General features: G+C 47.2%; 5 protein-coding genes across 11 annotated transcripts; 2 read left to right on the top strand and 3 right to left on the bottom strand.

Moving 5' to 3' along the window:
• Positions 1–896: 896 nt before the first annotated feature.
• On the top strand, positions 897–8,917 carry eIF3k (eukaryotic translation initiation factor 3 subunit k). Its single transcript, XM_089558083.1, has 8 exons — positions 897–1,094; positions 1,180–1,278; positions 1,365–1,485; positions 2,781–2,855; positions 4,531–4,594; positions 6,960–7,034; positions 7,321–7,446; positions 8,685–8,917. Exons 1-8 carry the CDS (start codon positions 991–993, stop codon positions 8,714–8,716), a joined length of 696 nt encoding a protein of 231 aa, XP_089414209.1. The 5' UTR covers positions 897–990; the 3' UTR covers positions 8,717–8,917.
• A 9,318-nt stretch (positions 8,918–18,235) lies between these two features.
• On the bottom strand, positions 18,236–27,837 carry LOC149332467 (neuroglobin-like). The gene is made up of 3 exons (XM_089558082.1): positions 27,466–27,837; positions 22,252–22,483; positions 18,236–21,075 (listed from the first exon to the last, which is right to left on the bottom strand). Exons 1-3 carry the CDS (start codon positions 27,618–27,620, stop codon positions 20,896–20,898), a joined length of 567 nt encoding a protein of 188 aa, XP_089414208.1. The 5' UTR covers positions 27,621–27,837; the 3' UTR covers positions 18,236–20,895.
• Positions 27,838–34,101: 6,264 nt separating this feature from the next.
• Positions 34,102–78,496, bottom strand: beta-Spec (spectrin beta chain). Of its 7 annotated transcripts, XM_089558075.1 has the most exons (27): positions 78,195–78,494; positions 77,653–77,794; positions 77,431–77,582; positions 73,937–74,110; positions 72,843–73,015; positions 71,294–72,151; positions 67,508–68,009; positions 65,301–66,155; positions 64,874–65,002; positions 64,145–64,195; positions 63,351–63,491; positions 62,218–62,592; positions 59,503–59,675; positions 57,219–58,448; positions 56,220–56,682; positions 54,288–54,470; positions 52,804–53,397; positions 51,910–52,011; positions 46,008–46,129; positions 45,277–45,389; positions 45,136–45,216; positions 44,954–45,037; positions 42,034–42,191; positions 40,205–40,308; positions 39,201–39,243; positions 35,826–35,962; positions 34,102–34,231 (listed from the first exon to the last, which is right to left on the bottom strand). In XM_089558075.1, exons 2-27 carry the CDS (start codon positions 77,786–77,788, stop codon positions 34,228–34,230), a joined length of 7,137 nt encoding a protein of 2,378 aa, XP_089414201.1. In that variant the 5' UTR covers positions 77,789–77,794; positions 78,195–78,494; the 3' UTR covers positions 34,102–34,227. The 7 variants fall into 7 exon arrangements, with proteins under 7 accessions (XP_089414201.1, XP_089414199.1, XP_089414202.1 ...); XM_089558073.1 differs by having other exon boundaries at positions 45,136–45,389; positions 78,195–78,495; XM_089558076.1 differs by lacking the exon at positions 44,954–45,037 and having other exon boundaries at positions 78,195–78,495.
• mldr (mitochondrial ribonuclease P catalytic subunit) lies at positions 77,506–89,775 on the top strand. Its single transcript, XM_089558080.1, has 6 exons — positions 77,506–78,978; positions 80,107–80,487; positions 81,889–81,933; positions 83,060–83,309; positions 85,533–85,672; positions 88,184–89,775. The coding sequence occupies exons 1-6, from the start codon at positions 78,608–78,610 to the stop codon at positions 88,524–88,526; spliced, it is 1,530 nt and encodes a 509-aa protein (XP_089414206.1). The 5' UTR covers positions 77,506–78,607; the 3' UTR covers positions 88,527–89,775.
• sll (adenosine 3'-phospho 5'-phosphosulfate transporter 1) lies at positions 88,143–103,064 on the bottom strand. Its single transcript, XM_089558081.1, has 4 exons — positions 102,699–103,064; positions 99,123–99,283; positions 95,286–95,570; positions 88,143–89,403 (listed from the first exon to the last, which is right to left on the bottom strand). The coding sequence occupies exons 1-4, from the start codon at positions 102,868–102,870 to the stop codon at positions 88,780–88,782; spliced, it is 1,242 nt and encodes a 413-aa protein (XP_089414207.1). The 5' UTR covers positions 102,871–103,064; the 3' UTR covers positions 88,143–88,779.
• Positions 103,065–105,766: the final 2,702 nt, after the last annotated feature.

The raw sequence follows: 105,766 nt of genomic DNA, 5'->3' as shown, positions 1-105,766 counted from the left end.
AAGGAGGTTTCTTGGAGAGAATTCTATCCCAATTCAATCAATGCCGCCGCGGTGGCTCAGCGGTTATGGTGCTCGGCTGCTGACCCAAAAGACGCGGGTTCGATCCCGGCCGCGGCGGCTGGAATTTCTTTGGAGGAGAAATTCTAGAGGCCCGTGTACTGTGCGATGTCAATGCACGTTAAAGAACCCCAGGTGGTCGAAATTTCCGGAGCCCTTCACTACGGCGTCTCTCATAGCCTTAGTCGCTTTGGGACGTTAAACCCCATAAACCAAACCAAACCAATTCAATCACGCAAGTTTAAAAAACGCGCTTATTAAAATAAGTCCGTCGCAGACGACGCGAACGCCATCACTCGTCACATGACATAACTCGGGTCAATTCGGGAAGAAAGGTACTGCCAAGAATATATATGTATTTGCGCGTGCTTAGCAAAAAGAAAGCTGGTATTTGCCGTAGGAAATTCTGCAATCAACGTGATTTTGCGGGTCCTGGATGCCTGAATCATTACTGTCGAGTAGTAAAACGAGTTAGTAAGCACAGTGCCAGATAACAAAAACCACCGCCACCATGACCGCAACTCAAAAACTACTCAAAACAAACGCCCGAGGCGCCGCCTCGCGTCTTCGTTTCGTTTTGCCAGTTTATTTTGCGCTGTTGTAAGGTAAACACTATTTCCTCCTTTTTAATGATAAAAACAGAAGACTTTATGTGTTGTGCAGCATTATGTTTATGAAAAATAAAAAGTAGTTGCAAATTGTGGGCATTGCTATTATTTTTATTTCTCGTTAGAGGATGGCGCTGCTCTCTGATTATCCATCATATTTCCACACTTTTGGTGCACTTGTGATTGCCTTGATTGCTTCACTCAAGGTATTAACCCCGTCACGCTGTCTTTGTGCGGTCCTTCCTTTCTCGTGTGTGTAGCGGTGGTGTCAAGGGAAGTTGGCGAAGGATATTTATTTGGTAGCCACGTGTTTTTAAGTATTGTGATGGCGTTTATCGGTACCGACTACACCAAACAGCCGCCGTTGGGGATCCCATGTGCGGAAAGCATGCGGGTCCAAGTGGCTCAGATGCTGAAAGGCATCGACAGGCAAGTGGGAATTGTTGGCTGGGGGCGATCGGGCAGCTGCTACCGGTGGTGGCCGGTGTGTGCAATGTGGGGAAACAATTTGCAGGTATAACCCCGAGAATCTAGTCCGGTTGGAGCAGTACGTCAAAGTTCAAGCCAGCGAAAATGTCTACGATCTGGAGGCCAACCTCGCGGTGCTCAAACTGTGAGTGAATCCGCGGCATGCTGCTATTACTACTACTGTTGCGATTCCCGGCTCGCTGACGACTTGTTTCGTGCTATATTTCGCAGTTACCAGTTCAACCCGGCCAACTTCAACAACAGTGTGGTCGTTGCGATCCTTCTCAAGGCGCTTACCAACCTGCCGCACACGGACTTCGTTCTCTGCAAGTGTCTAATCGACCAGGAAAAGGTTAGAAGACGGTGGTTCTGTATCGTTGCCTTTGGGAAGCTATGTGCTATGTCTTACAGTATACGATAGAGTTTTCTTGTAAACGTGACTCTCTAGTGCTTTCAGACTTGTGTGTTTAGTCTTATATGTTCAGGTGTTCAAGTGATAGCAATGCGTGAAGTAAATATGCAGTCAACTAACCAGTTAATGAAAAGCGACATTGTTCATCTGGTTGCCGTGTAGCAAAGCTGATTCCTTAGTAAAAAAAGGTCATTAGAAATTTTGCTAAGCACTTTTGGAATCGATTGGAGTCCAACTGATTTCATTTGGTGATCAGTTGGTACCACATGTGGTTTTAGAAATTCGAAGTGATTATTTTTTGCTTGGCTATGTCTTTTTGCTTAGGCCATTCCTTTTGGGCCCCAGTGTTTATATGTGTCGCCTAATAAGCGATGCATTCAAAAGCTGTGTGAAATGTAAACTACAGTATAATATCTGTGCCTGTTGCTTGCCTGTTGTCTGGTTTGCATACGCTGTTCTGACGTGAAGGAATACTGTGCAAAATAGATTGGCCATGCACGCGGGACAAGGCAGTTCATGGTTGCCTCTTACCCGTTATTATGTCCTACTTTCAGAACAAAGGTCTGTGAAACTTGAATTTTTATATAATTTTATATATAGTCTGAATTTTTTATAATTTTCTATTTTCGCAAAGTTGTCTGCATTTCCCCGTGAAATGTGTGTCTTCAGAAGTTTAGATGCTTTCTGTAAGTCCTCCCATTTTCACACAGGCATTGTGGAGAGCACATGAATTGCCATTTAAGCCTCCGAACGAAGCAATGGAGGCAGGAGTACCGCAGCAATGGCCTACTTTTGTTTAGGGAGAAATACTATGGGTCTTTGACCTGACCTTGAGGAGGTGAAAACACTTTGTGCAATGCCACTCTTTAGCCAAAGCTGCCTTTGTACCATAAAATCCACTGTCATTGTTAGTAGCAGGAGTTCTGCAAAGCTCATTTTGTGTCATGGTCTCTGTGAATAATTAGCTTAGTTTCCTTGTATGTGAAGAAAGATGCTATGCCCTCTTTTGGTCTGCATGATCTTTTTGGGTATTGAGTATTGTGCTTATCACTTTTAGCGTAAGAACATGGACATTTGAAAAGTGGATGGTGTAGCAAATTATGTGACACTGTGTTTACGTATGTGGCGCTACATGAAGAGTGTTGTGTCTTGTCATGTTGTTGCGATAAATGTAGCCACGTTCAAATGATCTCTGAAAAGTCACCACTTTTTCTTTTTCTTTCCCTTTTTGTCAGCTCGTTGACAGTGACATTAAGCTCGCACTACATCTGCACTACCTGCTGGAAATGTGCGACTTCCCGAGGTTCTGGGTAAGTGAGTTTGGCTTCTAGGTCAGCAAAAAGTATCTTACAAGGCCAAGTCAGACAGAAGCAGTGTGAGCAATGCAGAATTGTGACATATGCAGTTATGCCTCATTAATATGGACACTTTGATTCTCGAGTAAAACCGTCCATAAAGCAAGTTGTGCGAAGGAAAGAAAAAGATCACAAAAAGTCATGCTATAATTAAAGGACTATAGACACCTAGTTTTAGTTGTGTGTTTGCTTCTTTCCAATGATGTGTTAGGCATTTGAGTACATGGATCAGCACGTGGTATTTGCCTACAAACGCTAAATAATTTATTATTGAATTTCTTTTCTCATGCTGTTTCAGTTTCATCAACCGAACGATGGCGGTGACATGTAGTTCACACTTAGGTCACGTGAGGCACGAAAAAAACCTGCAGTATAAACGATGATACATAGTTTTAATTCACTACAACACTTAAACCAGCCTGCTTCAATAGCTAGAATGAAGCAAACGACATATTTTTTCGTGCCTCATGTGACCAAAGTATGAGCTACGCGTCACAGCCATCGTATAGTTGATGAAACCAAAACAGCATTGAGAAGAATTCAATTATAAATTGTTTAGCAGTCATAGGCGACTACCACACGGTGATCCATGTATTCTAATGTCTGACGCATCATTTCAAAGAAGAAAACATGCAAGCAAAAATTTGGTGCTTGCATACAAAAATACACGAACCTCATTGGGCTCTGTGCATTTTCCCCTTGTCCATTGTCCGGACGGTGAGTTTCCTTTTTAACAAGGCGTGAATATGTAGAAAAAGTTTGGTAAGGTCTGTTTCTGTGCATTGTGGCGGCCAGTGAAGTTGAAATAGGGAGAATTTTGGGGCTACAAGCCCATTTTATTATGACCATCATTATGCTTTAAATAATGTGCTGAAGCCTGACCTGCCTAATGGTCTGTGATACATCAGGTCGCGTCCCACGACGAAATAACTTAATTCCCACTGCGACAGTTCACATCCTAGGAATCGCTAAACATAGCATTCATTCAGTTGACAGCTGCTGAATATGGCTTTGTATGTGGCACAAGCTGTAGGAGTTTTTTTTCACAGCTATTCATGCATGCAATTCTGGAAATGTTACATGCACCTACGGGCAACTCAGCACCTATGGTGCCCTGCACTCAAAATGCATAAAGTGAATATTCTGTTTGGGCCAGTAGAGATCTTGTTCTTATCATGCCCATATTAACTATACAAAAATACACAGACCTCATTGGGCTCTGTGCATTTTCCCCTTGTCCATTGTCCGGACGGTGAGTTTCCTTTTTAACAAGGCATGAATATGTAGAAAAAGTTTGGTCCCCAAGCAAATGGTTCATAATTCGAGACGTCGGCATTAAATGGGAGTCGTATTAATGAGGCACGAATATAATTAAATTTGCTTTATATGGGTCTGCATGTCACACATCATTTCCGGCAATGGTGGTTGAGGAACCTCAGTGTCATTCCTCTTAGTACCATCTCTCTGGTGTACATGTTTCATGATGTGATCACGATGCATTGGTAATTTTTCTATCTGAAGTTGTGCATGGAATTTTAGCTAGCACTGGAACATAGTTACTGCCTGTGGCCTTCCGTGTAACGTTTTTGTAACAATACGCATTTTAGAATTTTGTTGTGTACTTTTGCAGGAAGCTGTTAAGGGCAAATTGCTGCTTCAGTCCATCAGTGGATTCAACGACTCCATCAGAAAATGTAAGTTCTAACCACATTCACATCCTGGGTGCGTTCCAATTCTCTAGACGTCCGACAAGACGTCTAGTGTGACGTCTAGGACGCCGTCTACATGTCTACATATTGGAACGTGTCTACTTCACGCGCTGCCTTGCGGCATACAAACCGAACTAACATTTTCGAATAGTTGCACTCCTATGTTCTTAAAAATTCTTAATAAAACAAGTTAAAAAACGTGCTGTTAGTAGTTTTATAGTTTTATTTTATTTTTATTTTCTGCAATAATGATGCGTTCATCGCTACCGCTTCAGCAGACGATCTCACCTGCATAGCAGACGATCTCACCCGCACGATTTCCTCTCGCGCGATTCACAAATATAATCGTAGGTCCACAAAGACGGCTTTATTTGCTGCCAGTTCCTATAAAAATCAATTTAACGGAATGACTGACACTTGAAAGATGGTGCGTCTCCGGGCTCCAGTGCCCGCCAAGAGCACGGCTCACTCAGCTCAGACTGCACCAACTGCTCCGCCATCTTTAGACAGGAAGTTAGCCTGTATCGATGTGGACTTCGGCGAAGCAGTCTTCTTAGACGGCTTCGTGAAAAATGGAATGCGTCTTAAAATGGCGGCTGTCCGGCAAGACGTCTAAGTAGACGTCTTATCGGGAGTATTGGAACGCACCTCGTGTGTAGTGCTGGGTATGAGCTTTTCTTCGTTTCTTCTCTCCCCCTTGGTGTAACTACTTGCTTTGTACACTGGTAATGATAGCAACACTGGTAAACTGATGACAGCCAATTTGTACCTTCAATCCTGAGTTGATAATTTTTGTGGGTGAACATTCTCATATTTTGGTCGTCCGCCACTGCCTTCACAGTGCACTCAGATGGGGCTGGAAGCTCTTCAGAAGCTTGCCGTTGTGTCTTGGGCAAAGTACAATTCAGTGCCGTTGTAGATGGTTGCTTTCTTTGGCTGTACTTGATAATTATTTATTCATTGGGGTTCTTTAACGTGCACTGACATCGCACAGTACACAGGCCTCTAGAATATCTCTTCCAAATAAATTCAACCGGGTTCGATCCCGGCTGCGGTGGTTGAATTTCTTTGGAGGAGATATTCTAGAGGCCCGTGTACTGTGCGATGTCAGTGCACGTTAAAGGACCCCAGGTGGTCGAAATTTCCAGAGCCCTCCACTACGGCGTCTCTCATAGCCTTTGGGACGTTAAGGGGGGACACTGGTCTTGAAAAGAAAATTTTATTAATTTAGTCATAGTTATGAAATTTTCAGGGCACATGTATTTTTGTGCGTTGATTCTAGGTATGTCACTTAATTTCATGTAGAATAATTCCTTGAGCACTTATTCACATTTTATGCAACTATTTTGCGGAGAGTTTTGAAGAAAATTTGCTGCAGGAAACTCGCTGAAATGTATGCCATTGGGTTCTCTTGACACCAAGGAATACAATAAGGGTAAAATTATCATCCTGGCTCTCATAGAACATGAGTAATAGGGTACTGAAGCTGCCCCTTCAGAAACAGGAATACACACTTTCCTTCTCATTTCTGAAGCGACAACTTCAAAACTCTATAACTTAAGTTCTATGATAGGCAGGAAGACATTTTCACCCTTATTGTATTCCTTGGCGTCAAGAGAACCCAATGGCATACATTTCAGCGAGTTTCCCACAGCAAATTTTCTTCAAAACTCTCCACAAAATACTAGCATTAAAAAGTGCATAAGTGCTCCAGGAATTGGTTTACATGAAATTAAATGACATATCTAGAATCAGCACACAAAAATACATATTCCCTGAAGATTTCATAGTGTGACTTCATTAATAAAAATTTTTTTTTCAAGACCAGTGTCCCCCCTTAAACCCCATAAAACCAAACCAAACCATCTTGCATAGTAGATGCAAGGATGCGCTATGATGCCGTCTGTAGGGAATACCTCTGTTATATGGAAAGTTGGACTGTGTGCTGCTGCCGCCGTAGTCGACAGTGGTAGCGCTTGATGCTTTGTTTTCCACTCATAGGCTAAGATGTTGCAGTGTTTGTTGTGATCAGTTCTTCATGAGGCTGTTTCGTTATCAGTGTGAATGCTTTCCTTCAGGTCTAACGAGTAGCGAGGTTTAAACTAGGAGACCCCTAGTCTTGTGGCTCTTAATCGTGGCATTGTAACATTCATGCACAGGACCTTATAGGCACCCCTTGCATCTTAGGTTTACATTCGATGCGTTATAAACATTTTATTTTACAAAATAGCCTAATATTACTGTGGTTGGTGGTGTGTTTTACTTTCGTATTTCTTTAGTGAGAGTGAGGTCACTACAATGTTGCTTTAAAATAGATGCATACATGTCTGTTTTCTTTTTTCCTCCACAGTTGTCTGTTACGTGGTGAACATGACATACCAGCACATTGACAAGGCCCTACTCTCGGACTTCCTCGATGTGAGCGGTGAGTATCACTGGTGGTGTATTGTTGCCTGCGTGAGGTTTAATGGCTCCATACCCCGAAAGACGCGGGTTCGATCCCTGAATTTCGATGGAGGTGATGGAGCTTAATTTCGATGGAGGTGAAATTCTAGAGGCCCGTGTACTGTGCGATGTCAGTGCACGTTAAAGAACCCCAGGTGATCGAAATTTCCAGAGCCCTTCACTACAGCGTCCCTCATAGCCTGAGTCGTTTTGGGATGTTAAACCCCAATAAATCAATTAATGGCTCCATACACCCCTCCCCACAGGCGCTGAGCTCCAAATGTGGATCCAGCGCAATGGCTGGCAGGACCTGGGGAATGGTTCAGTCTTTGTGGCCAATCAGGAGGAGATTGTCAAGACCAAGAACATCACCGAGAAGATCGACTTCGAAAGTGAGTGTGCTATGGACCTGTGCGTTTGGAATTTTGTGATGCATTTTTGGTGTTCTTTGATCAGTGATTTTGATGACAGCCTAAACACACTCATATGAAGGGTTAGCAAATCACTCATATTAGGCTTACATATGAACTCCGTACTTGAAAAATGCTTTTAAGAAGAGAAAAATTGTAATTAACATGCACCTCAATGTAGCCACATGGTTTTAGAGAAATGCTGTACAGGGACAGTGACCTTGTCGTGCTCTTTGCCAATCATTATGGCACAGAGCAACTGGTCTGGTTCGCCAGCGGTCATCCATTCACGGCATGGGCGGTTTTTCTTAAAGGTGCACCGAACAGGAATCTGAACTCTGTCTTTTTGCCGCGGGAACTTGATCTACACGTTCCCGGCATTCTTATAAACTTCGAGTTATTGCCCTGTGCGGCCAATTTCCGTAATTTAAATCGGACTGACGTCCGGCTCCCGCCCTTTTTTTTTAATTCCCCGCATACGTGGGAGGAGTCGACCAACGCATGGAGTGCCTTTCGGGCAGTGGCGTGGCAGCTTCGCTTCTGTTTTTTTTTTTTAGGTTTCCGCGAATAAATAGATCTAGTCATAGACTACGTAGCTGCAAATTAGGCCCACGAAAATAAAAATACGCGTGGACTCTTTGCTTTCACCGACCACTACGTATCACTCCACTGATGGCAGAGCAGCAAGCCGCCACGGGACTAGCTGAAAGGTTGGTCGACTCCTCCCACCGTCTGCGGGGAATTCAAAAAAGAAAGGCGGGAGCCGGGACGTTTAATCAGATTTAAATTAGAGAAATCAGCTCCATGGGTCAAATTCGAAGTTTCTAAGAATGCTCGGAATGTGTGGATCAAATTCCAGCGGTAAAAATGTGAGTTCAGGTTCCTCTTCAGTTCACCTTTAAACTCTTTGGTTTGAGGAAGCCGTACATGATAGCTTTTCATTATAGTCGTTTGGCTGCACGCAACTGGATACTAATTGCACATTTTCTCTTATTGACAGCAGTTGAATTACATTTTAGCGATGCGATAACCAAATTTCCTGCGGTGGTGGCATTTTTTTATTATTATTGGAAGAATAGTTATTACGAAAATGGGACAGTGCACTCTACTGAAATATGCATGTGTAGCTGTGTAGAAACAAAACTTTCATTTAATAAGGAGCTGTCCATGTTATAACTGCCCGCTGAAAGTTAAAAAAACTTTTGTTTATCTGCACGCAGGTGTTGAAGCTATCATGGCTAGTTGTCGCTGACCGCTGGTCGTCATAGCGACCGTTTGGCATGTCCATGGACTGCTGACACAGTGGGAGCACAGAGTCTGCTCGTCCTGTGATGTAGCAGCACTTCAGACTTCGGAACCATGTTGTTTTTGTTTTTTATCTTTTGCATTGGTGTGAACTTCATCTGTCTGAGGTATGCAAAATACATGCGTGCATGGCACGCCAAAAATTTGATTGCACCATGTTTGACTGTGTGTGGCCAAGTCTCATTGCTCGCTAGGATAAGCATCAAACCTTGCTCAGGCCATGAGCAAGAGATGCTAGTCAGTGTCCTCGCCCCTCTTGAGACCTCATATAATCACGATTGATGGGAAAACGGACATGTTGTTAGCAGGATACGGGGCTTCCATATCAGTCTTGTCTCAGTTGTAGTACTAGTCACTTCAGGCCTGTAGCTGTCTGCCTTGTTGCTTATTTGCCGTTCGGAGACAGCCAGCCATGCTGCTGAAGAATATCCTAGTTAGCATGCCACTCATGTTGCAGTGCATCTGTGTTTGGTACTTCACAGGGTGAGCAGATATTTTTTAAGCCTCTTTCAGCACATAACTACCAATTTTCGAGTATTAGCGAGGTGCTGGAAGTGGTAAGGGAATGCGTCTAGTTAGGGCAGGCAGTGACCGCAGATCTGAATCACGAGAGCCAAATATCTAGAAGAATAAGAATAGGATGGAGCGCATTTGGCAGGTACTCTCAGATCATGCATGGCAGTTTAGCAATAACCCTCAAGAGAATAGTATACAACAGCGGTGTCTTACCGGTACTCACCTATGGGGCTGAAAAGTGAAGGCTAACGAAAAGGGTTGAGCTTAAGTTGAGGACAATGCAGCGAGCTATGGAAAGGAAAATGATACGTTAAGGGACAGGAAGAGGGCAGAGTGGGTGAGGGAACAGTCGCGGGTTAATGACATCCTGGTCTAATTTCAAAAAAAGAAATGGGCTTGGTTAGGGCATGCATTGCGAAGGCAAGATAAGTGATGGTCCTTAAGGGTAACAGACTGGATACCAAGAGAAGGCAGACGTAGCAGGGGACGACAGAAAGTCAGGTGGGTGGATGAGGTAAAGAAGTTTGCGGGGATAAGGTGACTGCAGTTGGTATAGTCAGGGTTAATTGGAGAGATATGGGAAAGGCCTTTGTCCTGCAGTGGGCATAGTCAGGCTGATGATGATGAGTTTTCTAAGCACACTGGGTCACTGCGGCTGTGGCTTCTCATTGTTGCTACAGAATTTTAACAGTCAGATGTGCTATGGGGTATGACGCCACCTAAGAAGCATGGCACAGTGCACCCTTTCTTATTTTCTATTTGCTTCTTGTGATTTGCTGTTTATATGGACATGGTCTTTTGCAATGCCCTGTAGGCACTACTGCAGAACAGGGAGAGAGACGGAGCCAGCTGTCTGGCCTTTGCCACCTCTGGAAGTCAACTAGCTCGAGCCTGTGCGCATTGACAGTAGCTCGAGACAAGGCCGCACTTTGTCTTTATTTTCAGAGTAACTAGAATTATTCATATCATTTATTCTGCTCACTCTTGAGTTAACATGTGCTTTCAGTTCTCTTGGCACATCTTTTCATGATTGGAATTGCGGATAACAGATAACGGTAATGTCGTTCTCCAGACTTCCTTTTGCCAAGGCATTCTGGGCTTTCAACATGTGGTGAACTTTACTACGCAAAACGTGGCCACAAAATCGCTTTGGTGGTCAGCTTAACTGGAGCAGAACATTGAGCTGGGAGTGGGATCACTCTTAAAAGCTCATGGCACACAAAGATGCACAACGGAAGAACAGAACACCACAAGCGCCAGCACTCAATGGAAGGTTTTATTAAAGCACAGCAAAGAATACCTCACCTGGAAAAAAAAAAAAGGCCACCACAGTGAGTCAGTGGTTATGGTGCTCGGCTGCTGCCCCGAAAGACGCGGGTTCGATCCTGGCCGCGGCGGTTGAATTTCGATGGAGACGAAATTCTAGAGGCCCGTGTACTCTGCGATGTCAGTGCACATTAAAGGACCCGAGGCGGTCGAAATTACCGGAGCCCTTCACTATGGTGTCTCTCATAGCCTGAGTTACTTTGGGACATTAAGCTCTATAAACCAACCATCACCTGGAAAAAAAATGTTTGCGTGACACAAATGCATTGAAGCTATTTCTTATGTAATGTAACACATGTTTAACTAAATGGAGAGTCCACTTGACCAGAAGAAAAGGTGCCTGAATTCATGCTCAAAGTGGCTGGCACATTGCCTGAATAAAGTTAAGATGTGTTAATTTGTGTGAGGAATCAATTACGAAGTCTGTGTTCATGGCATATAAGTCAAAGAAATATTCAAGATGTGCACATCTTGCGGAGTGGTTAATGCCGTAAACATATCATTTTTTTAGGCCCTTGTGTCAAAGTTTATACAGGGCAGAGAGAGTGCTTCTGCAACACACAGTCGAGCAAGAAAGTGCTCTCTTGAAAACTTCTACATACACCCGTCTGACATTGTACTCTAAAGATTGGGATTGTGCAGCTGTATTTAGCTGTACAATATACTGAAAATCAAGGTGCTACTCTAGAGCTTGCAGAACTATGGACGTGCATAAAATATTCTTCATCAAGAATTCTCTCAATTCGTGACTGTGTTCCTCACCAGTTTTCAGCTGAGATATTCCATGCTGCATGCACGTGTACGTACTGGTACTATCACGTCACGTTAATTCTAACTGACACTTCAGTTACGTCAAATGCACGTTTCAGTTAGAGAAAATGCCCTGTAACAAGCATGCCAGCAAATGCAACGGTTAATTCGAACAGGTCACTCAGCCAATCTGCCCATCCTGCGAAGCATGACAGCGCAGCAGCTTGCCATTATAGAGATTTAGCATTGCGGAGATGTATACCGGATTACCGGACGCCTTCTACGCACACGTAACACGTCTGCTGTGCAAAATCTCTATAATGGCACGCCATCATTGCACGCCTCGCCGGAACCGTAGTGTACGCTTCGCACATCTTCCTGCCATCCTCGTGGCTAATCTGGTGAGTATCATACAGCAAATGCTCTCAAGACGGAGGTCCAGATACTGCGCGAAGTCTAACACGTGTCGTTTCCAAGAGGGAAATCGTCATGAAGAGTACTTTGTCCGCGTTCATCAAGAACAAGGATTCCATTATGAGTGAGCATTAAAATCGGGAAGTGGACCTTTCAAGAAAGGCTATGGACATTGGCCCATCCTTAACTTGAAAACTGTGTCAGCATGCGAGTCAAACAGATTCGTAGCGGAAATCATTCACTGAGTCTGCCTATATCTGCTGCAGTGGCAAGAGTCTTTGCCAGCCAAATGGGAATTTAAGAGTTCATTAACGCATCGGCAGGGAGGCTGTCACGCTTCCTGGAAAGCTATGGTAGCGGTGAGAGAACGATCATCAATGGAGCCTAGGGCGAACAGGGGCCGCTCGAGAACTTGGGAAGCGTTACGCTTCATACTCTCTCAGCGACATGTTAAATTCTTATGAAACGGTCCTTCATTATATGACAAAACATTAATTTATCAATTACTATGACAAAACATTACTACGCCAGGAGGGACACCTAAAGGAGAGGATCACTGCCTAAGGACTTGCGCAAATGCAACTGGAACAGAGTGATGCAGACTGTTGGCGATTGGGAAAGCGAGTTATCCTAGTTGGTTTAAGATCATCAAGACTTTTTAAATTGACTACACTACCAACCAGAAGGCATGGTTGGCGAGAGACATCGCTTCTGGCTTGGTGCGCCCAGGGTGAAGATTCGCCACGCAAGGCTGGTCTTAGAGTGATTCGCTTGTCATTTTTGTGCTGTGCTGCAACCCATAAACGTGGAAATACAGTAGAACCTTTTTTTATTTTTTTAATTGCTGGGGAAAAACGTATGATCAAAACCGCCCAATTCTGAGAAATGTAGCTGTTGAGTGAGGTAAAAAATATTTATTGACAATTTCACTTTATGAAAATGTCGATTGGCATTTCTTGGCACAACAGCTAAACAGATCTGATTCCAGTGCTTGCTGACTTCAGTCCGCGTTCGTGCTGTCTTTAACGCGGAAGGGAACTCGTAACGCATCCGCTCCGTCGTCGGCAATGACGAAAGTAACCAAAATCCCTTCCTTGTCATTTTTTGTTGGATGCTTCTCCCCTTTGCACCCAAGTACTGTGGGGAAGCCACCGCGGCGGCTGATTGTCGCTTTCTCCTCCTCGCCCTTAAAAAGGGCCGTCGCGAATGCTAGCGCACAATTTTTTTTTTGTTGTTCTTGGTGATGGTGGTGTTTCTCCTCCTCGCATCTTGGCACTGCAGGGAAGCCACCACGGCGGGAGACTGCCCCAAAAAACATGTCGTGTGCCCTCTCGTTCGGCCCACTTGTATATTTGCACATGTGCGGTTGGTCAATAAACGTATTATACAACCACAAATTGGCGAAATTTTAAACGTAGTAGCCGGGAAATCGTATGAACCGGGAACGTATCAACGAGTTCATCTTCTGGAGTAATGCAGAAGGTGAAGACCATGTGCAGAAGGCTGCTTTTATAGAGGGTGCCTTTGTGCTGGAATGACTGCAACACATAACACACCTTCTCAACGCCATTCGCTTGCCTGCTACCGCGTGGATTACCGTCGAGACCGACGCCTTTGCGAACTGCTTAATGAAGTGTTGTTAGGAGAAGGTAAGTGACGCCAACCAAGTAAAATACAGGGAAAAACACGACGTTTCGGGACCGGCTCGGCCCCTTCTTCACGGTGTGACTACGGGCGAGCGCAGCTTGGCTTTTTAAGCCCCTGTGTGGAGGACCTGCGGGTCAATGGCCGCAGCCCATGGACGTAGGATGAGGGGAGAGTCCCCAGGGAACGATTAACATTCTCTCGTGTTTGCTGTATGTGCCACGACTCGAGTAGAAGCCTCCTGCGTGGGTTAGCTTCCGTTTCCAATACAATGGTGCTGTCGAAGTCAATTGGGTGGTCACACCCTTCACAGTGTTCGGCCACGGCGCTGCGTTCGGCCACGGCGCAGCGCCGTGGCCGAACACTGTGAAGGGTGTGACCACCCAATTGACTTCGACAGCACCATTGTATTGGAAACGGAAGCTAACCCACGCAGGAGGCTTCTACTCGAGTCGTGGCACATACAGCAAACACGAGAGAATGTTAATCGTTCCCTGGGGACTCTCCCCTCATCCTACGTCCATGGGCTGCGGCCATTGACCCGCAGGTCCTCCACACAGGGGCTTAAAAAGCCAAGCTGCGCTCGCCCGTAGTCACACCGTGAAGAAGGGGCCGAGCCGGTCCCGAAACGTCGTGTTTTTCCCTGTATTTTACTTGGTTGGCGTCACTTACCTTCTCCTAACATTAAATTTCCCAACCAGACAGACTTCTGTCGAATGTTTTCTTTTGAGTTTAATGAAGTGTTGCTTGGGTGAACGTATATGCGATGAAAGCGAACTGGGAAGTGCCGCCCATGCTCCGTCAGAGGGTACGATGATTGCCCGGTAGTTTCAGTGGAGCTTTCCCAGACGACGTCACTTTTCCAAAGGTAGGCATTGGTTCCAGAGACGTTAATTCGGCGTCATTGCTGATGCGGAAGCCATTGAGGTTGCTTTCAGTGAACATATCTTGCTCGTGGGCTTTCTGCGACGAGGTCTCCGACGCAACTAACGCCTCCGCATCGGACAACTTTCTGTGGCACTGCAGCAGAGGCTAGGCAGGAAAGGGAAAGAGACGGAACCACAGCACGAGTGTTGGCTAAGGCAACTGACTTCTCACAGCGCGGGGACAAAGGCCCGTCTCCTTCCCTTTCCTGCCTAGCCTCTGTTGCAGTGCCACAGAAAGTTGTTCGCGAGTATACTGAGTAGACTGCATAACAACGTTAGTGGAACCGCGACGGAGAAGGCGCATGCAGACGCGCGTAACGGATTAATTGCAACCTTTAAATGTTACGAACTTGCAGAATGTCCTTGCTTACCAGCATGTATACCTTTCTGGTTTGGTTTATGGGAGGTTTATTGTCCCAAAGCGACTCGGGCTGTGAGGGACGCCGTAGTGAAGGGCTCCGGAAATTTCGACCACCTGGGGTTCGTTGACGTGAACTGACATCGCGCTGTACACGGGCGTCTAGAATTTCGCCTCCATTGAAATTCGATCGCCGCGACCTGGATCGAACCCTCGTCTTTCGGGTCAGCAGCCGAGCACCACAACCACTGTGCCACCGCGGCGGCTTGTATACCTTTCTGCGTAAGTGCTGTTCACAGGAGGCTGGCGCGCCACATTTCGGCGCGTGCCTTTTGATCTTTCGAGACAGTGGCGGCGAAAAGCAGAGTTCAGCGTCCTCACCACAACCTGGTCTTTTTTTTATCCCTTTTTTTTTTTTTATGGGACGTCTGCCACGGCGCTTGTCACTCCACTTTTTCCCCCGCCATATTTTTGCGCGCCTATATTTAACGGGCGCGGGAAAACGGCGGCTGAGTGTGTGGTGCCGACTCCTAATCCTCCAGCGAGTGCGCATCGCACCGTTTGCACTTGTTAGACCCCCGTGATATGCTGCGCTGAGCTGCCTCGTCTGCGCAAGGCCTGGCGCGCACTGACGCGTCTTTATTGCGTCTTCATCGGGCTCTCTTTATTAAGGCGAAAGCCTTTAATGCCTCATCGTTGTCGACAGATGGCTGTCAGCAGAGGTGTCACGCTTTTGACGGTGGTCCACCGAGATATGCGAGACAGTTACTGCGTAATTTCCTTTCCTCAAATACAATTTTCATTTGCTTCATTATGGCCCCTCTTTCTCTTCTTTCACTCCCACTTCCTTTACAAATGGATGACGGGTGTCCGTCGCGATGACAGAGAATTACTGCGCATTTCCTTTCCACAAAAAGCGTTGCATTCGAAGGGCAAGGCATCGCGCCGAACGGGTGGCGGTGTTCCGTGGACTCCCTGGCAGCGCTACAACACGCTGTCGCGTTCCACTCCTAAAGGCGAAGCTTAAGCGTAATTAATTAGTCGTTAATTAGTATTTAGTCATTATTCAGCAATTATCCATTGATTGGTAATTTATCATTACTTAGTAATTAGTACTTAATTATATGTGACGGCGTCCAGTGGTGACGTCACCAGGGCCACAGAGGCAGTCAAAGTGGTGCGGTAAACGCTTTCGCCTCTACGCACTTTAGACAGTCAAAGTGCCCCCTGAATTTTTTTTGGTCGGACTCCGCGTAATTCGAAGAAATTTTCGATCCTTTCTGTGTTTGAATTGTCGCGATTCAATTAATTTTACCTGTAGAGATCACATAGGCTCATATGGGTGTCCGCCAGGCACGTAGACAAGAACTTTTTGTTCTTTTTCTTTTGAAAGGCGGGGGGAGGGGGGGGGGGGGGGGGGAGGCAGGCTATCAAGGTAATTTATTGGCCTGGGAACAAGCATGCAGTGCCGAAGTGCAGTTCTTGTTTTCATACGCCGCCGCGCTGGCTGAGCGGTTATGGCGCTCGGCTGCTGACCCGAAAGAGGCAGGTTCGATACCGGCCGCGGAGGCCGAATCTCGATGCAGGCGAAATTCTAGAGACCCGTGTACAGTGTGATATCAGTGCACATTAAAGAACTCCAGCTGGTCGATATTATCTGAAGTCCTAATTCGCTACGTCGTCCCTCATAGCCTGAGTCGCTCTGGGGCGCTAAAAAAAAAAACTTCTTGCTTTTAAGAGCCAGTACTAAGAGCCCTGCATTCCAGCTTAACATGTGCAGTACTCGCATACTTAATATTATTGAACTGGTTGGCAAATTGCTATAATATGGGAAAAACAAAGAGCAAGTGTTTTGGATATATCCAACAAATTAAGTGTCAGAATAGGAAGTCAGCTTTTCTGAACTACAGACAATGTAAGCTTAATGTTCAGGCAGGTGAATTCAACACCTTTATTAGCTTCAGTTTGGTTTATGGGGTTTAACGTCCCAAAGCGACTAAGGCTATGAGAGACGCCGTAGTGGGGGGCTCCGGAAATTTCGACCACCTGGGGTTCTTTAACGTGCACTGACATCGCACAGTACACGGGCCTCTAGAATTTCTCCTCCAAAGAAATTCCAGCCGCCGCGGCCGGGATCGAACCCGCGTCTTTTGGGTCAGCAGCCGAGCACCATAACCACTGAGCTACCGCGGCTTCAACAGTGTAAAGGGTAGAGTCATCAAAGTCTGTCGTGCTGCTGCGGATGGCATTAAGCTAAACCGAAATAAATTAGCTCGAGGGTACGGCGACGGCTCGCGCGTGCGTAACATATCCACAGTGGTGCGGGAGATCGTTCGGAACGCCTGAAATTCTTCCCGTTGTGCACAGTGTACTCCGGCTAATTTACGAATTCGTATCATCCGGAAATTCGTATCAACCGCGTTGGTATCATCGAGATTGTACTGTACATTGTTCCTGCAGACAGTGCAGTGATCATGGATTTCAACTTCAAGAAGCAAGCCAGAAAGCAAGATTTTAGTCGAGCCTGCACTGACGTGAGTTGCGCTAACCGCTAATGTGAGTGTAGTGGTTGACGGACAACTAGCTTCATTAACTGACCATCGAGATCACTTATATGGAAAAAAATTGGAAAATTGGTTTCTGAGTTAAGGAAACGACGCAATATCTGTCTCACATACCTCGGTGGACACCTGAACCGCGCTGTAAGGGAAGGGATAAAAGAGGGAGTGAACAAAGAAAGGAAGAAAGAGGTGCCGTAGTGGAGGGCTCCGGAGTGGTTTCCACCACCTGGGGTTTTTATGCGTAGCATATTGCAATCACTGAGTTCAGCCCTTGGGCGCGGCCGGGCAGCCACCAAACCACGTGACGTGACGTCACCAAACCACGTAAAAAGAAAAAAGGAAAAAAATAAAAAGAAAAAAAGGCTGAGCATGGTGGCGGTTGCAACCGCCCCGTTTCAAAGGGGGCGCTCCTATCCATCCATCCATACGTCACGGAGGAAAAGCTGCTGAGAAAATAGAGTGCCGCCAAGCAATACCTCGCGCAAAAAGACCGCGCAATGTGCAACGCATTCTTGGCTTAACCAAGCTAAGCCTGGGCAGATTTTTTAACCTGCACTGACATCGCACAGCACACGGGCGCCTTTTGCGTTGTTATTTAAATAAACAGTTTCCATTAATCATACCTTATCACATTTTATGGTTATACTATATGCATTGGATTTTTGGCTCCCATAGCAGAACTAAATGTTTCCTAGATATTTAACTAGGTATGGCTGTTGAAAAATAATCTCAAAAAGACTGGTCTGAAGGCTTCCTGGGGACAAAAATTGTGTGTAACAGAGTTTTGTGCAGCTCTTGGTACAGTTTCTGTTCTGGACATCGTGTGTTTCTTGAGGGTCTCTGACTGTCTCAGGCTTAGTAGTGAAGAAGGCTTGAACTAACATGTCAATGATAAAAAGAAAAGTGTGGCAATAAGGCTTCCTGCCCTTTGTGCAGCGCAGGTAACCATGTGCCAGTTTACAACAACACTCTTGAACAACACATTTTTCTTTTATTGAGAATACATATCTTCCAGCATGTTGTGCGAAATGTTAATTTGCGTGCGTTCAGTGTATTACAACAGTTGGTACTTCGGCTTATACTTTGTAGGCATTTAGGCATTTGAAAATAGTGCTGTAATTAATATATTACTTCTCTTCCATGCAGGCAACGCCCATGCCCTTTAGTTTGCTAGAGCGATTCTTATTTGCTCAGTAAATGAGGACATTGGTGCACTGTTCGTTACCCTATTCTCTACTCTAATTAGTTGAGTGGTGGATTTTAAAGCTTATTTTATCAGGTACACGAAAACTTTATTTAGTGATTGCCGCGCCATTGTAATTTGGTTCTGCTGGTGCATGTTTTGATGCTGAACCGATTTCGCGCTGCATGCAATTTTGGGCATTATCATTAATCTAGTCGTAGCTGCTATGCACTGGAGCATGCATACCCTCGCATGATAAGTCTTATCTTTCTCAAGCCTCCTGGATGAGTGGACTGTGCCAATTTTTTTTCTCTGCGAAAATCAATGTCGCAAATTTTTCTTTCAGTTAATTTTAAATGCCCTTGTATTTAGTGCGCGAAAGCGGTTTGCCATCCAAACACGCGCTCCAAGCTTTGCCACATCCTACACTGTGTATAAAGCGTAGGCAAGCCTTAACAGCTGCCATTTGAGTTAACAATTAAGCCTGTTTTACAGTACGCATGAAACCATATGACAAGCGCGACACTGTGAGACAACACGTACAACAACGGTGATGTTCCCTTGGCGACGTTTACAAAAACTGCGGGAGTCGATCGTGATGACGTCATGTGTATATGAGGATAATGGGACAGCACCAACGCGGCAGAATAGCTGCAGGAGCAGAGTGTGCAGTGTACGGACGTCGCACCCAAAAAGTGGCGCGCGCATGACGTCACTCGCGTGCATGTGACGTCATGGGCACGTCACCATGCCGTGGATGCGTGTGCAGAGGTGTCGTTGGCAGAGTATACATACTTCGAGCTCGTCTCCGTGACGTCACACTGACGCACGCGAGGTGTGGTGCGCGGCACACGGATAAAATGTCCGCGGAGTAGAGTGCACGCGCTGAATGCCCACGCGTGTGACCAGATTGTTTTGTCTGAGGTCGCCAGGTGGCTGAGCGGCGACTACCCTATTGGTGTGCGCCAGAACCACACAGAACAGGTCGCTAGAGATCGGTTGCTCGCCGAGCGAGCTTTGAGTTGAGGAATAAAGGAGTGCCACGAGTCTTGGTTCCGTCAATGACGTCACGTCCGAGTGAGATCTATTCTTTTAGTCAGAAAGCAACGGGTTACGGAAACGTCTGCTTAAGGCCAATGACTACATGAGAAACGGCTGCCTCTTCAAAGGAACTTGAAACATTATGGCTGTCTTCACAAAAACAAAAATACTTGCGCGTCTAATGAATTCTGCTCCCTTGCCCTGCGCGAAGCTGTAAGTCCTTTGATTAGCAGCTCTTGACACAAGAAAATGCTCTCCACTAACACTTACTAAAGTTCACCACATAGTAGGAACCACTAGCCAGGAAGCTTGGTGCTCTCCAGTAACACGCACTACGAATTTCCGATGCATTCACGTGTTTAAATATGCCTTCCGTGTGACGAGTCAGAGTTTATTACAATGCCAATTGCGTGACGGTTCGAACTGCAAGCGGCATCAAGCATCTTGTGCGCTGAGTGTGGCAGAAGGGGCCGATGGCCGCCAGTTCACTAATGCCGTCACCAACCGCTGATGTAAGAGGTACGTGTTGCTCATAACCAGCACACCACGGACTTTTACGTCATCATCAGTCCATATACGTCCTCTGCACGATAAAGGCCTCTCCAATTCATTTCTAATTAAACGTTTCCAGGCTGTTACCTTTGTGTCAATCTAAATCCATCTCTAGCAGATCCTTCATGATACTCCTTGCTTACACTCCAGGGGAGGATGCCCGTGAAACCCAGGAAGAGCTGTGCACTGACGCCCAGTCATTGTGTTACTATTGGTTCCGCCATCAAACTCCAACTGCGCTTGCGTGAGTGAGACCCCGGCGCATCATCGCCGTTTAGTGTGATGACGGGTACGTCATCTTGATTGACAGACTCCATTTTTCGGCGACGCAAAATTATACCGAAAGGCTACGTTTTCGGATGTCTAACCATGACATTCTCTATTAAGTGGCGGGCATGTCTTATTGTTGGTAAAAATTTAGAAGCTTCATGTCCAGGTGAGAGAGATGCGCATTCCCCGTAGAACAAAGAAATAAAATAGCGTCTCCCGGCCGAAAACCCAATGGACATTAAAACTCCCATGGACGTACTTCGGACGTCCGCAGGACGTCCGAAAGAGCTCCAGTGCCAATTGGGAAGATGGTTGTCGCCATCTAAACGGAGTTGCTGGCGCGGGGACACCCTACATGAGGTGATAAAGCGAAATGTCGCTATGCTAAGCGGCGTGTATGGTTCACAGTCACGCCACCTTCACCAACATAAAAGCTCGCTCGGTACTGTGAAATTGATCTGTTGCTCTGTAGAGTTGGCGCATACCAATACGGCGGTCTCAGCCGGCAGATGAGTGTGTTGGGGTCCAGTACGGTGGCGGCGGCTTCCGAGGCGCGCAAGCCGTTCGGTGGAGGTTGGCACGTGGCTAGGTTGGCGCCGGCTGGGGTGACGACTGCTGCGCCGCGGCCTCCTTGGCCCGGTGCATGCCCTCGATGATGCGGCGGGAGAGGAAACGGAACACCAGGAACCAGGCCTGCGCCACCTCGCGGTTGAAGCGCTCCTGCAGGGTGCTCTCGAGCCCGAACTTCAGCGCTTGCCACAGCTTCTGCACGTGCCGAGGGAAGCGCAGTTAGAACGCGACTTCGAAGTTTCGAGTCAACCTAACCATATACAGGGTGTTTCACCTAAGTAATAAGGGAGTAATTACTCACTGGCATCCACCCGAGCGCAGCCATGCGGCTACAAGGAAAGCTATACAGCTTTCTAAGAAACTTCGTAGTTACAAAGAATTTGTCCTGGTCCGGGGCTCGAACCTGGGACCACCGCTTCACCAGAGCAGGCGCTCTACCAATTGAGCTAACCGGGACTTTTTTTTTCTTCAACATGGTATTATTACAGTGATGTAATGTTCTATGTACATGAACTATATACAAGCCATTATGAAAACAGTGTTAAACAATACATATTGAAAAGTCCATGCACTAGAAAAGGGGCAATGCAGAGCACATCACTAATAGTGAGTGCCACTCCGGTTCGTACTCAGTCTGGGCATACACGTCTCTTAGATGAAGAACCATTCGACTGAAGTGATCCTTTGTAGACACAACAGGTTCACAGCGAATTGATCAATAACTCGAAGTGGGAACTAAGTTGGCCAAATGTTTAGGGGAATCCCCTAAGGTGGATTCCCCTAAACATTTAACCTTTAACCTAAGTCTTTACACAATTTTTAAAAATCGGCTTTTGATTTAGAAGAGCGCTTTTCTCGCCATAGCAGCATACATCAGATTACAGCTGAGGCGTGCTAACTAGCAGGCTGGTTCAAACTTTATTTTCACTCCTTTGCCTATTTTTTCACTCTTTCCGTCCACGGCTGTTTTTCCGCCCACTCACTATATCGACGTCAGCGCTATTTCTACGTTTTTTCTACATTTTTGGCCCTAATTAATTAACTAACCAACCTATCGACATAGTTTTTTTTTAGCACAGCATCCTCACATCGTTCTCTTTCGATTACAGCCACTCGTTTGATGCTACCTCTTCTGTGAACGTCACAACTGCGGCGGACAAGTTTTTCGGACACGATCCCGCCGACATAGCCTTGAAATGCTTTCGCATTAATAAGCGCACATTCACACCTCCGAGTCGCGAACATCGCTCGACTTCGGTGGATTAGTTACGATCCCGGAGCCCTAAGAAAAGCAGGGAGAGACCGTGACGAATCGGCCAATACCAGTGGCGCGCGCGACTGGCAGCTGTGAATTAGGGGCAATGGACCTACGTCGAACATGTCCTCCTGGACGTTGAAGCGCGCGTGCTTTCGGCCCAGCTCGTAGAGTATGTCAGCCAGCACTCGGCTGTCGTCCAGGTTCTCGACGGCGGCCTCCAGCCCCTGCATGACCAGCAGGGCGTGTCGCTGCAGTCCCTCCATGTCCCACTCGTAGCTGCCATCCTCGCGAAGCGTCATGAACTTGCGGAACAGGCGGCACAGCTCCGGGTAACGGGTCAGCAGCCTGCGCATGCGCAATTGAAGTTGAAATTTATTTGTCGCTCTTTGTGGTACAAATATCACTGGGAGAGAGAGGACGCAGGGAAAAAAGCTGCTTGGATGCAGCTTGAGAGGCACCCTGCGCCCACACTGCTGAGGCAACGTATTGCCGAGTTGTTAGTTTACAAGACAGCTACAGGTGAGGCACTCGAAAACAATAAATAAAGTATCAACATGAATGGAATATTTATAGTGGCACTTCAACATTAGTATCACAATCACAACAAAAAGCGTCATAAATACTCAAAAAGCAAAAGCATCACATCATCCAGGTGTACAACATAAGCAGAATTCGCACGTGTTACAGCTTTAGTCACAGTTCAGAACAAGTTGAAATTAAACGTCTTCAAAAAGATACAAAATGGTTTTTAGGCTCTTTACCGTGATGTCTTTTAGCGATATGTTGTTATTTTCTAAAATGTTTAGGTATTTTGACAGAATAAAAGATAAAGATTGCATACCGTATTTGGTCCGACAAAGAGGCAGTGACCAAGGAAAATGAGAGCGGGTATCGTCGACGGTTGAATAGCGAGACATTTTTAGAAGCGAGAGAGTGGTTTCATTGTTAGTAAAAACCGTTCGTTCCACTTCACTATACACTCTAAACAGAAAGGACACTGCGCTTAAGGCGAAAGCCTTAAGCGCAGTGTTCTAATGCCATCCATCGTGTCCTGTCACTCACATGTCAAGTGATGGAACTCTCTAGAATGTTCGACATAATGTCTAAGGAACGTCTAGAAACGTCTAACCATTAATGATGGTTAATGATAGTTAAGCATGACTTGCACATTTCGTGATACTAGGTGGTCGAAATTTCCGGAGCCCTTCACTACGGCGTCTCTCATAGCCTTAGTCGCTTTGGGACGTTAAACCCCACAAAACCAAACAAAACCAAGTTTATGTAAGGTTACTGATTGTTAACATGATCTTAACTAGTACACTGATTAATTAGTGTTAAGGTACAGCCGGCCAAATCTTTAGCTGGCGTGCGCGACGGCCGCTTTTTCTGCGCTCCTGCGCTTTGTGGCGAAGCAAAATTGGGGAAAGCTCAATATTAAGCAGGAGTTTAGTGTCTCTGCTTAAAATTGATATCTTAGTAAGTTTGCATCGTCATAAGCTGCAGGAGCACGGAAAACGCGGCCGTCGCGCACGTCAGCTAAAGATTTGGCCGGCTGTACAGGCGCAGTGCACAGTCCCACATGCCACTTCTTTACTACTAATTACCAATTATTCATTTAGTCATTAAGTGCAATGTTATAATCACGAAATCCCTTTATATCATGTTCCGATGTCTTTCGATTGCACCCGCTTAAGTATCGATTGCCTATTGATTGGCGTATGTCCATATAAGGCATGCATCCGAAACGCGGACACATTTGCTAACACATCTTGGTCACGACAGTATGAAGCACTAAAGGCTTTCGCCTTAAAAAGGGAGTAAGCTGTCCTCTAGCGGACTCCCTATCATAAAAGGAAGTGCACTAGAGGACAGGTTACTCCCTCTTTACTTCCATGTAGGAGTATCCGTGTTAAGAGCTCCTCTAGCGGACTCCCTGTGCACTAGAGGACAGGTTACTCCCTGTTTATTCCCATGTAGGAGTATTCGTGTTAAAGGTGTACACGCTCATCTACTGCGGCGTGCCCGCTCATCTACAGAGTGTTTCACGTAACTTGAGCCAAATATTAAAAAAAGTGACTTATCCGAGCTGGGTAAAACAGAGCCACGTTGTTTCCCGTCGTGTGGCGCTCCTCAGAGTATGTTTAAATTCCGCTTAATTAGGTAACATTAATAATGCGAAATTTCAAATACTCACTTTAGGGTCATGTGCGTTTCGCTAGTTGTAGAGGGGTTTAAGAGAGAACCGATCCAGTTTTTTTTTGTAGTTGTTTTGTTGTTTTTTGTAGCGCTCTTGCGCTACCATATTGTAGCGCTGCCAAGCCTGTTATAAAATACTCTGAGAAGCGCCACACGACGGGAAACAATTTGTCGTTGGTTTCACCCAGATCCGGTGCACCATTTTTTTTTAAAACCTTAGTTCAATTTACCTGAAACACCCCATATATATTCGCCGCATACCAGTAGCTAACGCCACCTTTCAAAGACAGGAGCGCTTGTCGTATCGTCGTTCTGTCGTGTTCGCATGCAGTGCTAAGCCAATTTGTACCAGTTGGTTATGCAACTAATCTCGCTTTACATTATGGGCCAGTCGGCGTAATTTTTTGAAGCATATATATGTAGTACCCGTCATTTTCGGCTAAAAGATTATTACACGACGCACTTATTTTTAAAGAACAGGTTAAACCCGATTTCTACCCGAAAATCCGCCTTCTAACGAACGCGGTCTTTCAGTGCGCAAAGCTAAAGAAACAGTACAAAAATTGGCGATTATTTTGCGCTTATTCTATATATGGGTGTTTTCAGTTAAGTGATGATTTCAAACCTCTTTTAACGACACGGCTAAATTTGACGATAAGTTCGAAAAATACGTTTTAGAAGCCAAGGGCAAAACACAGCTTCTAACCAGACGACGTACTAGCAACATTGCATCAAGTGCTACCCACGCATTAGCGACGTGCAACTCCAAGGCTTTTGCGCGTTTGAAATTGTCGTTGTGACGTTGAATGACTCCTTTTCTATGGTGTACAGTCGGGGACAAAAGTCTCTGGACAACGTGTTCCTCAAACGAAACCGATAGCTGCGCACTAAGCCGGCGACTGTAGACCACACATGTGCAGGGAAAAGCCAAAATTGTGTTGCTTCATCTACGCATGTGTAGTCTCCAGCCGCCGTCTAATTGCAGAACTGTCGGCTTCGGTAGAGGAACACCTGGTCCAGAGACTTTTGTCCCCGACTGTACAAAGGCATGCAGGTCTTGAACGGACACAGTAGTGCCGCTCCGGATATGGTTATAAACGCGACAAATAATTTTAGTTATTGAGAAAAAAATATGATTTTTTCACTTTCCATTTACACATTGTTAGTTAAATGGTGAGCGAAAAAAGATCATTTTGTCTCGCACAAAAACGAGCATTCATAGTAAATTCATTAACTTATTTGAATACACTGCTGGCATAAAATAGCTGTAAAAAAGCTAGTATTATCGAACATTTTTGCTGAATAACCCATGTGTAATTAAATTTTACATCAGAAAATCGCCCTATTTTTACTCCACTAATTCCGAAGGCAAAAAATAACGAGAACAAAGGGCCCTACATATATACATGCGACCCCAGAGGGTAGTTTTACAAGGTGTACGTAGAACTACTGTGGTCGTTACAGCGCACATCGCATTGTCCTTTTCAAAAGTCCTCAGAACACCGAGCTCATATGTTGCCATGGCTTTGTTGCATATGCTGCTACTGCTGCATAGGCTTTTCGTTTTGTTATTTTTTCTTCTAATAAGACGGTATGTCGACGTAAAGTTGCTGTCTTCTTCTCCACTACCCACTGCCAACTACTGCCACTGTCGACCATATTAGTGGCCTACCTTAGTTCAGTGACAATCCTCAACGTTGGGCCAAGCTCGACAGCCGCCGTTGGCCAAGTACGTAGGACCGATTTTGTGCCCAGAATTTTTGAGTTCCTACGTAACAACACTCTGCTGAATGGAGTCAATTGCTTGGATGTTGACGTGCATAAGAACAGCTAAATAATAGGTAAATAATTTGGTTGCACCGCCTTTGAATAATGCACCATCTTCATTTTTCATGCAGGGATGTCAAATGGGAGAACTTTATCACGTGCGTTCTACTATCGCGTGAAATGGTTTGTACAAACGAGTTTGCACAATTTTGTATCAGACACCAACTTTAAGATCGCATAACATTTTCTCGCAGAAAAAAAGTTCTAACGTTCTATAGAACTCAATACTAAGGTCTGGAAGACTACAATAAGGAATTGGGGAACACAGACTGCCTTTAAAAAAGGCACTGGCAGAACGGCGAGATGCAAAATATCATTGCGATAAACTGATCACTACATGCAGGCCTGCAAACCATGCATGCTGTGACGTGCACTACAATTATTTCTTCTCAAAAAGTTCCGAGGTCATTTACGTCACCCATATTCCAGCGTCTAAACAGAGCAAGAGAAACTCACCGCAGGTCCCTCCTCGTGACTATTTCGGAGTGGCCTATAAACTTTCGGAAGGCTATGTACGTGCACGCTTCAGAACGCATACGTAAGCACGTACGAGTACGTGCAGCCGTTGAAGTCGGCTGAGCACAGCCTCGAAAAGGGCTTTCCGGCACGGTTTTTTTTCCCCCTGTGCCGCAAAAATCTCCAGCGCGGTAAATATATATCTGCTCGGTTTCGTCGAGCTGCATATTAAATTCCCTCGATATATAACGCCGCGAGAGGAAGGAGAGCTGGCGCCCATCAAACGGGTCACCTGTTCCGCCGTGCAGACAGACGCACACGGAATATCGATGAGGAGAGTGCATTTGAGTTCGCCTCGCCGACTCGCCGCAGAAATGAGGCACGGTATATCGACGGCGGTGGAGATCCAGAACCCCTACATGTACTACGCCGACGAGATGCGCGCGCCGCATCTCGTCATCGTCGGGGGATGAGAAACGTACATGTACGGTCGAATCCCGCAGAAAAAAAAAAAGTGTACGATAGCAACTTCTAGACTGCAGTTTCGTTTGCCTGTTGCACTGAATCTTTTCTCTCATTGCAAGAAAGAAAATAATAAACTACCACCGCGATGCACGCACAACGCGAACCTCCACTTCGTCTGCTCCCGAAACGCAGACGATGTTGCTATATGGGCTAAAGCGAGCGCTTCCTGATTATGAGAATGCGTAGCGTCACGGACGGCCAACGCACGGAGCAGACTCGTGCGGTCGAGAAACACGCAATGCATGCATACGTTTGTGCGTGCACATCGTTCGTTTGGCTGGAGAGAGAGCGAGACAGCATGCGAGCGCGGGGGGGCGTCGTACCGCTTGAAGACGACCACTCCGGTGCCGGCGAGGTCCTGCGAGAGTACGGCCCAGGTAGATCGCACCAGCTGCGCTTGGCGCGGCGTTAGCGCCGTGCTCAGCTCGGCGTCGGCTTCCCCGCGTAGCACCGACTGCCGGCTAACGCCGTAGCCCATGATGGCGGCGCCAGCGCAACGACCTCACTCTCTCTAGCCGAGGTTTGGGTCTTCCGCCGCTCCGCCCGCCGCTCCCGTCGCCGCCGCGGGCTCCGCCACCGCGGGTTTTGGCCGCAGGAGAGCGCGCCAGCCGCCGACACCGCGACGCCACCTCGGGCGTCGGCGGCGGCGATCGAGCTGGGGCGAGCGTTGGCGTTGGCCTTGCCCGAGTTGCGTTTACCGAGCGTTGTTGGCCTTGTCCCCCCCTCCCGTAGGCACGGGGCGGCGTTGACGATGTTGTTGTGAAAGAGCCGTGTTCATGCATCCGCGACGAATGAGCGGCGACAGCGGGAAACTCGCTAACGATCGTTTGACTCCGGGGACAAAAGGGAACAACGCAAAGCGGGAAAACGGGATCGCCGGACTGTATGGGCACGAGCGATGAGGGCGTATTTGTGCAGGTCATGTCTGTGTCTTTTTGTGCAAGGACAGGTCTCGGCGTGAAACGACTGGCGCAGTCCTTCAATGATTACTGCGGGAAGGAAGAGGCTGGCGACTTAATCTAGTTAACCGAGCAGGGACGTCCGGGGGTCACGTATGGATGGCTATACGACGAAGCAGGATGTTCATACAGCATGTTCGGTGGATATCCACTGGCGGGCTACTACAGCGGACATATTAGAGGTGTCCGAAAACAACAGCGCCCATATCCGGCCTGGTGACGCAAAAATTGGCGCTACGCTAACGGCTTGTAACGCAAAATTCACCAGCGGCTGGTGTAAAACTACGTGAAAGTAATTAGGTCGGCAATCGAAAACGCCTCTCGCAGCGTCGAGTGGAAGGCTGATGCCGTGAGATCGTTGCGGATTCGCAAACGATCCCAAACAGACCACTTGTAATCAGACAGGTTAATCCGTAAAACTGCTCCTTGGCTCCTTCGGCTTTCGCGCCTCCATGCTTCGACTCGCGCTGAGCCGCCGCGGTGGCTCAGTGGTTATGGTGCTCGGCTGCTGACCTGCAAGACGCGGGTTCGATCCCGGCCGCGGCGGTTGAATTTATTTGGAGGAGAAATGCTAGAGGCCCATGTACTGTGCGATGTCAGTGCACGTTAAAGAACCCCAGGTGGTCGAAATTTCGGAGCCCTTCACTACGGCGTCTCTCATAGCGCGAGTCGCTTTGGGACGTTAAACCCCATAAAACCAAACCAAACCAAACCAAACCTTCATTTTGTCCCGTGAGGAGGCCTCCAACCCGAAATAGTATACGGGGCCATGATCGCTTCGTGCGTGTGCGGGGTCTTCGCATAGCATCCTCTCCACTACGGCTTCGGCGGCAAGCACTGCAGGGTCTTGACGCCGTCGCCTCGCATTCTGTAGCGCTATGCGCGGCGGCGTCTTGATGGGCTCACCTCTTTCCCGGTCTCGTGCTCGTACTAACGCTTGTGCGGCGACAGGGTCTGTTATTGCTGGCTTTCCCATCGCCTCTTAGAGAGGGAGTGCAGACGGCTATCCAGACTGCCAGCATGTGCTGACACGTGCCATGCGCCACTGCGAAAGAGGACAGACGCAAGCAGAGCGCGGTACGGCCGCCGGGTGATGTATGAGGAGCAGTTCCCCCTTTTTTTCTCGTTAATGCGAAAATATTACTAGCCCAATTAGGCCAAATTCAGTCGCCGATCATCACTGAGGCCGAGAGATGGTCCCAAAAAGATGAGGTTTAGGTTTATGGGGTTTAGCGTCCCAAAGCGACTAAGGCTATGAGAGACGCCGTAGTGAAGGGCTCCGGAAATTTCGTGGGGTTCTTTAACGTGCACTGACATCGCACAGTACACGGGCCTCTAGAATTTCTCCTCCAAAGAAATTCCAGCCGCCGCGGCCGGGATCGAACCCGTGTCTTTCGGGTCAGCAGCCGAGCACCATAACCGCTGAGCTACCGCGGCGGCCCCAAAAAGATGACATCATCACGCCCTCTACGAGCGAGGCGCACACGTTGCGTCAAGACCAAGTGCGCTACAGGAGGAGCAGATGGCGTCGCGTCTGGGGAGAGCCGCGGCAGCGACGCTTCAAGAGCGCTGCATAAATGAGAGGCCGCGGCGAGAGAGTCGCTGCCAAGACAATGTGCAGCTCGAAGTTCCGAACGTGTGCTTGTCTGCTAATTGCCAATGCTAATTGAACTCTTCGACTAGAATATGCCTCTTAACTGGGACCACAGAAAGTGCAAAGCCTCTTAGCACACACTAATAGAGGAAACTCAGAGGCATGGTGACTAACATGGAAAATGTTATCAAAATGATAAAAATGGGATGTCCAAGCTTTAGACATTTCTTCGCTGTCCTTGAAGGCCCTGGGGTATTTCAGCTTCGTATCTTTCGACGACATAACCGCTGTAACTTCCTTGGTCCGCGTTCTTTCTTCACTGCCTCCTCTTTTTCACGCGACAGCATGGAGTAATAGCTTAGGAGAGGCCGTGAAGGAAGAGTTCTTTCCTTCCTCCATGGGAGAGGTACTCGCTATCCGAACTGCGCGCCAAAAAGTGCGCCGGTAGTCACGTGCTTTCGCAAGGACTATTAGGAGCATGATTAGGAGTCTTTGTCCGAGGGCACAGCCAATACTAACGTTGGCTGCAACGCGTCGTCTGCTGCATTGAGGTTCGAGGGGGCGGATTTCTCGCGCAACCCCAGAGGATGTGAGCCTGGGTGGCGATTTCTCCCTGGTAACAATTTTGGTAGACGGGGTCGTATTCCCCGTCTGTGATGAGTGAAAGTCTAGAATGGCTGAGGATAGAGTGTGTCTGCAACCTGCGGAGCAAGGTGGCTTGCGCTCGATTCAAGTCGGGGTGTGGAGGCGGGAACTGGCGTCTCATCTCTCTGTAGAGGTTGGTAATTTCGGCAAAGGTCTGGGGAGCCTCGGCAAGAGCGTCTGGGTCAGTGGGGCTGGCCGCCCGGTTGGTTAGTCCTCGGGCTAGTCAGGAAATCCGCCCCCTCGAACCTTACTGCCAGCACCCTCCGAAGACGGATGGAACCAACTCCTCAAAAGGCCAGACAAGAGCATCCAACTGGCACTCATTTCGTGGGCCCAGGAAGTCGCCCCCACCTGGGGGCCACACCAAGCACACCTACCCTAAATACCGCCAATCTATGGCAATAAAGTTGTTTTTCTCTCTCACTGCTGCATTGTCTGTTACGGTTGCGCAAGCCCACCGAGACGGTGGTCAAGTAGGTGGCAGCCTACGCATTCGGCTTTAATATCACGTAACGGCCTCTCCTGAATTCTTTCCTTCCTCAATGCACGATAGCAAGCGGACGTATGATAGCAGAAGAAGGAAAGTGAGTGAGCAGAGGGTTCGCGGTGCTGGGTCTGGCTGTAGCGTGACAGTCCCGTCTAGCCACCGTAGTGGCAGGGTATAAGGGGATTAACCTAGCGGAGCCAGAAGGCAGAAGCAGAAATGCGGCATGCATGCGTGAAAGTGAACACAGCGGCGCGAACAGACGCAGAACGATTTTTCGGACTCGACGGAGATTGCCAAAACGTCCGAAAAATAAATTTCGAATTGTAGGGTTTAAAAGAAAATACAGCATATTTTTGTAGCGAGAGCTACATTACCCGCAGTCTCACTGTGGGCCTTCGGCGCCACTTGTGCGCATGCGCGAGGAGCCGAGTGACGTCACAGCTCGCCTCCGACCGAGATATGATGGTGATGCGGCGGTGGCGTAACCAGAGATACTTACCTCTCGCTAAGTATGTCCTGGCGTAGCTGAGCTAAGCAACGGCCATTTTTCTTGCTTGCGCGTCGTTTTTTTTTAATGATGCGTTAGACATTATAAGCACGGACCTCTCCGTGGTATTCGCCTATGACCGCTAAATAATTTATTCCTTAATTTCACCTTGGTGTTAAGGTTTTATCAACTAACGATAGCTGAGACGTGGAGTTGGTGTTTAGGTCACGTGAAACCAAAAAAAAAACGGTATTGTAATTGCGATGCGTCGTCTGTTGTCATTCCAGCTTAAAGCAGGCTGGGTCGTGAATTCGTATCAGCGATAATGCATTTTTTTTTCGCGCCTCACGTGACCTGAAGTGCCTAAGCACTAACTACAAGTAACCTCTGTCATCGGCGGTTGATAAAAGAGAAACCAAAAGAGCATCAAAAAGAAATTTGGTTGGTTGGTTTATGGGGTTTAACGTCCCAAAGCGACTGAGGCTATGAGAGACGCCGTAGTGGAGGGCTCCGGAAATTTCGACCACCTGGGGTTCTTTAACGTGCACTGACATCGCACAGTACACGGGCCTCTAGAATTTCTCCTCCAAAGAAATTCCAGCCGCCGCGGCCGGGATCGAACCCGCGTCTCTCGGGTCAGCAGCCGAGCACCATAACCGCTGAGCCACCGCGGCGGCAAAAATAAATTTAATTATAACTTATTTGGCGGTTGTAGGCGCGAACACCACGAATGTCTAATTTATCAGTTGAAATAACAAAAATTTGATCTCTTATAGTGCTTTAAAATCGCGGAGAAAGAGAGAAAAAAACTTTATTTTTTTTAATTTATTTCATCAAGGATGTCTTAGGCCAGGGCAAGGCCAACTGGTCCGAAGCTCGCCAAGCCTGACACGTTGAGGGAGAAGGGAATGGGAAAAGAGGGGACTAAATGGCAACGGGGCAGGAGAAAGGGCAATGTAAGGAAAGCAAGGAGTGTATTTAGGTGTATGCGTCGAAGAATGCGCGTAGTTGAATGGTGACGAGATTTGCCTGGAACAGGAAGTGTACGAAGAGTGGAACGTAGTGTCCCACGTGGATAAGGCCAGGGAATCCTAGGCGCCCGGTGTTGAAGTTCACGGGCGAGGCGATGCACCATCTTGATTGCCTGGGATTGCCCACGTGTCAATGCGACGCGTGGGCTGTGGGGGACGCCGTAGGGGAGGGCTCCGGACTAACTTAGACCGCCTGGGGTTCTTCAACGTGCGCTGCCATTGCACAGCTCGCGGGAATTTTTGCAATCCGCTTCCATTAATTTTCACACGCGGAGAATGCCAGCCCCCCAATTTAAAGCGTCTAAATCTGGTTTCAACTCCTTTAATAGAGATCGCACAGCACGGCGGCCGCAGCCGTAATGGAACTTGCGACCCTGCAGGATCAGCAGCCGAGGTCGCGGGTTTACAATCTAATGACAAGTGACTCTACTTCGCCTTCGAATTGCCAATATGCTGGAGCAAATGGTTGAGTGTGTCCTGGAGACACCACAGCGAACTGAGCAACGCTTGCAAAAGCGCAGAGCACGAGACAGCAAAACGAATATATGACGAAAGATATAAAGCAGTTCGATATTACACCCGAAACCGATGGCACGTCACCGGTTACACATGACGGCGACGAAACTGCATGTTGGTACCACGATCAAAACGTTGATACTACGAAGCATTGTCGCAGAAGCCCGCTCCTTGTTTCAAGGAGCGCCGCCATTTTGTTCCACTCAAGGCCTCCGCATGTAGACCAGCCGCATCACAGCTTCCTGCAGTGTGGTACGTAGGGAGTCGGCGGATTCCTTGGAACTGCAATTAGTACTACTCAAGCTCTCGTGGTGGAAGAAGTTAACAATACGTGCTCCCGATGAGGCGTGTACAATGCTTTGGTATGCCGTCCACTATACGGGATCCCTCACATGGGGATGAGGGATGCCGTAGTGGAGGGCTCCGTATTAATTTAGACCGCCTGGGGTTCTTTAACGTGAGCAGCCATCACAGCCCACGGGCATTTTTGTAATCGCTTCCATTAATATGCACATGCGGAGAATGCCAGCCCCCAATTTAAAGTGTCTGAATCTGGTTTTAACTCCTTTCATAGCAATAATTTTTCGAACCCACAGAAAGTTCTAATTAACGAGGTTCAAGTGCACAAATACTCCGGCAGCCTTGCTATTAGAGGCAGTGCTGCGATAATGCGCGAAGAACGAGAAACCAAGTTATATCATAGTTGAAAATTTGTGACGGTGCCGTGAAGAATATTCACGCATACGTTCGAAATTTAACAGCATTCACCAGTGTCTTGACAGCATTTTTTCACATGTGCGCTCATTTTGGTTAATGTTGGCACGGTGCACCGAGGCACACGGATTTCGTCACATATCGTGTGAATATACAAGCCATGCCTGCCCCCAAGATGGTAAACCCCGCAAGCTTGCATTCGCAGCGACTCCCATTACTTGTTGGAATCCTACTATGCCCCACCAATGGTGCAATTCCATCAAAATAGAACACTCAGTCATCCGTATAGCAAGCTTAATGCAATGACATAGCTACGTGCAATAGGCACAGCATTCTTACCACAGCAACTTGTCTACAACCAGCGATTTCGCTCCGAGCACAATTGTAATGCACTCAATTTTCTGCTTTCTTCTGGATAAATACACCTTGCACTACACATGCATTGTATAACAAAAGCATGCCAATCATGCAGTATCTTTCTACACTGGACCAAGCTGCAGGCTGAAATGAGGAAGAGTGCAGTGCGTCAGAGAGAGAGAAACGTTTTTATTGTCGAGCCGCTACAACACGTAAACCACTTTGGCAGTCAACAGCTGGTGGTGCAGGAGGGACGCCGTCGCTTGCCGGCCACGCTCCTCCGCCGCCTTGTAACTTAGCTGCACACACAAACATTCACAAAACAGCGTCAGTTTCAACTGTGCACAGCTGTTTAGAAAGGGTTTTCGCACTGTAGCTTGCCACATTCCACCGCCCTGGTGAACTCTCATGCTCGCTGAATCTGCATTGTATTCTGTAGCTCATTCCTTAAAGGTGCACTGAAGAGGAATGTGAACTCGTCTTTTTGCAGCGGGAACTCGGTCTACACGTTCCGAGCTTTCTTAGAAACTTCCGATTTATTGCCCTGTGCGGCCGATTTCCCTAATTAAATTGAATTAACGTCCGGCTCCCGCCTTTTTTCTTGAATTCTCCCCCGTACGGTGGGCGGAGTCGACCAACGTGTGGAGTGCCTTTCACCCAGTCCCGTGGCGGCTTGCCGCTCTTCCATCGGCAGAGTAATATGTAGTAGTCCGTAGTAGCAAATAGTCCGCACGTATTTTTATTTCTGCGGGCTTGTTTTGCGGCCATATTATCTGCGAATGAAACTATTTATTCATGGAAACCTAAAAAACAAAATAAAGCGAAGCAAAGCCTCCACGGAGCTGGCTGAAAGGCACTTCACGTGTTGGTCGATTCCTCCCACCGTAAGGGGAGAATTAAAAAAATAAAGGCGGGAGCTGGACGTTAATTCGATTTAATTAGGGAAATCGGCCACACAGGGCAATAAGTTTCTGAGAATGCTAGGAACGTGTAGATCGAGTTCCCGCGGCAGAAAGACAAGTTCAGAATCCTCTTCAGTGCACCTTTAACCCCTTGGTCACTAGATGGCTTTACCTCTGATACCAGAGCTAGTCAGTGACTTTCAAAGGTGGTAGCTACCAGTGACCGAGCGGCAAAAGAACAGATAAAAAAAAAGAATCATTTAAAACATGGCCTCTTGTACAACCAACAAGAACATTACTCATTTCAAACATGAACCAATGCCCACCACGATTACACGAAAGAAAAAGACGACACTCCAACACTATCGCTTTAAACTAATCTTCCTTTCTTCCTTCCTTTCAGAACAGATTTTTCAGAGAGCTGAAATCATAGCACACGGCGTGTGTTATCAGCTCCTCTTCAGCTTTCAAGCTAGTATCACATTACGCATAAACTGGCCTGCAGCTAAGCTGGCTCATCTTATATTCACTGATGTTTTTGTCATAACCTAAAATTTCCTTACTCAGAAAAACCTCGCTTTGAGGCACTTTTTTTTTCCCCTTAAGCCAGTTAGGAAAACCTCCATATTTTTGCCACCGTTATTTTGCCGTATTATTTCATGAATCCTTGCTGCTCTTTGGAATGACGGAATGCCGCAGAACACAAATTTATTGCGGCAGCTTGTTATGGTGTTTACCTTGAAAAAATTTACCTGCCCAATAAAATTCTCGTAACACAACATCACTCCATATAGTACTAACATCATTCTGGCTATTCTGCTGTTTTACATTAAGTGAACAATATTAAAGCTAGTGCTTCTAAACTAAGAGGTGTGTTGCACCTGGAAAGCCATAAAATCAAGCTTCTTTAGGCAGGACTGCAAAAAAAGAAAACTGAATAGAATGATAAAACCAATAAAGCAAAGAAAGAAAGGGAAGAGACAAAGCTCACTTCTTTTTGAGGGTGAAGAAGCTGCGCTTGCGAGGTTCATCCCTACGCTCGGCCGGCAGCGTCTGTGCCCGCGACGGGCCCGCTGTGGCCTCACCAATGGCCGCCTGAAGCTGCTGCAGCCATTGGGATAACTCCTCCTGCAAGGCACACACCAGTCTCAGCTGCCTGACACAGCATGCGCTCACCAAGAATTAAGGGAGCTGCTGTAGAGCCACTCTCAGACAGACATAAACGACGGCACCTGCCACTCATGCGTGCAGGTCACAAGTGGAAGTTAATCTGAGAAAGCTGTTTGAAGGGTGACAGAGCACACTGAAAGGCCCGATCAATTGAGGATTCTGACCATGTATCAAAAGTTTTTTCTTGATCTCAAACAGTTAACCTGGGACCGTTGACGCACTGCAGCAAAGCAGGCTCTGTTGGCCACAAAATGCAACTATGTACTGATACAAAAAGCTTAAGACAAGAATGCAGTGGCATCATTTTTCTTGTAGTTTTATCTTCTAAGCAATCAGTGTTTCAACCCTCCACTATCTTTGAATGCGTGACGTCAGTGCGGTGGTTCTTGCAAATGGTTGTGCAGACAACTGGAGAGTGCAATAAAGATGTCCAAGTTTGTCTCTATTGCTGCAGTTTTCCACGCTAACCTATCTCTGTGTAGAAATGGATACTATCATGTTAACATGTGGCGTCAAGTTTCTGTTTTCTTAATGGCTCTTAGCAGTACGAGAATTAACACCTTTATTGAATATAGTACGTCTTTATAGACATCCATGAAAATTTTGCTTCATTAATAAATTAAGACTGAGATGACTTTGTGGAGGCATTACTTTTTATAACTCAGAAAGTAGAATCTGCAAAACAGGCTTTTATTTTGATATTAATCTAATTTTTGCTTCTGTACACGCAATTTCGTCCAAGTCTGGCAGGAGCACTGCATTTGCACAAATATGCCGCGGCCATGAATATAACGTTGAGGGGGAAGAGGGGGGGGGGGGGGGGAGTGGGCGGTACATGTTTGAGTCGAAATGAAAACAAAAGCTCCGCATGAATGCGGCATCATCTTCCGCGCGTGGCCTCAGTGCAATTTAGGAGGCAACAGTCGAGAAGCGTGCGCGACACAATCAAGCGCGGCAAAACCCCCTAAGCAGTGCCGTCGCTGCCTATGCTTCTTGCTGCCACTGCATTGTGCTGCCCAGCGCGACGACCATTTGGCCCTTTTTTTCCCTTATTTACTCCCCACAGCTTTTAGTGCCTTCCCATTTTCAGTGACCGAGCTTCCTTCTTTTCCATGTTCACAACCAGCTATTCTTTACTTATTTTTTTTTCTTCCCGTGCGCGCCACGCGCTTTACTCCATGGCCCAAAGGGCTTCAAGAAGTTGGCTTCGCCTTGCAGCTCACGAGCCTGGTGGTTAAGCTACCTCATAGAGCGCCATTTTATTGTCGTCTATGCCCATTCACCTCCGGCTGTTGCGATTACGTGGTTACGTGTCTGTTGCTCTAAGGTGTTCTAGACTACGCACATGCCGCATTCTGCTAGAAGTACAGTCTTTGTCAAAAGTAACTGGGCAGCAGGGTTTGCTTCTCAGCCATCGAAACCTTCGAAGCTCAGGAGATACCGCGAGAGGCTTAAATACATGTTCATGATTGTTCACAACAAGTTAGGAATTAACAGCGGCAAGTACATTGAGCTCGTCCCGGGTCGTTCGACACGATCCTACCATTCTTTAAAAGTCAAGGAATACTCATGCCGCACTGAAACATACAAGAATTCTTTCTTCCCCCGTACTGTGCGGGAATGGAATGTCCTCAAAGCGAATATTGTAGAGGCTTCTACTGTGGAGTCATTTACGGCGTCGCTTAGGAATTCGTAACAATTTTGCAGCATTCAACATTTCATTTTTTTTTTCTTTTTTCTTTTCCCAGTGCTCATATTGACGCGAGCGTCGTCTAATATTGTATAATGTTGCTTCTTTTCGTCGTTCATTTTTTCGGTATTGTGTGCTGAGTTGCGTGTACCTCAAGGAGGTTTTCTTTTTGTCAAAGTGTATTTTACACCCACTCCTGCTTAAGGCTTAGCAATAAAGCCAGCAGTCTTCTGTAAATAAATAAATAAAAATAAATAAATTTAGTGTAGCGCTTGCTGCACCACTAAAGACCAAAAGGTCTCGAAAGGTGAGCACAAGGGTTCTTCTTACACGACACAGATTTAGAGCTTAAGGTATGCCCACTGCCTTCATATATTTTTGGCAATGACGTTGCCACGACCAAACACTCTTTACTGTAACCTTTTCTTTATTAAAAATGTTTTTACTATATGCGAAGAAAGAGGTACAGTCCTCCAGGAAGGTGAAATGAGACCACAGTATCACTTTACAATACCCGTGTTTTTACTATATCCGGTGTTAACTATAACGGGGTTGTACGAACAACACATACTGCATACATGGGCCAGCGACCATACATTCTGTTAACTGCATGAAGGAGAACCTCGCTTTAATTAAACGGCACCGTGCTTGTGTCACAAAGATGCGACACACACAGTTTCGGCAGTAGGACACAATGCCTGGAAGGCTGGCTTTATCACTATGCAGCCACACCCTTTTGGCTCACACTCCATTTTGCAAAAGGACACGGGCAATGCCCCTGTGCTGCTCTGGAGAGAACCGAGTGCGCGCTTCGCCCACAATGAATTATTGAAAGGCTTTTGCCGCGCAAACCTGCACCCCGGTGCTGGCCGTCACTTCATTCAGAAAACGAGAGCGGAGAATTACGAAGAGCAGGCGCATGGTTGCTAAGAAAAACACTGCCAGGAAGCCACGAAGGAGCGTGTAAGACATGGCTTTCATCACCATGAAGTTTACAGCTACGAAATGCACAACAATACGTAAAGTGCAAAGGATGCTCCCGAATATGGTCTTTCGAGCTGGAGCTCGTCGAAGGCGGGAATTATCTGAAAAGGAGACTCCTACGTTTAGTAACTACGTCAGACAATTTCCATTAGCTAAACGTGCGGCCCCTATTGAATCTGTCCTCTTGCAACACGCTCCTCTTCAGTAGGAGACACCACTGCGATGCATTATGCGAGGTGGGCAGTGCTGCTTCTATGTGTACTTCTTCTACCTTCCTTCAAATTACAACTATGCACCGTTTTACTCAACAACAATACTTTGACTTCATGCAAACGTATGCGCTATAAGCGACACAAAAGGCACACACACACGACACGTGTGTGTGTCTTTTGTGTCGCTTATAGCGCATACGTTTGCATAATCATCAACCAACTGGCCCCGGTTTTAGCTTTGCTGAATACTTTGGCATGCTGTACTAGACTGCATGAATATGTACAAGCTGGTAAGGGAAGAGTCACATACCTCATCCTTTGCTTGGAAGAGGAATTCTCCACCATTGGAAAGCCTGAGAAAGTAAAAAGAGAGAGAGAAAAAAAAGCCAGATGCCAAGAGAATGAACCAACAGGTGTCAACTACATGAAGCAAAAATATCTACTGTAAGGAGAAACTGCTCTATACTGGGATGCAATAGTATAACAGAGCTGAGAGTAGTTAGGAGCTGGTCACACGCTGGTGGTCATATGGTGACCATTCAAAACACTTGCCACCGTTTTGCAACGTTACTTACTGGCAGAAGTAACTTTTCTAAAGTACACACGTTACAGAAAACCAAATTAGTTTTTTTTTTCCTATTTATGTAGTGGCAAACAGCACTGCTTTTCTAAAGCACACACGTCACAGAAAACGAAATTAAGATTTTTTTTGCTTTCCCTATTTATGCAGTACCAAGCAGCACAGCACTAAACTTTCATTTGCCGCCAGCATATGACCCCTCCATTGAGGTATCTTTTTTTATTTTTCTGTGAGACATTTATCTGGTCATCTGCTTGCTCCCATACCGACGCATCTCTCGGCGGACAGGAGGGAAGTGCTATTCTTGCACTGAGGCTGACGAAAGCAGGCGAGGATGAAATGAAGCGAGGCGACATCTAGTGGCCAGAAAGACAACCCTATTCATATGCTAGTTTTTTTTAACGTGGTTTCTGGCACACAGCATTTAATCAGCAGTCTTTAAAGCTCACTACTATTCACCCCAAGTTTTTGTTTTCTACTGCTCCAGTGGCAGACAGACAGAAAGACAAAGCATATTTTATGTTTCGCCACAGAGCACAACATCCTTGAATTCAAGCACCCCCTCTCCACTGGCAGAGAGCCAGGCACAAAGCATCTATTCGGGACTCCAGCATGTTCCTCCTCAACCAATGCCTTCTTTTTTTCTTTATAGGGAGATATTACCAGGTCATCTGCTAGCTCTCATGCTGCTCTGTCTTTGGAAAGGCTTAAGAAGGAACGGAGGAGGGACCCACTTGAGCCGAAAGACGTGCTTCTTCTTGGTGTAGTCGGTGGCACGCTCGGCCGTGGCTGTCCTCAGGTCCACCGGCAACTCGTTTCGATAATGGCTCTCGGGCTCCTGAGCACACATGGCGAGACCAGCATCAGCTCAGCCACCAAAACAGATGTTTCACACCTCCCTAGCGCAAGAGTGACTTTACCACAGAAGAGTTTTACGAAGGCATCCTAAAAGCGCTCGCACTTCCTTAACAGAATTTTTGGGGTGTCAAGTTAATGCTATTACAGCCCAACAGCCTCTGCTCTGCTGCCTCTTGCTACCATGCACTCCATTGTTCTTTGTATCTTATATGAGATCACTGATGGCTTCGGGGTGGCTGCCATACTCTCGGAATCAAGCCCTTTACGCCTGCCTTTTACTCGCGTGTCCAGACAATCGCGAGGAAAACGGCGGACAGCCCGGAAACTTGCCATAGAAACTCACAGAAATGCGTTAAGCCAACAAAAAATTCAACTCTTGCATCTTCGGATCAGCGCCAGAAACACGCTGCTTATTTAGAAAAATTGGTCAGAAACATGCATTAATCCAATAGAAAAGCTGGCAGCTTGTCATAAAAACATCAATAAGTCCAAAACATCTGCCGACAGCTGTGGTAGTTGCTCCCACATTGGCTTCGGCCAGGTAACAAGCATGTGCTAGCAATTACAATTGACCTATACTGCTATACCGCACGCAGCAATTTTTTTCCGAGGAAATAATTCCGAACAAAGTTCAGTTCAATTTTTAGAAGAAATAAGATCGTGTTCACACAACTGGGAGCCTTACAAACAATCCAGGAGCTTGCAGGTATGCACAGCATGTGTCATACTAAGAGGGAACAAGAAAAATGGTAAGCTGACTCTTAACGTGGAGAAAAGCAGGTTCCAACATGAAGCAAAAAAAAAAAAAAAGCGCAGAGAGCTCAAGAGGAGGAGCTTGAATTCACACTCCTCCTTCATGGTGAAACCTACCTTTCTTCGCATTAAGAGCCGGGTTACCATTTTTCGTGTTCCCTTCAAATATGACACATGCTGCACATGACATGCATAGGAACTTTCATGGGGCAGCCGAGGGAAGCCCACTTCTTTTAAATGAAACATCTTTCTCTATTACTTCTCTCTCCAGAGATTACAAGACATCTTTTCACCTCATTATTCCACTAGCCACCTGCAATGGAACTTCTTTTTATTACAAGGTTTTGCTTAGCATGTTTTCCCAGACCTACAGCTGAACTTTCATATGCTACCATCTTGTGTCACCTTCCTAGCCTAGTTTCCCGTTCTTTTAAAAGAGAACGGAAAAAAAGATTTCGGGACCTCATGAGGACTAAACTAAGGACAAGGAAAGTAAGCAAAAGGCAACCGAGTTCACACTGGTGGCACATGATCAACGAAAGATATAGTAACTAGATGGAATAATGAACAAAGAAACTGCAGCATCACACTGCAGATTATTATAACCGCATAGTTTTTCCAGTGTTCATCAGCTTAAATTTGGACCCAGCAGCACAGTCTGTAGAATTCACTGTGCCATCAGCATCATGGATCGGTGATAACACCCAAGCTATTCAAAAAGAGCCTGCACTTATACCATTTTACTGAACCATGACGATGACAATGTTCCAAGTTCTGATCATTAAATCTGTTTTTGCTAACCGTACTGATCACTTTTACTACTACCAACTTCCTTCGCCATCAAAATAAGCATAAATTGACTTGGTAAGCCCTAGTTTTCCCTGCCTTTCTCCAGCCAAGCACTGTCATTCGCAGATGACACTACAGCTGCAATGAGTCTTAACTATCGGACCTGTCTGTAGTGCTTCTGGTCCTTGTAAGCAGCCAGGGTGGTTCCCCGGATGACGAGGTACAGCTTCTCCCATGACCGGTTGGAGGCCTTCTTGGTCGTGGACTCCCACTCGTGCTTCCTCAGCAGCAGGCCCTCGAACTCGTCCTCCGCCGGCCGCTCTGCGGATGGCGCACGACACTCTCAACACGTGCACTGCGCGACCACCCTCAACGCCCCACCCGACAACCAACGAGACGATGCCGACGGTGCGGTGGCGATCTAGAATGCAAGCTACCGAGCCGCAAGGACGGAGTGAATCGACTCCGCTACTTCCGTCAAAAGGGGACTCAGACTACCGCACCAATCCAATCTTAATTCATACCGGTACCAAATACCCGTCACACAGCGACAGCAGACGTTCAAGACGTTGGAAAAAAAATGCCGAAACCATCCAGCAAACTTTGGAGGTTCACTGCAGCAGCCGGCCGGTGACTCTAGCTTTGAGCGTGGAGACAGGCATGCGACGTGCACTACCTTTGGTTGTGCCTACGTCTGCTGCAGTAAATCTCCCAAGTGTTGCAAGGTGGTTGCGATACACAGTGAAAACAAAAGCCACTTTCTCGTATCACCAATAAGGAACGTCGTGGTGTGCAGTCCATTTGAATGCGGCAAATGCCGTGGTTAAAAACGAAGCGCTAGTTATAGCGTGATGCCAATTCTTTTCGCACAAGTGTCTATGTCACAAAAGAAGTAGTTGCCTTAGTAGCATATGCACTTCACACTGCTTCGCTTTTAGCTTTGGGAAGGAATAAGGTTTGAGCGTTTGATAAAACATGGGGTCAGCTATGGAGTGATGCCTTAAATGCGGAGTAATTAAAGCAATAACTGGCATGATTGGATTCGTACAGTTTGCGGTACATTGCGACAGTGACGTAATGTGAATTCCTGAGCATCACAGATTCGAGCCAAGTTTTCCTTTCTGCACGGGCTAACCGAATGCACAAAATATGGAGCTTGTGCAGGCAACATTCGTGGCTCAAACTATATAAGAAGCGCAGCCTCGTGACACTAATTTACCACCCTTACTGTGCGTTCAGCACATTATGGAGAAAGTAACTCCACAAGGGCCCGCGCATATTCTTGCGCTCAAGAATGAACAGTGCGATACATATATGAATAATCACGCACATTATTAAGTTTTTTTCTTTGGTATCTGAATAGGATTAATCAATTGAATTAACAAGCGGTATCCGTAGTTACTACCTATGACCTTCACGACGTGCCCCTAACAAGTTATACTGCCTTTTCCATTGGTGCAGCAATAATCGGAACAAAAACAGAACAGAAAGGTTCACAAAGCCAACAATATATGAAAAACAAAAACAGTAACACAAACAATCTTTTTCAATGACGCAAATAATGACCTTTTCCACAAGAACAAAACATTCACAGACATGTCAAATACGGCAACACAAGAACTTTTTCTTAGGCAACCAACAGATTCTTAACTTTGCCAACATAGGCAAACAACAGATTCTTAACTTCACCAACATAGTGAATCAACACAAGAAACACAACAGAAGCTGCACATCAATCCTTTACAAATAAAACACAAACATTACAAATGAAAGTCTGAAAAAGAAAACGCCACCAGGTAAAGAGGAAAAGAACTAAAGAAAGCAATAGTCAATTGCATATTCTACGCCTTGGTCTAACCCAGTCAACCACAAGCATCCATCAGACATACTTGATTGATCTTGCTAATGTCTGGCAAGACGTATTATGGAGAACAAAATTTTACATCAGGACCATACACATATAAGTTACATCTCATTAATAACAACCATCCATTTCACTGTGAACTAACATATTTCACTGCTGGTTTGTTAATGTTTCTATCAACCTAATTATTTGGCTATGTCTACCTGGTCAACCAATCTCATCATTATTTTACAGACCTTAAATACTTTAACAGCTAACAAGTAATTACAATATTGAAAGTGACAGTCTCATAAAGTAAGCGCTGTTATTTTGGCACTAGTTTTGAGTACTTAGACAGCAATTAAGGTAACAACAAAACTCTGCAGCTTAACCTGGTTAACCGCATGCCACGTGAAACAAATAAACCGCTGAAAAAATTTACATAGATAACGCTGCACTGATTAAGAGTTCTCCACCAGTACACCAGAGGACACCCTTCTTGCCTGGTGAAGAAGCACGTGTGAAAATCTCAGGTGAACCTGTACTGCTTGTCCTTTGGTGTGCGATTTCACATTGCATGCTGTGCTGTGTGTGTTCACAAGTGTCACTTCACGGTCCTATACATGTTCCATGCATGTTGTACAAGTGTGCTGCAGGTGTTTCAAAGGTACTTTCTCAGGCATCTAGCAGCGGCATTCATATTGTGTCGACCTTACATTATGTGCATGAACATCTTGCAGTGCAAAGTACACAGATCTGTGGATGGACATTTTACCGGGCATGGGTACATAGATGTGCCCAACATTCAAAAGTAAGCCTTGTATGTTTAATGGACGTTTGTGGTTGATAGAGAACTACAAGCTTCTAAACCCTACAGTACTTCAAAGTTTTAGCGTAGGATGCATAAAGACAGGCGACAGACACGTATGAGGGGGCTGAGGCCATCCTCGGGCATTGTGCCTCTCATCTCAACCTGTGAGGTATTAATAATTAAAACTGAACTGAAGCGCTCATACATGTACTGTCCCTGTCTTGTTTGAAACCTAAGATGAAACTGCAGGGGTGCTGTTTCTTCCAGACGCTACTCCACCTAACCCTAGCACAGGCCTTACCCCACCTAGCCATTGCTTGGCTCTACTTAGCTTGCTTTCTAGATCGCTTGGCTTGCTTCCGGAGACACAGACGCACACACACACACACATATGCGCGACATGCAAAGACGTGCAGGCAGCGTGCTGACCTGTCTCTTCCTCTACGGGCAGCTTCTTCTTGCGCCAGCTGCCGAAAGGCGACTTGGAACGAGAGCGCTTGATCTTGGGCGGAGCTGCCATCATGATCACCATGCAGGGAAGGAGGAGGCAAGGCCGGCTAGCATGCGCGCTCTCTGCTGCATGCGGGCCATGCAAGGCGGCGTGCACTCACTGCTCGGTGCGGGCGACGTCGCGGCGGCCGGCCCTGGGCTGGCGGGCAAGGCGGTGGCTGCGGTCGTGGCGCGGGGGCTCCCTGGGGCGGCAAGTGCGCGTGCAGCAGTTAGGCCCAGACCCCCTGACCCCCCATGCTTACCGTCGCCTGCTGGTGCTGGTGCCGGCGCCGCTGCTGCCGACACGGCCACACCCTCGGCGCCACTCAGGATAGCAGGTTCTCGGACGGCTTCCGCAGAAGCTTCGGCGTCGACCCTGCACGCGCACGTGTGCCCCCGCACCCCGACTGGTCAGAAAACGTGCAGCTTCGCACCGGCGGCAGACCCCCAGAACAATAGTCGGCAGAGCTCTGTCCGAGCTCAGTTCCTCGTGGCAACGAAAATTTTGAAGGAGTGATAGAAAACGAAGTGGTAAGAAACCACCGGCTGAGAAGACGAGCTGTGAAGCTAAGCATGTGCGCACATGCATGCACACTCATAAATTCAAAAATAATAGGAATTTCAACAATCGGCATTGCTACAGACAAATTCATAACACAAAAAGAAGTACGTGCTTCTGGCTGTCAATGACATTATTCGCTGAAGCTTTGTCGCAACTAACTTTCCTCGCAGCATGGTGTGCTGATACAAGAGCGAATGAATCCAACGTATTCTAGTCTGTAAAGAAATTCCTTTTTTTAACAGCTTCCACATTTTTTAAACCTCTGTAACCAATTGCATGTAAACATATGTAATCACATAAACATAAAATTCCGTAGCCAAATAAACATACAATTTCGCAGCCAAATAAAGGGAAAATTCCGTAGCAAACTGCATGCCAGCATGCGTCCTCTATGCACAGCGTCATGAAGTGGGTGGGCCCATGCGTCCACACCTGTCCTGGGCAGACGGCTCGTGGCTTGGCGGTGGCTGCAGGGCTGCCAGGCGCTCCAGCTCCTCCTGCTGCCGACGTCTCTCCTGCTCCTCCTCCCGCGCTCGCATCTCCTTGAGTTCGAACTGCGCAGCGCACGCGCGGACACAAACAAAACAGCATCAGCCACGCCGTTCATCGGCTGGCGCTCGGCATTCGTCACTGCTTCCACTGCATGCACTTGGGAGGGGGTCTAGCAAAAGCAGTGGCGAATGCAGACGCACCTTCTCTTTACAATCGATCAGCGCGAAATGACAGCGACAAAGGAGGAGCACACGCGTGCAGGATGTGATCACCATGCGCGTGTGAGCTTCTTTGCCCATGTCTTTTCGTGCCGTTAAATTTTAAGTTAGAGCTCTATTTGCACCTGCAGCTTTTGTTCTACGCTCTGTTTCATACTTAATGTGAAAATACCATCAAAGCTTCACCAGCAGTGCAATCATTACATGTATTGCCATGCGATGTATCACTGATAACCAGCTGGAACTCCGAGAGAAAAATGTGACAAAAAATCTAACATGAAGTGAAAAAAGAAACGCGAAATGTGACAAAATGCAGTTCTCAGATGATATCACACCAGCAAGTGCTTGTTATAACTAAAATTGCAACAAATTAAACTGGTGTTCCGTTTACTTTAACATTGTGCCGAGCTCCTTACTTTTAGACAGGCAAACTATTTTATAAGCCCGAATGTGGTTAGTATGAATCTGCACGCTAGCTTAGGCTGCACTGCACAGCAAACACAAAACAGAGTACAGTTCGAATAAGTCTTGAAGTGGCTAACAGTAGGTAATGTCCTAAAAAGCCAAGTAAAAGGGGCATTGACAGTCTACTTCCTAAGAAAACCAGATGGGGTTTTAGTGGAATTCAGTTACTAAAGCTTTCATCTGAGCAAAATTTATGTCTGACAATGAAACAATAATGCATGTACGATACACACTAAACCATATATTGGCAGATTACTAAAACAAACAACACAGAGTAGCCATGCAATCAACTCTGCATGTATTCCTCTTACATTCCGCACTTCATCAGCACGAGTACAGCTTGCAAGATGCTACCACAACGTTAGTGGCTGTTTGGTTTTCTCATGAGGCATATGGCGTGAGAGACGTCACACGCTTTCCAGAGGACACATCTTGGCCCCATCACTTGGTCCGCTGGGTGCATTTCTACACTTCGGGAACCACATGCGAGTGCCCAATTGGCAACAATCACTTTGCAGGTGGAAACGACCTCACAACGTGGATGACCAACAAGTAATAAGCAGGTTACATTGCAACAATGAAGCTGCGCACGCATGAGGCACGCAACCAAGCTTGACAGCTTGCAGGAGTGCTTAAAAAGCAGCCCAGTATGACTGAGAAGGTGAGCGAGTTATGTTAGCAATGAGAGTACCGCACATTACGCTGGCATTGCAAGCTGCAAAATAGCACAACAGTGGGCTTTCGCTCGGGTAGTTTTGACTATCCTTTTCATCCCAGCGAGAATTCTTGATAAAAGAGGGCGCAGTCCGACAATCGGCAAATGCCTTACAATGGAGGAAGCACTGCAGCTATGCAAAACCACAGTGCAGTAGCTGGCACAAGGCAAGTAGTGCCACCTATCCTCCTTTACAGAAAGCAGCGTAATGAAGGTTGCTTGGTTACCATCTTCATTATGAAGACGTCGTATAGGCTTTGGATCGCACTAGCTCACTGTGCATATCCCACTGCCACAAGGCAGTGCGATAAACCACAAGGCAAACTGCACTGCAGTTCACACAACAGCGGGCATACAAGACACACAGAGTGAAGGATCACATAGCGCACAAAGCAGCCATTATGAGAGTAAGTGATGAAATACACAACTAAAAATTATGGAGGTAACAAAGGACATGAGTTGCTGCATGCGAGATCTGTGATTTTGGAATGATGACAACCATAAAACAATATGAGCAGTGTGATGGGCACACCAGGTCACCTAGTTACTTCCGACGTGTTACTCTAAGCAGGAAGGTTGACTCCTAAAGGGTAAATGAATGCACTACTATGTGGGAAGTGCATGTATTATAAAAAAAAGTTAACTGTCTTTTGTCATAAAATAAGGGCAAGGAAAAGCGGTGGACCAGCCGTGCCAGACAGCAACATCAATTTGTTCATGCTCGAAGTTCTCATGCACAGTTTCTCTTGACGCGAGCTTTAATGTGTTGAATGGTTAACATGCTCAAGGATACAAGGATAACTGAGTACCATACGAAAAGGACTAGCTTGAAAAGGACAGACACTACTCCTAGCTAACTCACTACAGTGAGTCTAGCTTCGCTCATTCTTCACACTAACGAAAGCAAGCACCAATTCAACTTAGTAAGATAGAAGTTTGCACACAAGATTACAAGATAATTTCGCAAATACAGAGTGCTGCAAGCATTTAATGCCTTCAGCTTCAAAAGCAAAGTCACGTACCATCCCTAGGTAACAGCTTTAACCTGTGCCTTTAACAATGCAGTCAAGTCCCTCCACTGTCACATCCTTTTGTAACATTGTTGTGTCCTCGCCTGTCTGTCCCATGTCACTGCGGTTCTTAATTTTTTAAAACTAGCCAACTAAATGTCAACCAGTTATACACAAAAAAAAACATTCCTGGCACATTTTCAAGAAAACTTCACCCTTATAATGGCCTTAGACGAGCCAAGTTCGTTTTTAGCAATAACCCAAGTTTTGGCTTTTGATGAACCTACCTCATCAAGAACAATCCTACTATTTATGCAATATTCCTACCACTTTTTGACTATCCTACCATTTTATGGCTATTTTTTCTAAGCATCAAGAGCAGAGATTGCATCTCAGAAATACAAGGACCGTTTTGGCACAGTTTTTGGTCACAACTGTTGTCCCTTAAGGACAAGGTGAACTGGACTACCAGATCTAATTCTTACATCACTACCCAGTACAGGTAAGGCTCCAAAGCTATCTGCTCGTGGTACTCTTGTTCCAAAGAACATGCAATGAAAAGTCCATTCAGAGCGACATTCAATGCAACACCAATCCCTCAGCAACTACATGCAGGAAGTTCACACACAAGAGACAGCTGTTAACAACCCAAGGCTAGCTACAATGAAAAAGCAAAACAAATCACGACGTGCAATGACAAGGTCCTGATGCTTTCGCGTGTCCCACACAACAGGCGCAATTCAAAAGGTCGAAATTTCGGACCCCTCCCACAAGATAAACAGTTGCACTGGCACCAGGCATGCCATTTTCGGTTTTTTGTTGCCATTGTAGAGTGCTAAAGGTGCCCATGCAAACTCAGATTCAAGAAGAAATACACACGCAAAAGGCAAACACCTACACACACCAAGCAACGGCAAAGATGAGAATGGTTAGCGTTCATATTAGAAGCTAATTAGCACTGCTGCCACTGTCATGTAGAAACCAGTTTGCCAGGGCACCCCTAACTGCCATGCTAACCGATAAACACCATTCGATTAAACCACTGATCCCTCGCCCGCTACATCGACAACACCAACCCTCCCTATACAGTCAATGCACGGTGCACATCTGCCACAACACATGGGATAAAGCTCAGGTTTCAGCAGTCTGGACATCAGTGGCAAAGTTTAAGCTTCAAAAGAATAATAAAAACAAAAGCTTGCCCTTACGCGCTCTCTCCAGACGCCTATGGGAAGTTCTTGGGTAACCCATAAAAAGCCCTCAGCCAGAATAGAGAAATTTTGTAGCCAACAACAACGAGCAGGCACAAACTAACAATGGGCGGCATCAGCTTGAGTGAGTCCGTTTACCCCCATACGGTCAGGATAATGAGAGATATAGACAGCTACTCGTTAATGCTATCCCGTAACAGAGATTGCCTGGGAAAATCAAAGGCTTCCACCACAATGCCAAAGCTATGAGGCAGGGGCATAGCATACAAATTTAAGCCCCTCTCCTTCGACGAAAGTCACAGGCCCGTGAAAATGAGAAAACTAGGGGAGGTAACAAAAAGGCATACACTCAACTTTTTTTTTTTTTTTTTTTGTCAAAAGCTAGGTTGGAGAGAAGGTGCTTTCTGAATTTGAGGGCGCTTAAGTTGCCATTAATACAGCCCTGTCACCATACAGCACGGCAAGGCTGCAAAATGCCATTATTCTTCTGATCTAATATCTTAAACTTGGAAAAATAAAATCTTGAACTAAACAGCAGTCAACTACGATATGCCTTTCCTTTGTTACCGAACACACACATAGAGGGCTCCATTTTGCCACGGGCACCCGTTTCTCATCAAAATCCTGGCAGAGAATCCTTCCCTGGCTACTAGTGATTAGAGGCCATACATTGCATTCACGGTGTTAGTGAACCAAAACATTCTTTGTTAGCGGCAAACTTTTGATGGCACGAACACTGGCTAAACTATTCCAGAACTCCTGAAAGACTTACATCATACTGCAACTTGTAAAATCATCACCAACAAGGAATCTGGCCTCTGGACATTCCAGTTCACTCAATGACGATGAATTAGTTTTTCCACTGTTTAAACCGTAGCTCCTGAGTACAGCTGTTTACCAATCAGCACCAACTATTATACTATAGCCCTGGTGTGATCCCCAACACAAGCCGCATACTGCACAGTACACTGGAGAATGCCCAACAGAAGCTAGAGTAAGTGAATGATTATATCAGCAACAACAGCCTGGCACTGCAGTGTGATTATTCATCATCATCAGCAGCAACAACAGTCCGGCTCTGTCCACTACAGGGTAAAAGCCTCTCATATCGGATCTGCAATTATCCCTGTCCTGCGCCAGCTGCAGCCAACTAATCCCTGCAGATTTCCTGATCTCATTTGCCCACCCGACCAAGTTTACCTTTTCTTTGAATACACTCTGTTACCCTAAGGGGCATTCTGTTATCTGCTCTCTGCATTGCCTGCTCTGTGCATGTCCGTCTCCTGTTCTTGTTTCAGCAAGGACATAATTAATTCCCGCTTGTTCCCTAACCCACTCTGCTGTCTCTCAATGCTACTCCAACCCTTCTCCCGAATGATTACTGACGTCCCAGCCAATGAACCGTAACGAACTCAATTCTGACTGTTTCTCCCAGTCCTCCCATAAAGGGGGACACTGGTCTTTGAGACCAAAAAAATGACCAAGAAATCGTTTTTCAAAAAGTGACATTTGTGGAATCTCGAGCTGTTATTTTCCAACTGTACCAATTTTTTTCCTTCAAGAAATAAGCATTTTGACCATAATATCTAATTCAGATCATCGTGTGAGCTGAATTTGTGCAGGAGCAGACAATTTAATGGCATGAAAATTTTGGACATCTGGCTGTCTTAGTATGTCGATATCTCAACATCTAGGACAGACAGAGATATCATATTGTCTGCAAAGGGAAGCTGAAGGCACAGTGTGTGCAATAATCGAAGCAGATTTGTTCAATCGCACTTCAAAATTTTATAACTTTGCAAAGTTGATCGATGCATTACATTCAAACCTTGAACATTGATATTCCAAGTGCTGTAAGATTACTAATGAGGGTAAATTGGAAAAATGGTTTTGATTATTGCACTCTTTAGTCACTATACTATGTAGCCATGGATTAAAAATTATTCTTTATTGAGTAGTTTTTCTTGCACCGAGGTACTAATGAATGGCTAATTAAAATTAATTATCTTGGGAACCGACCAATTTATGAGAAAGGTAATTTTGTTGTTGAAATCAGCATAAAAAACTGAGCAAGGTGGTACAGTTTCATTAGGATTTGACTAAAAATCTGGAAAATAGGTCTAAGACCAGTGTGCTCGTGCCATCAAAACAAAATGTCAGGTGTCCCGCTGTGAACAACATCAAGCGCAGGCCATGATGCCTGTTGGCTGGGCAGGCAGTCACCGGCTCATAGATGCCCGAACTGCGCAGGTGGTCGTCTAGCCTGCGCAGAGCCCTGCGCCGCTCCTGGATGTCCTCCATGCCTTGCAACTCCTTGAGCTCGAGCTGAGAGAGGTACGCTCGGGTTGTCGTCCGTTTCCTTCCACCCTTCCTTCCCACACATTCACTCACACTCAGAGCACGCCTCCAGCAACAGAGCTGCAACGGGCTCACCTGAGCCTTGCTACCTCTACAAGACACATCTACGCGAAGTAAAACAAGTGCTACTACAGACATATCAAGTCTTACTGTCTCCAACAAATAAACCTCTACTGTAAAAACGCCAGACATCAACACATCCCACCGTTACATGCTCTCTCAAGAATCTGTGGCTGGATTGTAGGCACCTGAATTTTTTTACCACTCAAAAATGTATAATGCAGAGCAGTACACGGCCACACAGAACTGCGTGTGAATGAACTGCCAAATGCGAGCAAACAGTTGGACTCAAGGCATCTAGCATGTAACAAATGCGTTTCACCAATGCAGAGGCACTGGTGTCCCATGAGTATCAGAGGCAGATAAGAGCATCTAAATCCGTGTTTCGCACCTGTGTAAATCTGTGGAAAACACATGGTAACGCAACAATAATTTACGTTTCACATCCGAGGGCAACAAAATCGGAGAGAACAGCACCTCTCTCCCTCACATCACCAATAGGGTGTAGACGGGAACCAGACCTGCAGGAGTGAAACCTCACACGGACTTGTAGTGTCCACCATACTACTAGAGCACAGCACAATTATCATGCCACACCCCGTATATTCCCTCGTACACCATGAAAAGATGCTTTGAAACAAGAAATCTGCCACAACAAGAGCTGAAACTCTTTCGCAAAACAGTGGCGCCCCCGCTCACCGTGGTGAGGCGCTCCAGTGCTGCGAATCTCTCCTCCTGAGCGGCGGCCGACTTCTCGAAGGCCTCGTGCCTCTTGAGGAGCTGCTCCACCTCGTCGATGGTGTGGCCCAGCTCCTGGCTGAGCAGGTAGGGCTCCTGGGCGAGGAGCCAGTGCTCGGCGACGGACGCGTCCCGCGCAAACTGGTACACCTCCAGGATGAGCTGCAGGTGCTCCCAGCGCTCGTCCCACCGGGCTCCGAGGGCGGCGCGCTGCGTACTAAGGGCCAGAAGCTTCTCCTTGATCTCGCCCGAGGCGTAGTGGTTGCGGGCCAGCAGGTCGCGGCCCAGCGCGAGGCAGGCGGCCAGGTTGTCCTCGCGGGCGTCCACCTCGGCCTTGAGGCTCTGGTGGTTGTTCATGAGCAGCTCGACGCCCGAGACGTCGCGCGGCTTCTCCGAGCTGTTCATCTGCCGCACCACCTCCTCCATCCAGAGCAGCAGGTCGCGCACCATGCTCAGGAAGCGGAAGAGGTCGCCCGTGTCCGCTAGCCGCGCCCGCCGGCTCTCGCACGAGCCGAGCAGGCGCTGCCAGGCGGCGACCACTTCCGCCTCGCGCGCCTGCAAGGGGATATGGCAATTGCTGCACGAACTCTGGAAGGCAACCAGCTCCAAGATATCTGTTCATTTCAGGATTATAGAATCTTGTTTTTGCTTTGTTGGCTAACACAGGTCTAGCATTGCAGTGTGCGTTACAGTGAGTGACGGCGACCATGATAAGAAAATTTCTCTAACCAACTGTACAGAAAGAGAGTGCCACTACACCAGGTGGTATGAACTCATTTTGAAACAGCAAGAAATTTTGACAAGGTAGACACAACACCCTGTTCACACCCAATTTACCACCGTTGTTTCATGTCACTCCTGACTGAGCAAGTTAATTACAACTAAAGAATTTGGCTCTAGCATGCATGCACCTGGAGAACGAAGATGCGTGACTAAGAACATGAAAATAAACTAGAAACTTTCCACAGCTCTCTGGTTACGGTCTGATCATCAACAGAGCCAAATGTGAATTTGGCAAGTCGGAGCTCGATTTCCTTGGTCACCGTGTAAACCGCTCCAGCATCCGGCCTCTCCCATCAAAAGTCCAGGCCATTCAAGACTTTCCGCAGCCTGCCTCAATCCACCAGCTCCGTGAATTTCTCGGCCTTATCAATTTTTATCACCGTTTCATCCCTTACTGTGCTGCACTCTTCAAACCATTGACAGACATGCTTCAAGGCAAGAAAACGAAACAATGGAAAGTGAAGAAGAGATTTGTTTGTTCGAAAACAAAATAACACACTCAACTCTTTAAATCTGTTACTACTACATTCAATGCCGCGAAATGGCCTTAGAGCTTAAATGTGAAGGACTGCTAATGAGACTCGTTTCATACTCTACACTTTATACCCCGAGATTTCCCTGTAATAAGGCGGTCACCCTTCTAGACCTGACCGTCCCAGTACCTGGATTTCGCGCGCCTTGTCCCCAGCATAGGCGGCTCCCAGCTGCGATGCTTGTGACCGAATGCCCTCCACCGCGGAACCAAGGGTCTGCAGGTCGTTCTCAAAGTTGGCCTGCTTCCGCTGGAGGTTCGACACGCTGACGGCGTCCCGGCCAAGTTCTTCTGACATGCCGTTCTGCTTCTCCTGTACGAACAAAAAACACAAAACTTGATTGAGCGTGCCTATAAACTCAGCACACTGAACATTTCTGCACTGGATCCATTCAGATGCAGAACAAAGGACACTACTACCTGTTTCTGCATTGGATCCATTCAGATGCAGAACAAAGGACACTACTACTACCTGTTTCTGCATTGGATCCATTCAGATGCAGAACAAAGGACACTACTATTACCTGTTTCTGCATTGGATCCATTCAGATGCAGAACAAAGGACACTACTACTACCTGTTTCTGCATTGGATCCATTCAGATGCAGAACAAAGGACACTACTACTACCTGTTTCTGCATTGGATCCATTCAGATGCAGAACAAAGGACACTACTACTACCTGTTTCTGCATTGGATCCATTCAGATGCAGAACAAAGGACACTACTACCTGAAGTGGTTTTGTTGAGGTGAATCCCAAATGGTAATATCCTGGGCACTGCTCTGAATCGATGAATAAGCGAAATCTTCTGCGGTATTGTGAAATCCAAATCAACAACTGAAGCACAAGATGTGCTCCAGGCCGCAAAAGACAAGATCAGGCGAACCACTTCAGAGTGAACGGCTCCGTATTGATGATTGGACTTCAAGATCTGAATCTACAGTGTTCACTGAAACATGCTCTGAATAGAATAGACAACTAGAATTAATCATTCGCAAGATCATTATTAACTTAAAGGGCCATGGCGTAGCTCACCACAGCATGCACATTTTCAGCTTTCAGGCAGAGAGTGTTCTTTGAAACGAAAGAAAATCTTGCTAAGGTGCACATTTCTGCCAGGACAAGATTACTACCCCGGTGCATCACCGTAGCTGAAATATTAGAAGAGCACAATCTAATAAGCCTGGCATTCTGCTGCATGTGCTTGAAGACACAACGACTAGGGGAAAAAAAAACCAATAAAACAGATGACTGGCAGGAAGCCAGCATAGAGCACAGCAGCTTTATACAGCCACAGATTTGATGTCACGCGCTGCCCACTGTGCTACAGACCTTGCAAGGAACATTTAATACTGTAAATTGCCCACTAAAATAACGCTTTTTCCATCTTGCTGCTGTCGTACTTCAGGTTGACTAGCATGCATACTTCATTTAAAGAAACCAACCTGCTTTTACTTACTTTTACTTGTGGGCGCACATCAAATCTCAATGCACCGTGCTACTGGTGAGGATAACCAAACTGAAAGCTGAGGAAAGTTTCCTTCTACAGGTCATCATCATCATCACCATCAGCCTGACTACGCCCACTGCAGGGCAAAGGCCTCTCCCATGTCTCTCCAAGTAACTGTCCTGCGCCAGCCGCGGCCACCATATTCCTGCAAATTTCTTAATCTCATCTGCCCTCCTAACTTTCTGCCGCCCCCTGCTACGTTTGCCTTCTCTTGGAATCCACTCCGTTGCCCTTAAGGACCAGCGGTTATCTTGCCTTCGCATTACATGCCCTGCCCAAGCCCACTTCTTCCTCTTGATTTCAACTAGGATGTCATTAACCCGCGTTTGTTCTCTCACCCACTCCGCCCGCTTCCGATCTCTTAACGTTACACTTATCATTTTTCTTTCCATAGCTCACTGCGTTGTCCTTAACTTAAGCTGAACCCTCTTTGTTAGCCTCCACGTTTCTGCCCCATAGGCGAGTACCGGTAAGATACACCTGTTGTATACTTTTCTCTTGAGGTATCCACATATTACTGTTCCAGCACTGATTGCCTGCAGGGGTACCCACCAAGATGCGCTGGTACACATCCCGGCAGTCGTGGAAGAACCGGTGCAGGTCCCACGACGCCGCCAGCACCTGTGCTCGGGTGTCCATCAGTTCGAGCAGGTCGGCCCAGGCCTCCTGCAGCGCGTCCTTCCACTGGGCCGCCTGGGCCGCGTCTGGTCCCGTCATCAAGGCCTCTGCCTGGGCACTGGCCTTCTGCACGCGCTCCTCCCCGACCGACCGAGTCTCGTCCCGGAAGGCGTTGAAGCGCTCGCGTAGCAGCGTCACGTGCTCATAGTCCTGGCCCAGCTCCTGTGAACTGGCCACCACCTCCCTCTCGGCAATCCATTGCATAAGGTCATCGACCTCCCGGCTGAGCGCGAAGAGGCGCAGCGCTTCTTCAAGCTTCTGCCGCCGCTCCAGCGCCAGGTCGCGCAGGCCCGCATACAGCTTGTCCACTTGAGACTGCCGCACAGCGATTTGGTCACTGCAGTGAGAATGCCAAGTTTCATTTCCCAGTGCCATCAAGCACACAATTCTGATCTGCTCTTTACAGGCCAGAACCAGAATTTCAAACCACACAGTGTCTTTATTTGACGTGGTTGCAGTCCTTTATAGGACACCTTTGGTTATAAGTTTTGGTTCACTCCCTGTTAATTAAAACTTGAATACCTTCTGAACCACAGTATTCTCATGAACATCAAACATGCCACAGTACTCGTTGTCATGGACTGTTCAAGCGCATAACGCTTATGTGCACCTAAACAGTGCTATCAACTGCACACTTAAGTGTAGGAGCAAGCTTACCTTATTTGTACCCGATACATGTCCTCACACTTAATTTTCAAGACTTACTACGAGATATAGCAGAGAACGGCTGTTGAACTAAAAGCTTTCAAGCTATCTAAAAAAAAAGGAGACCATTATTCTGTGCAGTTGTTAGATGCCTCTTGCCATTCTAGCCCTGTGATTCCGCCTTGCAGTCGCAGACCTGCTAAAATGTTGGCCACAAGCGCTCCTCACCTGTCAGGATGCCCTTCCTGGACCAGGCGCCGTGCTGTGTCTCCCAGCTGCCTCACAGTGTCGGCATAGTCATCCACAGCTGCCTCCAGGTTCTGGTGCTTCTTGCGCAACTTCTGCGCCGACGCCTCATCCCGGCCGCGGTCTTCCACCATCATGTACAGCTCCTGCTCACTCATCCAGGCCTCCGCCTCACTGGCATCGAAGTAGTATTGGTGTGCCTTCTCCGAGATAAGCAGGTCCTCCCGGCGTGCGTCGAGGGCACGACGAAGCTCCGCCCACAGCTCCTCCAGTTCCTTGGCGAGCCGCTCGAATTCAGGCCCGTCCGCATGCCCTTCCGCCGCCAGACGCCGGCCATCCTCACAGATGGCTGCCACCCGAGGCTCGTGGTGGTCCACCTCGTGTCGGAGCGACTGCTCCTTCTTGCGGAGCATCTGCACCCCGAACAGAGACGAGCCGCGGTCGGGCGACTTGACAAGAGGCATCTTCTCGGCCACCCACAGCTTCTCGTCCTCGACGTCACGCCGGAATTGGTAGGCTTCCTTTTTCTTGAGCAGCTCACGGCGGCGCTGCTCAAGGGGTGCTTGCAACTTCTCGAAACGTTGCTCAACAACGGCCCGTCGAGCGATGAGGTCCTCGGCCCGGTTCGGGTCCAGCTTCTCCAAGTAGTGCGCCTGTCCCTGCAGGGCATCCACCTGCTTCGCCTTCTGCGCCATCTGGTTCTCCACGTCCCGCTGCCGCTGCAGAATCGTCGTCACTGAGGCCAAGTCCTGGCCCGTCTCCGAGACCAGCACCTGGGACTCGAGCTCGTCGATCCAGGAGTCGATGTCGTCGCATGTCTGCTCGTACAGGACGTGGCGGTTGTCGTCGAACAAGCGCTGGCCCTTGGCCTGCGTCGTATCTTCCAGGTTGTTGAACTGCTGCTCCAGCTCCTGGAGCTTGGGCTCGACGAGCGGAGCCATCTCTGGCTTCTCGGCCACGAGGGCGCGCCCGGCCTGCTGGGCGCGTTCCAGGCGCTCCTTGTTGGCCTGCACCTCGGCCTCGAAGGCCTGGTGGCGCGTCCACTTGGAATGCACGGTCTTGGCACTGCGGTACGTCTCGTCTTGAGCCACGATCATCTTCTCCTGAATCCATTCGGTGAGCTGGTCGCAGTCCTGGAGGAACTGGTGCAATGCGAGCTGGTCGGCCAGTCGGGCCATCTGCTCGCTGGCCAATTTCCGGTTCGCATCCCTCCTGCAATGTCCGACAAGCTCATCAGCATTGCTGAAGATCTTCTCAAAAACGTCAGCTACAGTTACTCAGAAGATAAAGCTGGTAATAACTACCGTATTTTCCGGTGTATAAGACGCGGCTTTTTTTCAAAAATTTTGCTGGTGCGTCTACGCTAATTTTTCATTTTTTTTGCGAGTTCAGAAATTACTCAGGTTCATGTTCAAGCTTTTTCACCCAAAAAATGTCACTACCAATGACGTGGTTGTAACACGGTTAACACTTCAGTACGGGGACCGCCGTGCACAACTTTGTTTAGGTGAACTTAATCATGAAACGGCACGGATGACGACTTCCAGGATCACAAACACGCGACCGTTTCGGAGGTTGCAAGCAAAAGTAATGTGAAATGCCAAAAGATGGAGACAATCTCCCTTCTCGCCATTTTCAAGCCAAGACAAGCCGACGTTCTTTTTTTAGCCACCCTTTGCAACTTTGTTTGCTCCGTGTACGCAGTGCGAAGAGAATGTTTCAGCCGCGTTGCCTCAGAAATGGGCAAACTTTTTGATAGCGCATCCAAAGATGAAGACTTGGAAGGTTTTAAGTAGAAATAAAATGTTATGGACATATGCGAGAGTTTCGTTTTTCTTTCTCTTTTCTAAAACGTGGGCAGGTATGGCGTGAGTGTTGCCTTTTTGATCACTTTGCGTTTCTTACGAATTTCTCACAGGGACGGTGAATTTCGCGATGGTCATGCAAGCGTGTTCAATACTAGCCTATCTGGGTAAATTGGGGTGCGTCTTATACACGGATGCGTCTTATATACCAACTTTTTCAACGACAGCCTGCATATATGGAGGGCGCGTCTTATACACCGGAAAATACGGTAAGCCTACCGCCAAAAGGCACTAATAAAACCTTCACCACACAGCCCCATCTGTTCCTGTTTGCTCCAGGATTCCAGAACAGAAGGCTCAAAAAGCATCTACCGTTATATACCTGGAGAAAAAAATGCCGCTACACATGACCGCGGACATCTTGGCGGAATTCGCGCTATGCGGACTTCTAGCAAACCCACCTCTCGAGGATGGAGTCGGCCTTCTTACGGATCTTGTCGGAAGCCATGTGGCCCTCACTGCACAGCCTCTGGGCGTGCTGCACCACTGCGTTGATCTTCTCGTCGTTAGCCTCCATGGTGGTGAGGAAGGCCTCGTGGCGCTTGATCAGGTCCTCCACTTGCTCCAGACTTGTCTGCACAGTCCATCCAGTGTCTACTAAGCCTCTGCTCTCTCGTCTTTCGTCACTCTGCTCAGCAAGCAGTAACAAATCCACTTCGGGGCAAGCTAGTTCGTCTTAATAAATAATTAATACGACCTCCCATTTTTACCTACACAGATTTTGTTCACGCTTAGCAAGACCTGGACCTAGAAAAGACTGAGGGATCTACAACCTAGGTTCTGGACTGGCAGGCGGTCAGCTCGAATACGGGCATGAGGGGCAGCTACAGTGTTCCGAGACCAAAGCTTTCTATACATGCCAGAAACGAAAAGAGAGGAATGGGAGGACAGTACAAGAATGATGCCTCTCTTGTTCTTTCTCCCTCTGTTGTCATCTTTGTAGGACTAACTGTTGCGTGAAGTCAATACAGTTCTCTATAAACAAGGGCAGTAACAAACATGGATGATGCATCAACAACACAAGGAACAGAAGAATGCTATACTCAGTTTCATACATAGCAGACAACGCTGCGGAGGTTGCTGAAGTAGTGCATCCGCAAAACTATATTACTCTGCCATGTATCATTCGTTCTTCTTGAAACTCTGATCATTGTTTGAACGAGTACAAAGAGTGATTGGAAACGATGTAGCAGCATTGAAAATCACGGTTGAAGCTGTGAGGCGCTGTGTTCCGCCTCTCTGGCCATAATTTTCACGGAGTGTGAACTACTTTTTGGGCGCGGATTTAGTAGAAGCGATTCGCCCTCCCAACCGTGTATCATACCGCCACGTGTACTTTTCACTTCTCGAAATCTCGACGAGTCGCAGGACGAAAATGTGGCAAGAGGTCAAATGAAGTCCAGGAGGTGCCAGTCACGGCATTTAAGATTTGTCGCTACGAAATATGTTAGTGTTCGCTTTGGTTGTGTGGCGAACTACTTTTTGCGTGCGGACTTAGCCTGCGCAAACAGGCGCGCTAGCTTTGGCAGCGTTGCCTGCTATGTATGAAACGGAGTATACATAGCCATCGAGTCGGCATGGTGGGAGCAAATGGCCGCTCCTGGCATTAAGGGGGGAGCGTGGTCTTGAAAGAAGAACTTTTATTAATGAAGTCACGGTTAAGAAATCTTCAGGGGATTTGTATTTCTGTGAGCCAATTCTAAATATGACATTTATTTTCATGTAAAACAATTCCCTGAGCACTTATGTAATTTTTATGCATGTATTTTGTGAAGAGCTTTGAAAAAAATTTCTTGCGGGAAACTTGCTGAAATGTATGCCATTGGGTTCTCTGACACCAAGGAATGCAATAAGGGTAAAATTGTCATCCTGCCTATCATAGAACTTAAGTTACAGAGTTTTGAAGTTGCCACTTCAGAAATTAGAAGAAAAGAGTGTATTCCTGTTTCTGAACTGGCAGCTTCAGTAGCCTATAACTCAAGTTCCATGATAGCCAGGATGATAATTTTACCCTTATTGCATTCCTTGGTGTCAAGAGAACCCAATGGCATACATTTCAGCGAGTTTCCCACAGCAAATTTTCTTCGAAACTCTTCACAAAATACTTGCATGAAAAGTGCATAAGTGCTCAAGGAACTGTTTTACATGAAATTAAATGACATATCTAGAATCAGCGCACATAAGTACATATGCCCTGAAAATTTCATAGCTATGACTAGATTAATAAAATTCTCTTTTCAAGACCAGGCTCCCCCCTTAAAGGGACACTTAGGAGAGCACTATTAATATTTTTTTTTATAGTAAAATCCGATAGTTCGGCATGTCATGGCTTTGTTGCCACTTGGCCGGCAGTGAAAGATGCATTTATTTCTAAGAAATTTGGATTCGAAGTTGAAAAAGTTTTTCCCGCCGCTCTGATTCAAACTTGGGATTCGCCTATGACGACACAGGACTAAGAGACGTGAAACATGACGTGCGCATGACGTAGCGCAGACTTCGTGATTTCTGGCGACCAGCAGTGGCCTAGCAGCAGCCGAAAAGAAAGCTACCGCCGGCCGCACGTTGAAGGCATCTATCGGCTATTGCGGCCGTCGCTACAGTCGCTTCGACTACGTTTGCACTGGCGTTTTGCCAGCGTTACGATGGATCTCGTTCTCGAAGTCGTCAACGAAGTTCTCGCAAATAGACACCTTTAGCATACCGTGTACCTTGTTACCGCTAGCGGAATACCGGGAGCCCGCTGATTTGTCCCAATGCTACAGGAGTGCGCGTAGCTGCCGGGCACGTGGCGCCATCTAGCGACGTCAAGGAGATTTGCGCATGCATTGGCTGCGCCTCAGTGATTCATGGCTTCTCGGTTCCTGGTGTTGCTAGAACCATTGGTTCTAGCAATACTGTTTTGTCTTATGACGTCATCACGCTTGTACTTGCGAGTTTGGCCTGTGGCGGCGATACCTGTATTTTGGTTCTTGCTCTTTTCTACGTTACAAGAGCTTTGTTGTCAGTATGAGTGGCGTTTTTGTAATCAGGAGCTGGTAGTCTGTCGATACAAGCCAACTTCAATTTCTCCTCAGTGTCCCTTTAACGCAACGCAATGCAGGGAAGGGGCCACTCACGGGCTGCTCGTCCTTGGCGAGCTGGTGTTCCTGGCGGCTGAGCAGCACCTCGGCCTGCTTGGCGTCCCGCTGGAACAGCTGCAGGTTGAGGGACTGCGAGAGCAGCGCCTGCCGGTTCTCCCACATCTGGCGCAGCTCGGCCCAGCCATCGCGCAGGGCCCGCAGCCGCTCGCGCAGGAACATGAACTGGGGGTCCTCGTCGGCCGCGTCCGAGGTGATGCGCTCGCCGTACTCCATCATCTTGGTGTAGTCGTCCGTGTAGTTGTCCACCTCCTGCCGGATGAGGCGGTGCTGCTCCAGCAGCCGCTCCGCCTCCTGCAGCGTGGTCGGCTCGTCCTCCGACGCAATCTCCGTCTGTGTCCGGGTCAGCCACGTCTGCGAGGCAACGCACGGTCCAAAGAGAGACTCACGGTTAACTTCCGCGAAGCAGCAAAAACAATTCTGGGGTCACTGCACTGGTGTGTGTGCACCAGTAACAAAAAAAGGAGAAATTGATCCAGCTTGTTTCAGCTGACTTCTGCATCTCCTTAGATGGCTGCATGTGAGCATGTAATGTTGTGACATGTATACCTGCGCATTAGCACCCTGCTTTCGTGTTGATCAGTTGTCACGCTACCTAAAATAAAGTTTGAGGGCACTGCAGGTTCCTCATGGCCATGCATGTTCTCCTGCATCGCTGCATTTAAGTGTGGAGCTGTTAGCTTTGCAGAAGGAACTAACGCTGCACTCTAACCAAGCTAAACTAGTGTAAGGTCAGCCCGTTTTTTTTTTTTTTACAAAGGCAACGAAAAAGAAAAACCAGTTACCGAATTGTTACCATTTTTTTTTTACAGAGCTATAAAACGAAGCTCAAATATCTGCAAGGTACACAGCCACTTTTCTGAATGCGATTCCTACTAAGCTGCTTAAGCAGCCAGTGGACAAACAGCAAGTTCCTTTTAAATACCCAAGAGCTGGCTGGACGCTACTTTCAAGATCAAGTCTGTGGAAGCCAAACTAAGCAAGACCTTGTTCCCCCAAAGTCTCATTCTAAGCAAGTCCTTCCATATATGCAAAAGGAAGGTTCTACTCCAATGCAATGCTCCAAACGAGGTCGGAAGACGGGACATAATGTCCCGGTGCCGCGGCCACACCTGGAAGTGGTCGAGATCCCGCAGGAATCGGTGCAGGTCGCCGGCTTCTTCCAACTTGGCGTCGCGCTCCTTGAGCAGCTGTGTCAGCTGCTCCCACACCGCCTTGATCTGAAGGATGCGCTCCTGGATGGCCTCAGCCTCCTGCGAGTTGCACGATGCAGTATCAACAACCATTCCAAAACCCCTCTCCGCTACAAGTCACTATTGCTTCACTTGGCAGCTGCCATGCACTCCACCTTAGAGGATTCCCCTAAACAGTGGACCAACACAGCTAGAGACAACATCAAAATAAAATCAACACCTCGTAGCACAGCTGTGCTGCATTCGCTAAATACGTACGTTTAACCATTACCGCACCTATCCAGTGAGGCAAAACAAAAAAAGTTTCTGCACTCCAAGCAGAAAATCGAGATGCACAACAATTAAAAACACAGACGGTTCTCACGCCTATGCAATGCGACATTCACAGAAGCTGTTTGTGCCGCTGAATACACCGTTCACTGCTCTACACAGTGGCGCCCCCTCAGTGCAGAAGCTCAAATGGTTCAAGCACTAGTTCGCGGTGCTGCACACAGAGGACACCACAAATCCATGCTGAGGCAAACGACGTCACTCCCCTTTGCGCCTAACTTCGCCTATGTGTTACGCCGACGACGACACACGATGGGGAAACATGCCTTTAACAGCTGTTGCAGTAAAAGTCAGCCGAGATTTCCAAGGGTTGAATGCAACAGTAGCTGCCTGAGAAAGTAACACAACACATGTGCAGAGTTACAAAATGGCTGCCCGCTCACCTCAGGGTGCTCCTGCTTGATCCGCTCTGCTTCCTTGTCCAGAGCATCCAGCTGCAAAACAATTCCTCATCAGTACAGGAATGCACAACAGGCTTAACGCACAGAAAAAGGAAGACAGTGGGGCAATCTTCACCAGAAGAAAAGGTGGAGCAGTCAAAGCCCGGTAAAGGTATGGAACAAGGTTACACCATTATAAAGCCATGCCAACAACATGACAACTAGATAATTTGAGCTTTAAGGGTCTCAAAGACGTTTCAATTATGCAGAGTTTGAATTAAGGGGAGCCGTTTCAATACATTTCATGCAGACGGGGCCAAAGCATCAGCTCAAATCAACTAGATGTTTGAATTAAGCGTGTCTAGATTAACAACAGCTTGCTGTATATACAGTAGAAGAAATTTCGACTACTTTTCTTTGGGTTCGTTTTCAAGCCAGCATTGAAATTTCATTACAAAGAAAGTACAGACAAATTTAATTATTTACACTAAAGCTAAAAATACATCTATGAACAGGAAGTAATGAAAACTAACATACTTTGCTACACTCAGTATGTTGTTACACTGAAATTTGTTGCCTCGATGTTTAACCGCGCTGGCAAGTAGACAGGACTGATCTCAAAGACAAGGTTAGTATCTGTCCTGTATCTAATCAACTTTGCTGTGTCACCTTTGCGCTGCCACTAAGTATGTCTTTCAGAAAGATGCACTCGTGTTTTCTGAAACAGCTCACCTTGGCTTGGATAGCAGCTAAGTCTCGCTCCATGCCCGACAGACGTCTCTGCAGGGTCATGATGCCCGTCAGGTCATCACCCAAGTCTTCGGTAGCTCGAAGCAGCTTGGTCTTCTCCTCGATCCAGGTCTGGGAGAAAGAGAAAGTCATGTTGGACAACACAACTCGCATACATATTTCCTAAGTACGTACCCAAAATGACGAGCACTCTACCATCCTGTTGTCCATCAAATAGAAACATATACATTACTTCTTCCTCTACCCTCTGGTCTCTCACTCCTCCGTGCAATTCAAAAACAGTTACAACGCTGAAAGCCCTTATTCACTTGTCACAAGGTAATGAACACACATGCCCTGAAAATTACAGCTCTAGTTTCTTCATTTACAGAAAGGAACAGAACCAACAGCTCTCAGCAAAACTACTCACAATGGTCTCCCGGCACTCGACATGGAAGGTCTGCACGCCGTGGGCCGACGCAATGTTGTCCCGCTTTTTCTCGGCAGCGTCCCGCAGGGCCGCCCAGCTCTGGTTGAGCGAGTTCTGCTTGGTCAGCACTTCTTCCGCGTTGGGGTGCTCCACGCTGAGCAGCTGCCGAGCCAGCTGGTTCACGACCGCCACACGCGAGGCGCTGTTGTTCATCTCCTGCTCGAAGCCCTCGAAGCGGTGCCGCATCACCTCCGTGTCCTCGGCATCCCTCGTCAGCACCATGCTGTCGAGCATCTTGTTCTTCTCCTCGATCCACTGGTGCACACCGTCCGCCTCGTTGAGAAGCGTGTGCAGCGAGAGGGCGTCGAGCAGGCGCTGCTTCCGCAGGCGGCCCAGGTCCAGGAGGTCCTTGTAACGACGGTCGATGGAGGCTAGACGTTCCAGGACCGCGGGCGACTCCCGTTCCGCCAGGGCACCTGCCTGGGCGTGCAGGGCGTCGATGGCCTGTGCATAGCTCTTGAGCTCCTCCATGACCTCCTTGTGCTTCTTGAGCAGGGACTGAACGTTGGCCTCGTCCCGGCCAACGTCGTCGCTCGACACCAGCATGAGCGTGTCCAGCATCCAGGTGTCGACGTCGTCGGCGTCGGCGAAGAACTGGTGGAAGTCGAGGGCCTTGGCGAGGCGCTCGGCCCGCTGCGCCTGCAGCTGCCGCAGCCGGTCCCAAGCGGCCAGGACCTCGGCCGATCGCTCAGCCACCCTCTCCGAGCCAGGCATGTCCTCCGCGGCCAGCGACTCACCAGACCGCACCACGGCCTGAAGCTGCTGCTCGTGGGCTGCCAGCTCGTCCTCCATTGCCTGCGGGGGCCAGAAAAACATAACAGCTCATGAGCAAAGTGCGCTCCCAAATGGCTACAGTGCGTGGACATAATCTTGTAGTTAGTGCAAAAGCAAAAAGTCAAGTGCTGAGCACAAACAAGATACTGAGCAAAGAGGTGACCAGATACGTCTCGCTGACATGTCCGGAAGTGAAAGAAAGGTGGCGTCAACCATGCAGATGTCAAGGAGTCAATCTATAAGCTGCATATCTCCCCGGTGTTTTGCAGAAAGGCTTCAGAGAAGAGGTGTGCAAATATTCGAAACTTAGAATATCTTGCAAAAGTGTTAGCTATACGATTCGCACCGCATTTTCACTATTCGAACCTTTTAAACATTCAGAAATTGTGAATTTCCTGTCTATCTAAATTCACGGCAAAACATCGCGACCATTCTAAACAGCAGTATCTTGCGCCTGTCGTACGAGTTAACTAGCCCGCATGCGGTATGCTGGGCCTTGCATTAAATCGATGTGTTGAGGGCCATCGATAGCTGCCACTGTGCGCTTGCAGGTCGGAAAATGAAATGTAGCACCACGTGCCATGTCACTCTGTTGTGCCATGATGCAGCCAACAACCTGCTGTGAACCTGACTAGCAGCAGTCTTCTCGTGTTTGATACTAATGCAGCGACGCGTCAAGCACGGAAGCGGCCTGGCTGGTGGAGGACAGCAGAAGGGGTAAAGCTGTGGGCCATGTCAATTATTATTCACAATTGCTTTGCAACCAACAAATTTGATATCGGACACCTCTCCTTAACAGCCCTAAAGCTATGGCTCGAGCTTGTATACCTGCTCCAATAGTAGTAGTAGTAGTACAAGACCTTTATTCGGCCATAATTTACAGGCCGAGCATGTCGACCGCCTGGGCGACCAGAAGTCGCTGTTCTTCCTCCCCTTCAGCGTCAAGCCAGTCGAGCCAGGTGGTGATGGATAAAGAAGGTGGGGGGTAGGAACCCGACTGCTGAGCAGCCGGGCAATAGAAGAGGCAATGGGCCAGGTCCGCATAGATACAGGGGCAGTTGGGACAGGAAGGGTCCGATCGATAGCGATAGAGGAAGAGGCGAGATGGGGTGATAACTGCATTCATTTGGATGTGCTCCAATATGAAGGGTTCCATGGCAATCATGATGATTACAAACTGTCAGACACTCCCAGACACACCTTGAGGCCATAGTGTTAAAACGAAATGCTTCCTCGATTCGGTCGAAGTGATCTCAATTCTCATGCAGGCCAGATTTTACAACAGACAGTGAGCACGAAGTGAATTCGAAGCACCTCTTTGACCTCATGCTCCTCATCCCTGCAGAGAATGCATCAAAAAGTTATGCCCTGACCTTGTTCTTGGAGATCAGCAGGTGCACCATGGTGAGGTCATGCCCCAGCTCAAGCGAAGACAGGATGCGGTCCTTCTCCTCGATCCAGGCCTGCTCCTCAGCCATGTCCCAGTAGAACTGCCACAGGCGCCGCGAGTCTTCCAGCCGGCGCCTGCGCTCGGTAGCCAGGGCCAACAGTTCGGCGTACGCCTCCTCCAGCTGCTTCACCCTTTCCGCCACCAGCGGATCGGCGGGCGCCTGCGCGATGGCAGCCCGCACCCGCTCCCCGAGCACGTTGACGTCCGCCTCGAGCAGCGAGTGCTTCTGCAGCAGGTCCTCGACGCCCATCAGGTGCTGGCCCAGGTCTGGGCAGGCCAGCCGGGCCTTGAGCTCCTCCATGGCGTCCACGATGTACAGCATTTCCTGAAGGCCTTGCTGCAGTTGCAGGCATGCCTCGAGACGCGCCCGCCGCCCACGTAGCAGCTCCAGTAAGTAGCTCCACAGGCGCAGAACATTGTCCTTCCTGCATCGGGACACGCGAGCAGAGTTGTGCACAGCCAATCACAATTGTGGGAATAGTAATCAGCCGATCACAATTGTGGGAATAGTAATCAGCCAATCACAATTGTTGGAATAATCAGCCGATCACAATTGTGGGAATAGTAATCAGCCAATCACAATTGTTGGAATAATCAGCCGATCACAATTGTGGGAATAATCGGTCGATCACAATCGTGGGAATGATCAGTCAATCACAATTGTGGGAATGATCAGCCGATCACAATTGTGGGAATTATCAGCCGATCACAATTGTGGGAATAATCAATGAGAAACATCAACCTGAGTGCAGCCATTGGGCGACTAAACAAAGCTCGTAAGGAAAGCTGAGCTCATTTGCATCTTTCTTCTATGTGTGCCTCCGTATGTCCCTGTCTGTTTCATCTTGCAAGCATAACAAGCCTCAGAATGGGCCAACTAACCTGCCAGCAAGTACTTCAAAGCTACATACCTTTCTCAAGTCTTCATAAATGAAAAAAATATTAATCTTGTTCAAAGAATCTAAGCTGGGACATTCAAAAGAATACGGCAGCTGTTCCGTGCTTATCTTACCCATCATCTGGGAAAGCTAGCATACTCCCTCACTCGAACTAAAACGGCAAAATCGAGTGACAGCAACTCAATACATGAACATTACGAAAGCATAGTAGCCAGACAAAGCGTAGAAAGATGACACCAGAACAGAGATGAAGTTTACTCTACCAACTAAACCAACCACAATGGCCAGTAAATGGCAGGGTGAGACAGAATTGATCAAACTGAAGCAGAAATAATGACATTTCCAAGAGTTTAACGGAAACCGCCAAGGTCGAGAAGACTGCAGTCAGCAGAGTTGTAAATCAACCTGATCAGTAAATCAAGTTTCGGCTTTCTTTGATGCATTAACATACACCTTCAAAATTATATGTTCAGAAATGCTCCTAACATAATTCTGGGCACAGGAGACATAACGTGCCACTGAGTATTTGCTCGAGATCAGCGCGTTACTCAGCTTTTGCACTGATACGTCCCCTGCAATATTTCAGCTGAGAATTCCATTACATAAAGGCAACTCCAGAGGTTTTTTGAGATGCACGTATTCTAATGAAACTTTTACTGGAGCTTTTCCTCCCCACCCCTTGTTTGGCAGCCTTGCAGCAATTCATTCCTTTGCAAATAGGTTTTAAAGTTAGGCGTTTCCATGGCCTCAGTTCAGCTGCTTTTTGAGAGCAACATCACGTGTCCGACATCACAAATGTTAATCTTGCATTACTGCCCGCTCCCCACGTGAAGAACAAACTCAGGGGCTTGTATTAGGTCACCTTTTGCAATTTATGAATGGATCCATCATTTCCGGTCGCTACTTCAGCACATTCAACGCACGCATGCATGTTTTTCCAACAATGCATCCGAAGTCATTGCTTTATCCTTCACAGCATCGTTCCCGGTCACAAGATGAGTTGCGATTTTGGTTTGATAATTTTATTATTTTAAAATAGTTTTACTTGGTGTCTTTAAAAACGGTTTCTTACGCCTGAGAAGGGACTCCAAGGAATACGATGCAATCATTAGATCAAAATGTTAGAAAAGCCTTCAGAGTTGCCCTTTAACTCAACAGTTAGTCTCACTGGACACCGAGGAGGCTCCTACAGGCTTGTAAAAAAATAATAAATAAATAAATAAATAAACATGGTCATATATGCAGCATTTCCTCACACTTTCGCCTCCTTGCACTCAGCCTCTTTAAAGGGAAGCTGAAACGGTTTTTTGATAATTCGAGGTTATTCAAGAATTCGAATCTATCAAGCTTCTAGATGAACCATGCAAAGTATTTTTGCACAAGCATTTAAAATGGTGACATAATCGTCGATTAAAACCACGACGATGTTCAGGCTTCTCCTCACTACGTTGGAGCAGTGCGAGGAAACTCGGCAGTGACGTCATTATCGCCGAAACTTCAGATGTACGCTGCTTACGCCTGCATGCTGCTGTGTGTCGTCAGATGGCGCCAAACAATGCATTGTGAGCTTCACCTTCGATGGCGTCGGTTTTCTTCCATGGAATAACCCTTTCTTCGCTGGAAACGTAGTGCCGTCATATGTGACGTCATTATCGAGGCCTCTGCCCGTCGCTGTGCACTTCAGAGAAGCCTGAACACCGACGACGACTTTACTCGGTCACTACGCCCCCATTTCAAATGCTAGAGCAAAACGATTTCGCAGGCTTTACCAGCACATTTCGCACATTCGGCAACCTTAAACTCATAGAATTCTAAAACCGCTTCAGTTACCCTTTAATCTTGCTTCTTACTGGTTACAGCCAATATTCAAGATAACTTGTAACAGAGTCTAGAACTGAGCTGTTTGGTTTATACAGTCTAGAAAAGCATGACCCAATGCCTACTGCTGAAAGATGCCCACCCAGAGGGCACTGTAGTAATACTGGGTGTAAGCAGTGGGAGCCAAAGGCTCAAACTCAAAGCATTCACAACACTGCCAAGCCAAAATAGTGGCGGCAGCAGTCTCACAATAGAATGCACGGTGCATTACTCCGCCTGACATGCACGCATTGTTTTTGACTTCAGAACAGAGAGCATTCAACTCTGTGCAACTACGCTCACGCTTAGTCACAGCTGCAAGCGTCGTGCCATCAGTCAATCACTGTCACCTTACCGCTGTCACAACAAAGGAATGTCTATTTAAACTTTCCTCTATCCTTATTGTGTAGGCAACAGCCCATGGCTGGTAAAGGACGGCTTTTCAGAGCTGATAAACCCCACAATGCATAAAAAACATAATTTTTCACTTACTCACTACTAGCGCTACTACTATTACTACTACTACCACTACTTTTTCAAACAGAACTACAGATCCAGAATGTTCACTCAGAAAAACAACTGGTAACCTAAGTGAAGTTCGTTTAACAGTACCTTTTGCTGGGCTAGCCTAACCTAAGTTACGCCTAACCCAAGTTAAGCCTAACCTAAGTTACCTAAGTTAAGCCCAAACTAAGTTAAGCCCAACCTAAGTTACGCCTAACCTAAGTTAAGCCTAACCTAACCTAAGTGAACTTGATGCCAAACACAGCTTTGCAGAACCAGCCGACTTTGGCCTGGTCTTCCTTTTAACGGGACTATTCTTCCCACTCTTGCTGACAAAGCTAACTTCTCGTAGGCAAATCTGTAAAGCGTGAATCTACAGCACAGCCCCAGAGCGACACTAAGCTCCCTTCCTTCGCAAACCCCAGAAAAGGTGAAACGGCACGCCGCACCTGGCATTGATCCGGTCCACATCGTGGTACCCTTCGGCCTCGAGTTCACGAGCTACGGCCAGCACGGCCTGCACCCGCTCTTCGTAGGCCAGGATGTCCGTCTCGATAGCCTCGTGCTTCTTGGCAGCCGCCTGCGCCGACGCCAGGTCCTGGCCAAAGTTGTCCTGCGACACCAGCCGCTGGTTCTCGGCCAGCCACGTCTCACGCATGCCCGCCTTGCGGTCGAACCGGGCTGCCAGCTGCTCCAGCTTCTCCTGCCGGATCAGCTCCTCGCGCAGCGCCAGTTCCCGCTCGTGCTCCGCCTTCTCCAGCCGCTCCCACGCCCGGTTGATGTCGGCGATCAGCTTGCCCTCACGCGGGGTGTACGGCCGCTGGTTGTTGGCCCGCAGCTGGCTCTGCAGCGCAAACAGCAGCACTTCCAGGTTGCCCTTCTCTTCGAACTTGACGGGCTTCTCGGTCGTCCGGTAGGCGTTGAAGGAGAGCAGCTGCTGCTGCACTCCGACGAGCGAGTTGGCGAAGTGCCGGTCGGACAGCGCCACAATGGTCTCCTCGATCCAGCGGAGCAGGTCCGAGGTGAGGCTTTCGTACTCTCCGATCATGCGATCGTTCTCCATGGCTGACCCGATGACCTTCCCGATACGTTTGCCCTGCACCGTCTCGGCCTTCATCTTGGAGAAGTAGTGGTAGTAGGTGACCACGTAGGTGATGATGGACTTCTCGTCTGGGTTGTCCACAAATACGTCCTCGGCATCGAGGAGTCGTGTGAGACCAAGCTTCTGCTCGGCGGTGGTGAACGCATTGTTCAGGTTGTAGATGGCGTTGGAGCGGGACAGCTTGTCGTACTGGATCAGGTCGGGCCTGGAAAACAAAAAAAAGTTGACTGGTCAACTAGAAGGCTAACACGAGATAAAAAACAATCACTGATCAGATTTGGGGCCGAGCTACTAACACAGCACAACAGTAAAAGCAACAGCCTATCATCGGTGAAAAAGATCAACACAGCGAAAAGGCTTGTGTGGCCCAGTAATTTTTTGATGACAACAGCAAGCACCAACACCAAGCTGTCAGTGTATTATTAGGATAAAAAATATACAAAAACATTTCTTACAAGTCCTGCAGTAAACTAAGTTCACTGAGAAATTAAGTGCAACAAAACGCCAAGCTCACCCTGACACAAACTGTGACCATTACCGTAATAGCTACAAAGCATGTCGACTCTGAACTCAAGTAACAAATCTGCAAGTCTGCTGCAGCATGTTGTACTGGTTACATGCCACAAAGTTAGGATTTCCATGACATATGCTCTGCCATGATTCAGCTCACAGTCTGTTATCACTGAATGAAAAGAACACACAGGTGCCGACTTGACAACACATGAATGTACGAACAGAAATAGCTCTCCTGTGAAAGTCTAATCAGCAATGCTCCAGAAAAGTTACAAATACATTTGGATACTCCCCTCTATGGCGTCCAAACTTCCTTTTACATGGCCCTGACATCCCCAATACCAATGAAAGCCACCCATCCCGAATGAAGAATGTCCTCTCACCTATGCTTGTGGATGAGCGCATTGAAGGCCAGACCGTCACGCCAGCTGGTGGTGAAGTTGCGCACATTAACGTTGGGGTAGCCAGCAGTCTTCATCTGGCACCACAAAAGCAGGGCATCCTTCGCAGACTTGGTCTCCTGGTTGTCCACCTGCTCGATGGTGATGTCTTGGATCTGCAACGACACGGAGAAGTCAGTGCACTTTCAGCAAGCATTCAGCACCACACAGACACAAAGCTGGAGCAACCGATACTATACTACACTGTACTTATGACAGAACATAGATACAGCTATCATAATGAGTTAAAAGTTTTCGCTCTGAAATGCCAGTCCTCACTGTTTCTAACTGATACCATACAATGCAAGTACACTGACCCCCCCAACCCCCCGCCACCTTCCCCCGTTAACATTCCACCTTCTAGAACAGGGGTACTCAAACTTTTTGGCCCTGGGGGAAACCTAAAAGCTTTCAAAAGGAGCTGAAGGACCCGACGTGCCTCGGCTTCCATTGCTTCCTGCCTTACATGCTTGCAAAAAAAAAGAGCATGCAGATGTACAATCCTAAAAAAGAAGTGTCCAAATTCAATTCATAATGCATAGCTGTATTGTCAGCTACTATAAACAACTACAGTATGGTCGGTCCAAAACTAAAATTGTTAAAGGAAAGGCAAAAGCAGAGTGCTCGCGGAACTAGGAAAGCACTGCAAAGAACTCAAGGGCTCCACAGAACCCAGTCTAAGAACCTTGTTCTAGAAAGCAGCCTTTGTCAAGGGTTCGAGAGAAATACTCTCGATGCCTCAATGAAAACAAAATGCAAGCATGCGGCCATATACAATTAATAGACAAAGCGGACTAACTCGGAAAGGGCACTGATTTGGCGGCTCCATTAACACCCAGCTCAGCAAACAGAACTATCAGGCATTGTGTCTCCAAGATTAACTTTTATACAGTTTAAGACAAGAGATTAACTACTCAGCTAAAAGCGTGCAAAAGCAAAATCTTGTACACCTTCCATCCAGCACCACTAAATGGCATAGGAGCCCAGACATCTGCAACTGGCCAACAGAAGCAATAGAAACACAACGGAAACTGAACCTGGAAACGCAAGATGATGGTCCAGATGAGACCCAGGGTGAGACGCGAGTTGCCGTCGACAATGTCGTGTGAGCCCAGGTTCTCAAGGTGGACGCGCTGCTCCTTGAGGAAGGTCAGCGCCTTGTCCACGTTCTCAAGGCAGTGGATCTTCATCTTGCCCTTCGTTGGTTTTTGCTGCACCAGGGGTGGACAACAAACACTCACTGCAATACATGACATTACTCCTCCACATGAAGTTCTTCCTCTCAATAACCCCAGGTTGTGAAATGGTTTACAGTAAAGTAGTTTGCAAGCTCAATACTGCCTAGCCAATGTGGGGTTCAACTAGTGCCAGCAGACTTCTCTCTCTATTACTTAAATTACACAGTAGTCAACGATAATACATCCATACAAGGCAAAAATGACAGCAGGGCTATTTTATCAAAACATGGAACGATACTTCAGGTCACTCTTCTGTTAGCAACACCCCCCAGTTGAAGTACCAAGATGTAGTCGCATTCTAACTTTAAAAGAAAAGTGCGAACTGTATCATATTCCCTGTCAAGTTTCAGCAACAGTTCGCAGAAGGTGGTTGTGTCATGTAACAACAGCTGAGCTTTGGAACATCTAGATGCAAACAAAATGCATGCAATGAGCTCAGCTGAATTCCAAGACGTTGGTAAACTAGAAGTGCTTTTTGCGTGGCCACTTGATGACAATGAAAAGGCAGCTGAAATGTTTTATACATTCTATCTTTATACATCGCTCCAAGTTATGTTTTAAAAAATTAGCCAACTGACAAACAACAAAAAAAACTTAGCTCAAGACTGCATTACAATGTACTTTTTCCCCTGTATCCCCTCCATAGTGATGTCTTCAATGGGCGCTGTGGGTATCAGAATAAATAAATAAAACAGAAATCTCAGTGTATATATCTCAAAAAGTGGGAGTATCATGTGTGCTTTCACAATACAAACAAAACAGACACCACACAAACAATTACATTAAACTAACTATAAAAAAATGCACATACAATAAGTGGTGCAACCAGTGCCTTTATCAAAGGCTGCACGCAGCCCGCCCTCACACTTCATGCATTGGGGGCTGCTATCTGCTAGCAGCTATCCCGAAAAGTACTTGAGATTAGACACCCATGTTAAGCGGTGGCAAGTGATTTGTGTGCTCAGCGCGATACTACTTTGGTCCAACTCTTGGCATCCTACCCCCAAGTAAGTGGTCGCAGACCACCTAGTGCGCCTAATCTCAAGCACAGTCACCTTCGATTATAAGCAGCTCATCCTCACGGGGAAAAACGACAATGGGCTTCCCTTCCTTACTTCCAAGGAGTCCAACTATACAGGCATGTGATTTATAAAGCGGTGAACACATGCTCATGTCGCACACTTGAGGCAGAGCAGTTTGGCAACAGTGATCGCAGTGAGATTTGAACACTGCCACTACCCCTCAAAATTACAAGCCACTCACTGCTGGTGACCATCTGGTATTCTTACCGTTAGCAGCTAAAGAGCGGACTGGATAATTTTATTTCTATTTCTTCTTTCCTGCCCACAATAATTTGTCGGTAGCTAAACAAGCCCACTAACCAATAAAAAACAAAAGCATGCGTACAAGAGCACTGCTTGAACTGAACTGCAGTGCTTTACAAGAATACACAGATATTCCACGTGCATTTGTTCAGCGATGCCTGTGTTATTTTTCGCACGGGAAAAAGTTGTGCAACACTAATGGCACATATAGACTGTAATAAGGGAGTAATTACTCATTGGCATCCACCCGAGCGCAGCCATACGGCTACAAAGGAAAGCTATACAGCTTTCTCAGAAACTTCGTAGTTAAAGAAGTTTTTTTTTTTTTCTTTAACTACGAAGTTTCTGAGAAAGCTGTATAGCTTTCCTTTGTAGCCGTATGGCTGCGCTCGGGTGGATGCCAATGAGTAATTACTCCCTTATTACAAATCTACTCCACCTTGGGGGATTCCCCTAAACATTTGACCAACACATATAGACTGCGAGCAATCCCCATTAATCATTGACTGAAAGTGACAACGGTGTCGTTTTTTGAGATTACTGAGAAGCCAGTTTCTTGAGACAGGTTCAAAAGCGATTCGTATCTTATCATTGGGCACATATTTCACAAAATGGCTGCAAGCAAGTGCTGCACACAACGTTACTACGGGTACAGCTTTCCCTTTTATCATCAATATGAAAATGAACCTGCAATGCGTGTCAGGCATGCATGACAAGACAGCAAGCAGTGCTTCCACAGCAGGTGTGCCATGCTGCCAGCAGAGAGCATAAAGGACGGCATGCGAACGGAAGTCAATCTGAATTTCAAAACAGCCACAGTGTCAGTGATGCTCCCACTTTGCTCGGCTGTCTTGTCTGTACTCAGTGACGCACCCATGCGTTCCCATTTACGAATCACTTCACTGTACTACTGCCCCTCAGTAGGATCAAGGGCGACTGCACAAACAGAAAGCTTAATTGTGGCTCCGATCAGTGCCATGCTTTGCAGTTACAAGGAGGGAATTCCTGCAGTGCTTAACATTGCCTTTGTTTTCGTTATCACCTTCGGTGTCTTTGCTGTCTGCGCGAGTGTACGATATGAGCACAGAAGCATGCACAGCGGTGCACCACATTCCAATAGTTGATGCAAGCCACATCAATGGCAAAATTCAGAGAGCATAAGACATGCCAAGCAATATGAACATGGCAAAGCTCAATTCCCATCCCTGGAAAGCACAACACGGATTAGAGCCACAGTTCAACCTAGCTTGTGCACAGTAAGTCACACTGAGTGCTAGATAGAAAGACAGCAAAATGTAGATGCAATTAAGCTGCTTTCTATCCAAAAAAAAAAAAAAACAGTGAAACAGGAACTAAACGGCCCTGGGAGAAAGTGCACCTTCTGACATCAAGACAGGGAGTAAAGAAAGTGGAATTAAGGCATACTGTGGGGTTCGGCGCTAGCTATCCAATATATGGCACATTACAGACATCTCTGAACCCTGAAGCAATTGTGTCGGTTTCTATAGCGATCCAGCACTGATGTTGCTTCCACACAGTGCAAGTCCAATGCTGTACCTTGCCACTGCATGAGGCATGCAAAAGTTCTGAAGAGTGGCATCGCCTGTCACATGCTTGACACAGCAGTTTCATAATTTATAATCCACAAAAAGCAACACTGCAAGAATAAGAGCAGCATGTAAGCTAACTGAGCAATGCACTGCCCTGTTCAAAGGACATGTAGAATAAATCCTAGATGCGTACAGGTTGTTTAGAATCAAAAGTACATACTGCATATTATAATGACATTTAAGAAACAAAAGCAAGGGACATTAAGTGAACCTCTTTTTGCGTCAACCACGCCTTCTTTCGTGTGTGGTGCCACACCTTCTAGAGAACCGAAACTCGTACCCGCTTTCGGTTCCTGCGCCAGCGTGCTACGACTAAGCGCGGATAACGTCGCGTGGGGTGAGAATGACATATCCTTACCAGCTTCTCGCCGGAGAGGATCTCGAGAAGCTTGATGAGCATCTTGCCATCGCGCATGTCCGTGGTCAGGTCGGTGATGCGACAGTTGGCCCGAACCAGGTGCGAGTTGACCCACTTGCAGAAGGTTTTGCGCTGCACCATTTCACGCTCCTCTGCGCAATACAAGAAGAGCAGCGCGTGTGAGCGAAGCCCCGGGCCGGGAAGCCACACAGCCGCGCCCACCTGCCAAGGCTTTGATGCGCGACCGTTCGAAGAGTCGCGACGAGCTGTTGCCGCCGTCGTAGTCGTAATCGTCCATCTCCTGGGCGTTGGCCGTGCTGGGGTCCCAACGGAGCCCCACGGAGATGTCCGTGGTCATGTTGACCTGCGAGCAACCCGACGACGCCAAGGTCAAGCCCCGCACTCGTTGTCTCCCCCGGCCGGATAGAGGTGCATCGCGGGGGCCGTAGCACGGCCGGCCGGACCTCGCCCTGCAGTCCTAACCCTCGGCGACGCTACGAGGGCGTCGGCGTCGAAACCATCGCGTCGCCGACCAAACTGAGTGCCTGACACTCGGCCCATGACACACGCGCGTCTAGCCGGCGACATCTGGCACCGTTAGGAGTCGGCCGTAGAGGGCGATCGAGCCAAGCCTTCGCGGCACAGCGGTCTGCTCCGAGAGTGAAACCTACAACCGCCATGTTTGATGCGGGATGCACCGAGACGCGACACCGAGGCGGTCGCTTGTTCCGCGTCCGACAGGAAGACGACGGGGAGGAACTTACCGTTGGTCCTGGGACGCGGTTATCCGACTGCGGCTCACGGAAGAGAGTCCAATGCTCCGACTATCCGGCCGCCCCGATCCGGCCACTCCCGTCAATGGTGATGAGCTTCCGTAGGTGGCTGTGCGGGAGAGGAGGAAGGACGACTCCGGGATGGCGCGACCCCGCCCTGCACGCGACGCGACGCGCCCCGCCACCTCTAGCCACGCGCGATCAATATAAAGCGCCGCCAGCTGCAACCTGGCCGGACTCTCGGCTGGACGGCCGGATTTGCTGGCGACGTCAGTGAAAAAAAAAAAAAAGGAAAAAAGTGGCGCGCGCAACGGTCCATGAAAGTTTTGTAATTCAAGGCTTTGTACCGGCTTTTGTCGCCCTGGTGGAGGCGTGCTCGGCGTGCTCGTAGCTTGAGAAATAGCATGGCGGCGGCGTGGCGCCGGTGTTTTGCTCATCTGGCGTCTGCCGCATGCGGCAGGACGCCGCTACCGGTCGTCGAGCGAGCTGAGAAACTTTACGCCGAAGTCGCCAGCTACGCCGAGGGTCGGCCGCTCTCGCCGAAGGATTGGGCATGTTTCGAGCAGCAGCACAACCCGGGCAAGCGGCCTCCGTTCCGCGGCGAGCTCATGCGCTGCCTAGTGGCTAAGCGAGACTATGCGCTGGCTCAGTCGCTGCTTGAGTATGCGGAAGGCGTCGGCGGAGGTGTGACTCGTACGCTGCTCGCCTACTACCTGGCGCTATGCTCGACCGAGCACCAGGCAGCCACGTGTCTACGCAGAATTCTCGAGTCAAGGTACACACGACCGCTGTTGGTCTCGTCAACCAGCGTGCTTCAGGCCACGTGACATTGTTAGCAAACGCGCCCTCAGCGATAGCTTCCCCTGTCGATATCTTTCGATATCTAATTGCGATATCTAATTTTTTATTCAGCATATTGCATTGTCAAGCTGGGAAATGCCCGGGAAATACTCGGGAAATACATGTCAGAACATTTTTCAGTGATATGAATTATTACGAGCAACACAGCTTACAGCTGTAGCATGGTTCATGCGTTCATACACCGCAAAGTACCTTGTGCAACCTTTTCTTAAGATGTGCCTTGAGAAGAGAGATGGATGCTGCTTGTTCAATAAAAATATCTCTTATTGCAGTCAAATATGCAAGGATGGTAGACTGCATTGGCTAGCCAAAAGCGTCTGGTGAATGTTTTCAGTGTTGTACACTGCCGAATGTTTGGTAATTTGTTACCAAAGTCTATTACGCTTGGTAAACAGTTGTACTGTTAAAACTGATTTAGTAAGCCGTACTGCAGTTTCCTCCATTCCAGCATTTAAGACACCTGAGCATTTAAAAAAGCATGGGGGCAGCGAATATGAATGGCGACAACACAACCTTTGGTGAACTGCAGACTTTACTCAGCGTGTAGCAAAGATATGCTCGACAGAACAAGATTTAATAGGTTCTTGTGTAAAAGGTACTTGGAAGGCCAGGCCCAAAAAAATTGCATAGGTGCGCTTACTCCAGGATGTGCGAAACTACGTTCCGTGTAAGTTTTACTTGCTACTCGATTCATGTAGTGCAGCAAAATGCCATATTATCTAAATGAAATGAAGCGAACTCACCACCGCCATTTACTTACAGTGATACAGAGTCCTCTTTATAAATGGCATCAGCAGTTTTAATCGAATTCTTGGAAAAATAAAGTTTCATTTTTAAGTTTAATGTTCAAGTTATAAATGCATGTTTTGCTTACAAACAAACATCAGCATAGCCGCAAGGAGCGAGTCAATTGATTTTTACTGAGAAAAAAAAAATACGGATGGAGTCGTCCTCAATGCCCCTTTCAAAAGCCTAATGGAATTACCTTCATTGCTCCTTTAATATGCAGTAGCATGAAAATTCGGTATCTTTTTTCATGCAGTGGTGGCCTGTTGGATGTGAAAACGCGGAACTTGGTGGTTCAATCCCTTTGTGAGACACCGCTCTGGAGCAAAGCCATCGAGCTTCTTGACGAGCCTTCACCATCTTCAGACGTTGTCAATACTGTAGCGGTCGCGGCTCTGAAACATGGCGACTATTCCACAGCTTGGCGCATCATGGAAAAACTGCAGGGATCACCACCTCTACACCTCCTCCATTCCACCCTGGAGGCATGGCTCACAACTGCCTGCACGCTAGCGCAGAATGGCCAACCTGACAGGGGACGTTGGCTGGTTGACCGTCTCTTGGCGTACTTGGGTGGTAGTGATCACGGACCGCTGAGTTCATCGCTTGCAGTCGGACTGTCCAGCTTCTACAACAAGTTGAGTCGGAAAAGTTGCTCCTCTCGATGCTTTGAAACCAATGACGGAGTTCTGAAAAGAAGCCTTAGCCCTTGATCTTGTCCATCTATTGTTCAATTTATCTCTGCTATAGGTTCTCATGTGAACTCACATTTCAAGATATAGCTATCCAACATATCCTAGCAGCCTAATATAACTTCATATTGAAACCTGGCTAGGCTTTCCATCTTTATGTTCCCTTTTTCAAACTGCAAGAAATTTTTTCTTGTTCAGTACAGAGCTGATATTCAGCTATTATCAACCATATCAGTGGGCCCATGTGATGTCTCATCGGGTTTTGTGATACTAATCAGTCAAACAGAAACTGATCACTTCCAACCGTAGCAAATTGTTTCAAACAGTTTGGTATTGTTCAAATACATTGAAGGAACTACCGTGCTAATGGGAAACTGTCAAAGCAGAAAGCACATCATCATCATCAGCTTGACTACACCCACTGCAGGGCAAAGGCCTCTCCCATGTCTCTCCAATTAACCCTGTCCTTTGTCAGTTGCCGCCACTGTAGCCCCGCAAACTTCTTAATCTCATTCGCCCACCTAACTTTCTGCCGTCCCCTGCTACGTTTGCTTTCTCTTGGAATCCACTCCGTTACCCTTAAGTACCAGCGGTTATCTTGCCTTCACATTACATGCCCTGCATGTCATTAACCCGCGTTTGTTCCCTCACCCACTCCACCCTCTTCCGATCTCTTAACGTTACACCTATCATTTTCCTTTCCATAGCTCGCTGCGTTGTTCTTAACTTAAGCTGAACCCTCTTTGTTAGCCTCCACGTTTCTGCCCCATAGGTGAGTACCGGTAGGATACAGCTGTTGTATACTTTTCTCCTGAGGGATATTGGTAAGCTACCATTCATGATCTGAGAGAGCCTGCCATATGCGCTCCACCCCATTCTTATTCTTCTAGTTATTTCCCTCTCATGATCCGGATCTGCGGTCACTACCTGCCCTAAGTAGACATATTCTCTTACTACTTCCAGCACCTCGCTACCAATTGCAAACTGCTGTTTCCTTGCTAGGCTGTTGAACATTACTTTGGTTTTCTGCATGTTAATTCTTAGCCCCACCGTTCTGCTCTGCCTGTCTAACTGATTGATTATGCTTTGCAGTTCTTGTCCTGAGTGGCTTAGAAAGGCAATGTCATCAGCGAATCGCAAATTACTCGGGTATTCTCCATTAACTCTTATCCCCAACTGTTCCCATTCCAGTCCCCGGAATACCTCCTGTACATATCAGGACCCATTCAGAAGGTGCAGAGAGCCACTTTTCAAGCAAACCGCAGCAGTAGCTTTGGTTACACATGTACTAACGGCATAGCTGTATAGCGCAGCCGCTTAGGTTGTTGCTGGAATGCGTTTTGCAGGTGGGCCCTGCCTGGCTGGAGTAACGCCCCTGCCGACATTTCCAGGTAAGCCGTGATGGTGTAATGACTTTCCAAGAGGTCCAGGGTTTGATAGAAACCCGTCTGGTTAGTGATATTCATGGCGGAAAAGTACCGAGTGCCGACTGATCATTAAAACAAATTTCTTTTTGGCCTAGCAGGGTCTTAACATCTTTTGTTTTAAGGATTGGGCAGCGCTTAGTACTCTCCCGCCAGTGACGACTTCCCACGTACGTTCTTTCCATAGCAATCTTAGCATCAGCAAACCGCGCACTCGGCCTTCTTAGGCGTAATCTCAAACATGCGCCTTCACACTTAAAAAAACTTGCTTACATCACGCTAATCCGCCCTAAAGTTGAGTATACTTCTGCCATATGGGACCCTCAACAAGCATACATCGTAAGCAACATTGAATCCCTGCAAAACTATGCTCTTCGCTTCATCTTTTCAGATTATTCACACTTCACCAGTGTCGCAGCATTAAAACAAAGTGCCGAGTTGGAACCGCTATCATGTCGACACCATTTCACTCGCCTAACCTTACTTCACAAACTGTATCACCATTCCACTCTCCATGACGATTTCTTTTTGCCACACCCTGCAGTCTTTCCTCGCCGTGACCACAATAACAAAATAAAACGCATTCATCGCTTTACATGAAATCGTTCATTCCTCGCACTGTAATAGACTGGAATAACTTGCCATCACACATAGGTACTGAGGTGAACTTACAATCGCTTTAGCATTCGTTAAAGCAAACTATGGACTAGCATATTTTGTTTGTTGCATTATGTGCATTTACTGAGGATTTCATTCTGCGTTGTTTGTTGTTATTTGTGTACATTACTAGCTTTATTTCATACTTCGTTATTACATGTATTTTGTTTCAAGTGCCTGTGCCGTATTTTCATGCTTGTATCCTCCCCCCCCCCCCCCCCATGCAATACCCTCGCACGAGGACCCTTACGGGGGTATTGTAAATAGATAAATTGCAATCAAGCACTGGCACCTTCAGTGACTGGTCTTTAAGAAGCAGAATGCTTGTCACGCCTCTGCATTTTACTAGAATGTCATTCTTCCGCAACCGCGGAGGAGTCCGAATCTGGTGGCTGGGCCGGGAAATCACGCAGCACCGGGCACGTGCCTCTGGCAGGGATGGCCGCTGCAGTCGGTGCGGCCACCAGCTCGAGTTGTGCCAGCTCAGCAGTGCTGAGTGGGAGGAGCTGCGGCAGGGTGTCCTGGAGCGATGCCTGGAGGGCGACGACCCCTACCTGAGCAGCAACCCTCAGGAGCTGAGCCGCTTTAGAGACTTTCTGGACCGTGCTCCGGCCTACACTGTGGTCTTGGATGGCCTCAATGTCGCCCTCATGGGGGGTGCCACACCCCGGCTCAAAGCTCAGCAGGTGTGTAGCGTAAATAACAAACATACACTCGACAAATTCTTCAAAAAAGGAAACGACGTTTCGGGGCCCGTACGGGTCCCCTTGATCACATAGAACGCTGCATGGAACAACAGTGGCTTATATACAGTTAAAATTTCCTAGTGAGCGATTGTAGATTTCCGGCAAATTACCACGTGTCCTGTTAAGAGCATGCTTTGTGCTATGTATATGGAATGATTCCAAAAGGAGGCGCGATGACAAGTTTTTCTCCGTGACAATGAGAGATGCTTCGTCCCAATCAATGAGGTGTCCTGTTGATGCGTTGTGTTCCGCCAAAGCATTAGATGCAGAGCGGCCGCTCATGACGTCATTCTGATGCTCTTTGAGCCTTTGTCTGAAATTTCCAGTTTCAGCAGGTGTGTGTCGTTGTTTGTGAGCAAGTGTCAGCTGAAGTATGCAGAAGCAACAAGGGACAAAGAGCTACAGCATCAGGGTTAGCAACTCACGTCTGTGATGGTGTTGGATGTAAGAGAGACTAAACGTTTGTAGTAAAGAGAGTGCACAGGGACCATTTTTAAAACAGGGATTACAATTAAATGACACCAGTCCTGAAGTAATATTAAGAGTTTTAGCATTGCATTACGATGCACCACTGATACCAACTGCCATCTGCACATGCACTGCTGGAAGCTGGAATTAGTGGATTATGATAGCGGTGTATAGCATTAGTACACAGTAATGCTGTGTTAAAACGCTGTAATGTAAAGCTGATGCTCATGGCAGTAAACACTCTTTGCGGATACCAGTCTCGTGCTTGTTACGGAAAATAAGTAACGGATTACAATTACAATTACTCTGTCTGAAATGGAACTGACTGAAGTGTTCAGAAAAGGTTTAGGTTCATGGGGGCTTAACGTCCCAAAGCAACTCAGGCCATGAGGGACGCCGTATTGAAGGGCTCTGGAAATTTTGACCACCTGGGGTTCTTTAACGTGCACTGACATCGCACAGTACATGGACCTCTGGAATTTCGCCTACATTGAAATTCGACCGCCGTGTTTGGGATTGGACTTGCGTTTTTCGGGTCAGCAGCTGAGTGTCATAACCACTGAGCCACTGCGAAGTGCTCAGAAAAGTAACTGAACAATTACAGATATGTACTCAATTACTGTTGCGTTATTTCCATTCCAGTTTTACTGAGACTGCAGTGGGCTTCTGTGGGTTGGTTGATATTTTGTTACACGTTAATTTTCAAGAATTGTCTTTCGTAGTTGTCATCAATTTTCCCATGTTTCCTCGTGAAGAGGTCAGCAGCTACACTGAACGCTCACTCATTGTATGTGCTGGAGGGAAGGGAGGTATTATAATGTATGAAAACCTTTCGCACCGGCTCGTAATTGTGCAATGCTTTGACGCTAGTGTCCAAGTCCTGTATGAAGCGCCATGCTTCTGTGGTTGCTCCGCATTTTGCATGGAAGCCGACAGGTTGGGTGTAGTGGGAGATAAACTGCGGTGTCATCTGATAGCACAGAGGGTCCCTACAGATAGGTCATGAGATATTTCTCAGGATGAAAACTGCAGTACAAGATGGCAGTGAGGTAGTGACCCGGTTGTGGACCGGACCTGATCACATGCATACTTCATTGGTGCACTATTGGCAACTTTTTTCAACCACACAACCAGCTAGAGACTTCTGGTTGAGTAAACGTACAAGTGTCTTTACTCAAATTTTATGTTGTGCTAATGCTTTTAGTTATGTTTTCATAGTGAAATGATTCGAGAATGCTATTTCTATGCATAGATTGTAAAAAAAAAATCACATTTATATGTATTATTATTTAAAGATACTGCACACGGGATCTTAGCAGGGTGGGAATATAACAGCACAAGAATAATCCCAGGCAATAGAACAAAGTAAAGACAAAGTACACTGAGTGCACTTCCAATAATTCATTAAACTAAAATCTCTGGTCCCTTCAACTTTGAATTAATCAGAGTCTACTGCAGTCTGTGCGGTCCTCAAGAAAACAGATTATTTATGTTCGCAACACAAAATGCCGGCAGTTATTGTGTTTTTATTTTGCATTGGGTGTTGACAAAGCTGCTATTGGAAGGTTTTTTGCCCACGGAGTTCACTACACGTTCTTTTTTCAGTTGTAGAGAATGTTTTAAGAAACTAAATTGCGTGCCTTTTTTTTTCTTTTAAGTTGCCTGACTACCCTGCAACGTCATCTTTTCTTTCAGCTGCTGAAAGTAGTGCAGCACTATGCAATCCAACGTAACAAAGCCGTACTGCTCGTGGGACGCAAGCACATGCAGCGGTGGCCTGCCGACATCATGGACCGCGTTTGGAAGCACTGCCTCCGCTACCTGGCCAATGACACGTGAGTCAGTCAAAATTTTGCTTAGGCTAGAGCTGCTTCACATTCATTAGTCTTGAATAAACAGCACGAAAAGGCCGGATGAGCGAAATGCACGGCTGCGACGAGATGCAAGCATGCCTTTTGCTTCTCCTGTTTCTTGCCGCCGCCATTCGTTCAAGGTTTAAGTACCTGCATGTTGAAGGTGCTGGTATGGGCACTAATTTTTGGTTGTATGCTTTCTGTGTAATGGTGTGCAAGACATTGGTAAACATAATCATTGCATGGATTCTACCTACACTCGATAAATAACAGTTCATATTCGAGTTTCTTCTCTCACGTTATTTTCAGTTATGGTCTTAAAGGGACACTGAGGAGAAATTGAAGTTGACTTGCATCGACAGAATACCAGCTTCCGATTACAAAAACGTCATTCATACTGACAACAAAGCTCTTGTAACGTAGAAAAGTGCAAGAACCAAAATACAGGTATCGCCGCCACAGGCCAAACTCGCAAGTACAAGCTTCATAACGTCATAGGACAAAACAGTGTTGCTAGAACCAATAGTTCTAGCAACACTAGGACACGAGAAGCCACGAATCACTGAGGCGCAGCAAATGCATGCGCAAATCTTCTTGACGTCGCCAGATGGCGCCACGTACCCGACAGCTACGCGCGCTCCTGCAGCGCCGGGACCAATCAGCGCCTGCTCACAGCGGTATGCGGGCTCCCGGTATTCCGCTAACGGTAACAAGGTACACGGTATGCTAAAGGCGTCTATTTGCGAGAACTTCGTTGACGACTTCAAGAACGGGATCCATTGTAACGCTGGCAAAACGTTGATGCAAACGTAAACGAAGCGACGCCCGCAATAGCCGATAGATGCCTTTAACGTGCGGCCGGCGGCAGCTTTCTTTTCGGCTGCTGCTGGGCCGCACTGCTGGCTGCCAGAAATCACGGAGTCTGCGTTACGTCATGTGCACGTCATGTTTCATGTCACTTAGTCCTGTGTCATCATAGGAGAATCCCAAGTTTGAATCAGAGCGGTGGGAAAAACATTTTCAACTTCGAATCCAAATTTCTTAGAAATAAAGGCATCTTTCGCTGCCAGCCAAGTGGAAACAAGGCCATGAAATGCGGAATTATCGGATTTTGCTATAAAAAAAATATTAATAGAGCTCTCCTCAGTGTCCCTTTAACAGCTGCAAAAGTTTGGTTCATGTCGCACAAGGCTCACAGAAATGGCTATATTTTAGCTGGTTCTTCGCTCGCTGTCATTATAGCTCTTGATTTGGTTTGGTTTATGGGGTTTAACGTCTCAAAGCGACTCAGGCTATGAGGGACGCCGTAGTGAAGGGCTCCGGAAATTTCGACTACCTGGGGTTCTTTAACATGCACACTGACATCGCTCAGAACACGGGCCTGTTATGTTACTGTTATCGTTGCGATCAAAGATGAGGATCGTTGGCGCCCGCTCACTTGCGTCGCCAGCCAGTTGTCAATTGCACCATGGCACGACGTGCCGCGCGGCTATCAGTGGCCTCAGCGCATTGTTTTGATGAAAGGCTTAACGGCTTAACATTACCGTGTGTGCTGGCTGTTGATTCCGTGAGGAAACTGCAAGTAAACTGACACAATATGTGCGAGTTACTGAAACTAGCGAGTTCAGATTAACGGATTTCTTAAATTGATTGAGTGTTTAAGAGGTTCAATTGCTTTGAATAGTAAAGGTGCAGTGCGAATCAAATACAGTGGTAAATAATATTTGAAAAACTTTGAAATTTCAAATATTCGCATACCCCTAGTTTTTAAGTGTTCTTGCTGGATTTATAACAAGGGAGTAATTACTCATTGACATCGACCCGAGCGCAGCCATACGGCTACAAAGGAAAGCTATACAGCTTTCTCAGAAACTTCGTAGTTAAAGAAAAATTAGTCCTGGTCCGGGGTTCGAACCCGGAACCACCGCCACACCGGAGCAGTCGCTCTACCAATTGAGCTAACCGGGACGGCAAGCTCGGGTGGATGTCAGCGGGTAATTACTCCCTTATTACAAATCTACTCCACCTTGGGGGATTCCCCTAAACATTTGACCATTGCTGGATTTATAATACTGTATAAATCTTCATGCCTTTCTTATTGATGCTTATTTTCCATGTTCCTACTTGTTTTTGTTTTTCACATGCAAAACTTTTGTCTGCAGTAAGGTACAAACTAGGGCACTGCAGCTACACCAGCAATCGAAAGTTTATGGAATGCGACACCAGTGACAAACCTTGATTTCCATGCAGTCTGGAGCAGATGTGTGCAAATTGCGCGGTTCACCACGAACTCATCAGTAGCGGTGCCCTGGATGCAAGAAGTAAAACTTCTTTGCCAAAGTTGCATTCTGTAAACTTTCAACGGTGGGTGGACTCATAAATAATGCACTATTTACCTGTGGTACGAAGTATGGTGGGCATAGGCACTACGTTAGTACTCTAGTACTCCGTCTGATCAATACTGAACACGAATCTTTATTCCGGGTGTTGCAGATCGCACGACGACCCATTTCTACTGTACGCTGCGCTACATGGGGGACCGGGCACGCTGGTGGTGTCGCGTGACCTGATGCGGCAGCACCTCTTCCGCCTCGGCGATCCGCGGCTCCAGGAGCTGTTTAGGCGTTGGCGCCACTCGCACCAGGAGCAGTGGGGCACCAACGCTCCCATACCGGCAGTCTCGTACAAGGTGGAGGTGCAAGGAAGCTCCACAGACGGCTGGCACGTGCCACACACGGAGGAAGATAGCACAGCCGCGGCTACGCCTTCTTCACCTTCAACACCGGTACAGTGGCTCTGCATTGCACCCGCAACGGCCCTTCAGTCTCCGGCGTAGTTGCGAAACTCTTTATAGAATTGTTCAATCAAGTCCTTACGTTACGAAAGCTGGAGATTAGGAAATAAACACTTCGTACGTAACACTCGCTGCAATCAGAGATGTCTTGAGCATGAAGCAGCTGACGCAAGAATCAAAGCTTTGAGAGCAAGCGTCAGCTCAGTCCCCTGGGCCGCAGTGGGTGCGACTGCGGCGAAGGGCCAGGCTGTCACCTGGGGAGTTGCACAACCGGGCAATACTGGAGAATTGCGAGTCAGCCGGCACGCTGTCGCAAGTAGATCTTGGCGAAGACGGCACCGAACACGATGAGAACACCGACGATGCCGAGGGCACCCAGGCGGTGTCCGTAGATCAAGCATGAGAGCAACACCGCTACCGCCTGCCGCACGGTCATGGCCACCACGAACACCACAGGCCCAAATTGCGCGATGGTGTGGAAGACGAAAAGCTGGCCCGTGGCCGAGCAGATGGAGAGGAGCAGGCAGTCGTAGAAGAAGGCGTGAAAGCGGAACATGAAGCGCACCGAGGCAGCAAGTGCTCCCTGCTGGAGCAGCGAGACGAGTGTCAGCAAGCACGAGAAGAAGTTGACGCCGCACATCATCTGCGCCGAGCTCATGCGGTACGTGCGGAACAGCTCGGACTGCCAGTTGGACGTGAAGCTGTCCAGGATGAGATAGCTGGCGAGGATGACCAGTCCGGAGAGGCTGCTGCTGGTGGGAGATGAGGAGGAGGAGCCGGAGGAACGGGAGAGGAGAAAGAGGCCCATGCCGAGCGAGATGGCAAGGGCCAAAAGGTACTCGTGCCAGTCGTAGCTCTTGCGAGACACCAGGCGCCCCATGAGCATCACGGGTATCACCTTGGACGCCTTGGCCAGAACCTGCAGTCGTGGCAAGCGCAAACGTGGCCTTAGAGCTCTATCATGGCGGAAAAGCTCGCTCTCATGTTCATACTCAGTTTGACTGAGCGCTTATGCAATGAACATAATGAGAAGAGACGACGCGCTCATCTTTGTTCGGTCTGTCAGTTGCATTAGCACTCAGTCAAGCCAGATGTAAAGTTTAACTACCAGCCAGACCAAGCGCTCGCCTTTTTGGCTCTTATGTGCCTTGAAGAAGAGACACTGTAGCTGCATCTGATTGAATGAACATGCTCAGACATAAATGCTCACAAACATAGTTCAAAAGGAGCAGAGTTATTAAATTATTGTAAAGTTACAGTTAACAGTGAATAAAACTACTACAGCTTGTTATTTTTTTTTCACTCATGTTGTGGCTAGCAAGGGACGCACAAATCTGGGCGACTTGCGAAACATGTTTAGCTTCTAAATTTTCTGGCTAGAATTCAACAGTACCGCAGTTTTGTGACTGTTGTTTGATGTAGAAAACAGTACTATATATTCCGCGAAATTATTCTCGTGAAACTGCTGCTGCGACATAAAAAACCTGCCTTTTGAATTAAAAAAAAAATTATTTAAAAATGGCGAGCCATGGCACTGCAGTTGCAAAACTCTGCACCGCAGCAGAATGATCTGTAGCATTTCGCAACACATCAGGGAACCGTGTGCAAAACAGTTTCATCCGCTAAAACACAGCCAGCTGCTGCAACTTGCCCCAGCTCGTTTCTTTTTTCCCTCCCGCCAGTGTCAGGCAGTGCCCTTCACGACAGCTGCGGCCCAAAAAGACATGCTGCAAAGGGGATGCACAGAGCACATGCAATCCACTCGAGTTTCCACAAACTGCGCTGACAAGTTCGTCCAATTTACCACGGCTCTTCTAAAAGTTGCCCGAAAGATTGCAACGTGACATCCATACAGCGGTCGTACTGCCAAACACCGCACACAGATGTACATGGCTGTGGTAGTGGCAAGTTTTTGTTTACAGGGAACGGCATGACCTTGTAGCTAACCCTGAGCTCGATAGAACAGTTGCCCACGCACCTGTTTACAGCGCTCGAACGATGCGCCAGGGAGAACACCTGTGTCATCTACGAGCGACCTGGGGCTCAAAACCCATCGTTATCGTGCATGCACACTCCGGTCGATTGTGTTTAACTCCCCGTGTCTTTAAATAAACGTTGCACCGGGCCTGTAAAAAAATGGCGATTGCTATAAATGCCCAACACAGTGCGCTGTTCGAGCGCTCTAAACAAGTGTCACCTGGGACCTGTCTAGTGACTTGAAGTTCAGTGGTTGCAATAAGGCATTTGTGCAGCATGTGTGGAAGGCAGTGGCTAAAAAATCCTGATATAAACCCACCAGCATGTAATTTCAAGTGACATACTTTAAGGCCTGTGTTGAAGATGCAAAGAATTAACAAAAGTGGACATTAGAGGCGAAGATGGGTGTAAATGATAGCTGCAGTTGAAGCAAGATTACTTATTGTAGTCTGTCATACAGGAAGGTGCAGACATAATGAAGAGAGGAACAATATCTAGTAGCAACAAGTATATAAATTCGAAACCTGAATGGAGGTACACTGCAATGGAATTTATAATAAAGCAAACAGTGGCATAAGCTTCGTGAAAAGGAGAAACAGTACAGTGCATACTCAAATAATCGCACGACAACCAAGAGCAACAATGCACAGCAAGAATGGCATAATGAAGAACTGGTCCAGCAGTGTTACAAAAATGTTTTCAGATATCTCGTACTCTGCTCAGTTTTCAATATTGCGCGTTTTCTTTGCACTAGACGGGCACAGAAAACTTGCTTCCTGTACTCTTTATTCCTTGCATAGAAACTTGCACTGAAAACTTACACCTGACAACTGACACACAATGACTTGAGAGGTTGATTTTCATGCTGTACATGCCTTAGAAAAGCGCTATAAGACACTACATTGAAGCAATGAGCCTAGGAAGGCAAACGTTTGACAAAGCAGAAACACAAAGGACAAGACACTGACCCGGCAGCAAAAGGTCTGGGCAGTTACAAAGCTGGACGCTGCAACGCATCAGACACTTCCCAGGTTTCTCAAAAAACTGCACAACATTGCCGTTACAGAGGAGACCACTTATAATGTAACCGCTTAGACTGCAGGACCGGATATAATGAAGTTTTTGCCAACCACTGGTCTGCCTCCCATAGGGCTCCACGTAAAGTCACACTGCTTAATACAGTTGCGCGAAGCGAAATACTGGTTATAGTATAGTGCTGTTTTGAAATCCGCTCAGTTATCGCACGAAACAGCAAGTGTGCTTTCCTGCGCGGCACCAGGAGCTTCTGAGGCATGGTGCCGCTAACTACGCAAAACAGGCACAAAAAAATTATGCGGCTAACGATGGTCAATCCGACGGAAATGCGAATGCATGCATCGTTTGCATGATCGCTGATAGTCCACTGCTTGAGTTATGCTTTTTCGATTTCGCTTTGCAATTCACATAGTATAGACTGTGCTTCCAGCAGCTAAGGCACTGCTTCAAGCCTGCTGTCTTTCGTAATCACCCAACTGGTTACGCAGCCACTTTTTGAAGAAATGGCAGTCATCACATTGTCCGCAGCACGCGTCCGTCTACCCCTCACTCCACTACGCAACGAAATAGCTTCCATCGCACTCCTCCACGGTCACGCTGCGCGTGGTATGATAACTCTAAGCATGCAGCGGGCTTAGTGGGTTGCTTTTCGTTCAGTGATAAAGCATTTTTGAAAGGGAAGCTACCCGCCTGGCATGTATTTTGAACTGAAAAAACTATGTTTTTGTTATATGTAGCACAGTACCGCTTATAGTGTGGATTATTGCGGTCCCCACGACATACGTTATAAGCTGTCTGTATGTACAGCCTTTGTCAGAAGTTTAGAGCCCAGGGGGTTTGCTTCTGGGCCACACTGCTTTGCTCGTAATGCGCGCTCAGCGTCCCAAATCTCCTGAAGGTGAGAAGATTTTTCGTCCTGCTCCCTCCGATGCGTAGGACTTCCATGAGTGCTACAGGAGCGTCACAATAGTGCTTTGAAGCAAATCCCCTGGGCTCTAAACTTTTGACAAAGGCTGTACCAAATAATGCTAACACTTAACAATTTTTCGCTAGCCCAAGTAGTTTGCATCAGAAGTTTATGCAAAGCAAATATAAAGAATAAATTTAATTTTGTTGGATCCAATGGGCACTGGTGGTGGTGCTAAGAACATCAAGGTAAACGAGTTTACGCCATCCCAGGTGGTGCCCGTTGTCCAGGGCCGCATAGCACTGATATTTAGTAGCACACTGAGTGAATCACACAATCAGAATTACGCCTCTGGTTCACTGGTTAATTTGAACAGGCTGCGGAGCTTGCATGTGCACTCGGCGCTGGAGACGGGGTGGTGATGATAGTGAGTGAGCGACTCTGAACTCTACCCACTGCAGCTTGAGTAGCACTGGTGTCCGACCGAAGTGTTAAGGCACCATACTCATTGCCACTCATCACAATGACCATCAGTAGAAAAGGTACAACAATACAGGCTTTTAGTGCGCTAGCACCTATAATCTCCATTTCCTGCATTCAGCCGTTGTGTGTTTGTCTGAAGCCAGCCTCTGGTAGCTAGCCCACCTACCACAGTGGGCAGATGGCAACCTGCCTACTGGGTTTCGTGCATGTGCGTGTGCGTGCGTGCATACACGTGTGTGCGCACGCTTGGCAGGTAGTGATGTTAAAGCGGAAGCTTGGGTGAGTTGGTACGACTTTTTCCTGAATAACAGCGCGAACTTGGACGAGGACAGAAGAAAGACACACAGCGCCCATCCATGTGTCTTTCTTCTGTCCTCGTCCAAGTTCGCGCTGTTATTCAGAAAAAGGTTGTGATGACTTCGCGAGGTCAGGTGGCCTAGGTGGTATGTGAGCCACCTAGACAAACACCGTAGCGTACCAATGTTTAATGATGCAAAAATTGCGAAACACACCGTGCTAGCGCACATATCCACATGTGGTCTAACTGCACAAACCAGCTGCCATTTTCTTCTTTGTTCCTTTTCTAGCTACATGCGCATTTTAGACTATGCTGTCAGCTTTCTTCCTTCTATTTTGGAGCCTGTGATCATTTAACCTTATGTTGTGTGTGTGTGTGTATGCAGAGTGTGCTTCCTTTATCGTGTGGGCGGGAATGCTGTTGATGCTTCGAGTGCCCTACGTGACATGAGTGTTCATTCATCTTAACATGCATGCACTATACAGCATGCACGCACTACATCATTTGGCAGAACTGTGAAAAAAAGTTATTTCCATGCAGGTTTCTTACCTAAAGAAATCAAAGACTACAGATTTTTCGCGACAGTGTAAGGAGCTTGTTCTGCTGAAAACCCGGAGTCATACGCCGTCCTGTGTAAGTCGGAAAAAAAATCCCAGAAGTTTCAATTAAAGCTATTGAATTTAGTGAGGGTCCGAATGAAGCCATAATTGGCAAGGAGGTTCCTCTAATGGGGGTATTTCAGAACATACAAGTAATTCATTAAAAGAAATCGGCCGACATTGGGATCAAACCCAGGCCCTCTGCGTGCCAGCCAGGCATGCTACGCATAGGCCACGAAAGATAATTGGTTCAGGCATGTTCGAGGGGCGCCTAGTGAACATGTTGTGGTGTATATGACTTAGTAATGTGTTCTTGAGATGTGTGTATCAATATGTAGTGGCACAGTATGTCGTGAAGTGTAATCTAGATAGTGATCGGTAATGGTAATCGAAGACTGTGATTAGTAAAGTGATTGTGGGTTGGTAACCGGCATTGGTGATTGGTAATTAGTGATCAGCGAATGCTAATTGGTGATCAATAAGTGGAATTGGTACTTGGTAACTGATTGCACTCTATGACTGGTGATTGATACTTGTGAACTTGCAAAGTTTGTAATTGGTGATTTGTAATCGATAATTGTGAATTCAAAAAGTGCTAACTTCTTGCGGCAGCCACCAGAGGGAGCAGGCCGTGGCGGCAAGTGTGAAAAGTTTCCATCGCGCGTGAGTACAGCTAGGGGGCGCTGTCAGTGGGAGCAGGACTTTGCAACGTCCATGGAAAGTTTCCATCACGTGTGAATGCCAAGAGGGGGTGAATAAGAGGAGGAGAATGCGATATCACGTCTACTCTTAAGGCGAAGCTTAAAGGTGCAGTGAAGAGGAATCTGAACTCGTCTTTCTGCCGCAGGAACTCGATCTACACGTTCCGAGCATTCTTAGAAACTTCGACTTATAGCCCTGTGTGGCCGATTTCCCTAATTAAATCAAATTAACATCCGGCTCCCGCCTTTATTTTTTTTTATTCTCCCCGTACGGTGGGCGGAGTCGACCAACGCGTGGAGTGCCTTTCAGCCAGCTCTGAGGAGGCTTTGCTTTCGCTTTATTTTGTTTTTTAGGTTTCCGTGAATAAATAGTTTCATTCGCAGATAATATAGCCGCAAAATAAGCCCGCAAAAATAAAAATATGCGCCGACTATTTGTTACTATGGATTACTACGTATTACTCTGCCGACGGCAGAGCGGCGAGTTTCCACGGAGCTGGCTGAAAGGCACTCCACGCGTTGGTCGACTCCGCCCACCGTACGGGGAGAATTAAAAAAAATGAAGGCGGGAGCCGGACATTAATCCGATTTAATTAGGGAAATCGGCCACACAGGGCAATAAATCGAAGTTTCTAAGAATGCTCGGAACGTGTAGATGAGTTCCCGCGGCAAAAAGATGAGTTGAGATTCCTCTTCACTGCACCTTTAATCTCTGCACTGCATTCGCCAAACCCCAATGGTTGCCGCTGCCGCTGCGCGCAAATCTACCAGCGCGAATGTCGGCCGAGACGGCTTTCCCACCTGGGTGGGGAAGGCGACGAACTTGAGCGCTTCGTACTGGCACCAGCTGCTCATGATGTTGGAGAAGGAGCAGAAGGAGTACTTGTAGATGGGCGCCAGGTGGCGGGGCTGGTGCGTGAACAGCAGGTACAGCCCGCTCAGCGTGAACGCCAGCACCCGGTTGACAAACACCAGGAACTGGGAGTCGCCAAAGCGCTGGCCGTCCGTGCCTCCGGTCGGCAGCACCTCGTAGTACTTCTGCGTCATGATCTTCTCCTGCAGCACACCCCAGGTCAGGTAGGAGACCTGCGTAGAGAAAAGGCACGGGAAGACGGGAGCAGCAGCTGATGAGAGGGTTGTTTCCTGGGGTATACTGCAAATGTATTACAAACAGCTTCAGATAGCCGCAGTGGAATCAAGAGATCCCTGCGGTGACCCGCATTGGGAGAATGCGAAAGCATTGATGCCTCTTTCACTCTCGTAGCCTCTTTTTGCTTCACTTTAGACAGTTTGCCTCTCTTTTTACTTCTTCCAATTTTGACGTCTACCGCTATTTTCACGTCCTCACACTATATACACGTCCAGGGCTATTTTGATGTCTAAATGACCTTTCGGCCTCTAATAAATTAACTAATAATTCCAGATCAATCGAATTTGTTGTACGACGACACTTTACCATCCTCTGTCACGTGGTTGCGTTCTTTTCCTGCAATTCTGACGCCTAGCACTGTTTTCACGTCCTCACACTGTATCGACGTCCAGTACTATTTCGATGCCTAAGTGACATTTTTGCCTCTAATTAATTATTCCACATCAACCAAATTTTGACGTGCATCATCCTCACGTCATCCTCTGTCATACAAAATCATTCTTTCTTGCTTAACTCTCACACGAACAGAGAAATCGCTGCCAACACGTTTTGCGGACACGAAATCGTTGACATAGCCAAGTGATGCTTTTGTATTAATAGTGCATACGAAAGAAGCCAACAGAACTGCACATGACATGCGGAGGTGGTGGGTTCAGTTCCCACTAACAGCATGGTCATCTTTTCTAACACTTTCTATAAAATTGTCTCTGATCTCGGATTATTATCAATTAATTTCCTTGCTAATAAAAAGTGTCATTAATAAAAGAATAACATTCCCCCAATGATTTTCTTAGTTTGTAAGCCTGCTGGCTTGTTTTCTATACGCACATACATTAATGAGCCCCTCGCCTCGCCCATTCTAAAATGACTGCTCCGTTATTTTCTTCTCTAATCAATGGTGTCATTTAGGAAGAGAAAGAATTATTAACGGCACACCCCTATGCTTTACTTGTTTTCAAAGTATAATGGCTTTTGAGATGTGTGCAGTTTAATGACCTGAAACTACACATGAGCTATGAGAGAAGCCATAATGAAAAGCTCCAGATTAATTCTGACCACTTCGGGTTTTCTTGAGCGTGCACTGACTTGCACAGCACACGGGCTTTTTTTACTGTTTTGTTGCCATTGAACTGCGGCTGCCATTGTACGTGTGGTGTGCATATGTGTTAGCAAACCCCCGCTTTCCATATTCCTGTCTGCTCACTCAATAATTTAAAGCACTGCCACCCATAGAGTTTCTTACTATTACCTAGAGGGAAAGCTGGCAACCCGTCTATGGGAGTTTCCGTGGAGGCCCCCCGAGACCACTTCAGCCACCATGGGCGCTCAAAGCATCATGGGGCGGTGAGCTACCGACTGCAGAACTACAACTTTTGGCCAAAAAATAATGCAAAAATGAAGCTGTTCGATAACTACGAATGTCCTAACATTCAATATCCTGTCTGTAAATTGCAACAAACGAGCAGAAAAGCACGTAAATGCAAAGTTTGCTCAAAATAAGAGATGGCTAGCACTACAAAAACTAATATTTCCTGATTAACAGGCACATTTTTAAAAGTAAATATGTTTTAAAATATTGTTGCTTAAATACTTTAAGAGGTTTTTTTAACGGCATTTCGGAAAAGTGAAACCTTTTATTGGCGTCGTGTGTCATTGCATTTTCACTACTATGGCTTTTGCCCACTGCGTTCGCGCGAAAGTCGTCTGCACACACATGAACAGCGTTTTCGGAATGAAACATCTTAGTAGTGCCACTCCCTGTTCCCGAAAAACTACGACTGCGCCGCAACAAGTAGCTCATCGCCCCATGATGCTTTGAGCGTCCACGGTGGCTGAAGTGCAGCGCCGCCAGCTTTCCCTCTAGGTAATAGTAAGAAACTGTGCTGCCACCTGAACCTAATGTCACCAGCTTCACCTTTTAAGCTCACCTCGTTGACGCCTTTGCCACAATTTTTTCTCATTTCTTGCCTCTTGCCAAGTACAACCTGTTCAAGCAACCCTTGCACGTACCGTAACAGCTGCCCTGTTGGCATTTGTCACACGTCTTTTCTATTACATTTCAGACTTTTCTTTCTCTTTGGGCTAACAAAGACAGACGTACTGCATGCCTTTGTCAGCTTTATAATGGATCACCAATTGATAACTGTGTGGAAAAAATGGCTGAGGCTTAGCTAAGGTTAAGCCTAGTCAGATGCGAAGCATATTGATGGCTAGGCTTGGTAATACATGGCTTTCCTTGGTTGACGTTCATTCCGCTCTTCATCGGTCTCTGTGGCACGCTGAAGCTTTCGCTTCTCGTTCAAATCAGCCCTGCTTCTAGGCGGCATCCCAACACCTGGCCGCCTCGTAAGTGCCCGGAGAGCGAGGCAAGCTCAGCTTTATACCGCTGCTGTAGCGTCACGTGGTCAGCTGCAGCGCCTCTGATGTGGAGCCTCCACCGCCGCCGCCGACCGTGCGAGCCGGCAGCCCATCTCTCCTCTGCTGTGACGTCATGTTGTCACGTGGTCAGCCGCCGCGCCTCTGATGTGGAGCCTCTACCGTCGCGGCCGACCGCGCGAGCCGTCAGCCCATCTCTCCTCTGCTGTGACGTCATGTTGTCACGTGGTGTCACGTGGTCACGCTAAAGGTCAATGATAGCTCCACCGCCGCGCTCGACGGGCTGTAGTGTAGATCTAGTAATATGCTTCGCATAAAACCTTGCGCAAGCTTTCCACTTCTCGCGGAGGCCACGAGGAGCACCGTGAATGAGCGTGACGCCACCATTCGTCTCTGAAGAAGCGGAAAGTTCCCATTGTGCACGGGGGCCTCTGGGAGCAGTGTAGAGCGATGCCGTCATGTGGATGGTATAAAGAGAAGGCGCTATCGTGCTTCACTCTTAAGGTGGAGCTTAGGTGTCTCCCAAATTTTTTTTTTGCAAATCCAGATCCTGCAGACTTTTGTACATCACAGTACAGTTACACCTTCACATGCAACATAGTTAATCGCAGATTTCAGCAGGAACTGCAGTGAATGAACCATTATGACAAACAAAATATGAATTAAATTAGGTAAGAAATGCATAAACAGCAGCAAAGCAAATACAGCATTAGTTTCATCTAAAAAAATATCAATCCTGTTCTGCAACCTACAACACTTTGGGGAACAAATAAAAAAAGTCTTGCTCATTATAACATAACACAGTTTATGTTTCATGCTCTTTTGTTTAACAACACTTTGGCAACGCATAACAACTTTTAAACCATGCTAACAGGTATGTTGAAGGTAAGCACAGACAGTCTTATAATGCCGCAAATCACGTATGAACCTCCAAATAGTTTTGCAACGCCTATCACATCCATCAGCACCACCCTCAAATGCATACGACGCCTTTTTTTTAGCTTTTTTTTGTTTAATTTCCTCAAACTTCACAGACTTTGTACTTGCTATTGTTTGCTTGTTGTTGGTGTCACCAGACAGTGTTCACCAGACCAGCAAGTCTGGTTTCTCACCTGAAGTCCCAGGAAACAGTAGGCCAACACAAATGCTTCAGACAGCAGGGAGCGGGATGGTGGTCGGGGAGACTCTGAGCCCCCTCCAAGCTCCAGGCTTGCCTTGGTATCCGGCTCATGTCCCAACACAAATAGACGCAGCAGCCGACCACAGAAACCTCCTGCAACCCACATGAAGAGCTACGCTCTGACACTGCTATACCAGTAGTGATATCCACCATCTATGAACCTATTTCACTGGGATTTCATTACGCCACCACCACAGCGAAGGACGCTGGTAGTTGTAGCTCTTAAACTGATTATTTGTTTCATGCAACAATGCAACAGCATTTTCATGCAGTCTGTTGCACCGTGTTCCTTAACAAATTCTTTGTGTAGCAATGTACCTATATTTCTGAACTACTTTCTCATTTCTTTCACTCTCACTAATTTGACATGAACAAAGGTAACGAGTGCATATCGCAAATGTGGATATAACATTCTGTGTAGAAAAAAAAATGGGCTGCTAAAAATATTCACAGAATGTCGCTGCATGAACCATTCTTTTGGGTAAAATGTAAGAGCTACTAGCATGTTTTGTTGTCATGCCAGGCTTTCTGCAAGCTTGGTACAGCAATGAAGCACATAAAAATTTATGATGTCAAACTTAAGACATTTCAGTGACATTTTGTATTTAACCAATTAGCGGTCTTCCCAATAAGCATGCCATTATTCATTACTCTGTAGCAAAAAATTTTAAAATTTCACCTCCGATCTCGGTGTCCCCCCTTAAGCCACTCAAGATTGAACAAAAGTGAAACGACGTCCAGAGCATTCGAATGTTGGGGGATATTTCGCACAGACATGACATCGTGCAGGCTATTCCATTATGTAACAATCAGCTACAGTAAAATATAGCTCGATCCACACATGCTACATGATAAAAAAACGAAAAAATAAAAGCCTCCAGACTCTCCCTTTTAGACCAAGGAAGCGACAATAGTTGTTTCAAAGCCTGCGTTGTAGCCCCAGCTCCAATGCCAAAAAAAAACTTGGGGGACACTTCATGACGATGATTATGTAACAACTACCTGAACGTGGCTAATAAAACGAGTTCAACTTAAATCAAGGAAAATGCAGTGAGCTATGGAAAGGAAAATGATAGGGGTAACCTTAAGAGGAAGGAAGACAGCATTGTGGTTAGGGAACATATGCGAGTTAATGACATCCTAGTCGAAATCAAGGGGAAGAAATGAGCTTCGGCAGGGCATATAATGTGAAAGCAACATAAGCGATGGTCGTTAAGGGTGCAGATTGGATGCAAGAAAAGGCAACCATAAAAGGGGGTGATAGAAAGTTACATGGCCAGATGAGATTAAGAAGTTTATGGGGATAGGGTGGCCACAGTTGGCACAGGACAGGGTTAATCGGACAGATATGGGAGAGGCCTTTGTCCTGCAGTGGGCAAGGTCAGGCTGATAATGATCTAAGAATGCTGACTGTCCATAAGGCCATAAAAATGTTGACTGCAAGCTTTACCTGGGCAGTACTCATTAGCCATGAGGTAAACACACAGAATTTTCAGTCATGGCATATATGGATGTGACAATTAATCATCAAAGCATGCACACTATATTCAGCAATCACCATGAAAGTTTGGTTTGGTTTATTGGGGTTTAACGTCCCAAAGCGACTCAAGCTATGAGCGACGCCGTAGTGAAGGGCTCCGGAAATTTAGACCACCTGGGGTTCTTTAACGTGCACTGACATCACACAGTACACGGACCTCTAGAATTTCGCCTCCATCGAAATTCGGCCGCCGCGGCCGGGATCGCACCCACGCCTAATCACCATGAAAGTAATAAAAGTGATAAAATACAGAGGTGTTACGCATGGCCTACAACACATGACAGCTTTAGTCATGTGCTTTAGCAGTGTCATCAATGCAGCAAATGGAAACATGCTCAGCGGAATTCTCTCTCCGAGTGATAGTAATTCCTACTGAGTGCAGTGCAACTGTTGCAAGGCCTGACACTGTCACTCTGCAAGCTGTAGCCATCTACACAAAACAATGAGCTGAATTTACACTGAGCGATATGCACACTGTCCTTTCAGTTTTTCTGCACATCTCTCACATTATATTTCAATAACTGCACAGTTTGCATAGCTGCGATAGTATTGTACCCACTGGAATATACACCGGCTTCAAGTGTAAAGTGAAAATTCATAAATAGAAAAACTTTCTTCGGACAGAAGCCAACCTAAGCAAACGGAGAAAGTGTTGGAACACACACAGGTCCGAAATCAGAAACAATATTAAATCTAACTAAGCATCATCCCCAAACCTATAGAAGGCAACGCTTTTGTGATAAACTTTTGTCGTATGGCAGCATGAAATTCTCAGGTAAAATGTAAACTCCCCCCAAAAAATGCATATATGTTGAGTGTAGAAAACTGCCACAAGGATACAGAAAACTAGAGCGCCACATGACAGGATGAAGTGGGTGTAGAAGCAGTAAAAGACGTAGTTAAGCTGTGTGCGACAACTGTACTATACAAGTGAAAAATGAAATATCCTCGAGACCAAGCTTGCAGCACAGAAAACGTCTGAAAGCATGAAAGGCTGCCCGTTGGCACATTTCATGTATATTTTCTTTCAAAATTTGACCGATTGCCACTACATTCATTTCGTTGAAACCGCAGCGGCCGAGTTGTCGCGTTTATAACAAAAACTTTGAGATGCGATCCGTTTCGTTTTATTTAATTTGTCTCGCGTGCGCACCTGCCGGACCACAACTTCGCGCTTCCCTACTGTGGACAAAAAAAAAAAAATGAACACGAGCTTTCGTCATGATATATGCGCGCCGGTGAGCATTGTGCATCAAGCCTCCCGCCACAGCTGTCGTCACCTGACAGTGCCACGCGCGCGCGCGCATGCGCCGCGTTGGCAGGCAACGGCGAGAATTCACAGGCTGTAGTGACATATATGGTAAAAAGCGCGCTCGGCACTGCGCCAAACCACGACCTTCAAGAATCGGATGCAAGGCTGGAGAACGCCTAATGCACTAGGCGCATGCGTTTTCATGCGTCTTTCATGAGCTACACCAGACAGGCAAAAAAGAAAACAGCCTACCACCACATGCCAAAATCACGCAAGAGCCGAGAGCTCTCGGCATGCCTCTCTCGCGCTAATACGGGCGCGCGAATGATTCTAAAAAGCAAGAACGTCAAGCTCTAGTTAATCGGTTTATACACTGACAAACACTGAGAAATTAGTGTCGAAATAAAAGCGGTTCTTATAGGATAGGTGTAACAGCGAGGCAACAAAATGAAGTTGGTTGCGCGCGCATATGGTTATCGCGCCGTTTTTATTGCCGCAGTTTTACGGCTAGCCGGACGAAAATATTGTGCAGCGGAGATAGCCGCTCCGAAACTCTGCTCCTGGCATCTTAGCATATCCGAAGCGTGAAAAAAATCACTGTTTACGTAAAGTAATAAATTGTTCCGTGCCGAAGCCGGCACGGAACAGCACGGCACGGGTGACATGCCCTGTCGGCACGGTCACAGGCGACCAGCCACCGGCGCTAAATAACTTGCCGTGGTTCTCCAAGTACTTGGTCCTCCGCACATAGCATATGAGCAGGGCACCCGGGCAGATGATAGTCGCGTAGCCGAGCAAATTCACAAGCAGGCGCAGTAGCCAGTTGTCATCGTTGCTCCACAGGCTGTCGCCGATTTCCGTCGTGGGCACCACTGAAGCGGGAGCCATGAGCGGCTGCTGCACAGTCAAGCTACCCCTTTACAAATGATTGCGCCCACGAGCATCACAAGCACCGTCATGCCAGCTGCAAAACGCACGTCGTCCCCATTTTTTTCCTTTTCCTCGATTTAACTCTCGCGTACTCTTGCCAAGGTCTACTCTCAATGAAAACGAAACGAGCCAGCAGCTGCTAGCAGCGGATTTACAGTGTTGCCAGTCGGGCCTTCGCGTATCCCGCCAGATGACGGCGTAGAAGGATAGCAGCAGCTATCCAAGCAGGTAGCTTGTTTTTTGTTGCGTTTTTTCTAAAGAAGCTAGATAAAGGAACGCAAAACAAGAGAATTTACACGTGGCGCAGCCGACACAGCTATGGCCAGAGTGACGATGAACGTATACGCCTTTTTTTTTTTTTTGTTTCTGATACTAGCGCGTAGTTTAAACGTGATTGATTGCGGGAAGTCCGCGGGGAACGAGGCAGCCCACGATAAAGCCCGATGTTTCGTCGACCGGGCAGTGGATGAGTCTGGCTCCCTGAATTTCACGAAGGACTCCATGATCACATATCATGATCTCACCAATCATTTTAAATTAGAGAGGAGAATTTTCCCCCCTCCAGACAAAAGACTTACTAAAGAACAAGAGGTTACGTGGCGTCGTCTACAGACGAGATCGATACGCACCCCATCACTCCTCGCGCACATTTATCCAGATCTTTACAACCCAAACTGCAAACACTGTGGCCAACGTGCTACCTACGATCACATCCTGTGGGACTGCAAAATAGAGCCACCTCCGGGTGATCTAGTTACAGCTCCTTCTCTCGAGCGGTGGGAGACCATGCTGGCTAGCTCTGACCCCAGAACGCAAGTTTTGGCGGTGGAGTGGGCTGACAAAGTCGTCGAGGGCTATGTACTCTCGACCACTTAACGCGACCTCTTGCCAAGCTCTTCCCGGCGAATAAAATGTTTTACAATCAACCGCGCACCAAGCTCTTTCCGGCGAATAAAATGTTTTACAATCAACCGCGCGACAAAGCTTGCCAGCCTCACCGATAAAGCTGGTCGTGCAGTCGCGCTGTAAACGGCTTCGCAAGCAGCTCAACAATATGGCACTTTTGCGTTGCTTAGCCGATGAAGTTAGCAATGCCATATCTCTGGGTTCGCAGGGCTTCCCACTACAGGGCGTCTCAGCTAAATGAAAGCAAGATATTTTTAGAGTCGAATAGCGTATTTTTTTTTTCGTTCTGGAAATTTAATGACTAAATACTCATTGCCCAATCTCTCAAAAGTTTACTGTGCTGCAAATGTGCATTGGGAAGCCTCATACCACGTGGCTGATGGAACACCAGCCTGGTATCATGTCATCCTTGCCAACGCGCTCCTTTCTGCGGTGCGCGTGGGGTTCAGTGCTAGCTAGAAAACGGTTCTTGAAGGAGTAGCATCGCAGAGGACTGGGAGAGACCTGTTCAGAATATTTAGCTCAAATTGTAGGCGCCGAAGCCTATACGGGCTTTTGTAAAAGAGGGTGTGCGTTGATGACGTCATCTAGGGTACCAGTACATTTCCAACGAATAAACGCTTGCTTTGAAGGAAGAAAACCAAAGCTACCGATGGCAAAGCTCGTCGAGCGTTGTTTTGCAGCATCCAACGACGCACGGCGGCAAGGGCGTCCGCAGAATTTTTTGCAGGGGGGGGGCCCCATTGGTTGTTGGCGCCGGAGGGGGGGGGGGTATGTTCCTAGCAAAAAGGCACTATTTGCGGAGTAAATTTATTTATTTATATACAAATAAAATAAATAAGTAAAATACACACATGAAAGAAAAATTACAAACAGCAAATTAAAGCGAGGCTAGGAGAGATACATTGGAGTTTATCAACGAAGAAACAATTAAAATTAATAAAAATGCAAAAAGATACTATCACTTCGTGGAGAAGAGTGCTCAGTCTTGCTGCATACGGGTTCTCGACACACCCGGATTGATGACCAGCACACAGCACAATATGTTCACAAACACGCAACGACAGTCACTCAGTCAGTCTTCCTTGAACAGAAACTGTAGACGCCTCGGATTTTTCTGGGCGAATTGCGTGATGACACTGGTGATAAATTCATTTCTGTGCTTCATTACACGCTCTCGGTGCACACTCATCATACAAAGGCCGTCCAGTCTGTCGTTTGTCATCGTTGAGCGTAGCCACGTTTTCACTCTCCTCATTGTACTGAAGGAGCGTTCGACCGTACAGGTAGTAACTGGCAAAGCCAGAGCCACCTCAATGGCTTTTGCAACACCAGGGAAGAATGTCTTGGCCTGATGTAGAAGCTCGCAGTAAGTTATTTCTGATGGGTCCCCAGTTTTGTTGCACCACATCTCGTACCAAGAGATGGCCTCTTCCTTGAAGTTGTCGATGCCGTAAAAGCACTGGAGTTCTTCAGCGAGAACAGCGAACTCAACACGGCTCAAGTGCTTCATTTTTGATGGATGCAGCTGGAGAAGTTTGAAGCTCCTCTCATTGCTTTCAGAAAAGCGCCGAGCTAAAGAAGCAGTGAGGGAGTCCAAGTACGGCACATATATTGCCACACGGTAGTATTCCTCTGGCGACTGAATCCCGTAGTTGTCTCGGTGGGCCTGACGAGAGACTTGTCTTGGTACAGATATCACCACATTTGAGTGATTGGCTGCCTCCCTTGCTGCATTCATGATGTTAGAGAACTCCTCTACAGCGTTTGTCCGGTGGCCGCGAAAAATACGTTGTAGCTCAGTGATGTGGCCATGCACAGAATGGAAGTCCATGGATACACCTTGCAGAATGTTCGTAGCTGGTTCGAGCCGAGCGCTGTACTTCGCTACAATATGCAAGCAGACGATGAAAGATGAGCTTGTTGTTGCGCAGTAGAGGATGTGAGC

The sequence above is a fragment of the Amblyomma mixtum genome, chromosome 8 (genome assembly GCF_055824585.1).
Source record: "Amblyomma mixtum isolate Tamu chromosome 8, ASM5582458v1, whole genome shotgun sequence".
NCBI lineage: Eukaryota > Metazoa > Arthropoda > Arachnida > Ixodida > Ixodidae > Amblyomma > Amblyomma mixtum.
This window is presented reverse-complemented; position numbering and strand designations above follow the sequence as displayed.

What these genes read in the sequence shown, in the direction of transcription:
- mldr (XM_089558080.1), top strand. Translation starts at nt 78,608, where the DNA reads ATGGCGGCGGCGTGGCGCCGGTGTTTTGCTCATCTGGCGTCTGCCGCA. An exon ending in GCCCCTGCCGACATTTCCAG is followed by an intron (nt 81,934 to 83,059) that starts GTAAGCCGTGAT and finishes TGCCTCTGGCAG; the next exon opens with GGATGGCCGCTGCAGTCGGT. An exon ending in CCCGGCTCAAAGCTCAGCAG is followed by an intron (nt 83,310 to 85,532) that starts GTGTGTAGCGTA and finishes CTTTTCTTTCAG; the next exon opens with CTGCTGAAAGTAGTGCAGCA.
- beta-Spec (XM_089558074.1), bottom strand. Translation starts at nt 77,788, where the DNA reads ATGACCACGGACATCTCCGTGGGGCTCCGTTGGGACCCCAGCACGGCC. An exon ending in TGCTGATCTCCAAGAACAAG is followed by an intron (nt 66,156 to 67,507) that starts GTCAGGGCATAA and finishes TGGCCCCCGCAG; the next exon opens with GCAATGGAGGACGAGCTGGC. An exon ending in GAGCCGTCTGCCCAGGACAG is followed by an intron (nt 45,390 to 46,007) that starts GTGTGGACGCAT and finishes GTGCGCGTGCAG; the next exon opens with GGTCGACGCCGAAGCTTCTG.
- LOC149332467 (XM_089558082.1), bottom strand. Translation starts at nt 27,620, where the DNA reads ATGGGCTACGGCGTTAGCCGGCAGTCGGTGCTACGCGGGGAAGCCGAC. An exon ending in GGAGTGGTCGTCTTCAAGCG is followed by an intron (nt 22,484 to 27,465) that starts GTACGACGCCCC and finishes GCGCATGCGCAG; the next exon opens with GCTGCTGACCCGTTACCCGG. An exon ending in TCCAGGAGGACATGTTCGAC is followed by an intron (nt 21,076 to 22,251) that starts GTAGGTCCATTG and finishes CGGCACGTGCAG; the next exon opens with AAGCTGTGGCAAGCGCTGAA.
- eIF3k (XM_089558083.1), top strand. Translation starts at nt 991, where the DNA reads ATGGCGTTTATCGGTACCGACTACACCAAACAGCCGCCGTTGGGGATC. An exon ending in ATGCTGAAAGGCATCGACAG is followed by an intron (nt 1,095 to 1,179) that starts GCAAGTGGGAAT and finishes AACAATTTGCAG; the next exon opens with GTATAACCCCGAGAATCTAG. An exon ending in CGAGAAGATCGACTTCGAAA is followed by an intron (nt 7,447 to 8,684) that starts GTGAGTGTGCTA and finishes ATCTGCACGCAG; the next exon opens with GTGTTGAAGCTATCATGGCT.
- sll (XM_089558081.1), bottom strand. Translation starts at nt 102,870, where the DNA reads ATGGCTCCCGCTTCAGTGGTGCCCACGACGGAAATCGGCGACAGCCTG. An exon ending in ACTGTTTCCTGGGACTTCAG is followed by an intron (nt 95,571 to 99,122) that starts GTGAGAAACCAG and finishes TTCTCTACGCAG; the next exon opens with GTCTCCTACCTGACCTGGGG. An exon ending in TCGTCGCCTTCCCCACCCAG is followed by an intron (nt 89,404 to 95,285) that starts GTGGGAAAGCCG and finishes CCACGACTGCAG; the next exon opens with GTTCTGGCCAAGGCGTCCAA.